The following is a 144,179-nucleotide window of genomic DNA, read 5'->3' on the forward strand; positions in this document are numbered from 1 at the left end:
TATCTCAAGAGAATAATTCTTCACAATATTTTGGGGTCAATAGTGGTGATATGAAGGAAGAAAATGTCATATTTTCCTAATTTTCATAATCGACAAGTATATTATCTAACATCCGCTCTTGCTTTTGGTCTACATAGTTTGTTGTAAGTCATAATTAATACAGAATTAGGATATATTTTAGCTTGACACCTGGCCAAATACCAGACAGGAGACATTATCATTTCATACATCTGTTCTGAGATAAATTAGAATATCTTTATTTTCTAATTTTCATTAGAACTACATATTTTTTAAAAAAAAAAATCTTAAAAGCCTTTACATTTTGTCATACTTTGGGTTTTTGAAAAAATTAAATTTAATTACAAAATGAAGAATGCCATTTGGTGACTTAATGGGAAGACCACAGGTTAGGCACTTCATAGACTGATTCAAATCCTGAACCAACTGTGGGATGCTGGGTATGGTGTATAACCATTCCGGGCCTCATGCTGTTCACATGTAAGATGATGCTGACTTTAGAAACCTTTTGGATAATTGCAAAAATCAGATGGGAATAAAAATCTAGTCCCATGTCAGTGCAAGAGTCTAAATACTATTTATTTGTTATTAGCAGGAAATTTTTGATAAAGTCTTATTCATAAAAATTCTACTCTATATTATCTATTTTATCACAAATAAAGCCTCATCTATTTTTTCATAATAGAGATATAATGCTTGATTTTAAAAACCCATTACCTGTTTGAGTCTAGATAGATTCATAATTCTTAGCAATAAGTACGAGCCAGCCACCACTCTCTGCACTGAGGATATATAATTAAATTCGACAGGTGAGCTTCTCCAGTGGAGCTTAAGTTTAAAGAAGGAAGCACACATAAAACAAAGATACAATCAAAATACATTAAGATTTTTGAAAGTGCTATAAAGGAAATAGCCTGATGTGTCAGAATAACTCCATGCTGTTTGGACCTGCATGTTGGAAAGTTCCACCTGACAACTTTCACAGTGCTCCTTATGTATGGGCTCTTTGAAGTGTGAAGTAAATATTTTTAGAATTGTGAAATGAGGATATCCTTTAAAGGAATTGAATAAATCATTCATGATTAGTACTTTCATTAATTCATGAGAATTTTATTAAAAAATTTTTTTGAGCCCGGCTTGGCACCAGAATCACGGTCTCCGCTTGGCACCAGAATCACGAGCCACCACACACCTTTGTAGGTTCAAGCAGCAATTCTTTATTCCCGCTCTCACACCGCCTCCACACAGGTCCAGGGGCAATCTCGTTCTGCCGTCTCCCGCACAATTCACCTACTCCACGAGGCTATCTCCAAATCCCATTTTAATCTCACAAGAACTCAACGGGAACAAGCAGCAGGAACACCCTAATCCCAGCAATAATCTTCAACCTCCAACTTCCCTAAAACCCATTGTCTTAAACTGACAATGCCTTAAACTCAAGGAGCTGGTTACTTCCTCAAACCTGATCAGCTCTAAACCCGGATCCACCTTGGTCCTTGAGCAAGGTCACCTTATTAAAGCATGCATGCAATGTTCCATCAAATGTCCTCTAAGCAGCATGGGGTACGCTTGGCAAGGAAATTTCCATGCGTCATTCCTACTTGGTAATGGCCCTCAGCACCTACTATGTTCCAATTACATTGTAAAGGTACCTTACAGTAGGTTCAGGAGGCATAAATGTTTATAGAACTCAGTCCTTGTTATCATTATAATAAGAAAGTGATTAAGACTATATTGGCTGGGCACCATAGCACAGACCTGTAATCCAGCAGCTTGGGAGGCGGAGGCATAAGGATTGCAAATTAAAAGCCAACCACAGCAATTTGGTGAGGCCCTAAGCTAATTAGTGAGGCCCTATCTCAAAATAAAAAATAAAATTATATATATATAAAAGGGGCTGGGGATGTGATTCAGTGTTTAAGCATCTCAGGATTCAATCTCTGGTCAAAAACCAAGGCAAAACAAAAAAAGACTTCATTAGATATTTTCATAAAATAATAGAGGGCCCCAGGGAAGAGTACTTGGAAATGCAATTCACATAAGCATCTGCAACAGTCTTTCCCTTGAGGACTCTTAGTGAAAACTCTCTCTGTAGTCACACAACAGTAGCACCTGTAGCTCCTTTAAGGACCAACCATGGATCCTTGGAATAGGTCTCACTGAAGTGTAATGACATGTCTTCTTTTTTTTATATATCTTTGTGTGCCTTTTCAAATGTCATTTTTTTTCCTTCTCTTGAGCAAATGAAGTGGAAATATTGGCTTGAAAACAAGCTCTTGGAAATGGCTGGGATTTCAGAGTATTTTGTCTTTCACTCAGGGACATAAAAACAGAAAATCACCCTCATCATATTAAATTTTTTTTTAAAAAAAATCTTATTCAAATTTGCCCCTACTCCACATACATATTCTCTTTTAATCAGGAAATTGCCACTCACTGGTGTCCCTTAACTATGTATCATAGTTGGTTTTCCTTCTGTAATACCACTACCCACATCCCACTGTTCACCAGGGTCCCCAGGTCCCATGGCCCCTGCATTTTCATGGCACCTGCTGTAGATTCCACCTCATCACACTTAGGTAGGATAATGGCAATAGCTGCCTGATTACACCCCTACATTATCAACCCCTATTTTACAGTGTACTGGAACTAATTATTAATGGCAAAATGCAATGCTATACCCCACCCATTACCTTTATGAAAATGAGCGACCCAGACTCCTGAGCTCCTTCCCCTCTACAATCCAGGTGTGAACTTCAGACCTTGAGATGGAATTCAAACATCACCTCCTTTGGGAGATCCCTCATGCTCCCAAGCAGAGCAAAAATCACTTCCTGTGTTCACATGGCAGCACAGTGACGTATCAGTACATTTTCTGTTTGGACTTCCAGATCATGAACTCCCCTTGAATGAGTATGTTAGCTTCTGGGAAGGTTGCATAGTGCTTCCTAAAGAAGTTGTCCTGACTCCTCAGCCAACTGGAAAATCCATTTCAATGCAGAAATAAACACACAGGAAACTCATGCTTTGACTGTGAGAGCCAGTTACTAAGGGAAAAAAAAATGCTCTTGGTAGGGTCTTGTTCCTGACCATGAAGAATAACTTTTATCACCATGGGAAACATTGGAATTAATGAAGCAGACTTCTCTGGATTTGAGAATATGCCTGGAAATATCAAGAAGCAACCTTACTAGATAGTAAGGCACAGTAAGATGGTAATAGACTTTTCTAACGAACTACAAATTCCCCAAATGGTCTTTCAATTAAAAGTCACATTTAAAGGGACACATCCCCCTAACAATATAACAAAACACTCCTGGATATCCAGTAACAATAACCTCATATGACTTAATATAAGGGTACAGTCCACATCTTATTCTCATCAAAGGTCCAGAGGTCCAAAGATGGAAGGTCTCAGATTAAAAATTCTTCTTATTCTTAAAGGAATGTGAGTTATTAGCAGGGAATTGCCTCACTAGTTCATGTTCACAGAGAGGGAATCTATTCTTCATGCTCTTTATATCATATTAGCTTCAGGGGAAAACCGGAAAACATAGTTTATAAAAAGTCTACCTCTCAGATCCAACAGAAATGCTGAAATTCTAAAAGGATTTGCTCAGGGAAAAAAATGATCAAACATTCCATAAGGCAAATACCACTAGTAAACACCCTCTTGCAGAACTGTTATTTTCCAGAACTCAAATGTTCTTATTCTGAACTGGCCCAGTAACGAGAACAATGTACTTTCAAATGTTTAGTGCTGAGCCATTTCTCCATTCTTTTATCTTTAATGAATCTTTTTCTTTCCTCATATATTTCATCTTTAATACTAATTTCTCCCTACACCTGGGTTTCCCTATATCACCTTTCCCTGTATTAATGCCTTTCCCTCCATTTCTCACATCTATACAGTACCTGACAGTACTTTATTTAGAATATCTTCTTGAGCTTTTCTACTTTTTGTTTCTAAAACATTTCCTTTCCCACAAAAATGGGAGGAAAAAAAAAACCTGACTCATCCAGCAAGTCTTGATGATCCACTATGGTCCACTGACCACTTCAGTTCAGAAAACCTATACATCAGTGGGGAGGGAATGAGTACAATTACTAAATCAAAATAACCACTCTGGCAGTGATGTCCTATTTTTAAAACCCCAAAACACAGCTGCCCCAAGAATTCCCACTTCCCAAATCCCCAATCCAGTTGTCACAGATCCTGTTATCCTACTCTACTCTGTTTGTATACTTGCTTTCCCCCACTATGCTCCAGTCTAGATGGTGACACTAGACACATCTGACCGAAGTTAACAGTCTCAGGGCATTTCCTTCCAGACATTTATTGCTTTGAAAAAATCTTTCCAACTCAGTGTTCATTATCAACAGCTTGTCTACAAGGATAAAGATGACTCAATTGGACTAGGGTGTGGGCCTGTGGCCAGGTCAACCAGGACATCTTAATGAGGGCTCACGTAGAACCAAAGCACTACAGAAGACAGTTTTGTGGATAGCAGAGTCTTGGGTTGAAATAATTAAAGTGAGTTGTACTTTTGTCTCAAAATCACCTGGCATAATATCTTAGTAAGCAAACAGCTGATCTAAAAAAAAAGTGATTTAAAGTTTTGTTTCATCATAGCAATCAACCAAATTATTCACATTAATTACTACAGAAGAATTTTTAAAGAGGGACAAAAATTGGGGACAAATATTTCACATTGAGATACTTATTTAAAATGCATTTATTTTAATCACATTTGACATTGTTTTAGTGAGTTTTTTTTTTGATGCTGTGACTGAAAATAATAATTTCAGAGGAGAAAAATTTATTTGAGGCCTCACAGTTTCAGAGGTCTTAGTCCATGGACAGTAGGCTCCATTCCCCAGGAGCTCCAGATGAGGCTGAATATCATGGCGGAAGAATATGGCAGAGGGAAGCAGCTCACACGATGATCAGAAAGCAGAGAGAGACTCCAAGCCCTAGATACAAAATATATACCCCACAGTCACGTGCCCCCAATGAACCATTTTCATCCACACCCCACCTGCCTCCAGTTACCACTCAGTTAATTCCTATCAGGGGATTACATCACTGACTGGGTTAAGACTTTTATAACCCATTCATTTCTCCTCTGAACCTTCTTGCATTGTCTCACATGTGAGCTTTTGGGGGACACCTGACATCCAAACCATAACAGATATATTCTGTTATTGCATATGCCTTTTGCCCCATTTTAGGTATTAATAACTTCATAAAACTTTCTTTTTCAAATACTTTTGCAAGTAGTAATTGTTGAAATGAAAATTATTGCAGAAAGAAATCACATTTGATTTTCTGAAATATTGGCTTTTTCTTAATATCAAGCATCAGGAGTAGGGATTACCTTTAAATGTTCTCAATATGCTGATTTTGAGAATTTTCAGTTTTGACTTCAACACTGTTTCCCTCAAATGTAATTTCATAATATTGGTCCCTCTTTGGTTATAATTGGAATGATTATTTTCTAATGCTTATCTCATTGAATAATCAAATTCAACAAACATCAATGGTTTTCTTCCCTGTCCAAGACAATTTCTGATTTTTTAAAAATTATTTGAAATGTAATATTCTGTTAAAGGACAGGAGTTAATAAGTGAACCACTCTAGCTCGGAATGAGTTATGTCTACTTCACTCTTTGAGTCGGAGCTATTAGTGAAAATTACTCTGCAGGTCTGAAGTTTAAAAATGAGTTCATAAAGTAAATATAATACTGTGGTTTGAGATACTTGACCCGAATCACATCGGATGCAATGTTCTATGTATTATTATGTTAGAGCTATAGCCTGAATGATTTAGAACTTCAATACTGAGATAGAAAGGAAATAAAAATCTTCACCTCGTATAACTTTCTTGCCGTTAGTTGAGTGTTTGTGTTTGTGTATTTATTTATTCATGTACTTCTTCAGCAAAATTAGCAGCAATGATTTACCAGAAACTGTGGAGGGGGGGAGAGGAAGAGGAAGAAGCAATTGGAAAAACAGACAAAAATTTTTTTGAAATGCGTAGTCATTGCAAACTTCACAATCATAGGACTTTTGTGGATAAAGTGAGCTGTGGCCTTTCCAGCCAAGACAAGTTCAGAATAGTGACGTTACCTGCCTCCATTAATTCCTTTGACTAAAGGGCAAACCAAAAGCTCAAGTTTATAGGTATTTGCCAACTCCTTTCACATGTGAAAACCACTTATTTGAAGAACAAGTTGTGGCATTCCAAAAGGTGGGGAAAAAAAAATGGAAGGAAGGAAGGCAGGAAGGTTTTAGCTTCTGTTTAGGACAACCCTCTAGACCAAATCATCTGCAAGCCCTCGAGCAATGAGACATGTAGAAATTCTGGAAAAGGGTAAAATGATTATTTTTAAAGGAATGCTTGGTGTATAAGAATGTAAGGGAAATCTCCAGGGACTGATATCAAGGAAGAACAGGAACTCAAGAGTGAAAAGATCAAACCGATTCTGGGAATATCCTGGCAAGCAGAGCTGATTTGAGCAATGAAAGGGCTCGTAAGGGGGTCCGATGGCCTGATCCTTGCAGTGCAGGCAACTAGAGCAAAACTCCCACAGGAAGGTGCCACTGCAGACTGAAGCTATGGGAGGCAATGAAGAGGCAAGGAATGAGTGGGAAGCTCCTGTGCACAGATGAGGCAGGAGACAGCTTCCTTCAGTCCAGGCCCCAGGTCTAAAAAGACCCTGAGAACCACTAAGCACAGGCGAGTCAGTTCAGATTTAGATAAAAGAATCAGGAAAATTGTGATAGATCTGGGGAGAAAGCAGGCACAGGACAACATCAAGCTCTAATTGGGATAGTCAAAAAAAAGGAGAGAGAAAACCTTGGAAAATACAAACAGGTTTGACAAAAGAGACACGGAGTTCACGAGTTTTGAAAACACAAACTGGCTTTTCTTCCAAAGGAAAGTCAATGATGCTGACTTGAAATTTTAAGATTTTTAGTTAAATTTTAAGTGAAACTATTAAAATGCATTGAGAAAGAAAGGGAAAAAATCAACAAAAGACAGGAAAATAACAGAGAAAAGTAAGCACTTAATTTCTGTTCTATGAAGATGAGAAAGGAATATGGAAACTATAAACTATAAAGTTAAGGTCTGAGTGGGGAGAACTGGTTGGTATGGGAGGAAGAAGAGAGGAGAGTTTCCAATTTCATCTCATAGATGATGAAGAACATATCTGAAGCTTGAGAATAATGTGTTTATATTTTAGAGTGACTTCTTTGGTGACAAGGTAGAGTCAAGCCTTCAGCTGCTTCTCCCTGTACCCGCTGCAGACTCCTCCGTGGCTGGTACGTGAAGTCACTCAGAAATGTTTGTCTGTATTTAAAGTTTATAAGGAGAAAACAGACAATGGGAAGGAATGGACAGTTTTTAGAAATGGTAAAAGAGTTAACAGGACCTAGTCAATTACATGTGTTCTGGCTAAGTGAACGCAGGACCATAACTGAGAGAGGAAATAAAATAGGGTAATGCATGCATTATGGACCAGCTGAGCTTGAAAGATATCAGGGATACAAATCCCAGAAGGTTGGAGGTTTGCCTTTGGCATGAAGGAAAGAAATCTAGGCTAACAAGATATACTTGTAAATGTTCAGTAATTGCTTCAAAGTCCAAAATCAGTGATTCTAGATGTTAGAAAAGATGAAATTCTCTGATATAAAGTAAAATTGTCTGCCTTTCTCATCCAGGGAAATTGTTCCTTATTGCTCATAGGCAAATGTCACTGCACTGGGCTCTTATTTCTTAGGATTTTTTTTTTTTGCTTTTGCTATTGTTTCACACACACACTCACACATACACATACACACATATTATATATATATATATATATATATATATATATATATATATATATGTACATATACATATATATAATATTTTAATGATAAAATGTCTTCCTGAAACCATCCAACAACATTATGGAAGTTTGACTGGAAACCAGAAACCAGGCACCCTCCACCTGTCCTGTCTGTGCTGTGAAAATGAAGACAACCTTTGTTGACCAACTCATCTCACAGATCTCACCTGCTGTCAGGTACCTTCATCACCCTCCCCCAGAGAGCAGGGACCTTATAAAATCATTTGTAACTGAAGCACCTGTGTCAACTCTTTCACAGGCTAACCATTGTTTTGAATTAGAAAATTAAGACGGTGTGCCCCCTTCAAGCGCAGAAAGGGTAAGTTGTAGCTGATATGCAGTTGTTTCTCAAGGAACCAGGCTATATGAGCAAGGGAGCAGCAGCACTTTTTGTAGATTAAAAAGAGCTGAGTGAACTTGACCACAGTGAGTGAGAGGTCCCCTGTTAGCCTGCTCCTTCTTCTATTTTTATCCTTCATCCGCCTGCGCAAGCTTCATGGACTTGACTGGGTTTGCATGATTCTCTGTGAAATCATGGTAGTCTGAAACCAGCCCACGTCTGCACAGCTACTGGAGACTCTGCTGTTGGTGTCCATAAAGGATGAAGTCAACAGAACTTTCTAGGCCTCCCTCCTGATTTCTGCTTAGACATTTAGCCTACCAAAGTAGGCTTTAGTAAACCTACTTCCCCACAATTAATCATCTGTGAATGGTCAGCCTTAGTCCAAAATTTCTTAGTCCATAACATCTTCCTGATGTTCATATTTAAAAAAAACATTTTATTTTTGTTAGCTTTTCCAGAAGCTTTATAAACAGTAACTGTTCAGCTCTTTTCCTTCTTTTGCTCTCTATTCAGCTAGTGGATGTTTTAAAAAGTAGCAATGCAGTATTGTAGCATGACTGTATACACACATGGGTGGGAAAATAAACATTTCTCATGATTGAACCAGAATTTGCAGTCCAGATAAACAGTGATGTGCAAAGGTCATCGAGAGTTGTTTGTCACTGGCCATTGAAAAGGTCAGCACTTCACCACAGTAACTACCCTCCGATATTTGTTGATGCCGAACAACGTGCCGTGAGGACATAAAAATCTACTTGTGAATATTTATATTGGGACTTGTCAAGAAATTATCCAGCATGGAAGCTAGTTTTAAGACGTTCACAAAGTAAAATATGAATACGAAGAATGAAAATATGCTGATGAGGAAAGCTTATGAAAATATCCTGCAAGAAAAAGTGAGATAGTAATCCATCGTTACATTCAGGAACAGAAAGAGGGAGAAAAAAGAGGGTTGAAGTACCAGGGAGAACAAAGAAGAAAAAGAAGGGAGATCAGAGGGGTGGAGGAAGGACCTCATGAGGAGGGAAGGGTGGAAGGGAAGGGAGGTACTTCAGGAAATAAATTGATCAAATCATGCTCTTTGTGTGTATAAAAATGGCACAATGGATTCCACTATTATGGATAACAACTATGCACCAATAAGCATTTTTTAAATAGAGGATGACTAAGATATTAAAGGCAGTAGCTTTATTATAGAAAAAGAAACATGCTACATTATCAAAGGAAAATGCAAAATGGAAAGGAAATAAATGGTATTAAAAACATACTGCTATTCCAACCTTAATTGGTAGTAAAATCGGAAGTAACCCTAAGGCATTCAGAATATGCCTGGCATTTGATGACCAGCCACCACGCATGCAGAGTTACGTTCAAAGACAGTGGTGATGGGATGATAGACAACTGTTAGCACTTGGCTTCTTGCTTAAATTGCACATAGAATACCATAGCAGGTATCAGAGACAGTGTGAGAAGAAGATCCTGCCGCAGAAGTCTTAATTATTAAGATCAGAAAAAAATAAAGAATGGGGGCGTTAGTGACTGAATGAGGTTCTGATGAAGTGTCTAAAGGGAGAAAGGAATGAAAAAGATTAATAAACACTAATAAATACAAATGTGGTAGTTGTTTGTTAGGCATCTTTTGTTTGAAATTAGCAGGGAACAAACAGTTCCAGGATCTGGGTTATAACAATACCCTCAAATCCCATGATCCTGCCTCTGGTCCTTGGGTCTGTTGGGAATCTTTTAAACCTATGAGATCATGTTCTTCCGGCCAGGGTGAAAGACGAGGTCATCTATACCCTTCAGGATCCATCCTCTGGCCCCTGTGCTACCAAACCATTCACCATTGTCCACCCCCTCTGCCATACCCGAGGTACTCTGGACAGCCAGTCCTCCAGCCCTCCACCAGATTTCTGCCTGGGTCTAAATACTCGATGATGTCTATATAGAACAATTTTCCCCAAACTATCTTTATGGTTTTCTCTGACAGTTACTCTCCCTTCTCCCCATTTCCTGTTGTAACATTCTTAATAGCACTTATCATATTTTGTTTATTGATTCATTTTACCTAAAACATTGCCCATGACAGAGTGGACCCTCAACATCTGTATCAGTGAGCGGTGCACATTCCAACTGAGTTTCAAATAATTGACTCCTCTGTAATACTTGTTATGTGGCAGACCCATTTAAACATGCTTTGGATGTATTAACCCATTAGAATCCCCGTAACAACCCGATGAGGAAGGGTTGTCTTTCAACACTAAGTTTTGCTGTTTCTATTTCATATACCTACACCAGTAACTAATAAGAACACTGACCCCATTTTATAGTCAAGGAAACCACAGTGCATTGATTTTTAAAATATCATACCTAAGGTTGCACAGGAAGGAAGTGACCTGGCTGGTATTCCAGCCCAAGCAGTCAAGCAGATAGCCCCATGCTCTTGACCGTGAGAGTTCACTGCCTCTAGCAAATGGACGGACCCAGTCAAGTGAGAACACCTGCGCTTCTCCAGTTTCAGATTCTCACAATCCTTCATGAATATGACTTCAGGTCCCCTTACTCTTTCACCAGTACAAGAGTGTGTGCATTTTCCCTCTTGACAAAACACTGTCGTTTAGTATCTAGGAAGCATCTAGTGCATCTCTAGTGCCAAAAAGTCCTGAAAGGAGAAGATAGGAATTTATGAAAAAATGTCCGGTCTTCAAGATGCTTACAATCTATCGGGCAAAATAGATACCTTAACACATGAATTAATGAATTTTGTGATAATTGCTCTAACAGAAGCTCCTCTAATGTGCTATGGCATAATCATAACCACCCCTGCCTAGGCACTTCACTTTGTAAAGGCGACAGGCATTTTTAGAATGGAGAGGAGGGATACACATTGACTCTGTAAAGAAGAGGAAGAGAATGGAAAGGCATTCCCAGCCCAGAGCGCAGCCTGAGCCAAGCATGAAATAGAGCACAGCTAGTGGGTGAAGCGGAATGCTCTGTGTGCGGAAATGGTTGAGCAGGCCTGAGAGAAGCTCACCAAGAGGCTTGGTGGGTCCCGCTATGAAGGACACTTAGCTTTCTGCGGCAGCACTGGAGTATCTACACAAAGCATCAAACATCATTCTTCAAGGGTCAAGGCTAGGGAAGAAGGAAGACCCAGAGGAAAACCTAAAAGTCCTTGTAATTTTTGAAATTCCCTGGGTAAAATCCTGTTGCAAACATGGGTCAGGAAGCCCGAGGCCACCATGGGAAGTTCCTTTGCTTTTGCACAGAGTTAGCTTAAAGGCAACTTGGAAAAACGCAAAACAGCCCCCAGAGTGTGATGTGTCCCCTCTTGGGGATCCCCAAGGGTAGAAACGGAAGTCCAGAGAGAGAGTTATAAGCCAATTACAATGATATAGGTCAAAGCAAACTATTTGACCCATTGGGCTTGGAGGCCCTGAAAACAACTCTGTCACTTTGTTTTTTTATAAATGCTCCCAAAAAAAGTGACTGACCTTTTCCTCCAGCATCAGATTTTCTTTTTTACCCCTCCAATATTCACTGATAACCAGTTTGGAAACTAAAATCTTTACTAGTTCATTAAGAAAAGAACTCCTTAGTTACATGGCTAGAAATCATGTTGGGCAACCAGATATTTTATTGTGACTTAAAGCCCCCCTTTTATAAGCCAAAAACTCAAAATTATTGAATTATTTTTTAGCATCATTCACAAGGACGTACAGGTATCCTCACAGAACTCTCCAGAAGGAAAATTAGCAAGTGGCCAAACTCTCTCTATTGGTTTGATATTGTCACCAGAAGGGAATTTCTCTTTTTTCCTCATTGCCTCTAAAAAAAAAAATTAAAGGATCCTTATGATATCCTGAAGTAGTATGTCAAATTTTGTCCTAAAATTCTTTTATTTGCTTCATATCATTTAATCCTCACAGATATTACCTGAGGTAACTATTATCATCAGTATTTTTGCCAGATGGGAAAACTTTGAGAGGTCTTCTTACTTGAAAATCATATTCTAATAGCCAAAGTACTTTAAAGTAAAAACAAAACCAAAAAACACTACATTTTTTCATCATACTATGTGATTGAGACTTTTTATTAACTCAGATTGATTTACAGAGGTTTAAATGACTTTCTTGGTAACAAAACCAGTAAAGAGTAGCATCAGGGTGCAAATTCCTTGGTTGATTCTAAGCTTACTCTTTTTCTCCTCTATCCTATCCCAAGGACAGCCCCCAAACTCAACCAAACTCACTTGTAATGCAAATCAACCCTGTTGTCAATATCTGATGATACTTAACATTAATACTATTCATATTGCATGGTGTATATGTGTGTATGACTATTCTAAACATTTCTAAAAATCTCATTAATTCAGGAAGCTTCAGTTACATCATTTAATATTTAGATGTCTGAGCCAAACTTTACCCTTTTTAAACTCTCAAAAGATAGTTCTTCTCAATCTATTATGATATAGAAGGAAAATTAAAATAAAATTCATATCTAATTGTCCAAATAGAGTTCCACCTGCTCATAAGTTCAAGTTATGTTGCTTTCCTACTTGTAGTCAGGACATTTCTTTCAGAGTTCCTATGGCACAGAGTAGAATTATTATAAACTATTCTGTATTCTTAAATAATTGATTCTTCACTTTTCAATCAGAATTTAGTTCCTGGAGATAAGGACGATGTGATTGTTTTCACTGGAATTCTCCACACCCCCTACACCAGTAAGTGGGCCCAGGGTTGTCATTTACTACATGTTTGTTGAATTCTCAGCAAATGTGAGTTCTCAGCAGATGCAGGAGGGTCAGCTGATCAATGATGCAAGTTATAAATTATCCATTTAGTAAAAAAAAAAAGTTGTACTTGGAAATAGCTTTCTAACTGCAGAAGTTATTTTATTTCATTGTAAAGTAATAAAACCACATTTCCTTATCATAATGTGTGATTCAGCCTTATTACTAATTCAGCTTGGCCTTGAATCTAATTAGTAGATTTTATCGTGTTTTTATTTTTTCCTAACATGCGTACAGCTGAATGCAAAGAGGGACTTTTTAACATTCATTTAAACTATTCTCTGCACATCACTGAACTCAGCATCTCGTAATTCTTATAACTATTATGGAGCATGCAATTGGCTTCTTTATGAAGAGCTGAAAATAAAGAGTTATCCTGTTGAAATAAAGACTTGAAACTCTGGAGAGAGGTCTGTCATAGCTTCCCATTTTACTTGATATCTTTACATTTTGGTGATTAGGTTTTTGAAAACTTCTAAATCAGCATAAAGAAACCAGAATGTTCTGTGTTCTGTCACAGACACTTATGATGTTTCTCTGATTTAAATTGTACACCCTGAGGGTAGAAATAGAGGTTTTCCTATCCTGGATCAAATACAAGTCAGGCACCAAATAATATATAATGAAAGTAATGACAGTACTTCCTCATCTCCTGAAAGTGTTTGAAACATCAAGGAGACAGCATCTTGGGATTTAAAAAAAAAAAAAAATTGCTCATTTGTCCTGAAACCTACTGTGTTCTTTCCTTTAGAACACTTTGTGTATATTTTTGTTCAATTTGAGAAAATACTGTTATAGTAGTTCTAAAGTTAGAAACCGCTTGGGAAATATGACCTTTAGGTAAATTGGTTTATTCATCTTGGTTTTTGTTCCCACTTTACAAAAAGTGATACATAAACCTCAAGAGGAAAAAAAATGCACATCTATATGTATCCCTGCCCTGACAGTATTTCCCCAGCCTCACATAACCCAAGACACACCTTAGGAGAATGTGTTTGTTACTCTTTGCTGAAAACCAATCTCAAACGGTATAAACTTACACATCTTAGTGGTATAAACTAATAACCCTTTTCAACTAATCACCGTTTTCAACTCTTGGGTCCTGTGGGAACGGACGAGGCACAGTGGGGACGGCCTATCTTCACTCTGTGTCAGGCTATGAGGAATACAATGATGAGACTCCGGATGACTGAGAACTAAAATCATCTCTAAAGTCACTCCCTCAATGTGGCTGTGCCTGAGTCACAGTGACATCAGTCCTATATCTGTCAGAGGAACTGCAGGAGACCTCTCCAGGAGGTCAGACTTCTCTCCACATGGCCACCTTAGTTAGGGTTGCTGGCTTTTATCTGGTGGCTCACAGCTCCAAGAGACAGGGCTGCAGTGAACCAAGTAGTTGCTGCTCAACGGTTTACAACTCAGCCTCAGAAGCCCCTCCGCCTCTTCTACTGTATTCTACTGGTCAGACATGCAAAGCTCACCCTGATTCCAGGAGAGGGGGGAAAGACTCTCCATCTCAATATGGGAACAGCAAGCCCATGTTGTGGAACAGCATTTGCAACAGAAGGCATGGTTGTGACCATCTTTGGGAAATAAAATCAGCCCTGAGGAAAATCAGCCTTTTATGTCTGTCTCCATGCTGCTGCACAGGACTTGCTTGATGAAGGGGTCTTGCTTGTCTGAACTGTCCTTTTATCTCCCCTACCAATTAGCACTTGCTACATCTAATGTTCAACAAATGTTTATTGAACCTGAATTTAAATTAATCCCATTAATCTTTTCAGTGATGTACCAGGAAATCTATTCAGTATCACAAGAGCAGATAATTTTTTGTGACATTATAAAAATAATACTGAATATTAATGTTCCAATCATCTCAGTTCTGGCTTCAATCACACTGAATTCATGGACCAGAAAGGCAGAATTGCCTCGCGTGGAGCAATGTGAAACATGCTTATTATTCAGTGCCTGGTACACTATCTACAAAGGCATGTTCCTGAGTTATTCACATTTACTGAGTTTAAGTTTGGAAAACACTGCAGAGTCAAAGGAACATGAACCAACTCCTCAGCAGAGCCAGTATGGCCAAATCAAGCCAAAGATCAGAGAAGAGGGTGTGATAAATACCAATCAGAGATAAGAATGCCATCTTTTTTAATTAGTCCACCTAGAAGAAATATTTTTTTCTAATTTACACAAAAGCACCACATGAGCTTGCATAACTTCTCATTGAGATGTTAAAAAATATACAAGCACCAATGTAAATGTGGCAATTAAGTACACTAGTACCTACCAATTTTGCCTTGATTTTGCCAATCCAGACAGCTATGTAGGCCTGCACACAGTAAAATTCAAATATACAGAGCATCGAATTTGGATTGTAAATACACTGAGGCTCCTGAGCTATATTATCAAGAGCCATACTTCTATTATATTAAAAAAGCCTTCTACTGGACTTAAGTACATTGATTTTTAGAAGTACATCCAACTGTTTTTTGGGGTGTGAAAATGTGACTTCCATGTTTGCAAACAAAACAAAACAAAACAAAACTTGAGGTGTGGGTAAAGTCTGATGACTGTCAATAAATGGTTTTGAGCATCTGATTCTTCAAAGTGTATTTTCCTTTTTAAGTCAGGACACCATTTTTTCATAGATGTTTGATTCTGTAGATGGGAACTTGAGACATACCCTGTAATTGATAGGAGAACACATGCCCCACCCCCATGGCATCCCAGTGGATGTTCCGAGGCAGCTGGCTTTGAGGATTCTACCCACACCGATATTACAAACCAAACTCTATCGGAACTCAAAATGGGTCCTTTTGGTGCCCATTAGGGACCACCAATGCAGTTTGAAATCATCACCTAATGGGATAAAAAGCATTCTGAATCTTAGGCTTATAACTGAACTGTCTCTGGTGTATCTTAAAAGAACCGAGAGTTTGCTATAAAGAAATTGCAAGTGGCCATTTTCCAAAGAACGGTTTGCACATAGACACATACAAGCAAACTAGAATCTGCTTTCTGCTCCAAATGAGAAACTTGGTGCAATTTTGATACACAGTATTTCCTCCCTGTGCATTAGTGAGCATCTCTATTTATCTTGCTAAAATTTCTAATGTGCAAATTAACATTAAATTATAAAGTGGTTAAGTCAGTAGAAATACAATCTCTATTTGTTCTATGCTTGAAATAATAATATTTCTCAAAACAACCTGCCTTTTGCCATATGAGTTGCAATTTGGAAGAGAAACTTCCAGCTACCTCAGCTTTAGCTGTCTACCAAACTTTTATAGCTGGAGGTGTTTTTTTGCATCTTAGTATCTGACCTTTACCCCTGGCACTCTGGAAGCTTCATTTATTGATAAACACAGGATGTTTTTGTTTATGGCTAAATGTATTTATTCTTCCTTTTCTCTCTCCTCTCTCCCAAAATTAGAAAATTTTTCTTAATGAGAGTATTGTGACCATCTGTTTAATAATTAGCATCTTTAGACTTAAGTTTGTATTTTTCTATTGCTAATGACTTTGGATTTATTCCTTTTGAAATAAAACCTTGACTTCACTATATTCCTCTCCTGAGTTTTATTACAAAATTCTTCCATATTTAGTGAAAATATTTCTTAATGAGTGTATTAGGGTTCTCTAGAGGAACAGAATCAACAGGAAGTATGATTATGAAAAGCAGACTTATTAGGTTGGCTTATGCGACCAGAAACTGGATAGTCCACAATGGCTGTCTGCAGGCTGGAGAACTGGAGGAAGCAGTAGTTGCACAGTCCAAGAGGCTCAAACCCCAGAACTAGAGGGATCAAAGGTGCTACCTTAGTCTGAAACTGAAGGCTTCTGTAGAATCACTGGCAGAGGCTGCTTGGAAGAGTGAGGAAGTGAGAGTCCAATATCCTCAGACAATTGCAGCAGCAAGCAAGAACCTGTTCAAGAAGAATCAAGCTTGCATCTGCTGCTGCTTCCTTCTTCTTCCATCTTTTACTCCATCCAAGCCACCATCCTGTTGGACAGTGCTGCCCATGTGCAGGGATGGTCTCCACTTTAGTTGGCTCTCCCACATGATAATCATTACTAGACACATGCTCATCACACCCAGAAGCCTCTTAGTCATCAGCATCTCTTAATCCAATCAAGTTGACAATTCAAATTAACCATTACAAGGAGCCATCCAGATAAATGGCCCATACCCAGAACACTTTCTGGTTGGCCAGATTTCTTGTTTCTACTAGAAAAGTGGGAGAAGAAATCTGTGGGAAAAAAATATCCAGCACCTGACAAAGTACCTCCAAATCTTCCTATCTATATCAGTACGTTAGAATATGTCAAGTTTTAAGGCCCGCTGAAGCTCTTCAATTTTCAATGTTTTTTATATTTCTCATATTGGGCTCTTCCTTCTCTAAGGTGGTGAATATCCCATTAACTAGAAAACCCAGCACCGTCCCCTAAACTTATGTAATAACTATGGAAGTATTTGTAATAGAAAAGGCCCAATGAATTGAAGAACACTGAGTTTATTTTCCTAAAGAATCTTCCAATGGAATATTGGAGAAGGAGTTTCTAGGAGATAATGATAGAGCTATAGTTATAGATATAGATATCTATTTAGTCAAATATCTAATAACATAACCATATGGTCAGTCTTAATTCTAAATGTAAGCCCCCTTCTGCTTGGACACGTTTAAAGGTAACAAGAAGTGCAATGTAATAAAACCACCTCATATACATTTATTTAAATTCTGAAAATTCACTTTTGTTCTGCATTCAAAAGAGGGGGAAGGAATCAGAAAGACAGAATGATTGAATCTACAGTCCCACTCAAAGTGTGGGCGTTTGATGTAAGTTTGAGAAGCGCTGGGAAGACAGGAGCTGTTCTTTATTAAGTCCTGCAGATTTTGGTGACACCCCTCTTCTTTCAGGAAATTTAAGTTGTTCTTAAGACTAACTTTGGCTATGTGCCATCTTTCCCTAAATGGGTAGACCTAAACTCTAGGACATGATAGGTTCCTTAATGTGACTTCATGTACCTGGCTCATCCTGTTCAGGATGCTGGGTGGCTCTGTTACCTAAAATGGCTTTGCTGTGCCTCTGTCAGTCACTCACCCAAGGAATGGAGCCCAACACCTTAGATCATCCCTATGTTTCATGTACCTGCTTACTCCAAAAATCTGCACCTTTGTGGATTTTCCACAGTCCACAGTCTTTTCAATGTGAGATAAGTTTATGAATATTTGAAAGTTAACTAGATTTTCTGCATAAAAATAGAAATAATAAAATATGCTAATGGTTCTTTTTGCATGTAAGATTTTGACTGATCTTTTTTTTCTATTTTTTTTAACTTTTGTAAGTTTCTTAAGCATACATAAGTATTCCCTTGAAATATAAAAAAAATAGAGTTAAGCTTTAGAATTATTTCCCAGATAAACTTAAATATTTGTAGTTTTTTTTTAAATATTTATTTTTTAGTTTTAGGTGGACAGAATATCTTTATTCTACATTTATGTAGTGCTGAGGATCGAACCCAGTGCCTCATGCATGGTGGGTGAGTACTCTACCACTGAGCCACAACCCCAGCCCCTGTAGTTATTTTATGTAGGACATGTCTCTGACTTAGGTAAAAGTGATCAATAAGGGTTTCTCAGGAAAATAATAAGTTTTTATTATTAAATTTTCTGAAAACATTTAAGGCAAATCTTTCATGTTTGCACTAAGTAAAAACAAATAGTAAAAAGGTCACAATCCTTTCTTAGTCTCAAAATTTTATGCGAAATTCTCTCTGAACTAATAGGAAAATCAGAATAATTGATTCTTCACTATAAGATTATATTTACTTTAAGCAACTGACGCCAGATTAAAACAGCCTGATGCACTATCTTAGCAAAGTCATTCTTATTTTCAGATCACCACTTTTGAAAACAAAGAAATAAGTATGGAAAAGCAACAGTTGCTAAATACCTGTGATGAGCCACATTATATGTGAAGTGTTTCCACAAACTATTTTCTTTGATTTCACCAACAACCCCATTAAGAGAGTATTATTCATCCTTTACGGCTAGATAAAGCGGAGTTTAGAAATATTAACTTTATCGGGTCACACAACTAGTAAATAGAAGTGACAAGACTGAAAACAGATTGTTCTGATTTCCAAGTTTTTCTGGGAAACCAAAATGAAAGCAAATACCATATAAATAGTCATGTGTTTTGAGATTAGAAAGAAGATGAGATGGAGGTCACTTAATACACTTTTTGCTCTGGTAATGTTTTAGATTAAGTGCTTTTAGAAGAATGCTGCTTTACTATGGGCATATCCTTGGCTTTTCAGATTTAACTGGACAGTAATGAGAAGAACCACTGGCATCTTTGTGGGGTTTTTTTGGCATCTTTGTTTTGCCATGTTTCTGACACTGTTTTAGGCACTTTAAATAAATTAACTCATTTTATGCTCACAGGGACTCCAAGAGATAAGTACTCTTATTATTTATATTTAAGGAGAAATTGTGAGCTTACTGAAGACACAAGATGGCTTTCAGATTAATGGGTCAGAAAACGGGAGCAGCTGGAAAACTGTATTTACAAAACAATTTGAACTTTATGGGAAAGATACTGCAAGGATTAGCATCAGCTCCAAGGTTAACGGGCCCCCTTCATCCCAGTTTCAAGGATGAAAAAATACAGGCAACCCACTCAAAAGAAGATAATAATCTATGTTCCATGAGGCACTTAATCACTAAAATATCATCATACGCATTTAATGGAACGAGCTTCAACAACATCTTCATTGTTGTTTCCTATTGACCATTAAATTTCTAAGTGTCAGCAGCATTTAATGTTTTGTGTCTATAAACTCTTCAAAAGCAAATTAGACTTCAAAGATGACCAGGCCGATTGCTCTGCTAAAACTTGTGAATGTCTTGAGGTAGAATACTATCGCTTTGTTCTTGCTCGTGGGGGATTATTCAATAAAGGTTTTTATTACTTTAATGGTGTTATTCAGGCCTATGAAGTAGGTTGATCTTTATAATAAACTTGTTTTCAAGATTTTAATTTGGAAGGAAATAAAGTTGCATTTCATATATAGCTTAATATTATATTTAGAGTTTCAAAATTATTATATTTTGGGATTTAGGAAGATGAGATTATCCATTTCAGATTTTCTTTCTTTTTTTTGGGGGGGGTGTTCTGGAGACCTCTAAATTATTTTTGAGTGACTTATTAAATATATTATAGATTCAATAGCTTTTTTCTTCTGATCACACAAAAGTGGCTTGATAATTGATTGTTTGATGACTGTATGAGGAATTTAAAATCCCCGACACATGGATTAATAATATTTATAGGTATATCTTTTTCAAAGCTAGCTGATATTGAATCCATAAATCTAATATTGGGGCAAGGAAAACTAGAAGCAAATGAGTTAAGGTAGAAATAATCTTTGTGCAACACAAGAAGTGTCTCTATCTACATTAGCAGACTTCTGAAAATTTCAATAAATTTCATAAAAATATAGATGCACATATGTTTCTCTTGTCCCTGAATTTAGTATTAGAGCTAGAAGAGAATTAAATATTTATATCTAATGTATTACCAAGATAAATCACTTAAAAATGTGTTGAGGGGAAACAGAACATAAATTTTAAAATGTAAATGGATCATTTTCACAGCAATATGGAAAGGTAATTGTTATTTTTCTACATAAAAGAGAAAAAAATATGAGGAAAGTGATTATCAGACACTATTTTGTTGTCTATTTTCAGAAACAGTTAAAACATTAAATTTAATATTTATGTTTGGTAGCTACTGGTTGTTCAAATCTGGTATTCTTTGTGAGAAATTATATGTTCATGGTCTGACATGCTTACCATCTTGGGTTCTTTGTCCAACACAAAAGCGTTGGCCTCCTAGAGAAACCAAGACAATTCCCAGACAACATCACAATGTGTCAAGTGATGAATTAAGAACAGGGCTTCAGTGCTTGTTGTAGCCTAGTCAGCCAAGAGCTCAGAGGCTGAGATTATTTGAACAAGGCAGATACCTTCTCATAATGCACAATTTTCAACTCTTCCGACGGTGTATGGGATTACTTTTTTGATTCCTTATTTGGAGAGGGAAGTATTTATGGGTTGTCAATGATTAACAAACAAACAAGACACTTACAGTGGTGTTTGACATTCATGCTTTCTCAATTCAACATGAGGTCATTTCACCAGACAATTAATACTGGTTGAAGTGAAGTACAATAAACACACAATTTACCTCATACTAGTAATTTATGTGACTGGCATGTCCCACACTCAGATGATAGAATCCTTTAGGAATCTTCTCAAAGGCATGTTAGGATTTGTAGGCAAGGACTTTCCAACTGGAAAACCTCAATAAGATCTATGTCAAATATGGCGTCGGGTCCTCAGTCTGGGGCAGCCAAATGGAGCAGGAGTTAGGTCATCTCAGACTTGCTTTTAACCACTACAGCATACATAAGCAAAAGTAGGGAAGCCCTGCCTTGGAGCCAAGTCTGACATTCAATATGTCCAACACTGAACTGTGTTACTTGGTTGATAAGCCCTATCAGCTTCTCAAGGTGCCCAAGGAGGAAAAAGGGGTCTCACACATTTTTATTAAAAATGTTATTTAGAGGTAACTGTATATTCAAATGTAGTTGTAAGAAATAATATGAAAATCCCATGCACCCTATACCCAGTTACTTCAGTATATATCTAACAAAACTTTAGTACAAGAAAATAGACAGTATTATTGCTGTGGGTATATATGTGACTGCATGACCAATGTAATTCGGCAACCTGTACACTCAGAAAAAATTAGAAACTATATCCCATCTGATTCAAATGTATGATAAGTCAAGATCATTGTACTGTCATGTATAACTAATTAAAACAAATTTTAAAAATATATATACAAAAAAGAAAATACCAAGAATATTGACTGACATGGATACAAAATAATTCTATCAGTACCAGTCATCCTCATGATGCCCTTCAAAGTAACCCAAACTTAGAATCCACTATTCTGTCCTTTTTCTAAAATTTTGTCACTTCAAAAATGCTGTGTAATCAGAATTAAATGGTCTGTGATCTTTAGGAGCTGGAGTTTTTCTCTCAGCATGATTCTCCAGAGATTGATCCAGATGGTGGTGCACCCCTAGTCCATTCTTTTCCACTGTTGAGTGGCAGTCCAGAGTTTGGACAGGTCACAGTTTGTTTTTTGTTCTCATCCATTGTTTTAAGTTTGGGGATATAACAAACAAAATGTTATGAACATTTTCATACAGGTTCTTATGTGCACATAAATTTCTCATTTCCTGAAATAAAAGTCCAGGAGTGCAAATAATCCTGTAAATACAGTAGTTGCATGTTCATTTTCATAACGATTTTCCAAATCATTTTCCTGAATAGCAGTGCTATTTTCCACTCCCACCAGCAAGGTCTGATTTTCTTTTTTTAAGGTGCGAGGAATTGAATCCAGGGCCCCACGTATGCTAGGCAAGTGTTCTAGCACTGGCTTCATCCCCAGTACCCATCAGCAATACAGGAATGATCCAGTTTGTCCATATCCTCCACAGCATTTGCTGTTGTCACCACCATATTCTAGTCATACTGATGGCTAAGTAGCATTCTCTCACCGTGATTTAAATTCGCATTTCTCTATTGGCTAAGGATGTTGAACTTCTTTTCAGGTACAAATTTGCTATTTGTGTATCATCTTGGCTGAAATATCATGTCTTTTGCCTGTTTTATTTTAAAATTGATTTGATGACAAAGGTCAAAAGTGAGAAAAAAATGTATATATTTATGGCATACAACATGATATTTTAATACATGTATACAATATGGAATGTCTAAATCAAGCATATTAATATATTCATTACCTCACATACATATTTTAGGGGTTGAAGATATTTAAAATCTGATCTATTAGCAATTCCATAGTGTACAACACATGTTATCAACTATAGTCACCATGCTGTATACTAGGCCTACAGAACTTCTTTCTCTTGTCCACCTGAAACTTGGTACCTTTGACTAACATCCCTCCTCCCCCTCTCCTTCCCTTGTGACCCCTATTCCACTCTGTTTCGATGAGTAAGACTAGCTGTGCCCAAGCTATTGGTCTACTCCTACCCATCCCTTACCACTATACTTTCTATTGCTAGCCAAGAGTGTTGGGGACTCTAGTTGCTTGAGTCAATTATAATTAACAAGAAACTTGCCTTTGCTGTCTGATTGGCCTCTGGAGAAAAATGTTTTCTCCTCCTACTGGTTTTCTGATTACGTCACCCAGCATAACAGCCCTCACAGTGGTGAGGAGTCTTTTGGAAAAAAATCTCAGCAAGAAAATGGACCAGCCACCTTTCCCATAGACTTTGCAGCTCAGTCTCTTCACTCTACATAATTCATTATCTGCATGTCCGTTGAGGCTTTTCTACCAAAGCAGGTCACCTTCCTCTCATCACTGACATTTTCTATTATTATTGTTGTTGTTGTTACTGCTACTGCTGCTGATGTCATTTTAATTGTACATTTTTTATAGGTACGGTGAGGTGAATTTGATACACGGATACAATAGAAAATAATCAAATCAAGGTAATCAGCATTTCCATCTCCAATATTTATCATTTCTCTGTGATGGGAAGCTTCAAGATCCTGTCTTCTAGTTCCATATAATATACATAGTAAATTGTTTTAAATTACAGTTGCCCTATCCTGCTGCAGATCACTTGTACATGTTCCTCCTATCTATCTGTATTCTGGTGCCCATCTTCCAACCACCCTTTATCACGTTTCCTTCCAACTCTTCTTGGCTTCTAGTGCCCATATTATTTTCACTTCAATGAAATCAATCTTTTTTAGCTTTCACATATATGTGAGGATATGCAATGTTTTTCCTTCTATGCCTTATACATTGCCTGTAACACAAAGTCCTCCAGTTCTACCTTTGTTATCACAGGTAATAGGGTTTCATTCTTTTTTGAAGACTAAATAACATATCATGGTGTGTATGCACAGTATTTTCTTTTTCCATTCATTCATCCATGGACATATCGGTTGCTTCCATTTCCTGGCTATTGTAAATAGTGCTGCAATAAACATGCTAGTGTAACTGTCCCACCCCCATGTGTCCCCTAAACAGCCTTGATGGAGAAACCAAAGCCAAACTATGATTGTACTTTAATAAACAAACCTGGAAAAAGGGAACCAGTTTAAATAAGGACATTGGAGAGTTGGGTTCCCACATTTTCAATCAATTCTTTTGACTGTTGCAAGTGACACTAAAGTCCCATGATATGCATTGTTTTGTTTTGTTTTGCAGAGACATATGTTCAAATACTCACACAAGGAGTTGTGAAACTGAGTCCAGCTGAGTTTGGTGGATCCTAGACTTCAAGATTTCTCAGTGGGTGTTAGGGGTGACCAAGCAGACAAAAGGCAACCCTTATTTTGCCAAATAATCACCTTCAAAAAAGAAGATAATTTCCATCAACCACCTCCATATTTCTCAAACTGAAGGACATAAAACCATCCAAATTTGGAAGAATATTGTTGCATAAAAGGACACTTCATTTTTTTTCCCATTCATGATTGGCAGAAATCTGTATTTTGGCCTTGAGCTAATTCCAGAGCTATGGTGACCCGAAGGCCTGCCAGGTAATTGAGCACCCAGAACCAGGGCCCCAACCTCTGACACAGTGTGCACTGTCCCTCACAGTGGCCACGGCACGAAAGACACAAAGGTACCCGGAGAAAATATAAGAAGAACATCATTAGTGTTTTGATTTGTTTAGATTTGACAATGTCCAAACCTCTATTCTGCATGCATGGTATAGGAAAGGTGACTGTATTCTCTTTATATAGATTCCTATGTAGCTAGAAACACTGGACATACAATGTTGTTTTTGTTTTCTAAATCATTCATTTATCAACTGTGGTCTCCTGAAACCTAGAAATGAATTTATGATCTTCATACCAGTACCCAAGAATGGAAACTCATTAATGTCAAGCATATCATATTTAAAAGACTCTTTTTTTAAAATTTTGTAGTTACAAGTTCCAGAAAGGGGCCAAAGTTCAAACATTGAGTAAGAAATTAAATTTCTATTTATACAAAATATTGTCAAAATATGTGATCCAAGAAAAGATAATTTCCCTCCACACATTAATTTTATTTATTAACTAAGCCCCAAAGAACATCCTCAATGCTGAAATGGGTTTTTGAAGAGTGAGTTATGTTAGTTATACAATTTCATAATTTTTTGAATGGGAAAAAGATACTTAGAAATCTATCTTTACATGAATCGCATAAATGACATTTCAATAACAAGGTCTTCCATCTTAGATAGTTATTTGTCACTCTGTTACCCCCAAATGCATCTAGAACACGGTACTTCAAGAGTTACAATAAAAAGAGATTATAAATCTACATGTTTAGAAAGAATGCCAGTATGAAGGACAAAGTTTTAGCATTTATTATGAAATTATAGAATGTTTTTAAACATAGTTATATCTAGATAAAGTATAGAAAGCCAAATGAATCTCCTGTTTTTATGGCAGGAATCAGTCCCCAGTTGTTTTGCCGCAGTGGACTCCATCTCCAGTTGGGGGCCTGGGTGCTTCTCACTTCCTTTACTGTCCACACAGGTGCTGAAAGGACAACTGGTTCCATTGGACAGGTGAGAAAAATGTGCATCAAGTGTTTAAGTGATGTTCCATGTCCACAGATTTTTCTGGTGTCTCCTTTGCTCCCCCTCTATGTATTTATTTGATTGCTTTCTCTTACTTGTTTATTTGAATTTTAATGAAGAAATCTGTAGTTAAAAGTAAATCAATATGGTACATCTGGAGTCAGATGCTTATTCAAATCCAGGTCCTTGTCCTGCACCATTCTACCTCCAAGGATTATGCCATATTTATGAATGAACCAGGAAGAACACCTAAGATTAACCACCAACACCTCAAGCCAACAAATGTTAACTCCACCCAATGTATATTAAAATGAAAAAAAAATGGGCTTTTAGTAGAAAATGCCAAAGTATTTGAAGTGAAATAAATTGGCATTTTAACTCCTTGCTCAATATGTTTTAGGTAGAAATTTAGAAAAACCAATTTATTTCCTTCCTCAAATTTGCCTTTCTCTTTTTTAAAGGGGAGTTGATTGTAATGATAATATCTAATGTTTCTACCTCACAATATTCTTTGGTAGAACAAAGAGTCGATGAATTTTCTGTGATGTTGTAAAAAGTTATATGTGTCAGATTTTAATATTTGCATAATTTATTCAGAAGATACCCCTTTCTCTCTCACTTAGAAGAAAGAAAGCATTCAAAATTTTAGTAGCATTAGTACCAAAAACCCCAGTTCAGATAAACTATAATAATCTTAAATGCTACAGCATAGGATTCATCTCATATTAAAGTGATTAATTTAAATCTACTTGGTATATGTTTGCCATAGAGTAAAATTAAAGAGCAGTTTCATACAACATAAATGCAGACTATTTGAAGAGTCAACTGCCATTTTCTATCTATTAGGTGCCACATAGCAGTTTGATAATGGTGCTAGATTACACAGGCACCATTCTGATTTTGTAAAAGTAAACAAAATTTTGCTTCTAACATTGAGGAGATAGCAGTATAAGATGGACAGAGAAATGGTTAACTCAATACAATGTGAACAGTGCTGGAACCAATAGATGACATGGAAAGTTCAATAATCGTCCCAATTCTGAATCTTATAAATCCTGTCCCTTATAATTCTGTCTGACTCTTCAGAGGCCACTATCTCTGTAGGTACTACTTATTGATTCCTAAATAAATCCAATATATACACAGCAAAATTCATTGAAAAGAACTCCAAAGATTCCTATTATTTGTTATGATTGACAATAGACAAGTAAAACAAATTTCCTTGCACCAAGTTCCTTCGAATGGCTTGGAGTCGTCAGACTTCTGCTCTATTTCCTTTTGCCCTTTCAACACTGTAAATCCTGTAGGCCACACCCATAAGGCCTCAAAGTCAACAACACTCTAAGCATTTATGGATCTGGCGTTGTGAAATGGCCTGAAAACTAGTTGGGGTATATTCAATGCTGATGTTTACTGCAGCTAAATATTTGTGTGTATGTGTACGTGCTCACATGCATGCTTGTATGTGTATATATATATACACACACATGCATGCACACACACACACACACACACACACACACACATGTACATACATTCATATAGTATTCACCACCTTAAGGGCACAGAACAATATCCAGGGCATTCTAGGATGCAAACACCTATTCAAACCTGGGAGATTTTCCAGATCAGATTTGCAATGGCCTTCCATCGCATACAAAGGTCAGACAAACAGACTTAAAATCAGAATGTTTTTATTCAATTAAGGTACCATTTGACCACAAATGCTCTGTCTTTATGAGAAAATTAAAGAAATAAATCAGGATTCTTTCTATTAATGGCTGTTTGCATTGGCCAGCATTTGGCGACAGGAGTCCAGGTCCAGAGTGAATTTCTCTGTGGGGCGACTGCATTTATCATGATTCCAAAGGCAGGTACTGCTGCCATCTGGTTTGTCACATAAAAGCTGCTCGTCCAGAGTGACTTGTTTAATTTTAGTGGGTGAGGAAGAAAACTGAGTATACCATCTTAAATGGTATACTATTCCAGAGAAGGTGCCTCTATCACGTTTTAGAATGAGTAGTAGAATATTTGGCCTGATATTGCTAACAGTGAAAAATGAGTTGTTCCAAAAACATACTAATTCATTCTGTATTTCTGAGGTATTGTGCCAATCACTGCCCATGAAATCCTTGTGTGTGGTGAAAATAAAAAACAGAATCAGTTAAAACATTGGAGTGAAAATGGGCTGATTTTATTCAGCTCTGAAAGTTGGCATTTTGAAGGTCCTTGTTCATCAGAATATACTGAAGCCTACAGGCATTATGTCAGGTGCTAGAAATATTAAAATAAATAAGAAAAAAAACAGCCCTCATGGTTAAAACGATGAGGCCAACAGTTTGTGTGTGATGTGAATGGTGACAGAGGTGGCAGCAGCAGTGAAATGGGAAAAGTATTGAACAGAACCTTTTTCTTTGGGGCCTTGCTCTTCATGTGTCTCTCTCCATCTCTGGGGTCTCGGGTAGGTGCTATCTCATGAGCAATGAGAGATTGTAGTGAGGATTGAGTTCCTGCGTTTGGGATCCAGAATCTCCACTTAGTGTGTGATTCGGGGCAAAGCAGCGATTTGGTGAACTCAGTTTACATCTTAAAACTAGATGGGAATGGTGTGTGTTCTAACTATGAGGGTAAAATACATGAGACCACGTACATGAAAACGTGCAGGGTAGGAGACACCGTTGGACCGTAAGCTGATGTACAAAGGCTGTTTGCTGTTTGCTGTCTGTTGTTATTAATGAATCCTTTGGGTCCAATAAACTCTTTTCAAAAAAGGAAAGAAAAGAAAGAAAGAAAAAGTAAGCCATCTTAAAGGAAGAAAAGCCATAAATCTTGGAAAACAGAACTTCCTGCCTGCCTTCCCATGAGAAAACTCTATGAGAGCTGTTTCAATTTTTCCCTGACTATGAGAAGCCAAGGAGGGTTGACCCAGCCTCTGAACCCTGCTTTCTCTTCATGACTTGGGCTAAGATTTTTAATCTCCTTGAATCTCAGTTTCTATATCTGAGAAATGGGAATAAAAATGGAGCAGCAGAGTTGTAAGGAGACCAGATGGCAAGGGGTGTGTCCCAGCGAGAGGCGAACCAGGTTCATAGTAGGTCCTCCCACGTGTTAATCAGTTCCGTCACCAAACAATGAGTCCCGAAATTATCATTAACTCTAATTTAATTAACCAATTACCCTTTACTATTGATGAGTTTTGCACAAGTCAACTCAATCAGCATTTACGTTTTGACACTTTTATTTCTAATTATGTGTAATTTGCTCCCTGTTAAAAGAATTTCAGGCATCAGCAAGCAAATCAGGAAATCGTTTGTGTACCCAGAAGCCCTACTTGAGAGTTCTTCTGAAGTCCGATTTCTTTATTTCTTTTAATGTGGTTTCCAGGGTGAGAGGGAGGGAAAGGTAGGTGGGCCCTTGCTTTTGTTGGAGGTACCATTTTCAAGTATGTAAAGGTAGCCCAGGAGTGGTCACCTGTTTGCTCCAGGAACTGGAATCCTGTGCCATTGGCTAACTAGATTTCCCCTCCCAAAGCAAATTCATCCCTTAGTTTTAACCCAACTCTTACTTTACTTCCTGGCTTCAAGACCCTTAGGTGTCCAGCTTTGTATTTTAGTATCTTTTCCAATATTTTCTTAGTTTTCTGCTTTGTAAACCTGTGCTAGTTAGGGTGTTAGTTAGGGTTCAACTGAAGATCAAAGAAGCCACTCTAACAGGGTTAAGCAGAAGGGATATCTACCCGGTGGTACTGGTGGGACTGTGGCAGAGTCCTTCTGGGTTAGCCCAGCTCTCAAAATCATACTGCATCTTCTAGTGACTTCTAACCTACAGGAATTGGAATCCCGTGTGTCTCTGGCCTTGCATAACAGAGAGAACTCTAGAGAGGACCAGGAGTACCCATTAGTCTAATCCAAACGTCAGCCACAAACAGAGTACTTAACCATGGCTTATATAATTTTCTACTGTATTTATTGAAGGAGAGAAAAGAACAGTTTGCCACTAGAACGTTTTCTTTGTTAACAAAGTAGCAGTATTAACAGCCATGAACTCAAAGTCAAAGTCCTGGAGTACAGGGCTTGCTCTGCCACTAATTAGTTTTTGGACTTGGGTAAACGCTTTCTCTTTTCAGAAGTTTCCTGAACGTACAAGATGAAGTAATTAGACTCAGCGGTTGCTGAGAAAGCACCCTTTTTGTAATGTACTACCATCCATATTATTGTTGCTGGCATAAATAACCTTTTATATTTGATAAAAAAAAATGGTACACGGGGCTCTTGGTATTTTTCTGAAAATAATGCCATTCTAATTAATTCTAATTGAGTCATCGACAAGCTGTATTTTTGCCCATGCTCAAGAGGTTTATAGACTCAGTCATTTAACTAAAAGACCCCTTGAAAAATCTATTATATATTTTTTCCTTGCCAATCTTTCTAAGGCCCTTTAGAAAATAATCAGCCAGTCTTCCCTCTTTAATTCCCTCCCAAACTCCCTCAGCAGAGACTAAGATGCTGAAGGAACTCATTTCACCAGGTGTCATGAGGTTTGAGAAGCTCAGGCATCAATCAGGCCCTGCAAGCTGAGCTTGCAGAGCAGGGTGGCCACAGGCTTCCACCAGAAGAATGCAGACAGGCTGCTGCAAGACAAGTTTCCATGGTTACTCCAACTTGTCACTCTTCCATATAGCCACCTTTATGAATTTTTAAAGTATTATAATAACATACATCTTGCTCTTTCTATTAATACTGTACAAAATCTTCTATTAATTCAAAAGAGGTTGCATCACTGTAAACATTGTAAGAATATTTCTTAAGTGGTTCAAAACCCAGCACACAAAAATTCATGCTGTTGACCCCACTTAAGGCACAAAACTCTGTCATTGGATAGATCAAAATACCATTTCTCAGTCTTTCATTTAGATCATCTATTCCTTTGCATTCTCTCCTACCACAATAGCAAATTAAAAACTCCCAAATAAGTCTTTGAAGACAATAAAAACACAGTTGAAAGTAAACAACTTACCTTGGCAACAGGTCTGAAGGGCTTATGCTATATGCAGCTCAAAGCAACTGCTGTTGTATCTTTAGCATAGCAAGAATATACTGGCTAAATTGTTTTCTATCAAACCATATTTAGAAGATAATACTAACTTTCCCAGTAAACTCTATTCCTCTCATTATGAAAGTGTTTACTTGAACTCTGAAAATAGCATTAGTCATGATGACTTCAGATGTTTAGAAGTAAACTGTCTGCCATTCTAGATACCTACTCTCCAAACCCAAAGAAATGATCTTCAGTTGGCAAAGAGAAGATCACACACATATACACACACAAATACATATGTAGTGTATACCATATAGATTTAACATGTATAAGAACTTGAAATTGAGATAATTTACTTTTAACTTTGAAGGATACTTGTCATTTCAAATGTGTGGAAATAATATAGTGCTCCCATGTGTCCTTTGCCCAGTTTCTCCCAGTAGTAACATTTTTAACCCTATGGGGCAATGTCACAAGAATATTGACATTTATGCAGTCGAGGTACAAAACATTTTCTTTTTCCCAAGGATTCTTCCTGTTTCCCATTTATAGATAGCAGCAACACCTCCCCTCTTGCACTCTGCCCTCTGTCCTTAAAGCAATCAACAATCAGTTTCCATTTCTACAATTTTTACAATTAAAAGATGTCACATCAATGGTGTCGTATAGTATGTAACCTTTTGGTATTGGCTCGCTCTCTCTCCCCTTTCTCTCAACACAATACTGAGGTGGAAATCCAGCCAAGTTATGTATGTATCTATAGTTTATTCCTATTCTCCTCTAACATTCCATGATCTAGATTCTGGTGTGTTCAGCCACTCACCATCAGGTCTGATTCTAGTTTTGTGCTACTATGTGTAAAATTACTGATAACTGTGTACACAGGTCTTTGTATGAATATGCCTCATTTCTTTGGGGAAAATGTCCAGGAGTACAATGGCTCTTAGTTTTGTGTTTACTTTTTATAAAAACTACCCAGCTGTCTCCTAGGGCAGCCATATCGTGGTATACTCAGCAATGTGTAAGTGACCCAGTTTCTTTAGCTCTCACCAGCACTTGTGTGGTCAGTTTTTTTTTTCTTTTTCTTTTTCTTTTTTTTCTTTAATTTTAGCCACGCTAACACTTGAACAAAAATAAGTCAATGTGGCTTACATTTGTGATTTCCTAATACTTAAATGATATCAGACAACTTTTAATGTGTTTATTTGCCATTTGATGGTATCTTATTCTCTTTAATGAAATATCTCTTCATGATTTTTGCCCATTTTCTAATTGAAATTTTTAAATTTTTTAATTGACAAATTTTGAGAGTTCTTTGTATATTCTAGATGAAGTCCTTTATCGAATGTGTGATTTACTAACATTTTCTCCCCAGCCTACAGCTTTCCTTTTTGTCTGTATAACAGAGTCTTTCACAGATGAAAATCTTTTAGTTCTGATGAGGTCAAGTTTATTAGCTTTTTGACAGAAAGTGTATTGCATATATGGATTGTGTTTTTGACATCAGGTGGAAGAAATGTTGGCCTTGCCTAAGGCTCTAAGATTGTCTCTCTTTTTTTTTTTTTTTACTTTAATATGTTATGATTTTACAGTGTACATGTAAAATCCTGATCCATTTAAGTTGTTCCCCTTTCTTCCTACCGTCCATGATCTGGAGGCCCTACACTATGTTCAGCTGCTCACCCACTGTGGGGCATTTGGACTGCTTCTGGAGTTTGGCTACTGTGAATAAAATTGCTGTCAACATTATGGGCAGGTGTATCTGTGAACAAATCAAAGTGTGAGGTTTAAGACTGAGGCTTAATTTTTTTTTTGCACTGATGACCATCTTCTCCACAACATTTGCTGAAAAGGCCAACCTTTCTTCCTTGAACCACTTTTGCACCTCCGTCAAAAATCACTTGGTTGGATTTGTGTGCATCTATTTCTAGATTCTCTGCTCCCTTCCTTCGGTATCACAAAAATCTTGATTAATGAGCCTGGGCAGGAAGAATCTAGCTACCTTCCACTAAGTCAAACATAAAGGAGACTTGAAAATTGCAAATCATTTCCATTCAGTCACTAATATACTTTGGGAAACCATGGTGATTATTCATGAAAAGATGCTATTTGCTGAGTGGAGGGTACTGGGGATTTAATCCAGAGGTGCTCAACCACTGAGCACATCCCCACCCCTTTTATTTATTTATTTTTTTTAATTTTGAGACAGGGTCTCATTAATTTGCTTAGGGCCTTGCTAAATTATGCAGGCTGACTTTGAACTGGTGATCCTCCTACCTCAGCCTCCCATGCTGCCAGGACTATAGGCATGCCCCATGAGTATTTTTAATGGAATAATGAAAAAATGCTTTAAATCCTACGAGTTTCAATTTCTGCTATGGTAAATGTTATATTGATAAAACCCACATAAAGCATAAAACTTTTTGGGATCCTGAATAAATTTTAAGAGGGTCCTAAGATCAAAACATTTGAGAATCACAGTTATAACTCATCAGAAACTCTTAAATTTTACTAAAATTGACAACTGACTTCTGATATTTGTCCCATGTAAGGGTATGTTCATGGAGACCCATTTCTGTCTTCTGTATACTGACAGTTTCTGCCAATATGTGTTTCGGCCATTGTCATAGGAGCATGCTTCAGGCTTCCTGTTAATTTTTCCTTGAAAGTCTGTGATGTTGGTCATGCAGCTTCTCTCTCAGCTAATCAAGAGGCAACACAATCAAATATGAAAATTTGCTTTTGGAAACTGCACAAAGCTAGACACACATTCCACCAATATTGACTAGCTGATATGTGCTTTGGTTTTACAGGGTAAAGAAATCAGACAGGAATCCTTATGCTTTTATTGTCCCTGTCTTCTAGCTGAAGGAAAAGGAAATTAAACTACAGTAAGCCTCTCATGTGGCAAGACAACAGGCTCAGACATCCATAGCCCATCATGGCCTCTCTTGATCTGTGGATAGGAAGTCCTGGCTTGGCAATGCCACTTTTGGAAGCATGGCTAGGGATTGAGCCCAGCTTGCAGTCAGGGAACAAATATTAGTATGAACAAGTCACTGGTCCCTGGGTGAAAGTACTTTGCTCCTCTGTTTTCCATCAACCCTCTTTCTTTACCTAGCCTCATGTGGAACTCTTTCTTAAGCTTAGATGTCATGGTCAGATTTTCCTTGCAAGTCCTAATATCCATATTACTGCATTAAAGTCTGTGGCTGATCTCTACTCTAAGGGAAGTTAAAAAAAAAAAAAAGACATTCATTTACTTCAGGAAGTTATCCATCAACTTTTCCTTATCCTCTGACTATTTTAATGATGATACAACAAACAGCCCCACATTTTTTTATATAAATAAAATTAGCAATCTTATGAAGAATGCGTTTCCTGCTTACTGTGAGAACCAGGGTCCTAGGTGGCATGCTGGCCGCAGCTTGTTTGCATTTGGCCTTGAGATAAAAAAAGATGCTGGAGATCACTCCTGCCACAGTTGACCCGGGCCAATGTTGAATGCCATGTGGACCCTCACAGGAGCAGACAGTGCGGCCATCCAGAGTGTGCAGAGGACCTCCTGGCTCAGCAAGCAACTGCCCTCAAATACCCCACCAGGCTTCGTTGCTGCTCTTTTTAGTGCTTGTGCTTCTGTTAATACTGGATCTTTCTTTTCCGTTTCTGGTATAACTCCAGGGAAAACACATACTGTTTGTTTCAACCTAATCCAGTGGGTGATTCTCATGTTTCCAATACTTCCAACACCTCCAAGCATAATCATTAAATGCTCAGAAGCTCTTAATTGCGGGAGTGAGAAGATTTGAAGTGATAGTAATTTGTCATAATTCATGTAATAACACGGATGTTGTTGAAAGTGCTCTGAGCTGATCATTTTCCTTACCTTATACACTTTAAAGCAGTTTTCATGATACCTAGCAGATAGTTTTTTTATCCCCAGAAACACAGCATTGAAAGTGACCTCTTGCCTAACTAAGCTCTTCATATATTCATTTTGTAATTATGTGAAGCTCAGGTATTTCACATGGAGATGTGAAATACATTAAGTGGTCCTGGACCCATGGAAATAGAACTCACAGTTGTTTCCTGTTGAGGAAGTTTGATTTCAGTGACTACTGTTCAACACTGATCTGAAGTTATGTCTTGCTCCTGGTAGAAGGTCATTTATGTACCATATTTGTCGGGCTGTGCTCTGTGCCAGTTATGAAGCAAGACCCTGGATGGATGTGCCTAGTGCTGATAACCCATAGCAATTACGCCTCGTTATCATTTGAGTCATTTTGGAATTAGTTCTCTACAATCATCATTTTCAAATTATTCTCCAAGGATCTCTGTGATTTGACCTACTGTGGCCCCTGTGGCATCAAGACAGAAATTTAAAGAGTTTAAATTCAAGTCCTTTCTTTGCTGCTGTTCTTACTTTTAAATGGTAGGCTTTCACATAAGATGTCATTTAAAGAAATTGTAAAGCTAACAAAAAAAATTCCTCTTCTGCAATCAACAAGCCATCAAGATTGAGATACTTTCCTAAAAATCGGCCTCTTTTTATATGAGGCAACGTGCCAGATGATAAATCACTGGAAACTTTGGGAATTCATGTTAGTAGAATGAACTTAAATTAGAGCTTATCAAACTTCTTCGTCTTAATTTTAAGACCCTGTTACATTCCCAAGAATTGTTAAGGACCCCCCAAATCTTTTTTGTGTTTTGGTTATTATCAATTGATATTTAACATAATAAATACTGTCTCAAGTTCTGAGGAAGCTTTAAAATATTTAATTATTTATTTTAAAAAGAGTAAATCATGTATTAACATAAATAATCATTTCCATATAAAATAATCATATTCTCCAAAATAAAAAGTTATTGAGTGGCATTATTTTTTTCATTTTTGTGAATCTCTTCAGTATGTGACATAATAGAAGATAATTCTAATTTCTAAGTTCAGAAATGCCTAAATCTGTTGCTATATCATGTGTTACATAGCCTCTGTAAAACTTCACTCTATGCTTATGAGAAAATAAGAATAAAAGAGTAAAAATGGCCAAGAGAAATATAGTTTTAGTATAGTAATATAGTCTCCTTGGACATATTTTATTTGAAACAGGGTCTCCATAAGGGACTTGCTAAATTGCTGAGGCTAGCGTCAAACTTGCAATTCTCCTATCTCAGCCTCCCAAGTTGCTGGGATTACAGGCTTACACCACTGCACCACACTAATAATATAGTTTTGAACCAAATTTTGAGCCTACAGATCCGCTGAAATCGTCCCAAGGACTCCAGCAAGCACCCGATCGCACTTTGAGAACCACCAACCTAAGACTTGTAATTCACAGTACAAAGTTATAGAAAACATCATATATATAACTTCAAAAAGAACAAATATTCCCAGTGCCTCGAGAGGAGACAGGAGGATCACGAGTTTAAAGTCAGCTCAGCAAAAGCAAGGTGCTAAGCAATTCAGTGAGACTCTATCTCTAAATAGATGCAAAAAGTAAGGCTGGGGATGTGGCTCAGTGGCCGAGTGCCTCTGAGTTCAATCCCTAGTATCACCCGCTAACACACACAAAAAAACCCAAACCAAAAAATTTCCATAAATGTAAACAGCACTAACTCTTTTAGCTCCAAAACTAAGTCTATTGCATTCACAGATGATATGATTTTCTGTGTAGAAAACACAAAGAATTTACCAAAAAGGAAACTCTAGAACTATAGGATTTATTCATTGAGGTTGCAAGAGATAAGACTGACACAAAATATTAATCCCATTTCTCTATACGGACAATAAATATTTATAGTCATTCCAAAGAAAATAAAATACTTAGGTATTAGACAAACAAAAATGTAGGGAATCTGTATGATGAATGCAAAGCTCTGACTAAAATGGATGCAGGAAGAGAGACATACTGTGCTCATGGACTGGGAGACACCACAAAGGAAGCTCTTTGTTCTCTTCAAAATGATACCGAGGTTTAATGCAATTTCTGTTGAATCATGGTGAAGATCTTTGTAGGGGTAGAAAATCTTTTTAATATATATACACACATATATATATATTAGAAGAAAATATAAATATATATATATGTATATATATATATATATGAAGGCAAAGGATCTATAAGAGCTAAAACACTTTCTGAAAAGAAGCATAAATAGAAATGACCTCTTTACCCAATGTTAAACTGACAATAGAGTTATAGAACTTAAGACTATGATATTTACAGGGAAATAGTTCAATGGAATAGAATTTAAAAACCCAGGAATCATGTCACACATACTGTCCAAGTGATTTTTTACAAAACTACTGTAAGCCAAATCAAGGAAGGAAGATAGTCTTTATAGCAATGGTACTGGAGAAATTAGATGTTCATAGACAAAAAAATAAATAAACTTGATCTAAATCTCATTCCTTAAAAAAAATTAAACACAAAATGGATCATGAATGTAAATGAAAAATATAGAACTATGAAACTTTTAGAAGACAATAAAGGATAATATCTTAAGAAATTAAGTGTAGGTAAGCTACTGAGACTTGGCATTAAATGTGTGCTCATAAAAGGAAAACATTGATGAACCAGAGTCATCCAATGAAAAACAGTCTCTGCAAAAAGCCCTGTTGAGAGCACAGATAGAGAAACCACAAACTGATTGCAAATCTATTTGACAAAATATTTGTATCTAGAATATATGAAGAACTTTTAAAACACAACATTTAAAAATATCAACAATTCCATTAGAGAACAGGAAAAAGGCAAGAAGAATCATCTCACCCCAAAGACATGTAAGACAAGCACATGAAAAGATGTCCAACGTCATTAATTAGCCATCACAGAAGTGGTCATGGGATACCACCACACAGCTGTTAGTAGGCTAAACTAAAAAATAGTGGTAACACCAAAGGCAGTCTTTGCTAATGGACAGGAAGAGTAGCACAGCCACTCTGAAAAAGAGTGTGGATGTTTTTTTCCAAAATCTAATTGTGTACTTCCCATATACCACCAATTGTGTTTTTGAGCTTTTATACCAAATAAATTTATGTCCCTACAAAAACCTGTACACAAATGTTCACAGGGGCTTTATTTGTATTTAGTCAAAAACTGGAAACAAACTAGATATACTTTAATGGTTGAACAAACTGCTGTCATTCATATCATGGGCTACTTACTTCACAACAGTAAATGCACACCAACACTTTCATTGTTCTCAAGGGAATTACAGGGGCCGACCTCCAAGTTCGAGACTGTATGATTCCATTTGTATCATTCTCAAACTAACATTAAAATGAAAATGTAGAGTGGGATAGGGGCAGGGAGGAAGGGGATGGATAAGCCTATACAGTAGCATGAGACAACCTTCTGGGGATGGAACAGCTGGGAACCCTAACTGTCATGCTGGCCACAGAATGAGTGCCTGTCAAACTGATGGAATCTGAATAACCCATGTGAGTTGAACCGATGCTATTGGAGTAGGTTTGATATTGCAGCATAGTTGTACAAGATGTTATCATTGGAGAAAATCGGGTGAAAGGTACATAGGACTTCCCTGTACATTTTTGGCACTTCTGGAGAATCTCTTGATTATTTATAAATAGAAAGTTAAAAAAGAAAATTAAAGTAAATACATACCCTCAAAATTGAGACCATAAAAACACATCTCAAGAAACAAAACCCTGGAGTTTGTGAGTAGATGAATGGCTCGTCTACTGCACAGTGACCCCACAGCAGGGCCCAGTGGACTCAGGCAAGGATAAAACACCCTTGCAGATGGGGCCACAGCATGGAGAGACTGGTAAACTCACAGACAGACCGTGACACCACATTATTGTGATTGAGTTCCTTCTCCAGCTCCACCCCAGCCAATTGGAGACAATCTGGGCCAATTTTACACTGACCTGATCACACAATGTTAGATTCATAATTTCTGAGGCAAATTCTGAGGTCACTACTCGACATAATCAAAATAACAAATGCTTTTTAAATCCAAAGGTTAGCTATCATTTAAAGTTCTTCATTCAAATGGGTCATTATTATGATAGCTGAAGTCATTAAAAACCTATTACATAAAAATGTTAAAATGTTGAAGATCAACTGAATTCCAATAAAACAAATATTATTTTAGAAACTATCGGTTGGCCAACAGCTCACATTAATACCAGTGTGGCTTCTCGGAAGAGTATTGATGGCAGAATTTGAGAGATTAGAGTAGGCTCTTGCTTCTCTGAAATAAATGGCTGGAATATGGATGTAGAAAAAAATGTATAAAGATCTGTTTTGTCTAAGAGCTGACATCTAGAGATTAAGTTATTTCTTCTTTCCCCTGCTACCAGGAAAGTGTAGAAATGCTAAAATGTCAGAAATGGATAAAAATAAAATGTTGTGTTAACTTCAAAAGGACAAAATTAAATTCATGAATCATGTCTTCTAATTTGTTTGACTGATAGTGTGAAAATTACCAGTCCCGTCTGCAATTGTAACAAAGCTTGCTTTTGGGAAAGAACTGCTAACTATAATCCACAGAGCTTCAAAATGTCTTTGAAGTGTTTTAATTCAATGCCATTGAAAGTTTCTGAGTTGGTGGTTATCTGTCAGTTTCATTTCTACATTAATAAGCTAGTTTAAATCTGAGAGACAACATACCTTTGCTAGTATGAATTAATAATTCAGGAAAAAAAATCACTTTTATGAAACACCAGTTTCAGACCACCACCAGTCTCAGGAGCCACTGCATGAGACAGTGCATTGGAATTCGAGCAAGTTTTCTGTCAGCCTTAGCAAAAGTGTGCCCTTCCTCACCTTTTTGTCTCCAGCCTTGAGCACAACACATTAACTAATTTATCCCAACATCCCAATCTCTCTCAAAATCAAGTCCATTCAACCAAAAGCTGGTGTGAACATATCCACCATTGCTGATAATAGTTATCTATTTATGTACTTATTTATTTTTTGTCATCTCTGAGGCAAAATACCTTTCACCACGTATGAAATGTGATTAGACAAAGTCTCCTTACAGTACCTGGAGATCAGGATAAAAGCACAAGGAGCAAAATAAAGGTAGCAGAACATGGGTTTCAAATTCCTCATGGTTGCTGGGCAGTAAAATACATGGATGCTGTAATAGTGACCCTTCATGAGCCTCAAGAGCAATAAGATTCCTAGCCACTGGAAAAAGAGATGGATGAAAGTGCCAAGGAACCCAGCCCCATCCTAGCAGCCTCAGTGAGGCCTCCCCTCCCCTCTCCTCACCCACCAGGCAGGAAGCAAGCCCAGCTCACCATCCCACAGCGGGCACCAGGGCCCAGGGCATGAGCCTGCTTCACCAGCAACAGCACAGCAATGCCTTAAAAAAATTAGAGCAGAATTCAGTGTGAAAGTTTTGGGGTACCATGATATACAGTAGTCTGCAGATATTTGCTTGTAATATTATCATATTTTTTATCCATAAAATATTATGGAAAACAAATTCATCAGGAACTCATATAGTATTCTATTGAAATGTATTATTTTCCTTCTTGCTAACTAAGGTTTGTTCATATGAAGAAAAAAGAAGGAAAGGAAGAAGGAAACATGACTGTACATAGGTGATGAACACATGCATGACTGTATTCTAAACTTTTCTCAGAAAAAGTCTCCTTGGACCCAACTCCCAGTTTTGACATTGAATTTGGAAGTCGACAGACCAAAGTGTGACTTCATGTGACCCTTTAATTAAACAGAGTATTTAATCCCACCTTGATATTTTCAGGGTTTCCAAGTACCTACAGAGAAAGGAAATGAACCAATAAATCCGTCCAAATAAAAGCCATTTTTATTGATTGTCCCTGATCGCTTAAAAATATTTCTTTCTAAAATTTGTAGAAAATATGTAAATTGCAAAGGGAAAGAAAAAAAGCCTCACAAAAAATAGGATATTTGTTTTCATAAAAATGCAATGTGACTCTCTTCACAGTAGTTTATAAGTAATTGATTTGCTATATACAGATAAAAAGGTCAATAGTATGCCTGTTTTCCTTGAAGAGATAGCCAATTGTGCATCTTCTGTGAAAAGATCGTCTTCCCATTTATTCCAAGCTTCTTATTTACAGGAAACTCTAGCCTCATAGACAAAGCTAGATCAAGAAAAATATTGCCTTAGAAATAATTGAGGATGCTCTCATCCTAGGTCTTTGACAAACTAATAAATTCACTGATAAAGCTTACATTTACTTTACATTAGATTATGATCTAATTAATGAATCAACAAGTGGATATTATGCTGCATTAAACATTCAAAAACATGATGGAGGTTTCTTAAGATGTACACATCTTTTAAAAGAGATTAGACTGAGCCTGAAACAAGAAGAACATCATAGGACATTTCAAGCAGTAATAAATATAAGAAATAAAAAGGCATTGGAAATGTAAAAAAAATAATTTATTTGGCCAAGTGTTTAGACCAACATTACAACTGTAGTCCACAGTGACCATGCCCTTCCCAGAGCTCCTGAACCGCCAGGGTCCCCTCCCCCAGTGCTGTGAGTTTCCGTTCCCTGATCCAGATCATCTTCCTGGGCCAAGGGATGACATACCTCCCACAGACTAGTTTGTGTTTGAGATCATGGATGCTTCTCCCAACTTGGATGGTGGGAGGGTAGGAAATGATAGTGGTCCTCAGTTCATAATTGACTGGTACAGAGTTGTGGAACCACTTTGTCTCTGGGAGAACTCTGAGGGGCTCTCCACCCTCTAGAGCTCCACAGAGGATCGCGCTAAGTCTGGACTTGTGCTAAAATCACACACTTTCATAGCTTTTTCACCTGCTATATTTGGCTTTTTTCACACCTTTCCAGTTGTCTTCTGAGAACACTTCTTAAAATAATAATAATAATAATTTGCTCAGGAACCTCCAGTTTGGGATCTTATTTGGGAAAACTGACCTAACAGCTGTAAACTAACTTGATATTCTAGCATAAGTATCACTAATTATTAAATGTTTAGGATAAATCTTGAACTTTTTTGTAACCTTACTTTTGCTCCAGTGAGATCCTCTCTTATGTACCTTTGAGAATCACTGATATCAGAGTAGTCAGATATTCATTGATGTCGTTCTTTGTTTTCCAGAAAAAAAAGAAAAATCTTTGTATTTGGAATAAAAATTGGTCCACTCCAAATTTCCTTAGGGCCAACAGTTACTACATTGTTTTGAATTTAATATTTTGATCTTAACATTTCCATTTTAACTAGTTGCTTATCCTTCTTTTAGTTTATAATGTACACGGGAGAGGATATGCATGGGTTGTAGGTTAAACAATTCAACATTGGAACAGTTACCAAATGTATTTCAATATCAACTTAGTGTGCTGAGCAACCTCCCTTTGATATTGAATTTTGAAAACTCTGGGACAATTCCTTTGTAACTAGTTAGAATTTTTTAAACTATTTCTACATTTCAGTAACTAAATAGCTTCTTAAGGAAATGACACATATTAGTGTCAATGGCTCAAAATTAATTCTCTTTAATATTCACAGTGGAGGGAGTGTGTGGATAGATATATGAGCCCTGAAAATGCTGGAGGGCTGGTTGGTTGGTTGTGATTTTGCTTCTTTTCCCATAATGAACACATAATCCAATGAGATTGTGGACACAATAGAATCAAAATCAATTAAGAACCAACTACTGATTTGTTGTGCCATATTTAACTACATTAAAAGCTTATCACTGTTACAATTTAATGCTTACCAACTCACTTTATTGCATATTAAATGCAAAAAATCTATGTTAATGCAATGTTAAGATTGCATACTGGAATTAAAGAGGGAAAAAGAAAATGAAAGGTTAGATTCCCTCATCAAAGGTCAATTTTCCTATATTGGTTGAAGGATTCATATGAAATAATTTAAATGATAAATTAAGTGACAAATATTTTCAAAGCCAAAATATGTGTTCAGTTTAACATTTTATTCATCCATGAATATGTGTGTATGCAGAGAATGTTAGAAAGACTGATGATAAAATATATTTTTGTGTGTATGATATTTTTCCTAGTTTCAACTATAAAGGATCTACTTGAATAATTTGAAAGCAATTTGTAAATTTCTGTTGAATTAAAAGACTAAAATATAAAATGATACTATCTCATTTTTAATAAAAAATAGTTTATTCAGAACAGTACAATAATGAAGCAGTAGGGATTAGCAGTTCCAAAAAGAAACTTTCAGAAATTGGTACAATTTAATACTATAAGTAAAAATCAACAAATCTAAAAGTTTGATGGATTTGTTGAAAATTCACTAGAGCATGGATAAAGGATGATTAAGTTATAATGTGATGTAAAATATCAAGAAGCAGATTTCTTGACCCCTAGTTCCCTCTATTCTAGTTAGAAAGTCAATATATGTATGTGTGAAATAATGGATTTTTAAAAATCTGCTCATTTAGTGAGAATATTATTCACATATCACCATAATAATGCTGGACAACAGGCAACAAAAGAGGCCTTGGTAACATACAGCAAGCATTTATTCCGTACACATCTGAAGTGGTGACTAGGTAGCTCCACTGATCTCTAAAAGCTCACTCTGCCATCCTGGCTGGCCCTGATCGGCTCACTCACACATCTGCAGTTGGGCTGGCTTGGGTATTTACCAATGAGTGGGATCTGTTCTACACATTTCTGACCCTCCATAAGGTCAACCCAGCATTTTCTTAAGGCAGTGTTGAAAAAAATGGAAATGAGGAAATTGTATCCAAATATTGACTATATTTTTTTAGAGGAATCTTACATTTAATAGAAAAGTGTGCAACCTTCTCTCAGAAATAAAAAGATCTACTAGGCAAAAACTCAGTTAAGACATAGTTGAATACACCAACACTGTCAATTGATTGTACACAATTGACAACAGTAGCTTGATCCAACAATAGCTGAAATGTGCTCGTCTCAGGAACGCACACACAATAAAATGCACCTTAACAAATTAAAAGAATAGAAATCATAAAATATCTGTTCTCAGATCAATATGGAAATAATCTAGAAATCAATAACAGAAGGGTATTTGTAATCCACAAATACATAGATTAAACAACGTGGCTCAAAGAAGAAATCTCGAAAAAAAAACTTGAAATATTTTGAACTGAAACTGAAAACATTTTGGAAGTCATTTTGACAGTTTCTTACAAATTAGGCATGTTTATATCACACAATCCAGCATCAGTAAAAATTGAGTACATCTCAATATTTATGGCAATGAGTTGAAAACATATGCCTACATCCAAGGTGTCCATCCAAAGCTGGATAGATAAACTGAAGTATATCAGAAAATTGAATATTATTTAGATCTAAAAATAAAAAAAACTATCAACTCATGAATAAGATGTGGAGAAAAATTAAATGCATATTTCTAAATGAAAGAAGCCAATCTGAAAAGGCTACCTATTGCATGATTCTAGTTACATGGCATCCTCAAAAAGCTGAAACCAGGGCTGGGAATTTAGCTCAGATGGTGGAGTGCTTGCCTTGCATGTATAAGACCCTGGGTTTAACCCCTAGCACGGCAGTGGGGGGAGCTGAAACTATGGAGAAAGTAAAAAGAGCACTGATTGCCAAAGTATACGTGGGAAGGAAGGGATGGACAGGCAGAGCACAGAGGACATTTTAGGACAGTGAAACTGCTCTGTATGATACCTAGTAGTGAATACCTGTCGTTATATGTTTGTCTGAACCACAGATCATACAACACCTAGTGTGAGTTCTAATGAAAAATAATGACTTTGGTGATAATGGTATGACAGAGTAGGTTCATCGGTTGTACTACTGCAGTGTTACTGGTTCAATTGTAGTACCACATTGGCCAAAGAAATTCACATTGCTAAGCCCAGAGTGCAAAAAGGAGGACATTAAAAAAAGGAATAAATTATAAAGAAAGAAAAAGGAAAATTCTAAGACAAAGGGCATTCATGCACTCAGTGAGGACTAAATTGAGGCTAGTATTTCAGCATACATCACTGGTATTTACTGAATGATTATGTTATTGTCAAAATTTGTTGGAGTTAGTATATGTTAATAATCATAACTAAAATGCCAATCAAAAGCAATGGGTAGATTGTGATACCATGGCATGGCAGAGTAGCTGTACAGTTATAGATTCATGTTATTAGGTTTCATACATTTAATTTTCATTTTTCCTGTGACACTTGTAAAGTCAGACTAGTTACCATTGAAAATATGAGGGCTATTTACAAGTTTATTTTTATTCTGAAAATGTATTTTTCTAAGTGAAAGAGATGTAAAAAACACATTTCTGAGTAATCATAATCTTTTTAAGAAAACAAAATAAGCCAATTTCATAGAACCTACTTAAAAATTAGTAATGAAAATATTCTTACCACCATCTTTATTTATTTGTTTGTTTGTTTGGTACTGAGGATTGAACTCATGGGTGCTTAACGACTGAGCCACATCTCCAGCATTTAAATAGGTCCCTCAAAGACCACAAATTATGCCAGGCATGGTGGCACACACCTGTAATTCCAGTTGCTTGAGAGCCTGAGGCAGGAGGAGCAAAAGTTCAAAGCCAGCCTTAGCAATTTATCAAGGCCCTAAGCAACTTAGCAAGACCCTGTCTCTAAATAAAACATAAAAGAGGTCTGAGGATGTAGTTAAGTGGCCCCTGGGCTCAATCCCAGGTATAAAAAAAAGCCACAAATTATAATGCTATCTTTGTTACTATAGAGATCACTGTATGCAATTAGAAATGACAAAAATACATTTTTGAGTTTTAGCCAGAACTCATTTATTTCACTTTTAACATTTTACTTAGTTCTTTAGAACAGAACTACTGACTTTTTAAATATATGAAATAAGAAAATATTTTTAATCAAAATTGGTTGTCAATATGAAATTGCATTTCAAACCAAGGTGAAGCTTACACATTGTAATAATTCAATTGCTCTAGTTCTAAGGTATTTGAAGGATCAAGAATCACTGGAGCCAACCAGGAGGGATGCACATACACGTGAAAAGCACAGCCAGTCTTTCTCACCCTGTGCAACTGATCATAGCCCCTGAAGGCAGGGAAACCACATGGGATGAAAGGTCTTGATGAATGCCTCAAGTTTTCAAAGTATTGGTTTTAAAAATCTGTGCTAGAAGAAATAAATAATGAAGGTCAGCCAAGAAAATGAAAGAATAGCAGCACCCTTCATACAGCTCTGTGAGTCAGAAGGGTCAGAGCAGCTAAGGGTACGCTATATCCACAGAAAGAGAGGAAGAACCCTTAAAACCAACTAAGAAGTCACAGGAAGCCTGAACAGCACAGAGAAACAAAAAGTCAAATTAGATAAAAGTAGAAGGCAATTTGCAACTTCAACAATGGTTCCTTATCATGATGTTGCTAGCATAAGTGATGGGGATTAAGTCTGACATCCAGAGCCCATTGGGTGAAGCCTTTGCTCCTGAGCTACAACCCCAGCCCAGTTGGGAGACATTGCACCATACTCCAGCTATCACCTGTTCCTACTCAAACCTGGACAGATAACTTCAACTCAAAGAATAGAGGAGACAAAAACCCAGCCAATGACCCAACTCCAAGTAGGCATGACTTGGGAGCCTGTAGCCCTACTTCTGGATATATAATATAGGGAGAAATGACATAACTGATGTGGACACTGCACCCATGAGGCACTTCAATGAAGTTCACTATCAAACACTTTCAAACCACTTTTTACTGACAAGACTAGAGGGAAAGCAAAGCAAATGTACCCTCACATAATCTGCTGTCTACAGAGGGGTCTAGATCAACAGAGATCCCACTCTTTAGAGACCTATGAAAAAAGTGGGTCTATATCCAACACAGTACACACAATGTCAAAACCCACTAATCACACCCTAAAAGCATCAGGAAAACTACACTGTGAAGTTCATTTGAAGTTAATCTCAACACTACACAACAAATTGATATCACAGGTCACAATGTCAAGAAAAGCTTACTCAGAAGATTCTATTGCAAAAGTGGAAAAGGTATCCATCCCAAGAGATGGGAAAATCTCAACACAGAAACAGAGGAAATATAAAATAATGAGGCAACATAACTCCTCCAAAAGTTCATAAGTCTCTATTGAATTATTTGAAAGACATAAAAGTAGATGAAGTGTGACAGATAGAATTCAGAAGAATGGTTTAAGAAATGATCAATGAATTCAAATAGGATCCAAATAAGTAGCTGATTGGATCAGGAAGATACTGCAAGTTAGGAAGGAGCAATTAAAATGAAACAGGAGTTCTAATAAAGAAACAAACTGAAATCTTAGAAATGAAAAGGTCAGTAAGTCAAATAAATGGTTCAGCCGGAAATTTCATCAGCAGAGGAACTCAAGCAAAAGAAAGAATATCAGGGATTGAAGAAAAGGGTAAAGAATCATCACATTCACACACTAATAAAAAAATAAGAAAAAAAGTAGCAGAAATAAAAAATCTACAGCACACCATTAAAAGACCAAATGTGACCATAAACAGAACTGTTTAGTGAAATCATAGAAGAATATTTTCCAAATCTTGGAAAAGAAATGGACATCTAGGTAAAGGGGTCATTTAGAACCCCAAATAAATTGACATGACCAGAGAACTTCTCCACCAGAAAAACCACCAGAAGCACACAGCAAAGAAAGAATATTAAAAGTTGCAAGTAAGAAGCACCAAATCACATATAAAGGCAAATCCAACAAAATCTTCTTAACAGAAACTCCAAGAGAACATGGAATGATAGTTACTGCAAAACCTGAAACCTGAAAGAAAATAATTGCCAACCTAGATTACAACATTCAGCAAAATTATCCTTCAGAATTCAAAAAAACGTAAAGACCTTCCGAGATACGCACAAACTAAAGGAACTCATGACGACAAAACCAGCATTGGACAAGATACTTAAAGAAATGCTACATGTAGAAGAGAAAGCAAGATAAACACAAAAATGAGAGCACTGGAAAGAATAAATTTCACTAGAAGATAATATAAACAAATGAAGATTAGAAAAAAATAAAACATTATTAATTCAGTAGATGAATAAGGAAGACAGATGATAATAGACTATTCAAAAACAATCAGAAGAAAAACAAGGAAATGAAAGGAATAAGTAAAAATCTTACATGTAAATAGTCTTAATTCTATAATTTATAAATTTAGGCTGACTTGTTGAATTAAACACCAAGACCTACCTATAAGAAACTCAACTCCCTGGCAAAGACACACACAGACTCAAAGTGGAAAAAATAATTATATTTAAAGCAAATGGAATCTGAAAGCAAGTAAGGGTAGCTATACTCATATCTGAAAACACAGATTTAAAGCCAAAATTGTCCAAAAAGGCAAAAGAGGTAAATATATATTGATATAGGGAATGATCCATCAAGAATAAATAATGATTATAAATATAAAAGTGCTGAATGTTGAAGCACACAGTTTTAAAAACAAACAACAACAATAACAACAAAACCATAAGGACATAAAGAAAGAGGTAGGCCACAAATAATACTAGCACATATTTTAATACCCCCTCCTATTAACAGATAGATCACCAGGACCCCCTCCCCAAATCAACAAATATTAGTTAAATTACAAATCAAATGGATTTAACATACATCTACAGAATATTTCATTTAATAACTTTTAGTTAATACATAAAACTTCTTCGAAAATAGATCATATTTTGGCTATAAAGCAAATCTTAATAAATGTAAAATTTTTTGAAATAATTTGTTGCATATTATCAGACCATGATAGAATAAAACTAGAAATCAACAAGAGAAAGTGTGCAAACATGTGGATATTGAACAATACACATGTGAATTAACACTTGGCCACAGAAGACATTATGGGAGAATATTTTTAAATTCCTAGAAGCAAATGAAAATGGAAGCAAAATTCTAGAACTTGAAAGCAGCACTAATGGGAAAGTTCATAGCTATGAGTTCCTACATTAGAAAAAAAATCATAGAAATTTCAAGTGAATGACCTAATGATGCATCTCAAAGTCTTAGAAAAAATGAAAAATTGGTAGAATTGGGAAAAATAAAGATCAGAGCAGAAATAAATGAAATAGAGACTAAAAGAGCAATACAAAAGATTAATGAAACAATGAGTTGTTATTTTGAAATGATAAGCAAATTGACAAACACTTAGCTAAACTAATCTTCAAAGGAAGATCCAAACATACCAAATTTGAGGCAAAAACAAGAGATATTACTGAAATTCAGGAGATTATTGGGGAATACTTTGAAAAATTATGCCATTAAATTAGAAAGTATATAAGACCTAGACACATTTCTAGATAGAGATGATGTGCCAAAATTGAACCAATGGGTTATTAAAAAGAAAAGAAAAGAAATATAAGCAGTTCAACAGCAAGCAATGACATTGAAGCAAAATAAAAAGTTTCCCTACAAAGAAAGTCCAAGACTAGAAGAATTCATTTCTGAATTTTAACAGAATTTTAAAACTTAATTAATAACAATTCTTCTCAAAATATTCCATGAACTACAAAGGGAAGAAACCCTTCCAAACTCATTCTACAAACCATTCATATCCCACTACCCAAGCTTGATGAGAGCTCAAAAAAAGAAAAGAAAGAAAACTATAGATTAATATCCTTGACAAACATAGATACAAAAATCCTCAATAAAATACTTGCAAATTAAATTCAACAATACATTGAAAAATTATAAACAATGATTAAATTGTTTTTTCATTCCACGGATGCAAGGATGTTTCAACATATGCAAATAAATAACTTTGATACAGCAGATAAGTAGAATCAAGAAATAAAATTACACAATCTTCTCAAAAGAAGCAAACAATAATCTGATAAAATTCAACACCCCTTCATGATAAAAGCTCTGAAGGAACAAGATAGAGAACAAACTTCAACATGCTAAATTCAAATAAAGGTTATACATGACCCAAGACAAGCAACATATTGAATAGAAAAAAAAACTGAAAGCATTTTCTCTAAAATCAGAAGAAAGATAAGGTGCTTATTCCCACCACTCTTATTCAACATACTACTTGAAATTCTATTCAAAGCAATTAGGTAAGAAAAGGAAATAAAAATGATATAAATAAGGGGGAAATGAAATAATCCCCATTTGCAGATTATATGATTCTATATTTAGAAAACCCTGAATATGCTACCAAAGAACAGATAAACAGATTCAGAAAAAATAGCAGGAAAGAAAATCAACATGCAGGATTCAGGACAGCAGATTAGAGGAAGGCTGTGTTTCCAGTTGCTCTGTGGTTTAGAATTTAAGCAGCAGGAGTACTGCTTCTCAGTAAGGTGATTGAAAGAGGGAATTCATTGAAATTCAGAAATTTGGGTGCATTGAACAAAGAACAAGAAAGAGTACATTGGAGCCTAGCTGGTTGTGGCAGAAGCAGTACTTCTGGTTATTCGCAGAGGGGAGATTCGCGGACAGTGGACAAACCCAGTGGACAAATCTGGCATGGAAAAATCTGTAGATTGGAAAAGCAGCCTGAACATAGCTAATCTAGAAGCTGCGAAGTGAAATGGTGTTTAAAAAGTGCTGTTTCTTAACTGGCAAGCAGAGAGCTGAGGCTTCACCATCTTAAGGAGGGCGCACATGGCAGCTTGCTGCAGTAAGAACCTGGGAGGTCACGGCAAACACTGCCATACTGTGGTGGAAACTGCTTACCATGTGGCCTAGAATGTACCTAGCAGAACATGAGTCCAGTGGACATGGAAAGGATCATACCCAGGATGATCCAAGACAGAAACAAGGAGGGGAATCCCTTTGTGTTTTGTAGCTCACATGACCACCAAAGAGAGTCAGGAAACTGAACAGTGAGCATGAATGCACTCAGCAGCTAAGCCTGGGAAAGCAATGTTACTGGGCAGTCGAGTATAAAACGTGGGGAGGGTTTGTTACCCTGACCTACAAGTAAGATTCATGGGAGGTCCTAAGATCTAGACTTCCAACAGAGATCAGCATCTGCCCGGCCCTAGGGATGTGATGATCTAATCCCTCCAGAGCAGAGAAGACCAAACAAATTCCTAAGACTTGATTGGACCTAAGACCCAGCTATGGCAACTTCCCTCATAGAAGTCTGTAGCAGTCCCACCCTGGAAGTGTGTTGATATGGTCTGTCCAGACAAAACTACAATCACAGCATTTCGTATTGTGTCCTACCTTGTACTGATGAGAAGAGAAGCTGAGAGGTTTTTTTCAACCAGCTTCAGTTTTAGGTCATTCCAGCTGAAAGCTCAATGAAAAACACAAAAAGAGGAAGCTCTCACTTCTCATCCTCTCTCACCCTCTCCCAACCCCCACAACCCACAAAGAAACAGAAAGGACAGTCATGGAGAGACTGTGACCAAGCATCCTTGTTGATGGTTTTGACCACTTCAATGAAAGAAGTGTTCATTTTTCATTAAGAGTCCTTTATTTTTTATTTATTTGTATTTATGTAGTTATTTTGGTGTTTTGGTTGTGAATACTTCTTGATAGGTTCCATGGATATAGGTAGATACATGTCTTTTCTTTTTAAATTTATTTTGTTTTTGTTTTATTTTGTTTTTGTTTGCTTGTTTGTGTTTCTTTCCCTTCTTCTCCCACTAAGAGCCAAATTCTCTTCTTTCTCTGCTCTATTGCTTTGTTTTCTCCATCTTCTCCTCCATCTTTACAACCATTACCTGCTACATCTCCTCTGCTTTCTCTCTGTTCACATTTTGAACATCCTATGCTTTCTTTTATTTTTCTTATCACATTTTATTTTATCCTAACAAAATGTGTTTTAACCATATTTTAGAACTATTTTTCTTGTATAACTCCTTCACCCACCATTAATTTTGTAGCAGTTGCCAGCTCTGTGAATAGCATATTTGACACCTACTGCTTACTTTAGTGCCAGATTTAGTTCATGGGTATTTATTGTTCTTCTGTTGGTAATTACTGGCTCCACCAGTCCTGTTTTAGTGTTGCAGATGTCTTAATAGGCACTGAGTATTAATTTAATAATACATATTGTTTGCTTCAGTTTTTCATATTATTTACTTCTTCCTTTTCTATGAGGTACTGGGAATCTACAGGAATCCTACAAATGCACAGGGGAGAAATTCTACTTCTGAGCTAAAACCAGTTGAGAGACAGCTAGTCTAGATCTACAAACAAATTAACTACACTCAAACTTCAACGATGCTTTAATACAAAGAATAGAAGAGATGAAAACACCAAAATAATAACCAGATGCCAATTATAAATGGTGAGAGGGACCCTCAGGCCTCACTCATGATCATTCACTTCTACAGCAAAAATTAACAATTAATTTTTTTTTAATTAAAAACTAATTCTTCTACAGAAAGAATTAACACAAAGGCCATGGATATCATACCTCTTTAGGATCTCAATCTAGATCATTCTAGGACACTTTTGCAAGAGATGGCTGTGCCCCCAAAAGGAGCCAGACATAAGAATGGAAAAGAAATCTATCCAAACAGATGCATAAAGCCTAACAGGAACACAAGGAATATGAAAAAACAGGTAGCATGGTGCATCCTAAAGTTCATAATTCACCAGCAATTGACTACAAAGATACTAAAGTGGATGAAATATCAGAAAAAAATAATTCAAAAGAATGACTATAATATATAAATGAATTTCAAAACTATACAGAAAAACAACTGAATGAAATAAAAAAGGGTGTACAGAATATTAGTGAGAAATTCAAAAAGAACCAAACAGAAATCTTGGAATGAAAGACACAATCAATCAAATAAAATATTTAGGTGAAAGTCTAATAGAGAAGATGATGCCGAAGACAGAATCTCAGAGATGGAAGACAGAGTGCTCAGCCTAAACATTCAGACAATTAAAGACAAGAAAAGAAGTAACAGACCGGAATATACAAGAACACTAGGACAACACTGAGAGATCAAATTTAAGAATTATTGAAATTGAAGAGCATAGGGAGATGCAGGCTAATGGAATGGATAACCTCCTCGGGAAAAAAATAAGAGAAAATTTTACAAACCCTGAGAATGAGATGAGAATGCAGATATAAGATGCATTTAGAACCCAAGTTAGAGAAGATTAAAAAGTGGAGGCAGGCTCTCCACAACATTATAATTATAATGATGAATATACCAAAAAAAAAAAAAGGATAGAATTTCAAAGCCTCTAGAGAGAACCATCAGGTCTCATTTAGAGGCAATCCAATTGGAATTACTCTCAAATTCTCAGCACAAACTCTAAAGGCCAGGAGGATCTGTGTTCCAAATACTGAAAGATAATAACTGTCAATAAAGATTGCTATATCCAAAAACCTATCCCTCAGAATTGAAGCAGAAACAAAAACTTTTCAAGAGAAGAAAAAAATATAAGACTTTATAACTACTAAGCTAGCGCTAAGGAAAAATAAAAATAATTCAGCAAAAGAAATAAAAAACAATCCCACAGATTACAAATGAACAAGTGTTGTTTGAAACATAACTAAGCAAATTAGAAAGATTAAAAATATATAAAAATAGCAAGAATAAAAAACATCTCTTTATAATAACATTGAATTTAAATGGTCTCAACTCTCCAACTAAATGACACAGACTGACAGAATGAATTAGAAACAGGACCCAACTTTATATTGTTTGCAAGAGACTCACCTCACAGGCTGAACATGAAAAGATGGAAATTGATGTACCACACAGATGGAGCCACAAAGCAAGCAGGAATAGTTAACCTCATATCCAAAAAAGGACACTTTGAGCCAAATTTAGTCAGAAGAGACAAGGAAGGTTATTTCATACTGGGAAATGAAACAATCCAAAAAGATATATCGATGGTAAATATTTATGCAAGCATTAATGTTAAAATTACATAAAACTGCTCAAATAAAAACCAAGCACAATAATTCTGGGTGATTTCAACACACCTCTCTAATCAATACAAGGGTCATCCAGTCATAAACTCAGTAAAGACACTTGGGACTGAGAAAATATTATAACTCAAATGGACTTAACATATATCTCTAAAATATTTCATCCAAAAACATTCAAATACACTTTCTTCTCAGCTACTTATGGAACTTTCCCCCAAATAGACCATGTTTTATCTCATCAAGCAATTATTATCAGATACAAAAAACTCATAAAAATCCTTGCATCTTCTTTGATCCTAATGGAATAAAGTTAGAAAATAAATACAAAAGAAAACCTTACAGAAACTATTTAAACATGTGGAGAATGAGCAATGTACTTTTGAGTGATGAAGGGTGATAGAAAAATCAAGGGAGAAATTTGAAATTTCTTAGTTAGTGATACAACATACCAGAACCTCTGGGACACTATGAAGGTAGTTCTAAGAGGGAAACTAATATCTGAATGCCTACATAAGAAAATCAGAAATATCTCAAATAAACAACCTAGTAATGCATCTCAAGGCCCTTGCAAAACAAAAACAAACTAATTCAAAAACCAGTCGAAAGGAGAAAATAATTAGGATCAGAGTAAAATAAATCAATGAAATTGAAAATTTTAAAATATGAAGGATCAATGAAATTATGAGTTAGCTCTTTTAAAAAGTTTAAAAAGATGATAAGAACTTAGCCAAACAAACCAAAAGAAAAAGAAAGAATACCGAAATTAACAAAATTTGAGATGAAGAAGGAGAAAACACCATAGATATCACAGAAATCCAGTGCATCTTTGGGGAGTATTTTGAAAACTTATGCTCTAATAAATGGGAAAACATAGAATAAATGGATACATTTTGAGACAAATGTGACCTGCCAAAATTGAGTCAAGAGGACATTAAAATGTAAACATATCAATAAGGATTGAGATAGAAGAAATAATAAAAAAAACTTTCAACCCCCCACCAAAAAAACATTCCAGGGACAGATGGATTATCAGCTGAATGCTATCAAACACTTATAGAAGAACTAAGGCCAAGAGGTGGGAGGGAAAAAGAGGGAGAGGGGGAGTTACATAGAAGATGGAAGGAGAACCTCATTGTTATACAGAATACATATATGATGTTGTAATGAGAAATATTTTTAAAAAGTGTGTCACATTAGATTGGATAGAGAGAAAGGATGGGAGAGGAGGGGAGGAGTAGGGAGGATAGGAAGGGCAGCAGAATAGAATAGACAATTTGATTGATGTATGTACATTTCATGTATGTATTATATGTCAAAATGCATTCTACTGTCATGTATGACTAGAAAAATAAATAAATAAAAATTTTAAAAAAAGAACTAAGGCCAATGTTCCTCAAATTATTCCATGAAACAGACAGGGAGGGAATACTTCTATATTCATTCTTTGAAACTAGTATTATCCTTATATGAAAACTACATAAGGACACATCAAGGAAAGGAAACTATAGACCAATACTGTTATGAATGTAGATACAAAATTTCTTAATAAAATATTAAGAAATTAATATTAATTATTAATTAGAAAATATTAAGATTATACATCATGAACAAGTTGGTTTTATGTCAGGGATGCAAGGATGTTTTAACATATGCAAATCAATGAACATAACTCACCACATAATTAAAATTAAGAGTAAAACTCAAATAGTAATCTCAATAGATGAAGATAAAGCCTTTGACAAAATTCAGCAGCCATTCATGATAAAAACACAGGAGACTGGCGATAAAAAGTACCTACCTCAACATCATAAAGGCTATATATGAAACCAAAAGCCAACATTACTGTAAATCTTAAAATACTGGAAAGCATTTTGTTTAAAATCTGGAACAAGATAAGGATGCCCACTCTCAACACTCCTATCCAATATAGTATTAGAAATTCTAGCCAGAGCAATTAGGCAAGATAATTAAATAAAAAATGTAAAAATAGGAAAAGAGGAAATCAAATTATCACTGTTTGCATATGACATGATCCTATATCTAAAAGATCCAACTAGCTTCATCAGAAGTCTGCTAGAGCTTATAAAAAAATTCAGCAAAGTAGCAGATTATAAAATCAATATACAATAACTAATAGGAGAGCTATTACAAATAATGAATCTGCTGAGAAAGAAATCATGAAAACTATCCCATTCACAAGAGCGTCAAGAATAAGTAAATAAAATAAATTTCCTTGGAATAAATCTAAACAATGAGGTGAAAAACCTCTGCAATGAAAACTAAGGCCATTTTTAGAAAGAAAATGAATAATACATAAGTTGATAGAAGGACTTCCCATGTTTATGGATAGGCAGAATTAACCTTATTTAAATGGCCATACTCTCAAAAGTAATATAAAGATTTGATGTAATTCCCTTCAAAATACCAATGACTTTCCTTTCAGAGCTAGAAAAAAGTCCTAAAATTCATTTGGAAGAATAAAATACCCAAAACAGTGAAAGCAATTCTAAGCCAAAAGAAAAAAAAAATGCAATACTGGGGGATTTACAATACCTGACTTCAAATTATACTAAAAAACTATACTAACAAAAATGGGATGATACTGGCATTAAAAAGTCATGTAGACCAATGGTACAGAATAAAAGACATAGAGACAAACCTGCTCAGATATAGTTATCTGATCCTTGACAAAGTAGGCAAAAACACATTGAAGAAAAGAGAGTCTCTTTAAGAAATAGTTCTGGGAAGACTATCGAAGAATGAGACTGATTCTCAAAAGTCAACACAAAATGGATTAAAGCCCTAGGAACCATAAACTATGCAGCTCCTAGAAGACATAGGGTCAACACTGCAGCCCATAGACAGAGGTAATAACTTTCTCATTAAGACCTCCAAAATTTAGGAAATGATACCAAGACTTAAAAAATGGGCTGGCATCAAGTTGAAAACCTCTGCATAGTAAAGAAAAGAAGTAAGAATATGTAGAGGGAACCCACAAAAAGGGATAAAGTATTTGCTAAACACTCTTCTGATGGAGGATTAACATCCAGAATACATAAAGAACTCAAAAAATTCAGCAACAAAAAATCAAAACAAACCTCTCAATTTATAAATGGTCAAATGAACTAAATAGTCATTACTCAAAAGAAGAAATTCAAATGGCCAACAAATATATGGGAAAAAAATTCAAGATTATTAGCAATCTGGGAAATGCAAATCAAAAATATACTGAGAATTTTCCTTTATTCTAAAATTACATGTTTTATACATTTAGCACTAAAATTATCTTTTATTTTATAAAATAAAAAATATCAACATACAAAATCTATAACCTTTCTATATTACATAATGAATTGCTGACTAAGGAATCAGGAAAACAATCCCATTCACAAGAACCTAAGGGGGGGAAAAAACTTAGGAATAAAGCCAACCAAGGAGGTAAAAGGCCCCTACAGTGAGAATTCTAAAACAATGAAGAAAGAAATTGGAGAAAATGCCAAGAGGTGAGAAGATCTCCCACATTGATGGATTGGGAGAATTAATGTTATTAATATGACCATACTGCCAAAAGGGATCTACAGATTCAATGCAATCTCCATCAAAATATCAATGATCTTCTTCTCAGAACTAGAAAAATCAATCCTGGGAATCATATGAAAGCAAAAAAAGCCCCTGAATAGCCAAAGCAATCCTGAGCAACAAGAACAATGCTGGAAGCATCATATTACCCAATTTCAAAATATACTAGAGAGTCATTGTAACACAACAGCATATAATTGGCATAAATATAGATACATACACCAATAGAATAGAATAGAGGAACAAAGAATAAACCCATGATTTTTTAGCCATCTGATTTTTTTTTTACAAAAACATTAAAAAATTGCATAAGAAAAAGCTTCTTCAACAAGTGGTGCTGAGACAACCAGATATCCACATGTAGAAAGTTGAAACTAGATTCCTATGCCTTATATAAGAAACTAGATTCTTTTTTTTAATTTATTTTTTAGTTTTCGGTGAACACAACATCTTTGTTTGTATGTGGTGCTGAGGATCGAACCTGGGCCACACGCATGCCAGGCGAGTGCGCTACAGCTTGAGCCACATCCCCAGCCCTGAAGCTAGATTCTTATTTTGACCCTGAATAAAAATCAAGTCAAATGAGTCAAACTCCTCAATTTATTACCCAAATCTTTGAAACTATATGAGGAAAACTTAAGGGAAACACATTAATATATTGACATAAGCAAAAATTTTGACATTAATATATTGATATAAGTAACAACATGTTCCCTCTAGTAGCTCAGAAAACAGAAGCAAGAATAGGCCAATGGGATGACATTAAATTAAAAGCTTCTGCACAACAAAGCAAATTATCAACAGAGTGAAGATCCAACCTACAGAATGGGAGAAAATCCTTGTCAGCTTTAAGAACTCAAAAATATCAACAACAAAGGAACAAATAATCCAATCAATAAATAAGTAAATTAAATAAATAAATGATTCCTAGAAAAATATGGATATATGAAAACAATTTCAAATTCTCTAGCCATCAGGAAATGCAGATCAAGACTACATTGGATACTGTTATGGTTTGGATCTGGAATATTTCCCCACAGTCTCATGTGTTGAAGGCTTGATGACTGCAATGAAACAAGGTCAGAGGTGAAGCTTTGGGTAGATCATAGGGGTCTGACCACACCAGTTGATTAATTCATTGATAGCTGGATAGATTATTGGGAGGTGGTGAAAACTATAGAGCTGGAGTGTGATTGGGGAAGTAGGTCCATGGTAGTATACCTTTGGGGACTCTATCTTGTCCTGGGCCTGCCTATCTCTATCTCTCCCCGCTCCCAGCAGCTGCCATGATATAAACTCTTTCTTTGCTTCCCAGCTGACAAAAGATAAGCAGATTTTCTCTCCCAGGCCTTTCTTCCATGATATTCTACCTCACCTCAGGCTGACCATGGGCTGAAAATCTCTAAAACCATGAGCCACAATAAATCTTTTCTATGTTAAGTTGTTCATATCAGGTATATTGGTCACATTGAAGAAATGCTGCTGAGCGCAGGTATCATCTCATCCTAGTGAGTATGGCTATTATTAAAAAGATACAAAATGTAACAAATGATGACAAGGATATGGGGGAAAGGAACTTCAGGTACTGAAGTTGGAACAGAAATTGGTACCACCCATTGTACAGAGCATGGCAATCCTGTGGGAGAAGAGAACTGTGGAGTCATCACAATACCAGACCTCAAATTATACAACAGAGCTGCAGTAGCAAAACTACATGTTACTGGCAACAAAATAGGCATGAAGATCAATGATCTAGAGTAGAAGATACAACCAATCAACTTAGTCATCTGATACTCAAAAATGTGCCAAAAACATAGGTTAGAGAAAACATAGCCCTTTAAACAAAGAGTGTTGGAAAAATAAATATCCATATGTAGAGGAATGAAATTAGATACCCATCTCTCACTCTAAACAAGTCAACTTAAAATGAATTAAAGACCTAGAATTAGACTATAAACTATGCAGCTCCTAGAAGAAAATAGAGGGTCAACACTCCAACACTCTAGGCACAAGAAATTACTTTCTTATAAAGACCCCTAAAGCTCAGGAAAGAACACCGAGAATTACTAAATGGGACATCAAATTAAAAAGCTTCTGCACAGTTAAGAAAACAATTTAGAATGTAAAGAGAGAACCTATAGAATGGTATAAAGTGTTTGGTGGCTACTCCTCTGAAGAGGAGTATCTAAAAAATTCGGAACCAAATAATCTCTTTAACAAATTGGCAGAAGAACTAAAGAGAAACTTCTCAAAAGAAGAAATCCACATGACCAACAGCTATAAAAACATGTTCAATGTCTGTAGCACTCAGAGAAATGCAAATTAAGCCTACATTAATGTTTTATCTTACTCCAGTCAAAATGGCAATTATCAAGAATACAAATAATAATAAATGTTGGCAAGGATGTGAGGAAATAGGTATACTCATGCATTGTTGGTAGGACTGAAAATTAGTACAACCACTCTGGAAATAAGTGTGGCAATTCCTCAATCAAGCAGGAATAGAACCACCATATGACCCAGCTATCCCATTCCTTGGTATTTATCCAGAAGAATTAAAATCAGCATACTATAGGGACACAGCCTCTTCAATGTTTATTGCAGCACAGGTCTCAATTACCAAATTAGGGAGTCAACAAAAAGCCTGTCAATAGATGAATGAATCAAGAAAATGTGGTATATATACAGAATGGAGTTTTACTGACCCATACAGAGTAATGAAATAATAACATTTGCTGGTAAATTGATGGGAATTGAGAAAATCATGCTAATTGAAATAAGCCAGACTCAGAATATCAAAGTTTGAATGTCTTTTCTCGTATGTGGAAACTAAAGCAAAATAAGGGAAAGAAGGTGGTTGGAAAGAAACCAGACATCATGAAGATATAGGGAACATTAGTAGAATAGAAAGAAAAAGAGACTGGGGCAATGGGAAATTGCAGGACACGCAGAATTAATTGAAAAAAATCATATTATCTTCATATATAAATGTACCAAATGGAATTTCACTTTTATATGTAGAAAGAACCAATCAAGGAAGATTAGTAGAGTAGTGAGGAAGAGGGTGAGCAAGGAGGGGAGGGAACGTGGGGGGCCATTGAAATCAAATTCCTTGCATGTATGATTTTGTCAAAATGGACACAAATACTATATATAATTATAATATTCTAATAAGAAAAATAAAAAAGAGGTGAAAAAGTAGACTGGCAGAATCTGGAGAAATATATATATGTACACACACATATGTATGTATGTATGTATGTATGTATGTATATCTATTCTGCCTCTAAATATCATAAATATGCAAATTCTTTATTTCTTACCTTAAAGACCCCTAAAAAGAAAATGCTATCTGTAAATTGGCCAACAATTATAATTCAGAACCGGAACTTCATTTCTATATTTTATTTGGGACAATAACAATAATAAAAAATATTAAAAATAAGAAAAATAAAAAGTAAATTAAAGAAACAGAATTGAGATGGAAAGAATAAACATCAATTTCAAATGAATTTACGTGTATATAAGTGAATTTAATGGTAACATTGTATATCAAAGAGGAAAAGATGGATTTAGCAAAATCGGTGTTGGAACAGTAGTAGTCACCAAGAATAATTTTTTATTTGATTCATAATGGCTTTTTATGTAAAAACGAAGTTTGCATAGTTTATGATTTTAAATGTGACAAGAGTAACCATGAAAAGTATAAAGCCTGAGGTCATTCATAAACCTGGACTTTCTAAGTATGAAATAAACACAGAAGCCATAAAAGAGATTGATAACTTTAAATTAGTTAAAAGTTAGAAATATCTATATTGCAAAAACACATGAGCAATAGTGAAAACATATGAAAAACAGGGAAAACATTTGCATTTCCCAAATCACATATCAAAGAAATGAAATAATTTACTCAATTAGAAGCTCCTACAAATAAATCAACATCCCAGCCTCAAAAAGAACAATAAACAAACTATTTACATATTAGAAAACCATATAGTTCTTAAACATAGGAAAACATGCTCAACTTCATTTGTAAAAACAAAAGTAAACAAATTAAAAAGAGATCACTCAGTTTTTACTTAGCTGATTGCCAAAGTCCAAGAAGCAGTTCACGGTGCTCCAGACACATGAAGAAATAGCACTCATGCATGTAGGTGGGCATGGGAAACAGATGCAAAGTTCATGCATGGGAACTTGGTGTGTCCATCATAATGTGAAATTCACATGCCATTTAAAAATAATTACAGTTTAAGAAATTTTTCTTCTCCAAACACAGTTCAAAACTGACTTTTAGTACGTGAGTACTTATTGCAAAAGAGTCAGCATAAACTAAATTTACCAATTATAGACCAGTTAAATCAATTATGATACATCTACAAACAGAATATTATGCAGATTCTATGTGTATGTGCACATTTATTAAAACAATTATCTCAATATATTGTAAGACAAACTTCAATGTGCAAAAAGGGCACATGTATATGTTCATTTTTAAATAAATACTTGTATATAGATTTTTCATATGTGTATATTTTTAATCTCTGGAAAATTTCATGCAAAACAAGCAAAGGTGAATAAATCTAAGAAGGATACTTTTGTGCCTCTGAGAGGCATAGCCTTTTTTACATTTTTAAATAAATATGTATAGACACATATATGTTTCTATGTTGCATATATAAAAATGCATATCCTATTCAAAAATTAATGAATTAATGTGCTAATTAATCACAAAATAGATAAAAGAAGAGCTTAGGATATTCACTATTGATAGTCTGCAACAAATCATTCAAGTACTATGGAATATTTGGAAATTTGTCTTTTACATTAACTTGTTATAAGAACAAATGGACTGTCAGAGGAGAAGCACTGAACTAGATGATATTCTGTACTAACTGCTGTGGCTCTTACAGAATTGTCATTTTGGCTTAACAGAGGTGGATATGAGGGCAGGACCTCAGGCTTATGTTATCTCTTTGTATAACAACTAAATAAAGGTTTATGGATGTGTGAGAGTGTGTGTGTGTGTGTGTGTGTGTGTGTGTGTGTGTGGGAGAGAGAGAGAGAGAGAGAGAGAGAGAGAGAGAGAGAGAGAAAGAGTGTGTGTGTGTATGTATCTGCCCACGTGCACACAAGAGAGAGGCCCAATGGGCAAAGGCAATGATAGAGAAAGGAGAGGACCAACCTAAGCAGGGTCATAAGAGGCCCATTTTCTACCCATTTTCTGACTTGACTTTGAGTCCTCAAAGCATTATTGAGCTTTTCGCTCTTTCCCAGAAACGCCTGCCTTTTAGCATATAATGGAGTGAGCGTTCCTGCAGGATTTATTTAAGTGCTGAGCAAAGGGTACATTAGGAACCTTCCTTATTGAAAAGCATGGTGTTATTTTAAGACATGTTTATCACTGCTTGACGTCACCAATGCAAAACAGACTTGAGGATGAGGAAGGCCCTGGCAGCAGGAGAGTGTTTTCAGGGTCTGACACCTCCCGCTGTGTTCCAGAATGGACTCAGCAGTGCAAGGAAACAGAAGGAAGAGCCTGTTGGACTAGTGGTTTGAGAAGCAACTTGGAATGTCCTTCCTATCCTCTCAGTCTACAAAACCCTCTACAGTTGCCCCAACCTAAATTCTAGTCAGATCATGAACTGTTTCCTCACAAGATCACGATTCTTCAGCCAAATTAGAGCACACACGTATACTCACACATATCATGTCTTGTTATGTCTTTAAATGTTTTTAATCAAAAATATCTTCCTTAACTTTGCATAGTCCCCTTGTGTTGGCCCTTCCTGGACCATTCCGGAGTCTTGAATGTCTTCATTTCTGATCTGAGCCATACTGCCTGTATGATAATTTCAGTGTTGCCTTGTATTTTTTGAGAAATGGAAATTTGTTAAGGTTGTTTTGGATTTTATTTGGTCTAGTTATTTTTTTTGGTTCTGTTTTTAATTTAAAATCAAATCAAACCAAATGCAATACAGAACTACAGTAAGGAATAGCAATATTGCAAGGGTCTACTCAGACCTCTCTCTGTCTCTCACCAAGTGACAGGGTCCAGATTTGCCTTTCCATCACAAAATCTAGATAAAATATGTGACATTTGGCAACAGACTGTGTTTCTTCTGAGAAAAAAAAAAAAAAACTAATGAGGTGAGCCCTCCAAATAGCCCTGGTTTTCCAGAGTCACTTTTATGACTGTGCATAAGAGAATGTCCCCAAGCAAAAACACAGAAATTTTGAAAGACGAGAAGTTAGAAATGAAGAAGACAGAGGAAGAAGCTATGGAGAGAAAGAGATCCACACATACATCGAGGGTCTTGTATGTGTGCAGGTAGAGGATGAATCTCCACAAGGTCAGGCTCAGGAGTCCTGAGAGTCAAAAGTGAAAAGCTTCCAGAGTTGCAGGGAGCCCACAGACATTTCAACTGTGGCAGAATGGGGAAATACAGTACATCCACTAGAGACCCCAAAGGGTCTTGCCACAGTAATGGAACTAAACTATTCCTAGAAAGAAAGTGTACTCTTACACATACACTAAGGAAACTTAGAAGTTTTCTTAAAACTTCAAAGAAAAAAGTTGATTTACAAGCACTATTTAAAGGAAGGTCAAAAAAATCCAATCGACAATGTAGACTATCCACACATAGAAATTATTTCTTTTGTGTTTCTCCTGATCAAAATATGTTTTTATATATTTTATTTGTGAATATACATAAAATACCCAGGAAAGAATTTATATAAAGGAATCAAGCAATAAAATTTAGTGAATGAATAAATATTATCTAATCCTAATTCTATATTAAATATTTAGACTACAGAAATTCATATCATACAATATTGAATGAATATTAAACATTCATAGTTGTGCAAACCTGGGCCTCATTGCTTTGTAGCTGAAAGAAGGAACATGTCAATGAAAAGAAAAACCTTAATTTTCAAAATGTGACAGGATAAGTAAAAAAAAAAAAAAGTGAACATTCTCACCTGTTGGTTTAGTTAGGAACAAAAAAATTATACTAAAGCAGGGAAAGAGAGCCTTCCCAAAGGAAGATATTGGTAGCCCTTTAATAGCCTAATTAAGGAATAGCTGCATTTTGCAAAAATACCTATGCTGCTACCTTTCCCACAATAATCTCCATAAAACAGCAAGCTCAGTTTGGAAGTAGGCTTGGAAGGCCCCTCAGTATGGGTATTTAGTCAACAAACAAGCCCTGGTGAGAAAAGAACATGGGACACCAGAACACCAAGGAAAACACTCTGTAGGGATATTGTTATCATACGGGAAATCCAACAGATAAAATATTTTACTTAAAAATTCTGATATGTTTTCTTTTTAATAAAATAAAATGATTTATCTAATTCATTATTTTAGGAATTTTTGTTACAAGCATATGAAGAGCATTTTTCATATATTTCAGCAATTCATTTACCAAAAAAGCAATATATTGCTTCCCACATTCTCCCCAGTGCTCCCCAATGTGCTCCTTTGCACATTCTAATGGTGCACTATCATGATAAAAGATTTCTGTGGGCTAACAATTTTTATAAACAAAACCACCTTCAAGGTAGATGCCTTCTGGGGGTATTCTACTTCACCAGTCTTGCCTCTCACAGAGATGAGGCTGAATAGAGGTTAGCAAGATCCCCAAACTCTATTGTTGCCCCAGCTGACCTAACTTCAGAATCCCACAACAGAATTACTAGCTGCCTTAGTTGCCAGGACCTCTCCAAGTTCATAATTCCAATTAAACATGCAAACTCTCTGCACACCCCATTCTGCCTATCAGCTAATTCTCTTTGTGCTACCAAACTTTTATGAATTGCAGCAAAATCTTTCTGTTCACCCATGCCAGAGCCTGAAAATTGTTTGCCACCCACACTAATTTCTCTTCCTTATTACCTCTATAACCCAAACCCTTCTTCCAAGTCCAGTTTCTGTCCATTACTAGTTTAGAAATCTCAGTCCATTCCCAAGCATCCTCTCTGTCTCTCTCTTCTCCTCCTCCCTTTTTCCTTAGGGCTACCAGTGAGATATCTCTAAGCAGATCTAACCACACCAGGACCTTAGTAAAATCCTTCAGTGGTGTTTACTCTTCTTAGATGGCCCACAGATCATCTGTTTATATTGCTGGTTCAAGATTAAGATGGCTGCTTTTTAAAATCAGAGACTTCATACAAACATCCAGATTTCCAGCTTCTCTTGAACGTTCGTGCAGTGTAGCAGCACTGGGTTCTGCATTCCCCACATTGCAGCAACCAGCTGGGCAAAGCAGAAGGAGCTGCAGGGAAAATACCCTCTGCATTCCCAGCGCTTCCTGTGATGCTCATGCGAATACTTACCAAGCCACCTCCTTGCACCTGTTTGGTGCTTGACAGCACAGGATGTCACTTGACTTTATAATCCCCTGACCTGCCCAGATTCTGCCTGCAGCCGGGCCTAATAAAATCTTTGTTACTCTGGGTAAATTATCTTCACATTTCCTCGTGTATAGGAGGAGGAGAAAAGACCAGATGGTCCCCAACTTTGCTAAGTACAATGAACTGGGAAAATAAATACCCAGACCTCACATTTCTTCCTCCCTCTACCTTCTCACTAGGGATGTTCCTGGGCTGAACTGAAATCTCAAGCCTGAGCATAGATGGTTCAGACATTACCCAAAATGGCCAGGGAGCAATTATAGTCTCTTATTTATCAAAACCATAATTGTGTCCCCTGGTAGAAGCAACGCTACCTAGAAACTTATAATCCATGAGCCCAAGGTCATGGAGAAAGGAAGCAAATTTCTCCTCCTGGGTTATGAGGTATCCTAGTGAGAGAAGCTTGTCTCATCTCCCTCCCTCCGGTGCGCCCCAGACACTGTCTTCTGACTCTGAGGGGAGAACCAAGTATTAACTGCTGGAAGGAGGGACATTAGCTGCTTATGGTGGAACAGTAGCATGCCTCACAGGGCATGTGTTCTCGGCTGGTACTGAAACTGATCTAGCACAGGCCATTACACTGCTCTCTCAAGGCAACTGATCTTAACACAAATTAATACCAAAGTGAAATCCATGGATATGAGTTTGGTGTCTGACTCCCTACATTGTAAAATGAGTACCCTGGTCTGAGGTGCTGTTTTGTGGAGTTCTGTGGACACAGCAGCCTGTAATCCATGGATAAACACACTGGAACAAACTCCGAAGGCAGGGGAGGTCTATCTATTCCTGAACACGCCTGTCTCTGCGGGAGCAAGCGTGACTCCTCCATGGTGAGCAAGTTGCCAGCTGTGCTCAGATTAAACCATGGAGGACACGCAGCTGAGTGTCTAGAAGCCAGATCAGCTTTGTGGAGGGCAAGCCAAGCCTAGGCATTCTCTACAGTCGTGATTTCGTGGCCTCTTGGAAGTGGACCCATGGAATAGGCACCAAGGACTCTGGAATAAGAAGTTGACTGTCATCCATGGTGGATAAAATTTTCTACCTACTTAATTAACAGAATTCTTCACAAGTTAAGCCTTTAGGAGGATCACAGAGATCTTGTTCTCTGTGCCTGTTATCACAGATCTATCTATATTCCTGTTCCCAAGGCCTGTGATATGGACGACATTTCTTCATGACCTGAATGTGTCCATCTCAAATCCATGACCAATCAGCCAATCCACTAGGCACGGTTCATGAATCAAGTACATCCACACATTAGGCCTTCTTTCCTTCCAGAGAGAACATCCACCCACACACTCCACCTGAAGGTCTACCTATGGGAGGATTTCCTTTCACTACAATTTTTCAGAGCCAGATCTGCTAGGTCTCTGTTTCCATGGTGGCCACCTTCTAGCTGATGCCAGTTCTAACAGTGTGAGACACAGAGGAGGCAGAGTTCTATTCTCCTGGCTCTCAGACCCATAACCTATCCAGATTACATGATAACTTCTAAAATGTCCCTGGGATTGATGAGAAGTGAAGGTTACACACACCACCACCTGCACCCATCAGCCCACCCCTGCCTTGGTCCCGATCTAAAACCCCTTGTTTCAAAAATATATCCTATCAAGGCAGCCAGGCTCGTCACCCTTAGAGTCCACTAGAAGTTCACCTCGCCACAGCATCAGGAAGGGGCACCAAAATCATTCTTTTTAGAAATAGACGTTTAAAAAAAATGTTTTAGAGCTATGGTGGCCTCCCTCCCCCATAGCTCTTCTCAGTGAACTTACCTTTGCTGGAAGGGATAAAACTGATGGCAGAGAAAGCAAACAGCACCCACTCATGTAAACAATCTCATCTGTAATTCATTAACCCTGCTACACTCACGTCCAAGAAAAAACAATGTCCCATTTATTAGCTTCCAATCCCAAGTTCATGTTTGTCTTTCAGTTCTAGGGCATTATTGGGCAGTAAAAGGGAGAGGAGTCCCATTACCGATGACATCTCTTAAGTGGAGCCGCCAGTTTACACCAGTGGTGCTAGTTGTTTACGTGTCTACTAGATTGGCCGCCCCAGTCTCCCCATTATTCCTACTTCCTACCTACTAAGGAAAGTAGAAAAGTACACATCACTAAAGCACCCCACACTTTCTCATTCCCCCATCTTTACTAAGAAACAGCAATCCCTGATGGGCTGTAATCCCAGCAGAGGCTGAGGCAGGAGAACCGCAACTTTAAAGCCAGCCTCAGCAATTTAGTGAAGACCTAAGCAACTCAGCAAGATCCTATCTCAAAATAAAATATAAAAAGAGATGTGGCTTAGTGGTTGAGTGCCCCTAGTTCAATCCTCCCGTACCAAAACAAAACAACAACAACAAAGAAAACAGCAATGTCTCCCAAAGCCTGGTTTGGGAGTTATCTCAAATACTATTGGTATTTGAGATAACTGTAGGTGGTCCACAAGATGACATCAAGTGGTATTCTGACCAGGCAAATAATGATACCATAATGAGAAAATAGTTTCTTTTTATATTTTCCTTCAATCCTCTAATTCCATCTGGAATAAAATGTCTTACTGGGGGCCAGACTTCAACACCTGATGTTTTACAATGAAGAGAGCAGGCCGTGTGCTCAGAAAATTTGGTGGGCCACATCCAGCTAGAACCAAATGACACTAGTGTGCATCATGGTGTGTTTATGGAAGATGATTCTGATTTATAGTAGTGATAATGATGTTTCACTTTTGAGAAACTCAAAATTTAAAAGGAAGGTGTTTTCAGAAAAAAAAATTTTTGAGCAAGTAATAGCGCAGGTATTTCACGAAGACAATCAAAGTCTGCAAATGGCAAACTAAAGAAGAAAGATCTGAAAACACTGCAGGAGGAAGTGAAGATACCTTACATGTTTAAAGCAGGACTCAGTCTTGAAGCTAGAATTTGCTGGATATCAGTGGGGCTTTGTGCACAGGCTCCGTGTGTGTGTGTGTGTGTGTGTGTGTGTGTGTGTGTGTGTGTGTGTGTGTGTTTAAGAAGAGAGTTGGGAGTTTGGAGCTTTCTTGTGCAGCCCATGAAAAGATTATATTATTGTCAAATTTCCATTATGTGTACAAACATACATATAAGTACATATTCTATACATATATATACACATATGAACCCATATACTGTTTATATTTACACATATGTTTCAGAAATCCTTGGTACCTGGACTCTCTATAGTGCTATGATTCAATTTTTTTAAACTAGATTGGTGTGCACACATACACACTATTTTTTTTTTTTTACTTTTGACAATCACATTTAATCCTGAAATTTCTTCTGTAACAGAAGTCCTTTCCTTCAACTAAATATATGATGCTCTGCTTCATGAACGGTATGTCCTTGACTATTTCTGTTAATTCAGTCTCTGGACTGTCTTCTATTTAGAACATAGGCTTAATCTACTCATTTTATTGAAGTAAATGTGTCTGGAGGTTTTGTTCTTCAAAATAAATAGAAGTAATTGAGCTTTTGTGTGTAGGAATAGAAATGCCTTCGTTAAACTTCATTAGTTTTATTCAGCTGAGATTAATGGTAAAAAATCATATTTTGCTGCACTTGTTTTTATTTCTTATGAAGTCATATGCAAATTGTCATTGTTAATTTCATATAAAGCAATCAACTATGTAGATAGATCAAGAGAGGGCTTAAACCTGTTTAGAATAATTTACTTTTCTTTCACCATTGGCAGAAAGAAAAGTAAATTATTCTAAATAATTTTATAAAATTAAATACTATAGTGGAAGGGTATAGGTTTAAGGATCACACTTTACCAGTTTTTCATTTTCTGACATTATTCTGCATCTCCCTGTAATTACTCGTGTCTTCTGCATTGGAAATGTTTCCAGTGGGTCACCAGAACTTTAAAGTATCCCGGATATTTCCTAAGCTACAGTGTATTCTTTTTCTTCCTTTGATTCATTCCCTTTGTGGAACTGGAGTTAAAACTGTTGTGGCTTTTGAACACAAGTTAAGTATTCAGTCATTCTCATTAAAAAAAGATAATTTTTCCATGTGCATAAATGCAGAAGAGAAAACTCTGAGAAAGAGATTAGTAATTACTGTATAATAAACAGATGTACACTTTGGCAAGTATTGAATCTTTCAGAGAAACAAAAATGTTGTTCAAGTTTATTCCCATGTTCAAACTTTTCATTCTTTAGTACAAAACACATTTTCGAAAGCACATTCTTAAACATAATAAATGTATTTTGATATCGAGTCTGTGTTTTGGTCTTGCAGCTGTAACAGAAGACACTGGAAGCTTGTCATATGGATATTTTTAACCAAACACTCAGCAAGGACAATAAAAATTATGTTGATCATGCAGGGAGTTTTCTCCATATTCTCCACACTTATATTTTTCACCTAAAGTACAATGGACATATGGCAAAAGCACATAGATCAGAAACTTCTTCATTTGTAAAACATAATTTTTTTCAATTTAATATTTTAAATGATGCTAAAATATAGCTTTTGGTGACAGTCTCTATTCAAGAACAAAGTTTTTAAGTGGCTCTTATTTAAAGCATCCAGTGTGAATTTTGCATTTATTCTTAAATTAAGGGTTTACATCTCCATCTACCACACCCTACTTTTAGTTTTCAGATAGTTTTTCAACTTCAGATTCAAAATATTCTAAGAGATGAAGAAGTAACATTTGTAGTAGCTGATGAAACTGTGGAGTAAGAAAGCAGTGTTTACATAAAAGAGAAACTTCATAATAAGGTCAGAATCACACAGACATTAAAAATAGCTGAGTACTGGGGAGGGAAGGTGCATGGGGGCAGGAAAGATGGCCATCATTACCCCAGGTTCACGTATAACTGTGCATAAGGTGCAATGCTACATTGTGTTCAACCACTGAAATAAAAAGTTATGCTGCAATTGTGTACACTGATTCAATATGTATTCTGCTGTCATAGATATCTAATTAAAATAAATTAATTAATTTAAAAAATAGCTGAGTCCTATCACACTCTATCACTTTCTGCCCATCAAAATAAAGATGGAGGGAAATTAAATGAAATGGGGAAAGCTGGACCTCAAGACTGTATTAGCCAGGAGTTCAAGGCATTTACAACTGAAAAAATAGGTTTTATAGAAAGAAATAACAAAAATCAATCTAGTGTTCAAGTTTCTTCCAAGAAATTTTTGCTTTTAACTGTTGCAATTAAATTAAAATCAAATTGCAAGTTGAATTATTGGTTAAAATGAAAGAAAACCCCAAAGGATTGGAAATGGCTCATCCTATCTTATTGTTGGGTTTTATAATGCCTTTTTTTTTCATAGATTTGATTCTTTACCTCTAAGCTACATCCCTATCCCTATATCAGGGCCTCACTAATTTGCTGAGGCTGGCCTTGTAATTGTAAGCCTCCTGCATCAGCCTTCTGACAGGGAAGGGATTACAGGTGTGTGCCACCAAACCCTGTTGAGAACATTTTGATATGGAAATAAAACTAGGCAAAAAAAATAGTATAAGCAAGTCTTGGAAATCATGCTAATGTGAAATGTCTTTGGAGGTCAAGTTCGAGGCTGGTTGTGTTCTGGTTGGCTAAGCTTTGACACTGCTGTCTATCTTCCTGTACTTGTCCAAAGCAGGTGTATCCATTCTCCTTTCCCTAACCTTCTGCATGTGCTGCTTCATCATATGCTAACTGACGCTCCAACGCTCCATAGTCAGGCTGCTTAGGCACATTTGAAAATTATTGACTGAGTTCAGGGACTTATCTCCCTTCCATCCCAAAATTTGATTAAAATAAAAAATAACATCAGCAACTAGAATGACAATAGCTAGTTTCTATTGCACATGTATGGCTGGATACTCCTCTACCTGAATGTCATTTAGTCCTCATCAACTCCCAGATGCAAGGAAAGAGGCATAAAATGGGAAGAAATATATTGTCAAGTCACAAAACCAGTGAAGGTTTTTACCCAAAGCCCCTGGAGTGAGCCCTCTGCTACACTGCCGATATAAACAGGAGGGAATCGTTAAAAGTGATGGAAGTGAGAAATGGTCCATTCAGTTGGTCAAAACTTCTAAAGTGTTTCTGGGAAATAGACACCACGTGGTTGGAGGTCACATAATGACCAGAGCAGGACTGGCCATGGAATAATCGTCTTCAGAATATTTAATTTCAGAAATGCCTGCAGTGAACCTAGACTGAATAGCCATGTTCCCTCCGCTAAGACACAGTGTGGTTAAAGACTTGCTCCTCATCCTAAGTGAACTACATGTCAATCATGATTCCAGGGAATGCAAGTAGAAGGAACTGAATGCAGGCAATCCATTCCATAGGGGATGCTGTGCCCGAGAAGCCACAAGGAATAGAGAGCAAAAGCAAGATGCAGGGCAGAGGCAGTGTCCCTAAGGACAAAGGGCATGGCTCAGCAGAAGCTTTGGCTAAGGAAAGTTGAAGATGTTTCTGGCAAGACTACCGGACACATGAAAAGGGAGGAGGAAATGTCCTTTCATAACCCTCCCCATGTCCCAGTCTGCTGTCTCTTATGTCCCATTGGCCAAATCCAGGGAGAATCTTCCTCAGTGAGACGTGGGACAGAGGCTCCGGAAGCCAGTCTTCCTATGACACAGAGCAGAGCAAGGCCAAGGAATGACTGCAAGTGCACAGGGGCTCAGGGCCAGCACAGGGATTTCTATATAAAGCTAAAGGCCTTCTTGGCAAGCAATCTCAGCATGGGTGTCAGGGCCAGAGATAAACAGAACCAGGCCTAACATAACCCTGGATTCTTAACTCCATCAGTCACCGGGCCTGGGCTCACCTGTCTTTATTTATCTCCTCCAAGTTCAAAAGAGAAGCCCTTACTTCACCTCCTCCAACCTTGGGTGTAAACCGGCCTATAGGACTGCAGAGGAACCACAATAGTCATTGTCCAGAATCATCAAACATATTTTTCCTCCATGAACATGGAAGGACAACTGAAATTCAGAAAGAATTTGGGGAAACACAGTATGAAAGACTCCATGGAAACCTGACCTTGGACAAAAAGCGATATGGAAGAAGAAAAATGGGAAGCAATTCTAAGTCAATTTCAGAGGACAAAGATTTACCATCCGCTTCTATAAAACTGGAATAGACCCCTGTAAAAACAAAGTAGCCAAAAGAAAAAAGAAAATGTTCTTAAAAGCATCTTGTAAGGTTATTACTAGATAAAAATTTCGAACAGGATGATTCATGGAATCAACATTGCCTAAGATGAAATTGTTGATATAAAAGATAAGGTGGGCTGAATCTCCTAGAATAAAAACAAAACAAAACAAAACAAAAAAAAACAGAAATAGAAAATGTAAGATGAATTAAAAGCTCCACGTAGTCAAAATAGGGTCCAAACAGGTAAGAAAATAAGGATGAAAGTAGTAATGGTACAAGAATCTTTCCAAGTTCAAGAAACCTATGCGTTCTTATACTGATAGAGCTCACAAAGACCTAGGGGAGAAATTGGCAGTGTTATCCCTGAAGACAGACTGAAGGACACAGGGCAGTTATAAGAGGAGAGCCAGGCGAAGGGACAATCATCACCAGGATATTTAATTAGAGTGTTTACTTGTCGCCTCACCTAGCATAGTAGCTAAATTCCTCACCAGAGTTCTTCACTTCATGCTCTAAGTCGTGCTGAATCGCACGCAGAAGGAGCTCATTAGGGCCATGAAGGCACAGTGGCTGCTCTGTACCTGGCCTTCGCCACGCTATGTGAAGGTTCAGAACCAGTGTTTCCCTCTGAAGGAACTCTTGCCCTTCGAGCATTCTTTCTCCCGCTCCCTCATGCTTGATTAATATTTTGATTAAGCAGTTGGCTGCATTAGCTGAAAGTAAGCAGAGAGCTGGCTTGCGTCTACCGAGGCTTGGCCTGAACGTTGCTGAACGGCATTCTGCATAGCGCCAGGGTGATCTTAGGCCAGTCGGGATCTCTCCTTGGTAGTATAAATGTCAGGAAAAATGAGGAAAGCCTGCTTCCTCAAGCTCAGGCTGCTGTTTTTAAGCTACCTGTTATGATCTAGATGTGAGGTTGTCCCCAAAAGTTCTCACGTGAGACAATGCAAGAAGGTTCAGAGGAGAAATGATTGGGTTGTGAGAGTCTTGACCCAATCAGTGAATTAATCCCCTGATAGGGATTAACTGAGTGGGAACTGAAATGGTGGGCTGTGGCTGGAGGAGGTGGGAATTGGGGTGTGACTTAGGGGTATATATATCAAGCCAATGGAGTCTCTCTCTCTGCTTCCTTATTATGATGGGAGCTGCTTCCCTCCATCACACTCTTCTGCCATGATGTTCAGCCTCACCTCGGGCCCCAAGGAATGGAGCTGGCCTTCTATGAACTAAGACCTTGAAACCTTGAGCCCTTACATAAACCTTTCCTCCTTTATAGTTGTTCTGGTCTGGTCCCTTATTTGCAGCAGCAGGAAAAAAAAAACTGATTAAAGCACTGCCTGACCTCTTGAAGCCTAGTGGACATCTTAGCTGTGGAGAGACTGGGCCAGGGAGAGGCTGGGGAGCTCCTGTCTCCTTCCTGACCTCAAGTATAATTGCAGTTACTTTCTCTCAACCCAAGTTTCTCCTCTTATAGTCCAAGCACCTAACTGATGCACATTAAAAACATTTTATAATCTATGAAGAACATATCTAGTATATAAAATACAGAAAGCAAATATAAAAGATCACCCCAAATTCAATTGCATGGAAGAAATCACTTATTAGGTACCTTTCATAGGGTTTTTTTGTATTTCTTTTCTCTTAATGATGTCATTGATATCTTTCAATGTCAATAAACATGCCTTTATATCATGAGCATAGTTCCCTATTATATGGATATATAAAAATGAATGTAATGAAAAACAAATTATGGAAAGGGAATAATATTTACAAATCATATGCAATGAAAGATACGATATCCAAATTGTTTAAGGAACAGAAGCAACTAAATAGCAAAAAGGACCTGATAGACATGTTTTAAAAGATATACAAATGGCCAACAGGTATATGAAAGAACATTCAATATTACTGCCTGCTGGGGGTGGGGACAAAGACATCCGTGGGATATCACCTCATATCTCTTACAATGGCAATTATCAAAAAGTCAATAGATTACGATTGTTGTCAGGGATACAGAGAAAATTTTTATACATTGTTGGTGGGAATGTAATTTGTACAACTGCTAATGGAAAATAGTAAGGTGGTTCCTCAAAAAAATTAAAATAGAACACCCATATGATCCAGCAGGCCCACTTCTGGGCATGTACCCAAAGGAAATTAAGCTATTGTTTTAAAGAGAAATATATATTCCCATGGTTCATTGCAACATTGTTTAGGGTAGCCAAAATAAGGAAATAACCAGTGTTCATTAATGGATGAATGGACAAAGCAAATGTACAAATCTATGCACATTTATATAAATATATGTTGCATTAGTCAATTTTATTACTGTAACAATTACATTAATAAGAGGAAGGTTTCTTTTTTTCAATGTGTCCATACTTAATATCACTTGGACCCTGTACCAACAGTGCTAGAAGTATGTTAGTAACCCCATTTCTCAGTGTGCAACCTAACTGAACAAGTTATCATAGTTCACTTTGAGTAAAGAATGAGGAAATCGCTAGCGTACATTCATGCCTGGTGCTGAAGGATCATGAGGCTCGGGTAAACTGTCAACTGAACTGTGTTCAGTGATTCTGGTCCTCAACTGGGATCAATTTTAGAAACTATACAAGGGCTTGGAATATTTTTATTCAGATGACCTCCCTCAGAGTTGCTGTGACCAAATCTTGATTTCTCCTTAAGGTTTATTTGGTATCATAGTTTTAGATATTTCAGTTCATTTTGGTCAATTTGTTTCACCTTTTTTAGGACTATGATGAGGCAGTACATCATGGCAGGAAGTATGTGATAGCACAAAATTGTTCATCTTACAGCCAGGACGAGAAAGAGAGCAAGAGGAAGAGACTGGGGTCCAACAATTCCCCTTGAGGGTGCAGCCCTAATAACCTAAGGAATTCCCACTGGGTCTCATCTCTTAAAGTTCCACTTTCCAACAGAGTCACAGGCTTAGGATAAAGCCATTATCACATAGGCTTTTGAGTAACTTTCCAGATTCAAAGTATAACATATGTATGTAATCGAATATTAGTGAGTCTTTAAAAAGAGCAAAACATTCCCATTTGTGGCAATGTGGATGCTAGAGGATGTCATGCTAAATAAAATAAGACAGACCCAGAAAGAAATAAAATGCATTCATTTCATTTGTATGTGGAATTTGAAAAGCCAAACTCGTAGAAACAGAGTATAAGGTGGTTATGAAGGATCAGGATGGTGAGAGAAGTAGAGAGATATTGATCAAAATCATAAACTTTCATTTATACGAAGAGTAAGTTCTGCAGACAAAATGCATAGTTAATAGTAATGTATTGCATTCTTGAAACCTGATAGGAGAGTATAACTTAAGTATAACACACACACACATGCACAAAAATGATAGCTATGTAAGGTGATAGTTATGTTAATCAGCTTGATTGTGGCAAACATTTCACAATGTATATGTACATCAACTTACATTATATGTAAGTTTTTGTCAGTTATACCTCAATAATGCTGAGGAAATTTTAAGAGACAATTTCTTACAGATTGGATATTTTGGATATTTCCAAAAGAAGGAAAGTATTTTGTGAAAGCAAAATGTTGATAATTGACTGCTAAAGCTGGGCATAGTAGCATATGCCTGTAATCCCAACAGCTCAGGAAACTAAGGCAGGAGGATTTCAAGTTCAAAGCCAGCCTCAGCAAAAATGAAGCACTAAGCAACTCAGTGAGACCCTGTCTCTAAATAAAACACAAAACAGGGCTGGGGATATGACTCAGTGGTCGAGTACCCCTGAGTTCAATACCCAGTACCAATAATAATAATAATAATAATAATAAATTGTTACAATTTTAAATATCTAATTATTTAATAAAGCCATTTCCAAAACAACTCCATTCTAAAGTAACAGTGTCATATTTTTAAATTATATGATTTTTGTCATATCCTGATGGTCAAACTAAAATCTGGTCATAGTAGAAAATTTGGAAAATGTACAAAAATATATTGAAGAAAATGAAAAGAGCATTTTAGTCTTACCATAAAAAACTGAACCCTGTTATGTGTTCAATTCAAGAATTAAATGTTATACTAAATTCAGAATTAGGACATGTTACTAATATACACTCCTTGTTTTTCATATTGCTCTATTTCTTTCATTCCTTTTGTTTTACAAATTTATATCCTCAAGTAATGGCTTTAGGAAAGGAGTGTCTTAGGAAAATATTCTAAGTTGCTGTCTTTATTTTGCCCTCACAGTTAATACTTGGGGTGTAAAGCCTAAACGTACAATAACTTTTTTTTCAAACAGATGAGACTTAAGCTAGATTTTAAGAAATGAAAGGAAGTTTCCTAAGAAGAGCAAGAATAAAAATGTTCCCAAAGTAAAAGTCTTCAGTTGTCAATTGCAAAGAGCATTTGAGGACCCAGGATTCCTTCTGCCCGGAGAATAGCCGCAGAAAAGGTCAGATGGCAAGTAGGATGTGAAAGCACTAAGACAGAGGAGGATCTGTCCCAAGTATGGGGGAAGTTGTTGTGAGGATGTAATTGTCATAAGAATCTGAAGTCAGGACTTTAGATTCTAGGAGTGCCATGTCAAGCACCTACTGGAAGCTTAATATTGGTTCAATGAATGAATGAAGAAAGTTTGTCACTCATCAGATCATGAGCCTAGGGGGTTCTGTACCAGAGTGAGAAAGTGGTAAGGAAAAGGGTGAGACGTTCATCAATCGTGATGAGTTTCAGGCATGTTGTCCTAGAAGGCAAGAGGTGCTGCTTGCCCAGACACCTAGATTTTCCTGTAGCAGTCATGGATTTCAAACAGTTTGTCCTAGCCAAGGTACAGCGTGGTGATTGAGCACTTGCAGAGTATACATGAGGCCCTGGTTTCAATCCCCAGTACGGGGCGGGGGGTGGGGGGGGAAGTTCTCCCATCCTGTCACCGAGCTTCCTTTCAAGAACTGCATCATATTATAAAATGACGTGTTTTTAGCTGGGATGTCCCTATGGGTTATGAACACCATATCCTAATTAGAAATGTCTTTCCTGGAGTAAAAATGTTTATCAAGGTGCTGAAAGGCCTCGGCTAAAGTCCTTTGTTTGTGTCAAAAATCAAGATTCTTGGTCCTTCACCAGTCCCTAAAAAACAAATACCAAATGTCTTCTTTGATATAATGAGAGCAACTATGAACAGAGCAGGGAGGAAGAGCAGAAAGAAAAGATTAACATTAAACAGAGTCATGAGATGGGAGGGAAAGGGAGAGAAAAGGGAAATCGCATGGAAATGGAGGGAGACCCTCATTGCTATACAAAATTACATATAAGAGGTTGTGAGGGGAATGGGAAAATAAACAAGGAGAGAAATGAATTACAGTAGATGGGTAGAGAGAGAAGATGTGAGGGAAGGGGAGAGGGGAGAGTAGGGGATAAGAAAGGTAGCAGAATACAACAGTTACTAATAGGGCATTATGTAAAATTGTGGATGTGTAACCGACGTGATTCTGCAATCTGCATTTGGGGTAAAATTGGGAGTTCATAACCTACTTCAATCTAATGTATGAAATATGATATGTCAAGAGCTTTGTAATGTTGTGAACAACCAATAAAAAAGAACCTTAAAAAAAAAAAAAAAGATTCTTGGTCCTTTTTAACTTCTGCTTCAGTGTCCCTGCCACGCACGGCCTTGAGAAAGTCGATTCATCGATTAATCGGTACATGTCCTGAAGTGAATCTTTTAAGGTAGAGCCCCACCCATTGCAGGGTCTCAGGAAATATTTTTATGAAAAATAAATTTATAAAAAGCCAATTGTAGAGAAGTAGTTCAACTCAACAACTTAGACCTTAACATTTTGTAACACGGTTTACTTCTCCAGGGGCCCTCACATATATTTTCTAATGGGATATCATGGCATTGTGTTGGCATGCATTAGCTGTCTTTAACAAAAACCCAACTGGTTAAAAAGAGCAAATTGCAAAGTTTAAAAAAAAAATATGAAGGTTTTTTCCCCTACTGATGGATCTGGCACTTAGTGATTTCATTAGGGAACCTGACCCTCCGCCTTGCTTTCCTCAGTGTTAAATTCATCCCAGCTGCTTTTCTTGGACAGTGATTGTAAAACCAGTTGAATTCTCTCTACTCTAAAAATTATTTGAGATGAGGAGGGAAAAGGTGTCCCAGAAATCCTTCATTGTCCTCAATTGCATCCCATGCCTGTTCCTGAGTCAAGAACTCACCAAGGGCTGAGATTGCCCTGATCTGGATTAACTAAGCAAATCTCACCCCTAGGGCTGGTCTGTGCCTAATGGGAGGAGGAGGAGAAGGTATCAGAACAAAATCAGAATATATCAGGCTAGAGGAAGGGAGGATGAGTGCCAAGCAGACACGGAACAACCTCTGTGTTGGACCTTTTCTTGCTGGCTACAACAAGAACTGCAGAGCTGGACAGTCAGAGCAACTATAGCATTGTAGACTCATGGGATTTCATACTAGAAGGACCAGAGAAATGCCTTAGTTTAATGTTCTACTTTACAAATGAGGAAACTAAGATATCTAAAGGTCAAATGCTTTGCCCTCTGTCACACAGGCAGAGTTGGTCAGAATACTCAAAATATTTATTTGAAAACTCAAATCCTTAGTCGATTTGATGTTTCTCTTCAAAACTGTCTCTGATGTTCCTCTTCAAAACCAAAAATGGTAACATTCCAGCATTGATCATACATTAAGCTACATAATTATTAAAGAATAACTTCTATCATCCTTTGATAATTATGCTAACATTCAACATTTGGTCATACAATAAATTATGTGGATTTTAAAGGCTAACTTCTGTTATCATTTAATAATTTTATTGTATCATTAAACTATTTTAGGAAAAAAATCCTAGAGCCACCTCTTTTTGATGAAAACTATCCGTTTTCTCTAAGAAATGCTGTAACTGGGATCCCTATACCATTAAGACTCAGAAGAATGGGCCAAATTTGTGAATCGCAGAACTAGAATGCATATAAAGTAGGAAAACTATTAAGTAATTTGTTTTAGAATACCCCAAACTTTTCATTTGGAATTATTTATATTGTTTCCCTATTTTTAAAACCATTCTAAAGCTTTCTGTATCATAAAAAACATTAAAACTAATATAAACTAAACATAAGCCATGAAATCATGTCAGCAGCTCTGATTTTTATCCCCCAGATACAAAATAGCAGAAGTACAGAAATTAGTTCCATGTAGAAAATAAAAAGGAAAAACTCATTCCTTGTCTAGAATCTTTTTCAGTCTCTGACATAAAGGGACCATATGCCGCTTTCCGGAACCATGATGTTTCTGTCACTAGTGATACTTGCTAATGTGCTTCAGCCTTTCATGAAGCAGTAACAGGATTGTAAGAAATGATCAGTGAAATATTCCAGAAATGATATGTGAGACAAATGAAAGTAGACACTTCCAAAGAAGAAAGGACTACAAGCCCCTAACTATTGCTATGAAGCCATTAAAACTTGTGGCAAATTACAATCGTTATGATTCCCAGCTGGTGAATTTTTTAATGTACCACCTTGAACTGAGAAATATTTTCAGGAAATATTTTATGTGGCATGAAACCAGGCATAAAAATTAAGTCACCAATAGAGGAGGGCATTGGTTGCCATTGCTTTGGACTTTGCTATCAAATAATAATTTACATTCTGAGCCAGAAGACATTAACATCCATTTTCTCATCATTCATCTCCTGTTTTTATTTTTCATGCTGATGAGATACAAAAACAAAGGTAACGCAATCCTCTGATAAAATGTGAAAAATGAAAACTTAAAAATCAGTCACTGAATAATACAAGTGACTATTTTTGTAGGAAGAAAGAATAAACATCAACTATAAGTTTAACATGCTTCTAGACAAAGTGACTGCTTTTATAATTGCATAATAATCTAATCAAATGACATAATAAATACAATGGTTTATTAGGATTATGTAATTATAATTTCAAAAGGTGTTTCCACATTCCAAGCTGACCTTAGATGTGTTTATGTTATTTTAAATTGTTTCCAAAAAAATCCATTGCTTTTGAATTTAGTAGTTATTACATGTTGATATTTCAAGTTATAACACGCTTATGATCATTTTTTAGTGACTGCATGCTGATGATTCTAGCCTAGAGCAGAATAAAAGCAACAAAAAGTCTGTTGACAACTATAATTCTTAATGTGTATGTAAAATCTCATCGACACATTTCCAGCTGTTATGCACCTTGCTTTTGTGAACCATGTTTATTATAATCAGTTCTAACATGTGTTCAGCTTTGCCAAGAAAGGTGTTGTGTTTGGAAATCCAAATATAATAAGAAAATATTTCTTTGAACTTCACTTCTGAAAACTTAGCAATCACTTAACTAATCTCGATTATATTCCTAATAGGTCAATTAGGTCCCTTTCTACATATTGGAAATTCAGAACAAAAATAAAATAGGCTTCACTCACCAAAATTCAAATCTGAAAGATGGAAGGATCAATAATAGCATTGATACAGCACAACATGGGCCTCCAGGAAGGTAATAGGGTAAATGTTTTTGAAATATTCTCTTGTGCATTTTTTTCCTTCTGGATTAGATGGTTCCTTTTCTCATAGCCATCCATCATTACTGGCTCAGGGAAAACAATTACCATAGCAACAGGAAGAAGACCCTTACGATGCAAAAGAAAGAATGTCTACCAAACCATCCCATTTTCCTCCTGTGAGTACAAGAAAATGATCTCTCCAGTTCCTAGGCATTTGCATCTACATGGGACAATGCACTGGTGACATGGCCAGGAAGGTCCTCACCACTAAAGACCCTATGAGATCTCTCATCCCATTTCTAGTCTCCATATTGCCCAAGCAGGAGAGGCACATAGTAGAAGCACTTTACCTCATTGAGTTAACCCTCAGAGGAGACACACAAGGATTCCTCTCCATTCCCACAAATCTGCACTGGTCTCAGCATGGGTACAATATGCTATTTTTTTTATTAAATCCTTGGGATTTGCTGTCCTAATACATAATATATAAAAGAAGTTTCCCCTTGACAGAAGACTACAAACTCTGAAAAAAAAATAGAAGTTTCAGAAAGAAGAATGGGGTTGACTCTGTTTGACTAGGACAACTATGAAGACTTTAGGAATAAATCCCCAAAAGAAGAAGAGAGGAAGTAAAACACCCAGTTGTACAGCTCTTGAAATGGAAGGGAGAAGGCACTTTCTCTTTGACTCAGATTGCAGTACAGGAAAACAAGTTTCTAAGTGAACTCTTGCTTTTAGTGTAATATTGAAATAATACCATGCAGACAATAATCTTAAGGATGAGTAAGAAAATTTTCAGAGAACAGATTGGTCTGGGTTTGCAGTCTGCACATCATGTAGAGGATGCAGAAATTCTCAGGGATAATGAAGGAAAGTTCTAGAAGTTCTGAGTACACTCAGACTAGTAGAAGCCTGTATTAAAAATAAGAAGGTGAGTTTTTGCAAGTCCACAGGGGTTGAGCAAGGACTAGGACTGAATTCCCCCTGAAAAAACTCCACAAGCAATTGGGTACCAGTACCCCGAATTCCACTTCAGGAATACTGGAGATCTGCAAGCAGCCAGAGAAAAGGGGACTCAGGTTTCTATATCTGCCCCACCAGAAGGCGTAAATTGATCCCAGCATCCATTTGCTGGTTAAGAAAGGGTGAATAGGGAGTGAATTCCCTAGGAACTAATAAAGCAGCCTGGAAAGCATTCATCTTGGAGATTGAGTTGCTTATTTATACCTACAATGGAGACCTAGTGACATAGAGTTGTTGTTTTTTTTAATTAGTGCATTATAGCTATACAAAATATTGGGGTTCATTTTGACAATCATACAAGCATGGAATTTAATTTACTCCAATACATATAGTATTGTATTGTATATGTATATAGAATAGCTTGGACAGTTTCATTTCACTATTATTCTCTTTTCCCATCCCTCTGCCCTAACTCTTAATTTCCTTCCTTTACTCCACTGATCTATCTTGAATTTTCATGGGATGCTCCCCCACCCCCCTCAGCTTGCTTTTTTCCCTGTTTTGATCTAGCTTCCACATATGACAGAAAACATTCAAACTTTAATTTTCCCAGTCTGGCTGATTTCACTGAGCATGACGCCCTTCATTTCCATCCATTTACCAGCAAAGGACATAATCTCATTCTTCTTCACAGCTTAATAACACTCCACTGCATAAAAATAACCCATAATCTTTATCCACTCATCTGTTGATGGATACCTGGGCCGATTTCATCATTTTGTTATTGTTAATTGTGCTGCCATAAACATTGATTTTGCTGTATTTCTATAGTATTCTTATTTTAGATCTTTTGTATATAAACCAACAAGTGGAATATCTGGGTCATATGGTGGTTCAATTCTTAGTGTTCTGAAGAATCTCTATACCACTTTCCAGAGCAGTTGCAGTATTTGCAGTCCTACCAACAATGCATAAGTGTTTCTTTCTCCCCACACACTCACCAGCATTAATTGTTGTTTGTATTTTTTATCATAGCCATTCTGGCTGGAGTGACATGAAATCTCTGTAGACTTGATTTCCATTTTCCTGATTGGTAGAGACACATAATATTTTTTCATATATTTGTTGACCATTTGAATTTCTTCTTCTTTTTTTGGAGAGAGAGAGAGAGAGAATTTTTTAATATTTATTTTTCAGTTTTTGGTGGAAACAACATCTTTATTTCATTTTTATGTGGTGCTAAGGATTGAACCCAGTGCCCCGCTCATGCCAGGCGAGTGCGTTACCACTTGAGCCACATCCCCAGCCCTGTATTTCTTCTTTTGAGAAGTGTTTGCTTAGTTTCTTTGCCCATTTATTAATTGGGTTCTTTATTTTCTTTTCATTATGTTTTTTTAGTTCTTTATGTATTCTGAATATTAATCTCCTGAGGACCATTCTATAGATCCTCTCTCATTCTATAGCTCTCTCTTTATACTCTTGTTTCCTTTGATACACAGAAGCTTTTTGATCTGGTTTCATCCCACTATTGATCCTTGATTTTGTTTCTTATGCTTTAGATGCAGTCATCTGATACTCAACAAAGGTGCTAAAAACATGTTGGAGAAAAAAATATATATATAACAAAAGGTGTTGGAAAAACTGAATCTTAACATATAGAAGAATGAGATTTGATCCATAACCCTAACCCTGCACAAAAGTCAACTTAAATTAGATCAAAGACCTAGGAATTATACGAAAACCCTGCAATTGCTAGAGGAAATGCAGGCCCAGCACTCCAACATCTTGGCACAGGCCTTCACATCCACTCACTGTTTTACATTTGAAGAGTCCAAAGTAGTCAGTTACAATCTTTTTCTGTGCTCAATCAGACTGAAAGTGTAGGAGAAAGGTGGGATCAGTAAGAGTTTAGAGAATTAATAAGCAGGTTTAAGGAACTGGGCTTTGGCTTGAACGTAGGGATTCCAGGTACTGGCCCCCAGAAGCACCCGTCACTTTTGGAAATTGATGAACATCCACCAGTTCCAGCTTTGGGTTCCTGGGAAGGAGCATATGATAGGTTGAGTTTGGTCAAGAGCTTCCCTAAGGAAAGAGAAGGAGGGTAATTATATTAACTGTTACTCCAGATTATAGGACAGAAGTGATTTTTAACAGGAAACTGTAGGATCCTGCTTTTTAAAACGAAACAAAATTTCAGGGGAAAAATTCAAAATCTAACCAATATCTGCCTTATAAGCAAAACATACCACAGACTTTAGAGAATTTATTTTATTTGCCTTAGCTCCACCTTCCAAGTGCTCATATTGTATCACCTGACCCTCAAGGGATCATCTTCTGAATCACAGTCTTACTTGGGATCTTGTCCTTTACCTCCCTCTCCCCATCAAGATAATAATGCACTCTAGTTCAACCACACCCTGTTTCCTAGCATCTGGGTTACTGTATCTTAAATGCTAAACCAAGGTCCTGGAAAAGCCTATATTCGGCAGTTAGGAAACAGAACAGTTTCACCTTTAGGAAGAAGGAAGAGAAAAAAGGTATAACTGAGCGGGGACATGAGCACTTCTAGGGTGCAGACATTGCTATATTTCTTCAGGTGAATAGTGTTCCTGTGGATGGGTGCAGTTTGTGATTTTGAGATTGAACCACATGCTAATCCTATATGTCCTTCTCATGTATATGCTATCCTTTGGTAAAAGAATTTCTTTTCAAAGTACTTGCAATTTCAAATGATTTTTTTTTTTCCCTAGAGTCTTTTCAGTAAGTGTTCTGAAACCATCACAGGGTCTATACACTCTCAAGGTCTTCAAGATTAAAAACAGCATTTACATATTAAATGTTAACTTAGAATTATAGGAACAGGTCAAAAGTGTAAAAGAAATAAAATCTAAAGTGTGTTAAGATATTGGCAAACAGATATAATGCACCTCAGTCTTGTTATCCCTAAAATACCTTAGTGAATCAACTTTCGGGGAGGAATGAATGTGATATTCTACACATGGGCAGGCAAAAATATGTACTAACCTCTTACATAGACTTGGATCATTTCAATACATTTCTTTTTTTTTTACTTTAGAAAGCTACCAGGATGGAAAATATATATAAGAAATAAAACAATGAAGAACAGTTGCACATTTAGGTAAACTATATGAAAATGAGGTGATTTTGCAGTTCTGCTATTATATAAAATGTATCCACTAAAGAAAAAGGAACAGTAAAAAAAAAGTGACAGAGTATGAGAGCAGGTGACAGCAAAGCCATTGAAACTGAGGGGTTTGAGCAACTGCTTTACTTTTATTCCTAGTGTACAAATGACACAAGATAAAATTTAATTACTCCCCCCACAATAAAAAAACAAGTTCAGACATCATTTTCCTTTTTCTGCCAACACATTCAGCACATTTGGCCTCAGTCTGGAATTTAGTATTTCTCATACCTCTAAATAGAGCGTATTCGCCAAAGACTATTTTCAAGATTTTTGTGTGAGGTCAAGCGAGGTATAAATCCCTGAAGCAGGACACGTAAATAGTAAAAGAATTAAAACAGAATTTGGATTCCTTTACACTGATGTACCCCCTCCCCAGAAACATGTAGGGTAGAAGAAAGAAATACTTTACATGGTGACTCATTTTGTTTTATTTTTGGTATTTGAGGGTTTTTTGTTTTGACTTGCTTTTATTTATTTTTTGTACATATAAAGATTAGAAATAGAAGTTCAGCCTGATGAGAACTAGTATTCTACTCCCAATTTTTTTTTTTGGTTGATTTATCCTAGCTGTGTATGTTTTACTAAAATCAAGTAGTTTCTTCCGTTACCATATTTGGAAGATTTGGAGTAGACTGAGCTTGGGCTGATCCTGGCACTTTGAAACTGTTAAATCTATCATCAAGTTGCTTTGAATGTATTTCTGCAACTGGATTCTTTTATATGAAGTCTGTGGTTTAAAGATCTTATTAATAAGTTTGGGTTGATTATGGCATGAAAATGTCCCGTACGCTCCTTAACATTGTGAATTATTAATTATTTTTGCTTTATTTTGAAATCCATTTCACTCCTTAGACCCCCTTCTCCCTTCAACTCATGGCCAACGTTCCCATTGAGCTGTTCCCAGGAAGCCTGGTGAATGCAATGCTCAATTTCCACTGCTTCTGTGATGTTTCTCTTTCCTTGCTTTATGTCATCTGAAACTCCTTTTGCCAGAGTATCTTGAGCAGAAAGTGGACCCTCAGGATTAAAACGGTGCTGGTGCTGAGAGGATATAGACAGGGAGACAAAAAGAAACAGGTCACCAAGAGGAAAATGTTAGGTGACAATTAAAATGTAAAGGACATCATGGGAGAGCTCAGTTCAGAATCACCCTATCCCTGACACTAACCCCTGGCACCTAATAGGTGTTCAATAAGTAGGTAGATAGACAGGTAGAGATATCTTCTTTTGCCCCTTTCTTGAATGTCTGCTTTTCATCAATGAAAGAATGAAAATAACATAAACAAAACCTTTCATTGCATAAGTGAGAATAGATAATTTATGCTAAATAGATAGGAAGACTGGAGAGCCAGTAGGCAAACATTTAGTGGCTAGCCACTATTGCTTTCTCCAACCTTGTTATGTACACACATAGGCAGCTATATTCAGATGTGTGAAAACCAGCAAAACCAAAATAAACCTTTGAAGATGAACAAGTCGTTGAAAGTTGTGGTCATTTCAACACAACTTGTTCAGTGTCTATGACTGGACAACTTCCAGCACCATTTCGTGTTTTAGGAGTGGTTCTCCAATGGATAAGAGGAAGAGTAATGACACTAGGGAGGCCATTTTCACATTTCACATGCCAAATGGACCTTCTAACAAAAATTATTTTCTCTCTAGCTCAGGGAGATTTCCCTCTTTGTTGTGATATATTTAAAATAAGGAAAATTATATAAGCAATAATAGTGTCACTGTTTAAGATCTTGATGTATTATGTATCTTAAAAGATTGATATCTAACCTAACATCTTTCATAAACTTAAAACAAATGTGTCACCTTTTTATCTAAGTCATTACAACTGCACCCACAAGCATTGGCAGGATTTGGTCCAGCTCTGGTCATTACTGAGGCTCTCAACTTCAAGATTATTCCCAGATTCTGGAAATACATGTGCTTCCAAGAAAAGAGGGAATGTGCCTGATCCTTGGTGGTCATCACTTTTAATACAGTCCTTCTTAAACTTCAGTGGCATTGTTACTGCCAGTCCCGCTCTGTATATTCCAAACAGGTCACAAAGATGTCCTTTGCAGGCATCTACAACCACCTGTTCTCCAGCATCTTTCAAATAAATGTGCACAACTGCAACCTACCCTTAGAGAATATGGCTCTGACATCTCACAGAAATCCACCAATCTCCTAACCCCCATCCTTCCAATTCTTCTTATCTCTCCAAATAGCTTGCATAGGGCTTGCTCACTATCTCTGAAACACAATGCAGTTTTAATTTCCCTTGGGACAAGTGGTTCCAGAACAAATTGTCAACATTGAATTCTGAGGATGGTATGTTGAGTAAAAGGAAGGACAGAGGGTGAAAATTACTTATTCACTGAATCTCCCATAGAGGCAAGACAAAGTTGAAGTTACAGCTTCTATAGGCAATCACTCTATAAAAATAAATATATAAAAAAATCAGTGTCAGGTAATGGAAAAGAGGAGAAAAGGGCTCAGTTTTAAAGACATGAATTCAAGATCTGAGTCCATAAGATAGAGCAATTCCAGAGCTAGACAGTGACTCAAAGCAAATGAAAACCATGTCCACACAAATTGTGTACAAATATTTATAATAGTATTACCTATATTTGCAAAATGGAAACAATTTTTCATTGAACAATGAATGATTAAATAAAATTCTAGCATGTCCATACAATGGAATATTATTCATCACCAAGGAGGAATAAAGTGCCTTCACATGCTTCAACACTGAGGAACTTTGAAAGCACTGTGCTAAGTGAAATAAGTCAGCCAAAAAGACCACATCTTACATGATTCCATTTATATAAAACATCCAAAATGGCAAATTGATGGAAAGTAGATCAATGCTCTGTTTTGAGCCAGTGGCAGGTGCACGGAGGAGAGAGGGGCAGTGTAGCTGGAGAAGAAATGAAAGATGGCTGCTTTGGAGATGATGGAAATATTCTAAAATTAGATTGTGATGATGGTAGTATAAGCTGTGAACACACTAAAAACCATTGAGTTGTACAATTTAGATGAGTGAATTTTATGTTATGCTTTTTTTTACATCTCAGGCTGTTTTTAAAACATGGAATGATTTAGATAAGTTAAGCTATAAGACACTCTATTCTCCTGTTAAAAAGTAGGAAGGCTGTTTTCATAGTCTAGAAACATAATGGCATAGAATAACTTCTCAACAATTTCTTTTGTTTTCTTCTATAATATTTCCTACTTTTATTAAAACAGAATTTTTCTTGAATATGAGGGGGAGAGTCTCAGTTTGTCAAGCGGTAACAGGATTTGCATTTATTAAATCATAAAGGACTTTTTTCTTCCTAACTAGGAAGACACAATAAACACAATGGATAGTGAAATTAGTAATTCAATAATATGCAAATAATATTAGTATTAGATAATATAACAATATACTAACAATATAAAAAAGCATAATAATGTGTATTAAATGCAAAAATAGAAGCATGAGTCCTACAATTTAAAAATCTAGAGATAAATTTAAAGTAATCAAGATGGTGTGATAGTACCATATGGAAAGACATATAGACTAATGGAACAGATGAAACTACAGAAGTGAAATATACATATATACTCACTTTAACATAGGTTCCAAGGAATTCCAATAGAAAAATTATATTCTAATTATATTCTGGCTAGAAGAAGAAGATAACAATAAGAATAAACTTTGATGCTCACCTTAAAACATAAAAATCAATTCAAATTCAATTATGCATCTACATATGAAAACCTAAAATGATAAAACTGTTAGAAGAAAACATAAGAGAAAATGTCCATAATTTTGAAGTATATAAAAAAAATAGTCTTAGGACTGAGATACAACCATAAAAGAAAGAAACTAATGAACTGGACTTGCCCAAAATTAAAAACTTTTGCTGTTGTAAAGACACTATCAAAAAAAAATTAAAATTAAGCCCAAACTAGTAGAAAATATTCATGGTACATATATCTATCTGATAAATGGCTAACATCTACATCATATATAAAGAATTCTTAAAACAGTGAGAAAAAAAGCAATTCAAGTAGAAAGTGGGCAGATAAGCATATGAAAACACGTTTAACATCAAACAACAGAAAAAAGCAAATGAAAATCACAATTTGATGCTATTGTACACTGAAATGGATAAATTATTTAAAAAAAAAACGAGCCATTATACCAAACAAGGCTGTGAAGCAGCCAAAACTTCATATGTTATATTCAGAGCTAAGGTGCTACAGCCCCTTTGGGAACTGGTGTGGCAGTTTCTGACAAACTTGAACTACACTTTTACTGTACGACCCAACAAGCCCACTCTTAGATATTTCCTCAGTAGGAATTAAAGCATATATTTATTCAAGGAATTGTACCAAATTGACCAAGGAGTTTTAATTGTAATAGCCAACACTATAAAGAATTCAAATTTTCATTGCCAGGTAAATAGATAAACAAATTGTGATCTATGCATACGTTAGTATATGTCATGGCTAATTTTATGTGTCAGTGTGGCTAGATGTTTGGATAAACATTGATCTAGATATTTCTCTAAGGTGTTTTTTAGATTATCTTAACATGTATATCAGTAGACTTAAAATAGATTATCTTCCAGGCCTCACTGGATCAGTTTAAAGACGAACAGGAAAAGACCGATCCCCTGAAGAAGTAGGAATTCTGCCAGCAGATGATGGCCTTCAGCATCCGCTGTCCCCTGGGTCTTCAGCTTGCCAGGCCATCCTGCAAACTTTGGACTGGTCAGCCCTCACGGTCACATGAGCCAAGGCCTTAAAATAAATTTCTCCTCTAATTGCACAGAATACAGAGAGAGAGATAATGAAAGATGATAGATAGATAGATAGATAGATAGATAGATAGATAGATAGATAGATAGATAGATAGATAGACAGACAAACAGATGGGGTTTATTTCTCCAGAGAACCCTAACACAAAGTACAACTCAGCAATTTAACAAGACGAATCAGTAATACAAATACAATGCCTGTTGTCTTGAAAGCATTATGCTAAGTGAAAGACACCATAAAAAAAGAGAACATGTTATATAATTCCTTTTGGGTAAAGGTCTACAATCCAAATCTTTACTGATGGAGAGAAGATCAATGGTCACTTGGAAAAGAAAGTCAGGGACAAAAGTTACTAGGAAAGGGCTAAAGAGAACCTCGCTGAGTGCTGGAAATGTCCTACATCTTGCCTGTGGTGGTGATGAGATGTGTGAAAACATTTGTCAAAGCTAACCAAACTGTGCATTTTAAATGCACGGACCTTATTGCATATAAATTATACCTAGGGACAGAGAAAGAAAAGAACACCAATGCATTAGGATTAGGTTTGGCTACAAGTAACAAAGATTAAAAAGAGTGACTTGGTTAATGTAGAAATTTCTCTCATCTATAAAAAGTGCAGAGTTGGAGGGTGGTGTGGGCAATCTGCAGTGGTCTGGAACCTGGTTTCCACTCCCCCAATCCTAAGTGGCCCTCACCTTCCAAGAAGGGGCTGCAGCCAGCACAGCCAGCTCCCAAGCAGCAAGACAGATAAAGACAAAGGCACAAAGGCAGTGTCCTGAGTCTCATAAGAAAGGTAAACTGAGGGCTCACTTACACCCATCATGGCTTAACCACATGGTCCCATCCAGCCAAAGGGTGAAGACAGAGAGAGTAAACTCTTTTATTTTTCAGAGTGGCCATATGGCATGGCTAAATATGAGAATTCTAATACCAAGAAGAAAAGAAATCAAGTTCAGTATTAAGGAGAACTACAACAATTAACTGATTTGAACCAGAAATTCCTTAGAACAGGATTTCCTCACACAGAGCCTGGCAGATAGCAAATGCTCAATAAGAAGTACACAGCGAAGAGCTGAAGGAAGGTCAAGGACAAAAGTCACTAGAAAGGATGCTGTCTTCTCTCTCCCTGCCATTCAGCAAAGACTGGGAACTCAGTCCACAAAGGCTGCTCACCTTATGAGCTGTGGTTTCCTAGTAGTCGAAGATGGTGTTCCCTTATTTCATGGAATCATCACCTCAGATTAGCTTTGCTGTCCTTACAAGGTCTCTTTTTCCCCGTGTCATTTTAATGTAATTGCTTATGTCCCTGATACTTTCATTGGAAGGTTTCATCCAGAAAACACCACTTTATCATGGCTTTTCTCTGACATCTTATCCTGCCACATCGTATTGCACTTTATGTTAAGTTTCAAAAAAAAAAAAAAAGAAGAAGAAGAAGACGAAGAAGTTGATATTCCTGATAGGTACAGGACAGAGTAGATGAAATAAAAGTCTAGTTTGGTAGAACAGAGATTAAAAACTATCTGACAAATATGAAGAGTACATCACATTTGGTTGATGCCTTAGGAGACAATTCCTCAGTGTTCCCAACATAGCCTTTATTTTTATTTAATTTTATTACTCAAATTATAACACCAAAGAGAACAGTGACTAATAGCAACTCCAGCAGTATTGATTGGCATGAGTAATGACAAATCATACTTAATTTTCAATTTGGTTACCTCAAAGTTCCCTTACTGCCGGCAAAATTAGTTTATTTTGGCAGTACACCATACCATGGGGCTTGTGAGTATAATGCATAATAATGAATTCTCCAAACACTCCAGTGATGATAACTATCTGCAGAGTCATCAATTAGTGTGAAATCCTAGCACGAGATGAGCCTTGGAGACCCGTCCCCAAAGATCTCATCCACTTTCTTGTTTCAGAAATGTAAAAATTGAAAGCTGAGAGAGGTGATACGCCTGGTCAGTGGCCCGTCTGTATTCAGTGTCTTCATGCTCCAAGGAGAGGATCCTCACTTGAACAAGCTCAAAAAGCAGAATTGTTAATGAAACATGGGCATGAAGTAAGAAGCCATCAGCTAGCTGGACCTCAGAGAGCCAGCCCTGGGGAGGGCCTGAGAGAGGGCCAGCGGCCAGCAGCTAGGAGTTTCTGGAACTTTCCTCCAGTCTTCCAGCAGTAATGCTGATACATTATTCTCTGGTGGATGCTTCTCCTGGCCCGATTCCAACTGACCCAGTCTGACCCGCCCTGCCCCCACCCAGGTATGTCTCATGTCATTTGTGCTTGGCATATAAATTAGGCTTGTTGGTAACCTGGTCACCTCTGTTTACTCTAAGCATCCATCACGGATCCCTTTGTTCCATCTTTGTTAGTTTAATAATTTTAATTTCTCAAGAAAAGAAATCTGTTTGTCCAGCTTATCTCTTTATGCCACAGTAGATCTTGAGTCCTTGGGCTTCATCTGTCCCTTGGGTCAGTTGCCCAGCGCTGCTCCAATCATTGCTGATCAGGAAGAGGATGGTTCTCATTCAGTACTGACCGTGGCCACCCATAGCTATCTTTAATAGAGATGTGAGGGGTGGCAGAGTCCCCTTACAGAAGATTATGGCACACTTCAGAAGTTATTATTGTCATGATTAGGAGGTTAAAAACTATTATATGACACAAATAAAGTCATACATGGCTTTTGGCTGATGTCTTAGGAGAAACTTCATCAGTGTTCCAAACATAAACTTTGTTTATTTTAGTTTTATATTTATAACACCAACGAGAGAACAGTGACGAATATCAAACTGTAACAGTATCATCATTGCCAGGATTAGAACAAGGGAGAAAATCCACAAAATTCAGTCTTCCTTCCACTATACCATAGAGGATCCTCCAATGCTTCAACAGACGTGCCGTCATTATAAACCCTTGCTGGATACCATTTATGACTGCATTAAAGATGAGAAGACTAATTGAGGGCAGCAGGCAGCCCTTATAGGCACAAAGCCAAGGGCAGCAGCCAGTCAAGGACCCAAACTTGCAATCTCCAGAGGGTGGGCCATCCATGGCAGGTTACTAAAATATTTAGTAGTTCTCCACCCGTCAATAAATTGCATGGATTATTAAAACTATAATTTTTAATGTCAGTGCTATTACCCAGTGGCAGTCACAGAGACATTAGTTAAACCCAGAAGTTGGACCAGTAGACGGAGGTGTCAGCAGGGAGGCAGCAGGAGGGATAGTAGAATGCTCCTCTGCAACTCTGTAGTTGCTCAGCACCGGCTGGGAGATGAGCAGAGCTCAGGGCAGGTGGTACCAATGGCATTGCCAGCAAGCAGAAAAGAGAAGGCACCAGTCACCTGGGAATCACTGGCACCCCCATAAAATTGCCTGTCTAAAGAACTTCACTTGAATGGGGAAGTCACTAAAAGAATTTAATGTCTTCTTCTGTTTCAAATCATGGCCTGATTTAGGGCATTAGTTAGAAGGGGACAGACTCATACCAAAAAGAAAAGAAAGAAATAGCATCAATAATATGTAAATAATATTGTTGAGCAGTCCTAGGATTAGCTTAGTCCTAGGATTAGACACAGGTCACATGTCTGCTTCTGAACCAATCATTCTGCCCACAGGAATAGCACATGCTGATTGGTCAGGCCTGGGTCATTTGAGTATTCCAGAGCCAACAGATAAGCCAACCAGAGTCACATGGACTGAGATCATTGTGAAGTCTTTACCAAAAGAATATCAGAAGAGATAATGGTTGCTAAGCAAATAAGAATAACAGATGCCCGACTTAACTTTGCAATAATATTAATAGCATTTCCTGTATGTATGTGGTAAGGGAGGGACATTTATCAGATAATAGGTGGACAAATGATTGATTGGGTTGTGACTACAGACATCTTTAAGCAAGCTGGGATCCATATATACCTATGCCGCTTTCCTATGTTTACCACTTACTAAATAAATGCATAAAATTCACAAATGGAAGGACCTCGCATTCATTGGTTCCAAATCCCATATCTTGCAAATAAGAGTGCAAATGCACATAGAAAGCGATCATCAAAGTCACATACATCCTGGCAGCTTCCCCCATGCCTCCAAGTGAGCTGAACAGCATTTAGTATGAACTCAAATGACTGTAATACAATGATGAAAACATCGAGTGTCATTAGAAAGGTGCAAATAGAGTGCTCTGAGAATTCAAATGCAGCAATCACACTCGGAGAGAGACAGGCCACGCATCTCATCTGGGCAGTTCAGACTTTTCCTACTGGACGTGAGAGCCTATTTTTTATATCACTTTGTGTAATTTTTGAAAACTGTATTAAACTCTCTCCAGTCTTTCTAAAATAGCAACTGCTGAACATAATTTGGGCTTTGTGATAACTGTGCCGTCATTATGAATCGCTGTCACTGAGTTATTCTGTAAAACGCACACAGTGCTGAATGGGTTTACTTGGTTTTCTGCTTCTATCTTTATCTCGCAACCATCACCTCGCTGCTGCCAGTTTGCTCACTTCTGATGTTCCCTGCTCCTTTCTGATTTGTTGCTTTAAATCTGCTTTGAGCCAGGAAACCAGAAAAGCCACAATTATGACCTGGGTTAAGTAAGAATAAACAATCTCTAAGTGAAAGCACATCAGCCTGTAAGAAGGAAAGTCCGTGGCTTCAGTCCGGGGACATGGGAGCTATTTTGGGTACACCAAGGCCTTTTTTGCTTATTTCTTGAGTTTGCATTCCAGGGAACAGAGGGTGCTGGGAGTCTGACCTCTGGTCAAGTAGAACGTTACGGTGGATAAACATGGTTGAGATGCACTAACCAGGGATTTCACAAAAGGTTCTAGATAGCTGAGATGCCAGGTGGATTTCGAGACCATGGTGACCAGCTTGTGTAGAAACACCCCACAAGACACACTTGAGGGAAGTTCATAGAACAGCATGCTTTAAGATTAACTGTGAGATTATAGTTGCTTTATTATAGTTTCTATTGGCAAGAGTAAAACTTGAAGTCCCATCCCCCTAAAGTGCTAGGCCACTCTTACAGTTTCTGGTGTTCAAACCAAGAGTCTCTTCACCACCATCAAGATCTTCCCCAAAGCCTACAAGCCCATACTATTGTCCTAAGTCCACAAAGATTTCAAGGCAGGCCAAATTTCCATCTCATCTTATCCCACGATAGAAATTTCCATTCCAACGGTATTTCTAACTTCATGAAAGAATGGGATCACAGCCAAAAAAAAGGTCATTCCCAATTCACTGACTCCAGGCCCTGACAAAAGATTCAAAACCCTCAGCGCCCTATAAAATGTCCAAGCATTTGTGGGAAACTCTAAGGAGAGTCTCACAAAGAGGAGTAATATGCTGTGATTCTATTCTTCCATATTTTTCTTAAGGACTAAATTTGCCCACTGAGGTCCCTGATGTTCAAGTAGGCATCCTCCCCTGGCACTAGAGTGCTCACAGGGTCCTGCAGCTCCATGGTCAGGATCCTTAGGAGAGTGAAAGCCTATCCCCCACTCCCTCTCAGATCTATTAAGGCTTCTCCACAGCTGTGCTTTTTGTGACATTAATTTGAGAAGGTTTTGGATCCTACTCAATGTTACACGAGATTCACCTATGATTCATGAGAAAGAATGATTGAAACAGAATTTAAACCTGAGGCCAATCCCTGGGTTCGTCTCAGAAAGACTTCCTCAATCTTATTCCATATCTTGGTCCAGGTACCTTTCTCTTTGGGGGAAGTGCTTTCCAAGGTCAATTCTCAGCCCCTATGCAAAGAAAACACTGGAGAACTTGCCTCATTATTTGTAACATATCTCCCCCAAGAAGGTCTCAGAATTCTGCTGGGGGGGGGTTGAAAGGGGAGAATGTGTGCGAAATGGAATTCTTCTTCCCTCCCCTACTCTTACTGTAATTGATCTGCATCCACCTCAGGTGCCTAAATTTTAACTTTAAATTTCATGTTTCCTTCATCTGTGCCAAATAAATCAATGATCATCTCATGCAAGTAGCTTGACTCTAAAAGATTTCCTTGATGAACTGATTTACAAAGGGAATAGCTACTAAAGGACTCTTCACCCCTTATTTGTTTTAGGCTCAACTATTTTTATGAGGCCTTTTCTGAAATGACAGCCTGAAGTATACAATCTCTACTGCTGCTGTGAATGCCAAACAGGCAAAAAGAGGTACATAAATGAATAAAAGAGAGACTTTTACCCTGGGGAAATGTGTAAAAGTAGTGTGCTGTAAATGTTTCATATTTTCAAAAAGAGCACATTTCTATCGAAAGATAAGTCCATTCAGTTACAATCCCTATTAATTTTCATGCTTTGGAAGCAGATACAATCATTTTTCTTGCTCTGGCTAAGAAAAACAGTATCCTTCCAGGAAAAAGCAGGAACTAGGTAAATAAAGCAGCTGTATCAAACTATTGTCTACCAAGATTTCTTGGGACTGAAATTCCTTTATAACAGTGTTAGAAATATGTTACAGGCATCTTCAGATTTTTGATGGCTGAACCGCTACTGATCAGAGAGCTTGGGGGTGTGGGAAAAGATATTCTTCATCCTGCATGTGTGGCCCAGCCCACAAGTCTGATGGACCTGTCCATTCTCTTTACAGAGAACATAGAGTCCAATTTATGGTGCCATCGAGGCCCCAGCCACCCTGAGGTCATTCAACATTTGAAAGAAAGTTGAGGACTAAAATATCTAAGCAGAGACTCCATTCACAGCTTCTTGGGAGCTCAGGCAAAGCCTCGGGTCTGCATGGGTGTGCCCACACAGAGTATTTTATTGTATCAACAATTACATCTCCTCCCAAATACATGGGTTCTGTCTCTATGGATTCATAGAGGATTTTTCAATTCAATTCTGGCTTGAAAAATACTTGAAAAAATTCGTGAATAGGTACAGATTCATTTTATATGGCATTATTCCATTTATGATTCACTGTAACAAATGTTTATATAGCGTATACATGGTATTAGGTATTATAAGTAATCTAAAGATGATTTAATGTAAACAGGATGATTGCATAGGCTATATGCAGACACTATGCTATTTTACATAAAGGACCTGAACATCCACAAATTTTGATACCCTGGATGTTCCAGAACCAATCCCCACAGATAGCCAGGGCCAACCCTGTTACCACTGCACCCTTTCATGCCTGGGATGCTAGCCCTCATGCCTCACCTGGAAAGACAGACATCAGCTCTCTGCACGCCTCTTTGCTTGCTCGGCATTCTTTCCCACATTGTCTCCCCCACTTCTCTCCCTTCCTTTTCCTGTTCTGCTCCCTGCTTTCCCTGTGGGCATGCTTCTCCTTCCTTGCCTTCCTATTTTATCTTCTCCCTCTTTAACTTCCAAAGAGGGCTGTGGATGCAGCACTTTAACTAAGTGGGAACACGCTGTGAACTTCTTACCCTCTTTCTGTGGCTAATTCCTCTTCCCCAAAACCAAGGATGCTGTTGGTGCACACCCTCTCATGAATAACGGTATTATTGCCTTGAAACAAAAGCAGAGCAAAGAGAAGAACTCAGGTCTCCTGGTCAGCTGGGGACCCCAGACTGGCTTGCCTGCTTCCCTGGACTCTGCCTGTCTAGGATTCACAGGCCATAGCCAGGGCCCTCCCTGTAGTTGGAAGAGCCCCAGCCACACTCCTTAAGTCTCCCAGTCCAAGGCTGTGCCTGGGCCTAGAGTCTCACTACAATTTCACAAATGCCCATTATTGTTTTATCCCTGTGTCCACACAATGTATTTTTCATCAGCCTCTTGCTGTTTTAATCTGCATTTCAAGGAAGAGAGAGATGTATAGAGGGCTCTGTTTGCAGGAAAGGTAATTTAGTTCAGTGCCGCTGGGGGTCAGGTGAGCCTAAAATGTTCATTTATTACTCCCATAAACTACTGAAATTATACTACTGAAATATCTGTCTGAATGTTTGAAAAATCTGTTAAAAATGAGTCTTTGAACATCTGAACCCTGAACCTCTTCTCCCATACATAAAAGCAACACAGGATTTTTTAAAAGAATGCCCCTTTTTGCTTCTGTTTTTAAGTCATTGAACTGCCTATTCTTTTATAGATCATTCTTATTTCTCTTCTGAGAATAGGAAAATGGGAGACACTTTAAGGGAGTTTTTTTTTTTTTCAATTAAAATGAGTTGCAGAAAACTAAGAAATGTAACACTTCATTAGCAGGCATTTAATTCCCTAGCTTTTTATTTTTAAGGAAATTAAAAAACCGTATGCTCTCTGGTACCATTTGTGTTTTTCAACTGCAGTATACATTATAACCTAGAACAGGGAATTTTTTTGATAAATATGAGGTATTAACAAAAGACTTCAACCAGAATTACTAACTGATTTCTGTCATTTAATGTCGATGAGTGTAAGTTGTTTTTGCTTGAGGAAGCAAGAAGAATGATTAAAAGGCATATATTAGAAACTGCATACGCTGTGGGTGTGATATTTGAATGTGCTGGCTTGAAATGGTGGATGTCAAACTCCAGATATTTTTATAGTACTTCTAATACTTAAAAATTAAAAATAGCATTTATAATAATGCCCTTTATTTGATAAAAGCTTTTTTATTCATGAAACATTTTGCTTTATTTAAGATATTTTTAAAGAGCATAACATCATTCAGTAAATTCTAATGCATTCGGAATGGTGGTCAACAATTTTTTGATTCGTTGATTTTATCTGTAATATGTACATATTAGAAATTTTTATAGAATTCAACTCTAGTCAAACTGTTGTGCACTCTGGAACTAATTTCTTTATGATAATGTTTCAAAACTCCTTTGAAAGTCTGGCAGTAGTTAGGCTATGGTTTTAAATCCTGTATCCTGAGTATTTTGCAGAGTATGAACTGTTTTGAATTCTGCTTAAAGGAAAACTTAACATAAATTCAAATTCTGCAACACAGATGAATAAACAATCTTCTTCTAGCTTTTGAACATCAAACTGTTGTCCCAATTTAGACATGCAAGATAGAGCACCACAAGATGGGGTAGAAAGAGGTGATGGGAGGGGAGGGGAGGGGAGGGGGGATAAGAAGGGCAGCACAATACAATAGACACTAGTATGGCCCTATGTATAAACGTGGCTGTATAACCAATGTGATCCTGTACACATGGAAAAATAAGATTATGTACCCCATTTGAATCAAATGTATGATATGTCAAGATCATTGTAATGTTTTGAGAAACTAATAAAAAAATTTTAAAAATAGAGAACAAAGCTTAATGCTAAAGACTACATTATATTATCCTAGAACTAAATTTTGCCATGTTCTCTCCTAAAGAGAATCATATACATCCTATGCTTTCTCATCACTTCCTTTTTTTCTTCCAGTCTTTAGAATAGACTACATTCTAGAATATTCCATCTGCTTTTGAATCTTTCATTGTGACACATAGCTATTACATGTCCCATTATATTCATTTATAAGCACAAATGTGACCCAGCAAACTTCCCTATCAAAGTAAGCCACTTACACACTTATTTTAAAATTAATTTTATTTGTTCTTTTTCCTTATAGGTAACATAAGGATTTATTTTGACATAATTATAAAGGCATAGAATATAATTTGCTTCAGTTCAGTCCCCAGAACCTCCCCTTCCCCTCCCCTTCTCCCTCCCCCTGTTCCCTTCACTAGACTCTACCCATCTTAGGAAGAACAGTAGAATGATTTTCACCTAATTTTCCTATGTACATTTATGAATATATCAAGTGACTCACCATTACACATGATTTTAAACTATTTCATTGAGGCCTCTTTCAAATGAACCTTTCCGAAGAATTTTTAATTAAACAAACAAGAAAAAAAAAAAAAAGCTCCTTCCCAGATCACATTAATTCCTGTTCAATTTTTCCTTCCTTTCATCCTCCTCCCTCTCTTCCTTACATCCTTCCTTCCTTCTTTTCTTCCTCAGTTGCCAGGACAATTTCTAGCTCCTATTGAACCATTTTGAACTCTTTCAAAAATCAAAAATTTTAAAATACATATTCTAGAAATAGTCACAGGTTTTTATTCAGTGTTTCCTGCCTTTAGTAAAATAGTCTCCATTTCACAAGTCTAAGCAAATATAATGAGTAATTTGTAAGAAAAGGGCAACAATTTAGAGACAAAGTATATGCATTTTACACAGCGTCTCCAAAAAAGATGGAAATTTCCTAAGAGCTCTTTATCTGCCACTTATCACTCTTAGAATAATGGCTGATAATGATAGAAATCACCCAGGCTAACGGCACTATTAACATCTTTCGTGTTAGCTTGCACTCCATGTACAAGTTCTTCTTATAAATTTTTAAAGTTCTACCTGAGATTTCTATATTTTTTTAAAAAAAGGGAACATGACAATTTAAATTTAATTCATGAGCTACAAACATCAACCCACTTGCAAATCACCCTCCATTTTTAGTCTTGCTAAATAAAACCAGAAGACCTTGATGGCATATTTAGGTCACAATTTTCTTTCACACAATTCTTAGATACTGATCTATGAAATCTCTTATGAATCTAGTGATTCTATAAATGGTGCAATAATCCTTAGATGTGTGCATATTTCCGAGCTGATGTGAAACCAGGAACTAGGACTGTGATGAGACATGTTCTTTTGGGGGCACCAATTTCATAGACTTTCTGGGTATTATTAGTCTAGCATTGAGGTGACTATGAGTGCACTTTATTAAAGATGCAAATCTCTTTAGAACACAATGTCTTAAGTAAAAGTTGTGGGGTTCTGGTTTCAGCCTATTTGGAGGAGGTAGTTTTGTGAAGGGCAGAGTTAACTTACAGAAAGATCACTGACTGCAAAATCAAATCTTCCATTTCTTATGCAGCTCTTTTCTCAGAGGAATCTATGTACCATTTATTTTGGCCAGTTTCTGGTTTCTTATGATGAATCATAAGGCCTCTGAAAGAAAAAAAAATGCCTAGGTCTCTTGAGCCAAGATGATTACAGCCAAAAAGAATGGACCCTTTTCTTGAAGATGAAGATGTTTAAACAGTCATCATAGCTTGACCAAAAGGGGACCTGCTGCCTAAGAGATAATGGCAATTTTTTGTCTTCGAACTGCAGTTCATCTTTGGACACAAGGGTTTTGTAGTCATGGTTCTCGATTTATTGTTTACAAACCATCTTTCATTTAAGTCAACAAAACAAGCCCCAACTATGCACTTGGTAACTTAGATAAGATGGTATGGATGCTGTTTAGGCAGTTAGTAGGCAAGACCGCTGAGCTGATTTCGTACTATCCATCAGCTCCACAAGCACTGACCAAGCACCAATCAGGCAGGAGCTGAGAAACAGGGAATTTACAGCACAACAGGTCAGGTTCCCCTCCCTACAAGTTCAGGAGTGAACTCGGAACACCAACCACAATCTACACAAGCTGGATAAATAAATAAATAATAAAGTTCTAGGCAGACAATTCAACCTAGAAAGAAAAGAAAGATTCTTAAACAATTCAATCAAGCATATTGGTCTTCTATGATCACAGAAATTGGTCTAAGTGTGCTTGCAGCACACTCGGACAGGGGTGAAACAAGAGGAGCTGCAGGCAGATTTTTGGTACTTCTGATTTTCCACAGTGGGTGTTGTCCATTGTCTTAGTTATGGGAGCTCAGATCTCAAGGAAGCTCAAGTGCTCCCAGCCTGCAGAAGAATGAGTACAATGGGAGCACCTGAGCTAGAGTTAAAACTGCCATCCTGACAATCCCAGGATGACAGGGTGGTTGGGTTTTATACAGTGGAAGCATTGTCTCCTTAAGGTTCTCCCATAATTAAAACCTGGTATTATTCAGGATTAATTTTCTCAATTTTATAAATAAAAACTATGGGACTTATATTTTGTCCTGCATAAACTTACAGTCTTTACAGTGTATTTTTGCTCCACAGTCTGTTCTATTTGCATGGCAGTAATTTGGCCTTCTTCCTTGAGTTTTATGACATCTAAATTTGGTTTCAAAGTCACTGACTTTCAAGTGAATTTTGTCAGCACTAGTCTAGCCTTGCTATTTGGTGAATGATCATGATATTGTTAGCTTATGTTTTTAAAGATTTTGATGTATAATAGCCACTAAGTTTAAAATAACTAGTTTACAAACTAGCGACCCAAACGCTTTCCCCAAGAAGTGACCATTTGTGCAAGCCTGTGACATAGTGAGTAGGTATTTCTGTTTACCAGCAATAGGAATAGCACAGTTTGCAATTTGCTGCAGGACCTGCCAGCATTGAAATTATACAAGTCTTGATGTTGGTTTGATTTTAATTTGGAGCATGGATAAAAGCCTTTTTAAATTCCTTTACATTTTTTAAAATTTTTAACTGACACACAGTACATATTTTTGGAGTACAGTGTGATACTTCAATATATGTGATATATGTATATGTTGCAGATAATCAAGTCAAGTACATAGCCTATAACCTCATACATTTATTTTTTATGGTGAGAACCTTCAAAATTATCCCTTTTAAGTATTGTGAAATATCAAATATGATATTAGTAACCATAATCACTTCACTGTTTAATAGAATACTGGAGCATACACTAAGCATGGTGGCACACACCTGTAATCCCTGGAAACTGAGGCAAGAGGATCACAAGTTTGAGGCCAGCCTCAGCAATACAGAGAGGCCCTAAGCAAGTTAGCAAGACCTGTCTCAAAAACAAAATATAAAAAAGACCTGGGAATGTGACTCAGTGGTTAAGCATCCCTGGATTCATTCTCTTATACCAATAAATAAACAAACAAATAAACAAATCCACATTTTCAAAATATCTTCTAATTTGGGAAAATTTAAGTTTTCTTCTCAAGTAGCTAGTTCATATATATATATATATATATATGAATATATATTATATATGAATATATATATATTCCTCTCTTCTCACTGTAACTTTGTACCCATTCACCAATCTTTCTCCATTCTTCCCTCCCACTACTCTCCCCACCCTCTATTAACTAATTTTCTACTCTCTAATTCTATGAAATCAGATTCTTTATATTACAAATAAGAGAAAAACCATAAAGTAATGAAAGTTCAAACATGTGATCTACAAAAACACATGAGTTCTTGGGTTAGTAGAGAAAGGTGTCAGAAAAATTACATAGAGATGTCACTTGATTTCTCATTTGTAATGACAGAAAAAATTAATATGTTAAGTCAAATATTTCAAATTATCATGATTAAAATTCCAGGAGTCCTCTCAAACTATTTTTAGCACCTATTCTAAGCACCCTATTCTTAGCCCCATGGAATTGCCAAAGAAACTTAGACTATGCATGGATTTCCCATGGAGGAAGGAGCTCGTCAGAGGAAAGAAAAAATTTTGGGCCCTGAGACCTAACTTGGCTCAGCCTGGGCTCTCACCCAGAGCTCTGTCTGTCCAGTGAGCTGCAAGTCAACATAATCAGAAACCCAAGGCTGATGAGGAAGTTAATGAGAAAATTAGGAACCAGATGATAAACATATATTCAGCAGCACCAAGTACAGTCTTGAAGGATAAAGTATTTTTAATTTATGTGTTTATTCTAATTAGGTATATATGACAGCAGAATTCATTTTGATTAACTGTACACAATTGCCACATAACTTTTCATTTTTCTGGTTGTACACGATGTAGCGTCACACCGTACGTGCAGTCATACATATACCTAGGGTAATGATGTCCATCTCATTCCACCATCTTTCCTGCCCCCATCTCACCTCCTCACCACTCCCTCCCAATCAAAGTTCCTCCATTTTTCCCATGCCCACCCACCATTTTGCGTCAGCATCCACTTATTAGAGAGAACAATTTACCTTTGGTTTTCTGGGATTGGCTTACTTAGTTTAGCATGATATTCTCCAACTCCATCCATTTACCTGCAAATACCATAATTTTATTCTCTTTTAATGCTGAGTAATATTCCATTGTGTATACATACCACAGTTTCTTTATGCATTCATCTATTGAAAGGCATCTAGCTTGCTTCCTTGGTTTTGCTATTGTGAATTGAGCTGCTAAGAACAGATACTTCTCAGAAGAAGATATATAATCAATCAACAAATATATGGAAAAATGTTCAAATCTCTAGCAATTAGAGAAATTCAAATCAAACTACTCTAAGATTTCATCTCACTCAGAATGACAGTTATTAAGAATACAAGCAACAACAAGTGTTGACAAGGATGTAGGGGGAAATGCACACACAGATTGCTGATGAGACTACAAACTGATGCAACCAATCTGGAAAACAGTATGGAGATTCCTTAGAAAACTTTGAATGGAACTACCATGTGACCCAGCTATCCCACTCCTTGGTCTATACTCAAAGGACTTCAAATCAACATACTACAGTAACACAACCACATCAATATTTGAAGGTTAAAGTTTTAAGATTTTCTTTATTCAGGATCAGTTTAATTCTATTTGCAGTGCAGTGTCAAATTAATAGACTGAAGACATAGAAGAAAGAGTATTTGTGACAAATGTATGATTGTCAAGGTCATTGTACTGTCATGTGTATCTAATTAAAATAAAAAAAACAAAAGCATAATTTCTGGAGAGTAAAAAAAAAAATAAATACATTTTTAATTTAAAAAAAAGAGTATTTGTGAGAGTTATAAAAGTTCAAAAATGTGATCTGTAAAAGCAGGTATCCCCCAGAAAAATACAAAATTGTGACCTAAATTTTTTATTTGAGCCTGGATTGTGGCTGGTAGTCTCTTTTTAGGGTGTATCTCATTTTTTCATTTTTAATAATCTTACATTTTTATCATTTTTGTTGTGCTCAGTTTTTCCATGCTTTATCACCTCTCAGTTTTTGAAATAAAATAAGAAGCACATGTGTTTTTGGTTTTTTTATATGTGAGTTTTTACAAATAGTCCCAGAGACATTTTTAATAAATTCATGCCAACCAAGAATACTATACCTAGAATAGCTATCCTTCAGAATTGAAGAAGAAATAAAATCTTTTTGAGATAAGCAGAAATTGGAGGAATTCATCAATACACTGGCACTCTAAGAATGCTATGGCCACCTACACTAGAAGTGAAGGAATGACAATAGCCATCATGAAAACACGTGAAAATATAAGACTCACTAATAAATCAGATTCACAAAAGACAATGTAAAGAAAATAAAAAATTTTCAGTGTGAAAACCACTAAACCACAAAGATGAACACCAAGAGAGGAAGAAAGCACACACCAGAAAAAAAAATTAAAAATGACAGGAGCATATCTTTACATATCATTGCTTTACAAGCAATAACCTTGAACAAAGAGATAAAGTTTCCCAATTAAAAGATAGAGACTGGATGAATGGATTAAAAAAAAAGAAAAAGAAACAAACTCCCAACAATATGCTGCCTACAAAAAACTCATTTCACCAGTAAAGATACATTAAGCCTGAGAGTTAAGCTATGGAAAATATGTATATAATGCAAAGGAAACAAAATCTAGAAGGAGTTATGTTTATATCAGATAAAATAGAATTTACATTAAAAACTTTTAAAAAGAGAAAGAAGCTTGCTATGTAATGATAAAGAAATCAATTCAACAGGGGAAAGTAAAAATTTTAAGTAAATATGAATACTGGGGAACCAATCATATAAAGCAAATATTATAAAACATAAAAAGAGAGATAGACTCTAATATAATAATAGTTTTGGACTCCCTTATCCAATTTTCATCAATGGACAGATCATACAGACAAAAAAAAATCAACACAGAAACATTGGAGTTAAACTCTGCTATCATCTAAATGAATCTAACAGACATGTCCAGAATATTCCATCCAACAACTGCAAATTACATATTTCTTTTTATCAGCAAATGGAACAGTCTCCAGGATAGAATGTACATTAGGACACAAAAATTCAAAAATAAATATTAAATATTGAAATCATAGCATGTAAGCTGTCTTCTCTGACAACAGTGGAATAAAACTAGAAATCAATAAGAGGAACTTTATAAATTATGCAAACACATGGAAATTAAATACCATTCTCCACATCCAATGGGCCAATGAAGACATCAAAAGAATCTTTTATCTAGAAACAAATAAAAAAATTAAAACACAACATATTAAAATCTATGGAATATAGGAAAAGCAATCCTGAAAGGAAATTCAAAGCATTACGTTCCTACATCAAAATGAAAAAAGGAACGAAAAAGGGAGGAAATGAAGAGGATTTCAACAAACAAATTATACAACTTTATGAATTCAAAAAGCAAGAAGAAAACAAACCCCAAATTTTAGTATAAGAAATGACAAAATAACAGAAACAAATGAAATAGAAAATAATACAAAAATTCATTTTTTTGTATTTTTTTGTATTTCTTCACTGAAATGAAGAGTTAGCTTTTTGAAAACCTAAAGAAAACTGGCAAAAATTGAGCAAGACCAACCAAGATAAAAAGAGACAAGACCCAAATAAATAAAAACAGAGATAAAAACCATGACATGACATTTGAAACCACAGAAATGCAAAGTATGAATAAGGTCTATTATGAATAACCGTATGCTAAAGAAATGGATAAATCTGTGGACACATTGGAAGTCTTAGAGCACTAAGACAAGACAAAGAACAAAGGGCATCGAATATGAAAGAAGGAGGTCAACTTTCTTGTGTTTAGAACTGATATTATTTTTACATATCAAAATCCAAACAACTCCAAAAACAACAACAACAAAAAATTATTGAAACTAATCAACAAACTTAATAATTTTGTAGAATACAAAAATCAACATAAAAACATTTAAAGTAGTGACTTTTCTCCCTAAAATTAAAGGAAGAGGAGGAGGAGGAGGAGGAGGAGGAGGAGGAGAGAAAGAAAGAAAAAAATCATAATTCCTGTACTTACCCTAGTTACACCTGATGTTTTCATTAGGATATCTTGGAATTGTCCAGAAAGGTCATTGCTATAAAAACCTATGCAGAAACTTTTACATGGTTTTCTTCCAGAACTCAGAGATTCTTTTCCTCTTAAGTGCTTGCAGCATATGGCTGCTAATAGCACATTTCTTTTGAATTTAGTTTTCTGGAATTATCACCTTACACTTCTATATCTTGAATTACATATGCCACATATGAATACATATGTCTTCATATGTATTACATATGCACCTTCTACTCAGTCAGTTTCCTCCGACTTTCTGCATTATTTCTGCTTAACATCTTCACCACCATATTTATGTTTCATCACGTAGATTCATACTGCATTTTGCAAGTGATCTCTCTACATATATATTTTAATTCTTCAACGTTTCTTACGCGATTCTCCAAGATGACCATATTAAATTAAAATTCTAACAAACTGAAATTTTCAGTTTTATAAAATTATCTTTGTTTTTTTTTTTTTCATTCTGGTAAAAAAAAATGCAACAAATTCTTCTGAGAGTCCCTTAACTTAGGGATCTGTGACTCTGTTAGCATCTTTTAATGATGAAGAACATTTCTGGTAACTAATCCTCTTCTAACTTTTGACCACAACACTTCTGCTCTATACACAATTCAACCTTGGGAAAAGGGAGTAGCAGCTGTATTTCAAACACATTTATCTACTTATGTTTGGAACACCAAGAAACAAGTTAAATATTCACTTGTAACATTTTGAGTAGAATTTTCTTGTAAAATTATTAGTATTCCTTTCCCCCCCCCCCCGTATTTTAAAATAGTTCTAGATGATGTTAGGGTTTTTTCCCGGTTACATTAATTCCATAACATTGATTTCTGAGACTTATCAACTTGACATTTTAAGTCAGGTTGCTAAAGCAAAATTATAGTCTTTTTTTAAATTTATTTTTTAGATGCCTTTTTATTTTTTTATGTGGTGCTGAGGATCGAACCTGGGTCTCGCCTGTGCAAGGCGAGCACTCTACCGCTGAGCCACAATCCCAGCCCCAAATTACAGTCTTTCTGGTCATGAACTCCCACTGGTCTTATGTCTGCATTTTGTTCTGTGATTACATTTCTGTGTTCTACAGTTAAAAAGAAATACGGGAGCTCTGTGTTAGATTCCGGACTCCTGAAGGAAGAACCCCTGTCTTATTTGGTTGGGTTCTTATTTGTATCTTTTTGTTTGTTTGTTTTGTTTTGTATAATTCTGGGACCCTTTTGGAAAAATAGTCCTGCTTGTAATATAAATAGGTTTGTCAATTTAACTTTTAAATTCGTTAATTTTACCCGAGAAGCTTTGGTGCGTTCTAAATATCCTTTTAAATTCACTGCTACCTTCAAGTTCTCATCTGTTCTCCTGCCACGTGCTCTACCTGCATTCTTCATGGTAGAATCAAACATATTTTGCTATTTTCATTAAATTTTATAATTCAAAACACATTTAAAATCAAACAATTAAAAATTACATAATCAAAACATCCCTGAATTCCTCATCCAGAAGTCATCATAATGAATCTTTCAGTTCATATAATGCAAGTCTTTTTGCTTCTGCATACAAATGCAAACAAATGTATGTGACCTATATTCTCAAAAACTGGATCATATTACAAATGCGATTTTGAAACACCAACAAAAATACAACCACAGCATCATTTTTAGTAATGACATTGTGCTCCACTATACATTATCATACACTGTTGCATGTCACTTAATTACAGGGTATGTTCTAGAAAGGCCATTGCCAAGTAATTCCTCAATGCATGAACATCAGAGCGTATTTACACAAAGCTATATCTATATCTAGGTTTGTGGGATAAAATGCATACACATACCTACAAACACACACACAAACACACACACCAGTGAGAGAGAGAAAAAGAATACCCTATTGTTCCTAGGGCCATGATGAACAAAACAACATGAGGTTAAATCAAGCATGAAAGGAAAAGATACAATGGAAATGGTGTAAGCAATAGGTGTACTGAGTTGATCTAGAGCAATATGGCACACTATTATAGTAAATTTCTTTATAATTAGAAGGTGTACACTTTAAAGTAATCACAAGTGTATTATAGGAAGTAAATAAATCAGTATCAGCCATTTCTTATTATCAAGCATTATGTACTGTACATAATTGCATGTGCTCGGCATTTATATGACTAGTGGTTCAGTAGTTTGGTCACACCACCAAAAACACACAAGTAATGTGTTGTGCTATGAAGAGGTGATAGCTGTGACATCAACAGGCTAGGGATTTCTTCAGCTCCATTTTAATCTCATGAGATCACTGTCACATATGCCATCCGTCATTTACCTGATCGGCATGATGCATGTGATTTATGATTACAATTTATTTTGCAGAATGTTCTACACTACCAGCCCATGTCTCAGGGCCCCAAAGTACATTTGGATTTTGCTGCATGCAATTGTAAAAATTAGAACATATCTTACCAAAAGTATTAAGATTTCCAGTTTCTTTTTAAAATTTTTTTGTTTTAATTAGTTATACATGAAAGTAGAATGCATTTATGCACTTTGATATATCATACATAGATGGGATATAATTTCTCATTTTTCTTAGTGTACATGTTGCAGAATCATTTTGGTCATTAGTCACATATATACATATAGTAATCATGTCTGTTTCATTCTACTATTTTTCCTATCCCCACATCCCCTCCACTCCCCTCCCATTACTTCCCTCTACCTAACCTAAGGTAAAGCTATTCTTCTCTAGTGTCCCCCACCTTATTGTGAATTAGCATCTGCATATTAGAGAAAACATTCGGCTCATTTCACTTAGCATGATATTCTCCAACTACAACCATTTACTGGCAAATGCCACAATTTCACTCTTCTTTAAAGCTGAGTAATATTCCATCCAGTTTCTTTTGATTAATCAAAACTAGCCACCCTGGCCCAATACAGCCTACAGCTGCCATCTGCCAGAGCTACCCACATATGCTTTGTCCACCATAGTTACTGTCCTACACAGACTGGGCCTTACTAGTTTCATTTACTTTTCATTTGACTTTTTATCTCTGATTAAATACTTCTCGGTTTGGGGGCATTTTTCACTATTACAAAAGTCTTATGATGAATAGCTATTTTTTTATCTACTTATCTTTGTACATTCTTCTGAATTTCTTCTTCTTAGAATAAGTTACTAGCAGCAAATTTGCTGGGTGAAAGGGTATTTTTCAGGTTCTTGATTCATATCACTAAAGTACCATGGAAAGATCTTTTAGTGCAGGCTTCTACTGCCAGAGCCTGGGAGCATCTGTTGCACCCACCGGCCTCCACCTCCTCTCTCCTGGTCATTCTATTCATGTTTCATTGATTTGGAAAAGAGAAGTGAAACGTTAATGTTGATTATTGGCGAGGGAGAGGCAGAGGTGGGCTATCCTATCCTCAGATAAGTCAGTATTTCTCTGACAAGTTGCCTTCATTATAATACTTACATTATAGTTCCTAAAGCATCATTAGGGGATTTTCAGTCTATTCATTTTTTATTAATAATAATACAAAAATACATTTTGCCACATTTCCTGGCTGCACTTCTATTCTTTCTATGAACCTTCCCATATAACTGAAGAAAATTAATGAAGAAAGTTAACCGCCTTAATTTAAATCATACCGTGAATGGTATTGTTACCACAGACCTCTTGGATTATTTACTTTACGTGAGAAATTTGGTTTACATTTTATTGTCCTTTGTGGGAAGGGTTCCTGAGCATGTGGGTCATGTTAGTTTCCATGAATGCCAGATTATTCTAGTAGCTCTGACAGAGGGAAAGGACTACAGTTATTCCAAGCTGATATTTTTCATATAAATTACAGGAATGTAATAAACAACTATTTCAGTCTATGGAACCCATAATCACATCTAATCCTAAATGGTCACTGCTGAGGGACTAGGACCCTAGAGATTTACGCCTCATGGCCCCCTTCTAGACTTATGTATAATATTATATATATATATATATATATATATATATATATTATATATCTTAAATGCAAAAAAAAATTTATAATTAAACAAGTTTTCTTAAAGGTAGAAACTTTTTTCTGGTATTTTATCCAAATTTCCCTCCAATGATATTTAAGTCTAAATTTGCTTATGTGTCTGATCAATTTTTCAAAATATCATTACACAAAATAAATAAATAAGGCTTTAGATCTAACAAAGAGTATGGTTTAGGTAATGTCATACAATTCTAAAAAGACATCATAAAATGTGTTCAGATTATTTCATCAAGGGTGTGTGTGTTTGTATGTGTGAGCGCACATCACTTAGGACGTAGCCAGAACTGCAGTGCATTCATAACTTTTGAGGACAGAACTATTTGCAAGAAACTATGAGAGGAAACAACTAAGTAGCTCAAAATACACATCTATGAAAATTCCTAAATGGATAAAACTTCCCACTGGCCAAATATATCTTGAGGACATATTATATTTTTTTTCCAGAAAATTATTGGAGCTTCCAAACCTAAAGCAAGTGGAAAGCAAAGCCTCTTTTCTACCACCAGAAGATATTGATGACAGATGCTGACATCAACATACACTGCACCTTCATCACCAATGAAATGCTTTTCTATAACAGAAATAGAGATGAGCGAGGGTGATTTCATAAATCATATTTTGAATTGTGAATTTTTTCAGGTGACTAAACTGAAGGGTAGAGGACGGAGAGCCATTTGCCATTTAATCCATTTCATTTAAGGGATCACTAGCTATAGTTAATGACATCCCAAAATAAACTCTTCCAATGCTGAAATACTAGGCTGGGAGAGCAGGCCGTGAAGGCCCAAAGGTGATTCTATATTTTATTCCATTTTCTTGAAGGGCAAAGGCAACTTCTTATTCATAATAAGAAACTGACCCCAGAGTGACAGAAGGTAAAAAACTATTCCAGTCTATGGAACCCAAGTTGACAACTGATATCCATCTAGTATCACAGCAGATTACTTCCCTCTATAGAAATTTAAGACAGAGACCCTGCTTCTTGCAAAGTTAGAAATTGCAGTGGTTATTAATTCATGCAATGATATGATGTTTTATATAGCAAAGTATAAGTGAAACAAGTAAGTACTTGATTTGGCAAACAATTCTTAGTGATTTCATAATACACATTTTTTTGGACCTAAGACACAGTAGAGACCTGTGAATATTTCGGTGAATATTTTCAACACCCAGTATAACTGAGCCTCAGTAGCTCAGTTGCATTAGCATTTTTAAACTGCATAAGAACATTGCATTCTGAAAACTTTTCCTTGTATTTTTATCTTGAATTTGCAAATTGCACTTATTTTTTTCCCTTTGGGGTTTCTGGTACGGAAACATCACATAGATGATGTCTGTCTAAAAGCTTTTTAGTGATTAGACAGTTTTATGGTTTAGCTAGAGTAGATATGCAATAATTTTAAACAAGTCTTTAAAAGGATATGGCTGTCTGTGTTCAATACTGTGAATATGTCCTACTACATTTTTTCCTTCCTAGGGCCCCTGGACTTTAACTAATGAAATCTCTGCTTAATCCTATGAAACCTGTTCAGCTCTAATACAAATATTATAATCCATAGTTATTATCAGTGGGACACAGGATACAGACATGGTCTGCCAAAGAATGGAATCACCTAGAGTACTCTGTCATGCACATTGGTGTAGACTTGGTCTTGACTTCCTTGGGGCTGGGAGAGAAAGTCCTACAGGTTAAAAATGACTGTCTCCATGAATCACTGTTGTTGACTATGAATATGTGGCCACCCTTAAGAATGTGGGAAAAAAGTTGATAACTACCCTCTAGATCCCACCTATCCAGAGCTAAACTTATGGCTCTGTTCCTCTTTGAGCACCACACTGATACATAAGTGCCCAGGACATATTGTCAAATAAATGAATCAATGTATGAATAAATGCAAGTTTTTCAGTCAATCTGAAATTTTAAACATCTACCCAACAGCTAAATCTCCTCTCTCTGAGAAGTCACATCTGTATACTTTCTAAGTTCATCCTTTCGTTAATGGATTTGCACTTGTGCTGGAAAAATTAGGGGCTTCAGGAAGGGTCAAGAGGATAACTATTCTTCCATGCATGCTCCCTCTGCCGGCCAACCTGCCCACACACTTCTTCAGCTCTAGTTTTAGCCTCTAACTGAGCTGATGAGTGAGAAGCCAAAATGATTGAAGGGTCAATCATTGGAGGTTGAGAGAACTCGCTGACCTGCACACCTCTTTCTCTTGCTATTGAGAAGTAGTAGCAATCCAATGTGCATTTTTTGGTCTCTGTTCATGTCTAAGATGGATCAACTGACCAGCTCTTGCCCAAGGATTATCAACAGAAGGGAGACATGTCATTTCTGGTGTGCCTTCTCCTCCTGCCCTTTTAGTCAACTGAGACCAGAGGAACAGTTTGAGGGGGGACGGCAGAACCAGAGGATGAAAGGCCGTTGGACCCTGAAATCACCACATGGGTAGAGAAGAAAAGCAATCACCATCAAGAACACACACTGTTCTCCCACATGAACAGGAAATAACTTGTATCCTATCAAGCCACTGAATTTCAGAGTCCCTGTATGACAGCAGCAAGATGGGAGTGGGCTAACACATGCCCTCCTACCCCCCAGCACTCTGTGCTCCAGTAGAACAACCAAGGCACCACTGCCAAATCAACCACTCAGTTCCAGGTCCCCAGGTATTTACACAGGCCAGTCCTCTGCTTGTAATACCTAATTTCTTCTGCCTATTCTTTTTACACTCTGTCTCTGTCACCTTTACCAAGTCCTATGACTCCTTCAGAACCCGGGTCTTAAGCTAGCGTGAAGCACTGCTCTTCCAATAGGCTTCATTCCCACCACACACTGCCCTACTTTGCATATAATTCCACTTTTGCACATCACAGTATTTTGGTATCCTCTGCTTATAAATAGATATCCTCACAACATACACATCCGTCATGTTTCCACCTTCTAAAGCTCCTGGCAGAGCACTGGTACATGAGAGATGGTTTATGAATGAAGGCCACTTTCCTATCATGTTAGGATTTTGTGAAGTGATGGTGATCCATGCAGGATGAGAGAGTGGGAAGCTGTTAAAGATGTCAAGAAGGAGACAACAAGAAAGGGTGGGAATCCAGGTGTGTGCTGTTTACTCCTGAATTTGAGCAAGGTGAGTTTGCAAACAATATAAGAAAAGCACACGCACTTCTGTGCATTTATAGTTTTGGCAGAAGTTCAAAGGAAACTCCAATCTTGATATAGGGATAGGTCTGATTCCCTAGGTTTAGACCAATGATTCAGCATAAGACCTTTATGGCATGTAGTGTCTATATGTAACTACATAGACTTTTCTTATTTATTTTTTGTGCAACTGGGAATTGAACCCTGGGCCTTGCATGTTAGGCAAGTGCTGTACCACTGAGCTCCATCCCCAGCCTGAGTGTTTATATTTAAATATAAACAGATTTTGTTTTAAAGGATATGGTTTATTTTTTTTCCTGGAGAATTGTGAATATCCAATGAAATAATATATATATAAAAAAAGCACCAAGAAGAGGGTGTTAGGTAAATGCACCCAAGAATAATGTCAATGACCTCATCATTATAGCTGTTTTTTAAATGGTACCCATGTGTTTAATGTCATTAGTGTTGACACAGGTTTTTCATCCTTTTCATCCTTTCTTGAGGGAGGAATGGAAAAATGGCAGATGGGAGTAGAACATGAAATTCTGTGGGTGCATTCATAAGGCATTAGGAGGTGAGGGAGCTCATTTACAAATTCTCCAGGCCCTTTAATTTGTTGCAGATTTGAAACTGGTTATTTTTCAATTTGGAAAAAATGAATCTCTCATTGAATTTTTCTTTTTAAATTATTTTTTTTCTACTGACTAGTTTTACACTGGCCCCCATAAAACGTACATTATAAAAGAATACAAAACCTCATTTGATAAGCCTATTACCTCATGTTCATGGCTGCCAGCTTTATTCTATTGAATTCAGATTTGCCTGTGGCGGTGTTTTGTATCTAATTTGTGACTTTTACAAGGTGAACCTTGCATCATTTTCCTTTGCCTCTGCTTCCATTTATCTAAATGAAAACAGTTTCTCTTAATGCATAGGTTTCCTTGATAAGCCATTAATACCACAGATGGGCCCTGAAATGCTCAATAAAAAAAAAGCATCACAATAAATATTTATTGTAGTTTCACCCAGACACACAAACCCTGGATATCGTTAATATGGCTGACTACTTGGTTTCTCTTTTAATAGAGCTTATTTACTTGATTTCATTTTCTCAAATAATTGCTCTTCCTCTGAGGGTTTTATTTGAGGGGAAGGGGTGGTTGAAGGAGTGGAATGAATATTGAAATATGTGAGAATGAGGCTGATGGAACATTTAAATTGATTAGAAGAAGACTCAAATGAAATGAGGGTCAAGTGTTTTGTGCATAAATGGATGAACTTGCACAGAATGTCTCTAACTCAGAAAAATATCTGTGTTAAACACAACATTTCATGAACACAGCTTAAGGAAAAACAGAACTATTAGTTTGCTAAATTTCAAAAGAGAATAATCTCAAAGGGGAAAACAAATCCTGGAGACGTTCATGGTGTTTTCTTAAGCTTCCATATGCTTTGAGCTGGGGGTCCAGTATATTTTAAAATATATACATTGCAAATATCTCTACCACGTGATGAGCAATATTTGTTCAACCTCAAAAAAAACAAGAATACTTAAGAGTTACTTAAGCCAATGAATTTCATTAAACACTATGCAATGGATTCAGAAATTTCTCTCTAGTTGGCAGAGCCCTGGACAGAGGGCCCTTGCAAGTCTAGAGACCACACTCTGATGTAAAAAGCCACAAGTCATCACACCAGGGACTCAAAGAGGGAAGTGTGAGTGTGAGTATCAGAAAGACCTTGCTTGTATGGCAGGGTAATTGGACTGGATTTCAGGAATGTGTCATACACAGGAACCAGTGGCAAGAAGAGAAGTGGGATAAAGTTAGCCAAGTTTTGCAGGAGTGATGGGCCATGATATGCAAGGTAGATTGAAGCTCTTCCTATATTGCTCAAACTTCTTTTTTTTTAATTTCTTTTTTTTTAACAGCACTTAGGGACATTGTCTTTAGAAGTCGAATCTTCACTATCAATTCTTCAACACATTTATTAGTTAAACATGATTTGTTTTTAAGTACATATAATTTAAGGATGGGAACGTGGTATGATCTTTCTAATGCCCCTGTGACAAAAGAAAGCTTACTGTTATCTATAGAGAGGTATTTTTGTATTTCCTGCATAAATACTTTTAGGCATCTAATCGATTGTGAAAGTCAAAAAAGAAAAAGGAGCAACAAATCAGGTTTCCTTTTTACAAAATGATCATTAAAATTATTAAGAAAACTTTTTTTTAATTTGGAAGCATTTTACTTAGCTTTTTGTAATTAAGGGAGAATTTGGGGTGAGCCAAGACTCTTTATTTAAAAGAATGATGTCTTTAAAGAAAGTTATTTGAAGAGACTGTAAATAAAAGTAAATTTAATCTATTTAAGCTTAGATTTAAGAAATCCCTGGTGCATCATTTGAACCAAATGAAAATTACCTCCTATAGATTTCTCTAGATATTTTCCTGAAATTAGCATCTCCTGGGAACCCAAAAAGATATGACTAATATTGGGGAAGCATAACCTTAATCTACAGAGAAAATTTAGTTTGTATTTCCATGGGGTATTCTTTGCTGATTGTATAATATTTACTTGTTAACAGAAGAGGTTTGTTTCTTCTTTTCTCAATTTAACCCACTCAATTTCAGGAGTTGTATGCATTTTGCATTTATCCCAATTCCTAGAAAGTGATTATATGTGGCTTTTCTAATTAGAAATCCCTAAATTGAAGGTGTAAATAATTTACATTTTATCAGAGGAGCTAAATCTGCAGAGGATTTCAGTTTTATAGGTGGAACCCCATGCGAGGAATAGCATTAATCTTGTGCACACAGATTTCAAAAAATCCCATTTCTCTGAACATGACATTGTTAGGTGAGATAAAAATACTGAAAAAAATTTTTCATGATGAACTGCAATAGGTCATATGCTTAACAGACTTCACCAACCTTGCCAGTGTATAGATATTGATTTTGTAAATGAATTGCGAACTCCTTGAGGGCAGGAATTACCATGCCGGATACCACTTCAGAGATGATCGCTCCTCTGGGAAAATCCATATTATCCATTTTTTAATTTGTCGATTTATGCAGGTTACCGAATATTTTTAACTTGAGAAATAGCTTTTGGGGAATTAGCACAAATTAGATGACTAATGAACTGAACACATCAAGTCAAAGAGAGGCCAAACTCCCACTACAAAGGATCTGTGAGCCACAACCCCAGCCCCCAAGGATCCTTCAGCAGCATGCAAACAGGGTGGTACCCATTATCCATGTTCTCCCCAAAGAGACTAGAGTCATTTGCATAGGTAGCTACACACTGGGAAAGGAACACAGGAACCAACTTCATGTCCACTCAGGCACCTTAAGCCCCATGGCGCCCCCTCTGTTAAAGCAGGAGTATAGGGAGTTTCGAGGTATTGGCTAATACATAGAATCCTGGCCCACGTCTATTTCTCAGAGTCCGAGGATTCATCTTGTAGTCATTTCATTACCCTGGAAATAAATAATGTTAATGGATATACTAAGGATTGGGTAGATGGCTCCCACTGATTCTTTGACCTACAGAATCAGAATTACTACAGTAAGAGACATCAAGGGGAAGCTCTTGAGACCACCTTCACCAACACAGCTAATCCTAAACTATATCACAACTTGGAAGAATGACAAGGTTAATACCACCTTCAAGGTTTTAAAAGAAATGGGGATTGCTATTGCCACAATATCATCATGTAATCCATTTCTCTGGCATGTGAAGAAACTAGAGGTATCTTGGAGGATGACAGTGAACAGTCACTCATTTAACAAAGTTGTAGCTCCACGTGAGATTGTGCTGTGCTGAAATGTGGTCTCTGTTTCTACAAGAGACCAGCAGAGTCTCAGGTATATGGCACATGGCTTCAGATATGACAAATGCAGTTTTCATACCTTTTAGAAAACAGGATCAGAGAAGTATGCATTCGTTTAGAATGCACAACAGGGCAAATTCATGATTTTGGCCCATATTTGTATTATTCTCCTGTTGCCTGTCATAATATAGTTAAAGGGGATGCGTTTGACATGACAATCCTGATGAATATCACCTTGGTTCACTATTCTAATGAAACATGCCAATCAGACCTAATAGATGAGAAACGGCAAATACTCTAGATGCCTTGGTAGAAACCAAAAACTTTAGACAATGGGAGAAAAGTTCTATAATGATCACAGAACTTTAATATGAGTAAGTTTTTAGGGAGCCAGTAGTCTGAGGAATGTGGAATAACCCTCAAAAGTAAAAAAAAAAAAAAAAAAAAAAAAAAAAAAAAAAAAAAAGCTGCCCATCTGATCCAGCAAAGCCAGATGGCAGCTTAGATATGATCCCTGTGAAGGTGAAGGACTGTCTTTCCCAGTGGGACAGGCATACTAAACCAAAGCTATTACATTGTGCTGTGTCCTCCACTGGTAAATACATGGCTCTTGAAACCACAAGTAAAAAGTCAGAGGAGAACTGCTTGCCATCATTCCCAATTACCCAGCCGGGGAATTTGTGCTTCCTGTCCCTACAACTTTAGCCACTAGCAGATTAGAGGTCCTTGGGTCCAGTGCATGGAGGCTTCCACCAGAGGGAAGATCCCTATGAAACCTAAAGCTAGTCTGGCAGAAATGCTAACCAAAGGGGAGGGAATATAGACTGAGTGGTGGAAGAGGAAGATGAATATGATCAGTTAAAACCTTGGGACCCACTGCAGCAATAGGGGCTGCCGTCTAACTAATGCTCTTCTTATACATTTTCCGAGATGTATATTTTCAGAGGTTGAAACCAAAGAGAGTCCTGGAGAAGCTGTGCCTGGGTAGAGTAAAAGTGCTCTAAAACACAAGGGCTTCTGTAGAGACACTGTTGGTGACCAGACTAGATTCCCTTTGGCGGGTCCACCTCTCTCCCAGCCGTGTGGTGAAGTTGATTGCCAGTAGCTCACGCTGCCTGCCCCTGGGAGCCTCCTTGCCCTGGGAGCTAGCACTACTCACATCCAGGAGGGGGGATACTCAGCCAGTGGCTGACTTACAGGGTAAACAGTTATGCTAGTTCCCTTGCTTCAAAGTCAACTAGCTCTGATGTGAAACTCATGGTTCCCTGTGTGATCAGACTGACACCAGTCTCTGAGGTCACATCCCTGCTTATTTCCCTACCCTCATCTGTCCTTTTTGCCTAGCTCCTCTTCTTCTGTAAATATTTCCTCAGTAAATCACTCACCAGACTCCCTGTCTCCATCTGTGCTTCCAGAAATCCAACATTGGATATACCATTTATACAAAATTTGCATGTACATCAGCAACAATGCATGCTTTCAAAAACGCACATAAAGGAGACACACCAAACACCTTAGAATCATGTTCCGATGGTGAATGAGTGTAAAGAGAAAAAGCAAATGAAAAACCAGGCACTGTGGGGATTGAAGTAGAGACTATGACATGGATTGAGGACAGTGAGTAATTTTGTGACCCTAAGACCCAAGATAAATGACCAAACAGAAAGATGGTTAAATGATTCTTTTTACAAACTCTTGTCTCAAACTATGGAGATGCATTCAGAGAAGGGTTCAGATCACTCTTTCTTAATATTAATTATTTGGATGTCCTTTTATCTCCAGAGAAGTCAGCTCGAAAAGATTTAGAAAAGGTAAAATCTGAGTTGGTTTTCGTAGGCTGGGACAATGCTATGTCTAATATTATAAATTTAAAAATTATAAGGTGTAAAGTTGTCACTTCACCAGAGTCTACTTTACCAGTGCAGTGGGCTCTGTTGGGCCCACCATCCACCATCACCACCACCCCCCACACACCCCACCATGAATAATTTGAAAACTTTATAGTCAGTATCAAATCTATCAGAGGCTTTTCAGCCTAAGTTCTGAGCCCTAAGGGTATGTTGCAACATCACAAACACACGAAGAAGAGAGAAATAGAATATTCACATGGGAAGGGAATAATGGATTTCTTTGAGAATTAACTGGTGTGTTTTTGATATCTCCATAATACTAGGCACAACAGGATCTAATATGCTTTATTTAATGGAATTTGCCACTATACTTTTCTCTATACTTTTTCTCTAATTCAATTAGTTCAACTAATAAATATTGACTAATGACCACCGTGCTTGATTTCTGCAAAAACATCATTGACACTATCCATTTCTATAAGAAGATTGTAGTGGATATTGGAAGAGATTTTGCAAATACGTTGTGCCTTTCTTTAGATTTTCAAAGGGAAATGTTCACACCCCAAATTTCCAAAAGTATTCTCATTTCCACATGAATAAAAATTATCTCCTTTCTTTGCTTGGGAAGGAGATAAAATTATTTTCTAATACAATCTACTTTTCCAAATCAGCTTTCAGAAGTCAATGTTACCTATAATGCCTTCCATACCGTGGACAGCAATGTTTTATGGACTCCTCTCAGTTGGCTTTTTAGGTTTCCCATGAAAGGTCTTGACAGATTATGAAATGCCCATAACAACACTCCTCTCTGCCTGCATAGCAGAAGTATGTTGAAACTATCAGGACAACCAACAATTTCATCTGTAGAAGCAATTAGTCTAAGAAACTCTATGGGTCTGGGGAGATAAATGTGGCTAACTCATCACTTGAGAATGTTGGGATGGTTTCCCATGCTCTGTTTCTATTCCCAAGAGCCAGAATCCTGCCAACCCTGTAGGTGTATAAATGACTACACTGCTTACCACCAGGATTCTTTATGAAGCACAGGCATGTAGTTTGCTGGTGATGTTCAGACCCTGGACTAGACTCCCACTTGGGCTACCAACCATTGTCCTTGGCTCTTATCTCCAACATAGACATGCTCTTCCCAATATACCCATGGCGTTTCACCTGAGTGGAACTACACAACCCTTCTGTTGATGGAATGGCCTTATCCACTGTCTCTATCATATGAACTAGGACAATAACTAAATGCCCAGGTCCTACATCTCCTATGATCTCAGAGATACAAGTCTATTTGTGGATAAGACACTGAAGTTTCAGAAGTTTTGATTCCCAGTCATTCTGTTTTTAATTAATAGGGCTGGTAGTATAGCCCCCTCCACAAATCATCCTCAGCTCAGACTCTCAGGAAGAAGCTCGTAGGCAAACACTCTGACTCACCTCTCCCACTCAGAGGTACCCACCTCTTCTCTGCAGATTTCACACGGACTCCACACTCTTGCCCTTCCTCCACATCGTCTCAGACCTGCACATGCTCACTTCCTCCACCATAAGATATAAGTGCTCAATGAAGGGGATTACCACCTTCCCAATGCCCAGGTGGTTTTCCATTCATGCTAATCCAACATTAAATTAAAAACCTAATGTTTTTGCAGTTTTTTTATTTGTTCTTTTTAGTTATATATGACAGTAGAATATATTTTGACATATTATATATACATGGAGTATAACTTCCCATTCTTGTGGTTGTACATGATGTGGAGTTACACTGGTCATGCATTCGTATATGAACATAGGAAAGTTATGTCTGACTCATTCTACTGTCTCTCCCATTCCCAATCCTCCTTCCTTCCCCCCATTTTCTCCTCTCCCAATCTGGCTAACCTCCACTCCTTCCTCCCCTCTGCCTATTGTGAGTTAGCATCTGCATGTCAGAGAGAATATCTGGCCTTTGTTTTTTGGGGGATTGGCTTATTTCACTTAGCCTAATAGCCTCTAGTTCCATCCATTTATTGGCAAATGCCACAATTTTATTATGGCTGAGTAATATTCCATTGTGTACATATGCCACATTTCCTTAATACATTCATCTGTTGAAGGGCACCTTGGTTTCGTAGCTTATTGATTGTGAATTGAGCTAATATAAACATTGATGTGGCTGCATCACTGCAGCATGCTCATCTTAAGTCTTTTGGGTATATGCCAAAGAGTGTGATAACTGGGTCAAATGGTGGTTTCATTCCCCAGGTTTTCTGAGCAATCTCCATAACTGCTTTCCAGAGTGGTTGCACCGATTTGCAGTTATACCAGCAATGAATAAGTGTACCCTTTCCCCCCACATTTTTGCCAACATATTGTTACTTGTATATTCTTGATGATTGCCATTCTTTTTTTTCTGAATTTTTTAGTTGCAGATGGACATGATTCTTTTATTTTATTTATTTATTTTTATGTGGTGCTGGGGGTCAAATTCAGTGCCTCACATGTGCTGGGCAAGTGTCTACCTCTGAATTGCAACCCCAGCCCAATAATTGCCATTCTGACTGGAGTAAGATGATATCTCCATGCAGTTTTAATTTACATTTCTCTAATTGCTAGAGATGTTGAGCATTTTCTCTTATATTTTTGACTATTCGTATTTCTTCTTCTGTGAAGTGTCCATTCAGTACCTTTACCCATTTATTAATTGGGTTGTTTTCTTAGTGTTAAGTTTTTTTAGTTCTTTATATATCCTGGAGATTAATGCTCTGTCTGAGGTACAAGTGGCAAAGATTTTTCTCCCATTCTGTAGTCTCTCTATTCATGTTCTTGATTGTTTCCTTTGCTACAAAGAAGCTTTTTAGTTTAATGCCATTCCATTTATTGATTCTTGATTTATTTCTTATGCTTTAGGAGTCTTGTTGAGGAATTTGGTTCCTAAGCAGGCATGATAAAGAGTTGGACTACAATTTCTTTTAGTAGGTGCAGGGTCTCTGGACAATGTCAAAGTCCTTGATCCACTTTGACTTTGCAGGGTGAGAGTCAGAGATCTAATTTCATTTTGTTACATGTGGATTTGAAGTTATCTCAGCACCATTTGTTGAAAAGGCTATATTTTCTCGAACGTATATTTATGGTGCCTTTTTCTAGTATCAGATAAGTGTATTTGTGTGAGTTTGTCTCTGGGTCTTCTATTCTATTACATTTGTCTACATGTCTGTTTTGGTGCCAATACCATGCTATTGTTGTTACTACAGCTCCATAGTATACTGTAAGGTCTGGTGTTATGACACCTCCTGCTTCACTTTTCTTGCTAAGGATTACTTTGGCTATTCTGGGCTTCTTATTTTTCCAAATGAATTTCATGATTGCTTTTTCTAGTTCTATGAAGAATGTTACTGGGATTTTAATAGGAATTTCATTAAATCTGTATAGAAGTTTTAGTAGTATGCCCATTTTGACAGTATTAATTCTGCCTATCCAAGAACATGGGAGATCTATCTTTCCATCTTCTAAGATCTTCTTCAACTTTTTTATGTAGTAATCTGTGGTTTTCATTGTAGAGGTCTCTCACCTCTTTTGTTGGATTGATTTCCAGATATTTTATTTTCTTTGACACTATTGTGAAAGGGATAGTTTTCCTAATTTCTCTTTCAGTTAATTTATCGCTGATGTATAGGAACACAATTGACTTGTGGATGTTAATTTTATACTCTGCTACTTTGCTGAACTCAAAACTAAGGATATTAGGAACAAATTTCAATATTATAAAAATTATATGTGCTAAACCCAAGGCCAACATCATTATAAATAAAGAAAAATTGAAAGCCTTCCCTCTAAAAACTGGAATAAATAGGGATGCCCTCTTTCACCACTTCTATTCAACAGAGTCCTGGAAACTCTAGCCAGAGCACTTAGAAGAAAAAAAATTAAAAAGATACAAATAGGAAACAAAAGCTCAAACTATCACTATTTGCTGATGATGTGACTCTATATTTAGAAGACCCAAAGAACTCCACCATAAAAGCTAATTTGACATTATAAGAAATAGCATGTGGTTGCAATTCATTCTTACAAATCAAGAAACACGGCATTAGCTACTTTGCTTTTCTGTGTATCCTGCTTAATCTCCCACAACACCCTCTAGTAAAAAGTCCACATTCCTAGTACAAATCTTGAAACACTTTAATTACTGTATATAAGAAGCAGCAATCACTTGGGATCAACTTGATGTCCTCTACCAAAAGTTTGCAGGAAAAGTAGTTAATTTCAGAAGCAGCTGGGGCCTCCTGAGATGCTGCTATTTCTCTCCTCTCACCAGACACCAAGAGACTGCTGAGAATACCAGCATGGAAATCTCTGGTGAGCAACAGCCCTCATGCCCCACATCCTTCCTGAGCCAACTCCCTTGCTGCTCTGGGCTTATACTCCTGATGCACATGCCCACAGACTCACCTACCTCTCAGATCTCTCTGCCAAGCCCTCTGAATCCTCCGTGGAATCCTAAACAGATTTTCCTGTGTCTTCAACTGCTTGACTGTGCATTTCCCAAGCTCTCCTATGGAAACCAGTTTTTCTCCTGAGACAACACATTCCCTGGCTTCCCCTTGGAGATCATGCCAAGCCATGTCCCAGTGCTACCTCCAGACCTCTTTGCAACCTGTGTGGCAGGTGTTTCTCTTTCAAGGCTTCCATTCCCTCATGTCACCATCTGTCTTAGGTGACATTAGCCCCCTTCTTATTGCATAATTTCTCCTCCCAAGACCTGATTTCACCCAGGGAATTTCAACAGCTCACTTCAATACCCTAACCACTTTCCTTGGTCTCCTTGATCTTTCCATTGCCAGAGACCCTATATCTAGTTCCCCTTCAACCACCTAGTCTCCAAATAGGTGCCCCTCTCCAACTTTCTTCAGATGTCCCACCTGGGCACACAGCATCACTCTTGCTCCTGCTCCTCCACCCTGGAGGCCTCCAGTCCCACACCTCCACTTCATTCCGACCTACCAATCTCTGCTCCATCTGCATTTCCTGTTCAGGATAAACCACAATAGCTCAGCTCTTCCATAATCACTTGCCCACCTTCTCAACTCCCTTGACATCGTGTCACCATAGCACCCACGTAGCAAAAATAAATAAAAATAAAAACTGTACTTTTACTGTGTTCCAATATTTAACTTGGAACACAAAATGGGATGCTTACATGCTATTTTAATCTGCTAGATTTTTTATTGTTTTATTAACCTTTATATCATTTTTACATTTATTGTTTGTACAAACCTTCTTAACCTTGCTTGATGTAAAATACCCTGAGATACTTCAGCTGGTGTGGAGCAGAAGTCACGCTGAGACACACGAGGAACAGGGTTTGCAGACAGACTGCAGGTCTAGCCAAGGATTCTGAACTAAGTGCTTCCCTTGCTTCCAGAATGGTGGAAATAGGCTACTTTTTAACTATGCATCTGTAATATCACACTTCCAGTCTTCTTTTATAAATGAAGCTGAGGAGTGGGGGTGAGAGTGGCAGATTGGGTAGAAGTGGGTCTCCTGACCTCCACTCCTGTGAGACTTGGCATTAGGACACTGACAAGGAGATAAGTAGGGCTAGAATCCAGCTCAGGGTCTGGCTTGGGAAATGAGATGCCTTTTCATCGTTCAGACAAAGACATAATGCAAACTATGAGCAGTCCTTTCCCCAGCCCCTCAAATACAGAACATTTTAAGGCAAGTTGAGCCTGTCAAACCAACCACTGAACTTCCTCATTTTCCCTTTCCTCTACCCCTTCCATTCTAGAGAAGAACCACCAAAAAAGGCAACTGTGTTTATGCCTGGACTTGGGCATACCTGAATTTTAGCCCAGCTCCATTTTGCAAATGAGTTTCTTGGACAAATTACTTGACCACCTTGAGTCTCAATTTCCTTGTCTGTAAAAATAAGATGGTCAAGAAGATTTTTATACATGTTAAATGATACAAGGGTAGTGAAGCCCCTAGTATCATTCCAGCATTGCAGGTACCTAATAAACACAGCTAGTTGGTAAGGAAAATGAATTGAATGGATGGAAGGATGGATAGACGGATGGATGGAGCAAAACAGTCATTATATTTTCCCAGCCAATCTTTGCCTTTGTGAAGCAACATATGATCTACATGTCTAGAGTGCTTATATCATGGTAGGGAATCCTTAGAAACCAACAAGGGAGACATTTTCAATAAATATCTTTTATTTCTGGAGTGTCTTCCAATAATTTTTCCTGGCCAACCCAGGGCTTAATTGCTGCAGAACAAGAAATTTTCTATATCCTGGAAAATTGGAGAGAATCACTTATGTCTGAAATTTTATGCAAAAACACAAAGACGTTAACACATTTTATGAATAAATTAAACCCATTGACTAGAATCGTGGGTATCATTGTTTTACTGTTAATTTATTTACAGTCACAGCCTAATTCTATGGAAACACTGCTTATCCAATTTACAGATCCATAGAACACAGGGAGAATAAACAACATGAATTAGCTTCCAGCAGAACATATCAAAAAACAAAAATGAATCAAGGAATTTTTAAAAAAGAAATTTCATGCATCATTTATGGTTGTATTATCACATTTATTTCCATGAAGGAGTTTTATAATTCTTTATTCCTTAAAATTGTAAAGATGACCTAGTGCACATTATTAAGTTTCTGGATTTGATATAAGAATGACAAGGGGACAGGATGACTCAGGAAAATTTTGAGCTCACTGTGAAGTAATTTACACCACAGCTAGCTGCTGGGCCTTACCAAGTCTCTCCCTCCTGCCACACACACTCACAAACAAGCACACTCACAGATACATCTGCACACACTCATAGATAGGCCCACAAAGAAGCCAAAGAAAATTAAATGATGGAATATACAGAGTTCACTTTCTAAAACAATATGTACTTGTTATTTGATTCAAAATACTGTGTGAGGTAAGAGAACGAACCCGCTTCAACCCTCGGGCTACCAAACAGCATGCCTGTACATCTCCATTGCGTAAAAGCAGTCATAAACAAGGAAATGTCTTCAAAGGGCCCAAAAGTTATTAAACTTTAAAAAAACTAAGTGATCTTTAAAAACCCTAAAACACTACAAGTGAAATCAAATTCTTCCTTAAAAAAAAATTGAGGCAGTCACATTGAGATAGTCAAAACAGCTTTGTGAACAAAGTTATCATTCCACAAATACTCAGTGAATGTTCACACGTGTCAGCTGCAGCTCTCTGTGCTGGGGACACACCAGTAAACAAGCAAGCTAAGCCCCTGCTCCCACGGAGCATTTTTTCTAATGGGAAGAAAAAATGGCAAATCTTTGCTTGGCTAACTCCTGAGCGTTATGAGAAGCACACTGTAGAACTCAGAAAACACCCATTTCAACATTTTAACAAGTTTCAAAAGGAGGGGAAGTATTCCTTTTAGAAATAAGTATGAATTCAAGGTCCTTTGGGACTTATAGAAAAATTGGAAAATTTATATATAAATTTTAACTCTTTCCAGAGAATAAAGAAATAGCTAGGAAGATGGTTTCCAAGAAAGACTTTCAGATTTCTCAGCCAAATCAAGCTATGCTCCATTTCCTCTGTTATCCCATCCATCTGTTTTTGTACCTTCAAACAAAAAAATTATTTATTGAACTCATACTATATCCAAAGAATATCAGTTGCCCAAAAGCCTAACATCTGGTGTAGGAGACATAAATAGCTGAACAATTAAAGCTTTATATGAAATGTTCCACAAGGAAGACATAAAGATCCTGGCCAATTCTAAGTGGTCAGAAAAAAAAAAAATCAACAATGGGTTCCTGAGGTGAGTTTAAAACTTGATTAGCAAGTGAGATCCTGTGATGAACTGTTAATTTTACTCGAGGCTATGCCTTGCAGTGTTTGTGTGGGAGGGGAGAGAGTTGCAGCTGGAGAGGTTTACAGAGGAACTAGATAATGCAGATCTTTTCATACCATTCTGAAAATAGTAAGTTTACTCCAATGTTAAAGTAGAAGAATCTCATGGAAAGATTTATATTTTGGAAAGTTCCCTTTCAGGTAATGCAAAGATGAATTCTCATTTACTATAGGAATGGAAGGGGAGGGAAGGAAACTAGTTTAGAAATTGTGTAGTCTCCTACGACTGTCCTAACAAATTATCACAAACTAGAAGGCTTAAGACAACAGAAATATATTCTCACACATGTCTGGGGGATAAGAGTTCAGAATAGAGGTATTGAGTCTGCTCTCTCAAAGACTCCACCATAGGACATTCCTAGCTTTCTGTGGTTGCCAGCAATTCCGTGCCTTTGGTTTGCACATGCCTAATTCTATTATCTTATTCTCTTCTTCATGTGGCCTTCTTCCTATGTATCTGTAATCTTTCTGTGTATCAGTTTCTAGGTGTATTTGTCAGGGTCCTCTAGAGGAGCCCAAGCAATAGGAAATATATACATATGTATGAATACAAAAGGGGATTTATCAGATTAATTTACATGACCACAAGCTGGAATGGTCCCATAATGGCTGTCTGCAGCCTGGAGAGCTAGAGGAACCAGTAGCTGCTCACTCCAAGAAGCTGGAGCCTCAGAACAGGAAGGATCAATGATGCAGCCCCAGTCCAGGACTGAAGGCCTGGAGGCTCTCTGAAAGTTGCTGGTCAGAGTCAGCTTTGGAAGCATGAAGGAGCTGGAGTCTGATGCCTTCAGCCGATTGCAGCAGGAATCAAAGCACCCACTCAAGAAGAATCCAGCTTGCTCCACTGCAGCTTCCTTCTTCCACCTTGTATTCCATTCTGGCCCCCAACCTAGAAAACCTTGTTGCCCACATTTAGGGTGGGTCTCCCTCAGTTTCCTATCTCACAAGCCAATCATTTCGAGAAACATCTAATCATCGATACACCCAGGAAAGCCTCTTAATCATAGGCATCTCTGAACCCACTCAAGTTGACGATTCAGATTAACCATCACATTAGGTGAACATGAATTTAATAGGAACATTACTTAACATAGTACAGGGGCTAGGGCCTTAGCTATTTATCCCATAGACGAGGGAGGACTTTAATAAGAAAAAAAAAGGAAGAAAAATGTTGTGCATTATTGCAACCAGAAGTGAAGGATATGAGATTTTGAACCCCAAACCATCTGGGACCAGGGCCCTTTCCTTTATCCATTACATCCAATGGCCTCAGTGCCATACCAAAGGCTCTCAATCGTATATGCGAGATCATGTCTCCTCTCTTCACTTTGTATGCATTATGTGAAAACAACAATAAAAAGTCTAAGGGGAAAAAAATCAAGTTAGTGGCAGAGAAACCAAAAAGAAGGAAATAGTCTCAAGAGTTTGTGAAGTTCTCATCACTGGAGTTTAGTGGCTTAGTGGTTATGTGGCTGCAGTTATGGCTGCAGTTGTGATTCTCCTGCACCCATCCATCCCTCTGATCTGTGACTGTATAGCTCCCTCCCTTCTGGGACCAGTCATCTGGCTTGATTTGACCAATGGGAGTTAAGAAGGTTTGTAACTCAGAGACTTATAAAACCACTGGAATATTCCCAGCTCTTCTCTTGGAATCCTGCCACCTTCATGAGAAGAAGCCCACAGGAGCTGCTGGTGGATGGGGTGGCCCATTACCACAGGGTCTTTCCCATCTGAAGCAATTCTAGACCAGATTATAGCAAACCAGGCAGCGGAGCCAAAGCTGACAGATGTGTGACACAACCCCAAGAACGTACCAGTTGATTCACAAACTCATGAGAAACAAACGCTTACTGGGGGTAGTTTGTTACTCATGAATAGACAATTGAAATATGGAAAATAAGAGAGAAGAGGAATCAGAAAACCACTGGTGAGATGAGTAAGAGATAGTAGTAAGGGGCTGGGATTGTGGCTCAGTGTTGGAGCGCTTGCTTAGAAGGTGTGAGGCATACTAAGGTTTGATCCTCAGCACCACATAAAAATAAATAAATGAATTAATGGTATTGTGTTTATCTACAACTAAAAAAATTTTTTTAAAGAAATACTAGTTAATATAAGAGAAAAAGTAGGAACTATTTTATGGTATTACTTACACTATTCCCTCTGTTGGGAGATACACTCCCCTGGTCATATACTTCCAAGTTCAAATATGAAGACAGCTCTGGTGTTGCCCTCCGCAAGGATCATCTATATCCCACCCAAATTATCATCTCACTCTTAGCATTGCTGATCATCATTTATGACTCATTTCATTCTTGCCGCCATCCAACCATTTCTTAGCCCTACAGAATAACTCATTTATTGGTACCAAATTGTGTTTCAACTCTTGGCACCAAGATTCTTCTTGAATCAGCATTCAAGAGGAGAAGTGGGAAGGCCAGGAGATATATAGAACTTATGCATAGCTTGAGTTTAGGTAATTGCAAAAGTCAGCATAAAATATTCTGCAAAGTTGTTGTCTTTGCAACTGATATTAAAGTTTAAATTCTACAAAGCAAGAGGTCAAGAAGGGAAGACAGGTAGAAAATGGAGGAAAGAGAAAATTCTAAGCTGAAATCCACCAGGATAGTCTGGAACCCAAACAGATCTTCCCTATCTCTGACTTCAGTGATGAGATCAGCTTGCCACAAGTTGGTGCTCTTGGACCGGGAACTAAAAACACCTGGACCAGGTAGGGGTCAAGGAGGCTAAAGGAGGAAGGTAGAGCAATCACCGGCTTGGCTAGTGTTTCATACCAGCACCAAACACAGTGTGGCGCTGTCAACAGCACTTGCACTGACGTTTCTATTCTAAAAACAATAGAGTGGTGCTTTGCATCCATCCTCCAAGTCTCACAAAAATCTGTCTTGTGGCCCATCCCAATGGGAAAGCTATAGAAAGAGAATTCTAAGAAAGGAAGCTGAGCCTAGCCTAGGTGATATGTTATAAAGCCACCACAGTCTACCCACTGTCAATATGGTACTCATGACACCTTTAAACCATACTTAGTTTCCAAGTAAAAACAAGAGCAAAGTCATGCTTCTGACCAAGATGCTATAACAACCTCATGTACAACTGAAAAGAGCGCAAAAGGTCCTTTGAGAGATGTATTCTTTTTTATATTAATTTTTACACTTTTAAATAATGTTAAAAATAACAAACTAAGAATTGCTTTGTAATAGTAAAATTTCTTGTTTGCTTGTTAAAGTCCACTGTTTTATTTAAACATTCAGAATTCATTCCATTTAGCCCTTTTTAGGTGTGTGAAAATGGTTGTATGTTAATAATGCATACAAATGTCAGTTTGGAAATTATACCTATGTTATGACAATAATTTTTTCTGATTTATCAGAATTTTATATTAATGTAATTCATCATTTGGATATGGGCTGAATAACAGCGCACAGGATGAGAAATGTCTAACTGACTTTTGGTCCTGTTTTGTTTTTTTTTTTTTTCCAGTAACAGATGAATCTGGGTGAGTCAATCAACTATTCTAGGTTTCGATTCCCTCTTCCACACTATGAGAAGGACCTTCAAGTTGTCTCCACAGTCTAGGGCATGACTCGGGTACTGTACTGAGTTCCCTGGCAAGTAAAACATACAGATTTTATACCACGTTGAAGTGTTAAAGAATGAATGGATGAATTACAAAATATCTCCTAGGAGAGGGGAAATGAAATGGTAGGTTGCTGTTAATGCTGGAGCTCTGATTAGGCTCTAGACACCATACACTGTGTTTTCATACTCATACTTTCCTTTTACAAAACCCAAAAGAACTCCTGGGAACTTCAATCTACTTCCCTGGAAATGTCAATTGGTCCTGCTAAGCCTGCTTTTTCTACTGCCAGCCCACCTCAGGGTCCCTTCTGTCTTTGGCACCTTTGTACTGTGTTTTTCCATGATGTTAACTGTTTTCCACCTTGTATTTTTCCAAGTATTGAACACATTCAATTAAAACAGAGCCAAGGATTAGAAGGCAGGGAGGTATTACAGAAGCCAGATTCAGTAATTATATAACTTCTAGAAAATTATATATATATATGAATATGTACATAAGCATGCCTGTGTGTGCATGTGTGTGCGTGTACACACACAATAGATTTCATCCAAAGCCTCAGAAATTTCACTAACTGAAGAACTTTCAGCAATTGAAATGTAGAAATAGAATAGGAAAAATAATTATTTCTGAATGCTCTAAAAGATGCTACAATGTCAAATATTTCCTTGTCTCTATTTGTACTGCAATATGTGTTAAAACCCATTACAACCTTTGTCTTTTCTGTAGGGATAAATGTCACTGTAATGTGTTGAACAAATTATCTTTAAATTTTCCTTTTTACTTAAATGCTTTATTTTGTGTGTGTGTTAGAAAGGACAGTTGTAAAATTATTAACTATACGTTAGTCTCATACTGGTTTCAGAGTCTATTAGGCAATACAAACAACAGCTTGGTGCTGGGAATTAGCCCCAAACACAGCCTATTCCATAGGAATAGATCCCATCCTTACAAGCTGTTTCTTGCTGAATATCAAACACTAAAGCTATAAACAAGAGAATTATCAGAATACCAAATGAAGTTCAAATAATAATAAATGTTTGGCCAGTATGAAGAATCAGAGTGACTCAATGAATGATTGATATTTGGCTTTCTCAATGACACATGGCCTTATTGAGTATTCGCCACATGCCAGACGTGATTCCAATGGACATGAACATCTTGGGCAATACCACACCGTCCTTTATCTCAGAAATGAGACATCAAGAGCAAGATTTAGTATGTATTTCAGCTCAATACACTCATGTTTATTTTTTTTTGTTTTTCTTCTCTGAAGAGATGAGCTTTTTGTCAAGTGCTTAAATATGTTATCTTTACAGAGAAGTAACTCAAATGATGCTAGAGAGAGACTGCTACATTACATTCAAATTAAAATACTGCTGGTTTTTTAAAAAAATAACTCCTTTGGTCTAGAATTTGACAAAATCCAAGCACTCTAGACAGAAGTAGATTAACAAAAATAAGTGTTTCCATTAATTCCTAAATTGATGTAAGTTTGGGAATGCACATCAATTCATAGTGGTCCATAGCAGCAATGCCTGCAACAGCTAAGGTGGTATTTTTTTTATTGGTTGTTCAAAACATTACAAAGCTCTTGACATATCATATTTCATACATTAGATTCAAGTGGGTTATGAACTCCCATTTTTACCCCAAATACAGATTGCAGAATCACATTGGTTACACATCCACATTTTTACATAATGCCATATTAGTAACTGTTGTATTCTGCTACCTTTCCTATCCTCTACTATCCTCCCTCCCCTCCTCTCCCATCCTCGGACTATTCCCTGAAGACCTTAAAAGAGCGTACTATAGGGATACTGCCACATTGATGTTCATAGCTAAGGTGGTATTAAACGTTGTTCTGAGCTTAATAGAACAGGAATCCTGCACAGGTTGTGTGGATATTTTCCTCTTCTAATTAGAAATATCTTAAAATTGCAATAGAACAGTTAAATATGGTCAGTTAAAATATGAAATTCCTGTTCTTTCAGGTACTTGGACTGGATCTTTGGCCTTGTTCACACATGCAGAATGTGATATTCTCTTTTCAAGAAAAAAATCAGAACCAAAAGAACTCAGATAAGTTCAAGGGGACAATTTTGTTGGCCTGAAAGAAGAACCTCTGGAACACACTTACAAAAGTAGGATGACTAAGAGAACTGTGAGAATTAGTGATTGAAAAAAACCATAATGAATTTGACTATTCTCCAGTGTGCAGAAAAGGCAATGGGCTCCTGTTTGTGAGCCTTGATTAATTTATAGGATGCATATTCCAATTTGCTTTTTCACTCATCATCTAATAGTCAATTATATTGAGTCTCTTTTTATATTTGTATAGCTGTCTTCATTTGTAATAGTGCTTTTCCACTTAGACCTAAAAGCAAATGTGACAACTATTCATGAAATTTGAATAGACATTATATTTGATAGATATAGAAATAGAGAAAGCTTTGCAATTTCTAAAAATGGATATCAGGTATGATCCCAGCAGGAAACAGAATTTTACCCCAAATGGATCAAAAAAGATTTTTAAGACTTTTAAAAAGCCTTACAGAACTGTGGAGCAAGAAAAGGGAACAAATAAGTGACAAGTGCTTAGACACTAATAGTAGTGGGAAGCTGTGACCATGTGGGAAGAAATGACAGGAAGACATGGCAGCCCCGGAACCCAGCAAGAGCAGCATTATGCAGAAGGAGCCTTCGGGGGGAAAACTAGAGACATGGAATGTAGAAATGCCATCAGAGACCCAGTGCCAAAGCAGAGAGGGAGCCATTGATAAAAACCTCCTGTCCCCCAGACCTGCTGTGCATCCTAGTAGCCACATCCATGAGATACCAGAACTAGAAGCCAATCCAACCTCCCAGTGGCCAGATTCAACCAGAAGTTGACCAGCAAGAAGACCAGGAACTGTCCCCAGAAGGGTCAACTTCCCAAGGAACAGACAAAGACAGAGGAGGACAATGTGGATGTGGAAGGCAGTTTTCAGGTACAAATGGCAACTAATTAGTATACTTAACCAGCCCTTTTAGATTTAAGACACAAATTGTACATATAAACAATGTGCTTTGGGGACTTCACTGAGCAACAGCATGAAAAGTAAAAGTATTCAAACTGTTATAAATTGACTGATTGAAAGCCTGTATTCCTATTATTTGGGCTTTTTGTCTACAAAGGTATGACTCTGTCTTTTGGGGGTAAAGAATAAAAAGTCTAGAATCTGAGTGTAGAAGTTACATCTCTTAAAATAATTTAGACTTGAAAATTGGTATTTCAGCACACCCTATGACCCAGGTAGTCCATCCCTAATAGATAATCTTTGAGAATAATGGAGAAGATTCAAGGATGTCCATTCCAAGAATAGTGGTAAGAGCCAAAATGGCAGTCCAGATGCCTGCTACAATGGCATGTAAGTGCCAAGAATAGTCATACTATAAAATACCCAATCAGTGAAAACTAGAAGATGAGAACTATTCTCAGCATCATGGAAAAGTCTTACCAATGTTATGTTGAGCAGAAGAAGTTATATGGAGATAGATGTTAACAGTTTGCTCTTTGCATGTGATGTTTAAAAACTATACTGCTTGGATATATCCATAGATAGAAAAAAAATAGAAAAACCAGAAAAGCAAGCATAAAGGCGTCTCTATTTGGAATGCAGGGTGGGAGTTATAGAAAACAGGTATTTGGGAGGCATCAGATAGGGCAATGATTTTTTTTTGTTTAACTTGGATGGTGTTTACATGGACACTTGTTTTATAAGTATTTAATACTGTGTGTATTTTATCTACTCTTCTCTATGCATGCAATATTTCACAATAAAAGTGGCTTAAAATTATTACCTGAGTCTCTGTTGTTCGAAAATTTTGAATTTTATAATGAGAATCCTTCTTGGTAATTAAATAGATAATCCCTTTCCAGGAAACTTTATACTTTGAAATGATTTCCTTTCGTTTCTAATCTTTAATTATAACATGCATCAGATCCAATGAATTAGGAGAAAAATTCAAAACATTGTGTTTCTGCAGTCTCCAAAACGTTCTTCTTAGGTGTACTGCCATGGAAAAGACAATGTGTCCCCGATTCACTTATGCCACACATTTGTTTTTTTAAAGAAGAGGAAACAATCAAAAACACAACTGATGATTTGATCTCAGAAGGGAATTATAGTATGAAAATATCATTAAATGATAATTAAAACAATATCAGTTTGTTCAAAATAGATATAAACCTGGCTTCTGGGTGACTTCAGATTTAGGGGGAAGAGTAGGATCAAGGTTAACGATGGGAGCAAGCAGCCTTGGGGATCTCTGTGAGAAAGCCAGTCCAGGGCAAGAGGAAAAAGTCTCACCAAAATTAAATGTGAATTGGATTAGAAGCCTAATTAAAGCTGTGAAATAATTTATTCACAGAATAAAGTATTCTTCATACAACATATTTGACTCCTAGTCCTTGAAATCTGGAAAAGTGCTATTACATCTTGACATTAACTTTCCTTTAATAACTAAGCATATTAGAGAGGTGACTTACCAGTAAAGGGTAATAAGAAATTTCGATAATAATTTATCGATCTTGAGTGAAATCCTTCTCTGTCACTTGCCTTAACTTTTTATTGTTAGACAGAAGGCACTCTGAAACTCTGCTAAGGTTTCCTTCCCCCAACACTTTTCTTATGACCTAAAAAATGTTTGCACATGCATTGTTTTTATACCTGCTCACCTTTTCTTGTTAGCTCACAAAAGGGCCCATGCCCTTGAAGGGCTTAGTCATTGTTGCACTGAGGGGTTAGGGTAGCTCAGTGAAGGATGCAAGGGTCACTTGCTTCTTGGCACATTATGCAAACTCTCCAAACTGCACTGGTTGATGGATGCCCTTATTCAAACTGCAGGTAGAATTTAGTTTTCAACACCATGGCTTGTATTCCCTTATTAATTTGGGATTATTTCTCTATGACAGTGTTCAATGGTTTTGCAAATAGAGGGGGAAAAGAATACTTGGTGAGGTTAATATTAACAAATCTTTCAGCATGGATTTTAAAAAGCTCTCTTCGTTATACTTCAACTACTTGCAACATTCCTAACTCTCAAGCAAGTTTTTTTTTGTTTGTTTTATTTTGTTTTGTTTTGTTTTGCTTTTTACACTCTCAGGATTATTCCATTGGCCAAAGCAGCTTGGGAGCTAGAAAGGGCTAGCCAAGTCAAGACACTGGTCTTACAGATAATATCACCAAAGCAGGTCCTCGTGTATGCATAAGTAGGAATTAACCTAAACCCAGCGAGTGGCTAAGAGATGGAATTTAATTTTCAACTTGAAACTCTTCTGTCAGGCAGGATGATTGTAAGGATCCAATTGAATTCCTCTTAACCTTCTGAGAAGATTAATTTTAATTCCCATTAAAATTTCAATAATGTTCTTCATGGAAATAGAAAAAAAAACAGTCATGAAATTCGTTTGGAAAAATAAAAAGTCCAGAAGACCCAAAAGTGATGCAGGAGGCTTCACAGTATCTGAACTTAAATTATACTACAGAGCTATAGTAACAAAAATGGCATGGTATTAGCACCAAAAAAAGATATGAAGACAGTGGTACAGAATACAAGACTTAGAGACATACCCACATAGTTATCTCACTAGACAAAGGCGCCACAAATATACATTGGAGAAAAGATAGCCTCTTTAACAAACGGTGCTGGGATAACTGGATATCCATATGTAGTAGGTTGACATTGAACCCCTATCTCTCACCCTGTACAAAACTCAAGTCAAAGTGGATTAAGGACCTAGGCATTTGACCAGAGATCCCGTACCTACTAGAAGAAAATGTAAGCCCAGCTTTCCATCACATTGGCTTAGGAACCAAATTCCTCAACAAGACTCCTAAAGTACAAAAAGTAAAAATCAAGAATCAGTAAGTGGGATGGCATCAAACTAAAAAGCTTCTTCACAACAAACAAGAACTTGAAAAGACAGCATACAGATGGGAGAAAATCTTTACCACCTGCACCTCAGGTGGAGCATTAATCTCCAGGATATATAAAGAATTTAAAAAAAAAAACAGCAAAAAACCAAATAACCCAATCATTAAATAGGCAAAGAAACTGAACAGACACTTCACAGGAGAAGAAATATGAATGGTAAAAAAATATGTTAGAAAATCACTAGCAATTAGAGAAATGCAAATTAAAACTACATGGAGATTCCATCTCACTCTAGTCAGAATGGAAATTATCAAGAATACAAGTAACAATAAATGTTGGCAAGGACGTGGGGGAAAAAGGTACACTCATACATTGCTGGTAGGACTGAAAATTGGTGTCATGGTTATGGAAAGCAGTATGGAGGTTCCTTAGAAAACTTGGAGTACAACTATCATTTGACCCACCTATCCCACTCTCAGCTTATAAAAAAGGATTTAAGATCAGCATACTACAGTGACACAGCCACATCAATGTTTATAGCAGCTCAATTCACAATAGCCAAGTTATGGAACCACCCAAAGTGCCCTTCAACAGACGAATGGTTAAAGAAAAATGTGGTATATATACACAATGTAATATTACTCAGCCATAAAGAAGAATAAAATTATGGCATTTGCCACTTAATGGATGGAACTAGAGAATATCATGCTAAGTGAAAGAAATCAGTTCCAAATAATCAAGGGCTGAATGTTCTCTCTGATATATGGATGCTAACCCATAACAAAGGAAAAGTAGGGAGGGGAAATATAGAAGTTCCTTGGATTAGAGGAAGGGGAATGAAGGGAAAGGAGGAGGAATGGGATTAGGAAAGGCAGTAAAATAACACAGACTTAACTTTCCTATACTCATATATGAATACACTAACCAGTGTATCTCTACATCATGTACAACTACAAAAATGGGATCCAAATTGGAATGGGTTGCACTCCATGTATGTATAATATATCAAAATATACCCTGCTATCATGTATATCTTAAAACACCAAATAAAAAAGAAGCTCCTTTAGCTAAAATAATAATAATAATAATAATAATAATAATAATTGGCCTTAATCCTCAATAAATAGGATTAATTTGTTTGAATAAACAAAAAGCCCTTTCCCTTCAATTGTTTCCTTAATTCTCTTTTTCCTTCCCTGTTAAACTTCAGAAAGTTTATTTATTCTGCTAACCCCCTAATTACTCTCTAACTGATTACCATGGGTCATCTGCCCCTCCACCTTACTGAAACCACTTTTTCTGGGTCACCAACTATTTGCAAGACACAAGCAATATTTTGGAAGGCTCATATGTTTGAATCGGACACATAACAGCCCTATTTAAAGCCAGAAGCAAGCCACAGCCCACTCCCTGATTTTGTATGGCCCAGGAGATTAGATTACTTTTCACCTTTTTAAATGGTTAAAGCAATAAAAAATAATAATAATACTGGATGTAGCTCAGTGGTTAAGGACCACAGGGTTCAATCCTCTGGACCAAAAAAGAAAAAAATAATAATACTTTATGACATATGAAAATGATATGAATTCAATTTCAGTGTCCACAAATGAAACTGGATTGGAACCTAGCCAATTTGTCCCTCGATGGCTACACCCCGCATGCACAGTTGAGTGGCTGCCACAGCGACAGGGAAGTCACAAAGTCTGAACGATTGACTGTCTGGGCCTTTGCAGAAAGTGTATACCACTTCCAACTTAGACACCCTCCAGCTGGGTTTGGGGATGCCTTTTCTGTAAAAGTTCCTACTTCTCTGACCAGTCTTGCCTCATTTGCTGTGAGGATGAAAGAAGGTCACATGTGCGAAGCCCCCCAGGCAGGATCTGTGTCCCAGTTCACATGTGAATCCATGTTCCCCAGCATCTCGACTTCTCCGCCGCTGCCCACCTCTTGGGTGCGTGTGATTCCCCAGGGGTCCCTCCTTCTCTCCAGTTCTTGTCTTCCCTCACACTCTAATCTCAATCCCTGCAATACCCTCCAGCATCCACTGCTTGCTGAGATCTCCCAAAGTCACGTATCCTAGTTCAGATTCTGCCTCGTTTCAATGTCCTTCAGGGAAAAACAAAATAGCACACCCAAAAGTGCTATATTTTGCATCGCTGAGCTCAGTGAACAGCACTCTCATCTAGGCAACCTCACAAACCCAGTCCCACACCCATTTCCTTTCTCTCTCCTTCACCCTTGACAGCCAACCAGTCCAGGAATCATTTCCACGTCACTTCTGATGCTGTCCCACCATCCACAGAGCCACCCCTTGAAGCCCTCTGCATTTGCCTTCTAGAATAGCTAACTCGTCTTTCCGGCAGCAGTCTGATGGTTTTTCCATCTATCCTCTGTGTTTCCTCCAGAGCTGCTGCCACCTTCCTATATAACAAGTGGGATCACAGAACTCTTTCAGTGACTCCAGTGATTCTCACTGCCCTGCCCGCAGGATATGGTCCAACCTCTGGAACCCACCCTTTCAAAACCCATTCATTCCCTCAGCCAGTGTCTATTGAGCATGTATTCTATGCTCAGCATTGTGCCAGAGGATGAGTGGAGCAGTGAAGAAGAACAGCACATTCTCTCTTCTATGGGGATTCCAGCCCATCAGAGGTGATCCATACTAAAGTCATAGATAATGCAGAAAATAGAGAATGAAGGATGGGGGTGCAGAAAAAGAAAAGTAACTATTCTAATCTTTGCAACATGCCAAAAGGGAGGTCCAGGAAATTACCAAGCAGCCAACATTAAGGATCATTCCACGCACATGGCAAAGGTAGATTTTCACTGTGTCATCTGCCAATGTAGTAGTCTCTCTCTGGAGGACCCTCCCCTTCCTGGCATGGCCCAAATCCTTCCTCCTCTAGTGTGGGAGGCTACCCCAACTCACATCTGCCATGGTTGGTTCCACCCTCCCTTCTCATCCCTCTTATTCCAACAGCATCATAAACTCTCACTTACTTGCCACATGGATAATGACTTTCTTATATCCAGGTGCTATGTCTTACTGATGCCCCCAATGACTAACCCAGTAAAAACTACCGTTTGTTTAATTTACTAATTAATTGTGTATTTTCTGTGACTCAAGGTCATGAATTGATTTATATCCATACTATGATAATAACAAGTGGTTGATAAAAGAAAATAGGAGATACTTACAGAGATAACAAGCTGCTCTTGGATACTAACATGAAGAACATACCCTTTAGTAATTTGCATTTTTAAGCAACTAATTTTAATATCATGACTTTTCTCATTTTATTCACCAAAAAAAAAACCACGTGATTTACCTAAAAGGCTTATTGAGCTATTAAAGCACAAATTTTAGGCAATAATTTTTTTTAATTTTAGCATACTCAAAGTATACCTTAGTGACAAAAAATTTCTTTGCTAATAAATTTCAAGAATAATGTCCTCTAAATAAAATACTGGAGGGGCTGGGGTAGCAGCTTAGTGGGTAGAGTGTTTGCCTAGCATGCATGAGACATTGAGTTTAAATAATCCTCAGCACCACATAAAAATAAATAATGTGTCAACCTACAACTAAAAATAAACAAATAAAATATTTTATTTATATGAATAATATGTTTACGTCTTCTAGATATTAAAGTCATACACAATGCAAAAAATAAAGAATATAGGATGGGGTGCAAAAAAGAGAAAATAATTATTATGATAACTATTCCAATCTTCACAATATGCCAAAGGGAAGATCCAGGAAATTACCAAGCAACAAACATCAATACTAGGTAAGAATAAGAACAAATAATAATAGAAGTGATCAGGAAGTACTTAGGCAAGAACAATTTAATGAGCAGTTAGCAGCATGAGTTCACATAGATTGTGGAATCCAAACCAGTCAGGAAGGGTGAGTACTAGGAGTGTAAGCCACCGGAACATGAGTTTGTCTATTTTAAATTATACCAATGGCAAGGTGAAAAAGTGTCAGGAATTAAAATAGTCCTGAGAGGATAAAGATAAAATTAACTCTTGGCTAATACACTAGAAGAAACAGTCCTTTGGCAACACGCGGCTCTTTAGAAGACACCTTGAACCCAGTTAGGCCTCCATCATGGGCCTCCAAGTAGCGGGTGTGAGTGTTGAATATCTCAACCCCTCTCCCCACTGACAGGTGCTCCAATCCTGCTATGGAGTAAGTTTTCAGGCCAGCCACCCAGACCATCTCTGTGGTGAAAACTAGACTGGGTGAAGCCCTGAAAACATGGCAGCTGTTCGCCACCAGGACCACAGATGAGTATCCTGAGTTTTACTCCTCTAAAGAGGACTTGTCTGTGTGTAAGGTTTCAAAGCAAAGAAAAGACTTTAAACTTGACCCTGGAGTCAAGTTGAAAATTTGACATGGTAAGAAGAATGAAATGCTGGCATTTGCTGTTAAATGAATAAAACTGGAAAACACCATGCTAAGTGAAGTAAGCCAGTTCCAAAAAACCAAAGGTAGAATATTATCTCTGATATGTGGATGCTAACCTATAACACGGGAGGCTAGAGAGGGGATGTACAGAAGTTCATTGTGTTGGACAAAGGGGACTGAGGAGAAGGGGGGGTGGAATAGGAAAGATAGTAAAATGACTCAGACATAACTTTCCTATGTTGACATATGAATACACGACCAGTACAGGTACAACTATAAAAATGGGATCCAAATGGTAATAGAACACACCCGGTGTATGTATGTCAAAATACACCCTACTGTCATGTCTATCTAAGAACAGCAAATTATAAAAACATTTTAATGGGCCTTAGGCAGTTCAGGGGGAGCTATCTAACCTAGCAGAGCGCAGGCCAGCCACAAGAGCTCTTCTCTAGAGAGACCTGCTTTCCATGGATCCTGATGAACTTCTGCTGGGAGGAAGACTGGGAAACCCAACCAGTGGGAACGTAAGTGGGCTCTGGCCAACTGGGGCATTCTCAAGGTGGCCAGATGCCAAAGTACTGTCGCCCAAGCGGACAGTCTGATAACACGACCTCCAGAATGGGTAAAGGACGGCCAACACTAATTGTCTGGACAAACTATTAGACAGTACAGAAGCACTGCCCACCATAACTGAACCAAAGAAAGAAATGTGGTGGAAAATGCCTGGATTGTATCATGAAGACACAGTGGAAATATAACTAAAACTGGGACAGGATGCCCTCCTACCTTTCCTCAGCCAACTAAATTCAAGCACAATTCTACAAATGTCACTCATTTTTCAGAATTTTTCATCTGAAAATCTGTTGATTTTTTTACATGAGTAAAAATATATGTGCATCACCATCCTAAATTTGTAGCTTATTCTTCCCTGTACTTCATTTTTCAGTACCTTTTCTTCCTATGTAAGACTTTCTTCTTTTATAGTTAAGTGTTTCAGTAATTGATACAACTCTGATAAACGTCAGTTCCTCTGTGCAGAGTATGATGCATTTATTCAGTGATTATCAATAATGATGCTCATAGTTTTAAAACATTCACATGTAACAATTCTGCAGGGAATTTTATTTCTGTCATATATTTTCATTCTTTCCTATCATCTATCAACATTTTAATTGGGGAATATAGTGACCATGACATTTTTAGAAATTGAAAGTAATTCGATACTAAAGTGATCCATCTTTTACTACATTTTATGTCTTCTTTTAACGTTAAAATAGTTTCATTTCTATTAGATTTCTCCTCTTTCCTCATGAACATTTAAATAATTTTAAGACAGTTAACTCATATTTTTTACAACATATAACTTAGACAAAAACATTTTACTCTTAAGAACTTTTTCCCTAAGATTCTATATATCCTCTCCCTTTACCAGGATATTGGATAATAGTTAAAATAGTCTCATGTTCTGGTGAATTACAGAACCTTACAAATGTTCATTCCATATTTCTATAAATAAAGCTGAGAAGAAATAGTAATCCTATCTGATCAATGATTTCTGAAGTTTATAATTTTTAAAAAAGTCTATATTTGTAAAAGGTAAAAAAGAAGGATAAAGCTGTCATTTGCTCATCCTACATAATCCTTTTTGACAGTACACTGTATTAATAATTGAAGTAAATCACTTGGTAAGTAAACTTTCCTCATACATACAATATGTAAAACTCAGCTGTATTAATGAGGCTTGCTACATTACTCCTTTCAAGAATATTCAGTAATTCTGGGTTTTGGTCAAATTCCTCTCTTTCTCCACATTTCTGTAAAACAACTTAAAGCAGAGATATGAATTTTAGTAATGTTATTAAGTGGATTTATATCTGATCAAAAAGATTTCTTAGTGACTATTTGAATTTGGATGACATGTCTGTGTACGATCATGAGAGTTAATTTGGAAATAGCTAATATTTATTTATCCCTAACTAAAGACCAGGCACACTTATATTTTTGTTTTTCCTGTATTAATTCATTTAATCCTCATTCACACTAAATGTGAGTAAATATTACATTTTACTGATAACTGAAGAAAAGTTTAGATAACTTGTTCACACACCTAGCAAACAGGATTTAGGAAATTCTTATTTTAAGTGACAGAAACTATCAAGACACCAGCAGGCTTGGTCAAGCTATACTGGTGTCTTGGCAGAAGGGAAATGGATACTAGGTCTCTGGCCTCCTGGTTAACATTTCAGCTCATGAACTCATGCTATTCTTGTATTTTCAAAAACAAGACTAATGTTCAATAATAA

This window comes from Ictidomys tridecemlineatus, chromosome 3 (assembly GCF_052094955.1).
Source record: "Ictidomys tridecemlineatus isolate mIctTri1 chromosome 3, mIctTri1.hap1, whole genome shotgun sequence".
In the NCBI taxonomy this organism is placed as follows: domain Eukaryota; kingdom Metazoa; phylum Chordata; class Mammalia; order Rodentia; family Sciuridae; genus Ictidomys; species Ictidomys tridecemlineatus.